This window comes from Marmota monax, unplaced genomic scaffold (assembly GCF_021218885.2).
Source record: "Marmota monax isolate L192 unplaced genomic scaffold, Marmota_monax_Labrador192_F-V1.1 WCK01_AAM20220418_F8-fsc00100, whole genome shotgun sequence".
Taxonomy (NCBI): domain Eukaryota; kingdom Metazoa; phylum Chordata; class Mammalia; order Rodentia; family Sciuridae; genus Marmota; species Marmota monax.
This window is the reverse complement of record NW_026693872.1, coordinates 3,774,194-3,918,372: the sequence shown is the minus strand read 5'-3', so window position 1 is coordinate 3,918,372 and position 144,179 is coordinate 3,774,194. Positions and strand designations below refer to the sequence as shown.

Sequence of the window (144,179 nt, the reverse complement as noted above, 5' to 3'; positions counted from 1 at the left end):
TGTAATGTACTGAAAAGTCTTATTAGAACAGAAGCTCTCAATGTTCATTTTAGAAACACAAGCACTTGGCCCTCCCTGATGGTCCCCAGACAGGAGAAGAATGAAAAACCAGGTGAGTACAGAGGAGGAGACTGACAGTCTCCCTCTGCTCCTTTCTTCCTGATTCTTTAAATAAACAGCAATTCTGTGCAAATGGAGGGCTCTCCTTGTCTCCCTCCACCTCTATCCTGGCTCCAAAGGTTGTCTTGAATGTCAAGAATGGTACAAAAAGAAATGGACTGTATTAGAATCTGGCTCTGCCAGGCACTAGCTGAGTCTTTTGGGCAAGTGAATCCTCCCTTCTGAGCCTCTGAGCTGAAGAAGAAGGAAAGGAAATGATTGGTCTCTGAGAGGTAGGGTTATGGGATTTGGGTGAAAAGGTGCTGAGGAAATCAGTCTTTTTGGCAGAGGCACAGTCTGTAACTCCTCCATTATTTCTCCGCCTTACCTTAAGACGGCCTCCAGCGGCCTTCACAGTCTGAGGCCCTGAAAGAGAACAGGGCCTGAGAGCAGAGTGCTGCTCAGTGGCTGTACAGATGGAAACAGCTTGATGAGAACCACTTCCCCCTCCTCCCTGTGGGCAACCTGATGCTGATCACAAATAGTAAAAGGTCAGTCTGGGCAAAAAGGTGACCTGTCAAATAGGCAGCCACCGTGCATGGTCAAGGCTCAGATTTCTTCTTTAAAAAGTACATGGTACCACCCCCTAGAGGGCTGTTGTGGAAAGCAGAATAGCCACTGCATTTTCTCTGTAAGAGTTCACCTGTCACACCCATAACGGCTGTTTTTCTAGTGCTAAGCAACAATAGTGACAACAAACCATGACCCAACAAAAGCTTGCATCTGCAATCACACTTAATCTGAAAAAAAAATGTTTAAACTCTATTTCAGAAACAATCTTCAGTCTTTAAGCACAATATTTAAAACACTGTTTCTCTTGTGTAATATGCAATACATAAGTGAAGTAGCTTAAGGTCTGCAGTTTGGGTAAGGTCCATTTGTTGTGGGTATGTCACAAAGAGTCTTGCAGAGTAGCAAATAGAGCAGTCAGGTGGCAGAGAACCCATGTGCCACTTAAAGGACAGCCTGTATGTGGAAATCCAACTTTGGGAAGTGACAAAATAAGTGTATTTTGTAAGGTTTTTCTCAGGATTTCTTTTGATGAAGACTTGTTCTGGATTACTTACAATGTAGTCTGATTTATTAAAAGCCCATCTGTTTACACATACAGTGTTTGTAAAAGTACCATAGGTGGTTTGGCTACAAAAAAAAAAAAAAAGAAAAAGAAAGAAAGAAAGAAAAGAAAATCTACTGCTTATATATAGGTATATATTTAAAAAAGCAAGGGAGGTGCTTGACTTGTGGAATCATGTTTCCTGGAAATCTTAGGAGTCTATTTCCTAAGAGATTGTCCCACTAAGTCACGATGGCAACCAGTATAGCTGAGAAGAGGTGTGCAGCTTATGAATAGAATGTGAGAAAGGATCAAGACATATTTTGTCACCCAGCATCAAAGGTAATGGAGGATGTTGGAGATGGGCTAGGACAGCTTAGGCAGGCTTGTGTAACAACAGAGGTAAAGCCTAGAGAGGGGTCAAGGGCCGGGAACCAGATAGGCAGTTAAAAACCACAGAATCCATGGAAGTCAAAGGAAAAAGATGTGGCTCTGAGGTCAGCAACCAAAAAGGGGGCTCACGAGTCCTGAGACATCAGGCAAGAAGAAACCATTGTGGCAGGTGATGTGAACACTGGAGGGGACATCAGCTCCAGCCAAAGCACCTCAGGACAGTATGAGATCCCACCTCAGAGGTATGAGATCACCTGTCTGGAAGGTGGACCATAGATCAGGCTGAAAACACAACTCATCCATGATGGTTTATATTTGGAAGAGGCATCACATAACATCTAAAATCACAAGAAATTAAATCTCCCTCTCTGTCTACATATAGTTCCAGGAGGTAACCTTTCTGTAACTCTTGTCATTGGAGTGAGGGACATAGCTAACTTGTCAGGGATCTAGTAAAAGAGAGAAGACACTGTGCCCAGAGCTGCATCTTCTGTGTGTTATTGCACTAAAGAGAGTTTTCAGCCAAGGGGAATGAAATCCCAAGGACCTCAGCATTGACTTGCTTTTTTTCTTCCTACTGCTGAAAAGCTACAAGTTTACTCAGTGCTGCCCCAACTTGGAGAGGACCTGGGTGGCTTCCAACGAGGAACAGGAGATAGCAGCAGTCTCTTCTGCCTGCCTTTGATTTGGGGATGCTGAAAGCAAGCAGGGAAGAATGAAGAGAGTGGCCCACAGCAAACTCTGCTCTCTTCACCGCTTCACCCAGAACTGTGCCTGAGGACAGGCATCCTGGACAGAATGCTTAATGGAGGGAGGAGGCATTGTGCATCTATGGATTAAGGAACGGGAGAGAGAGGAAGAGGAAATTAGCAGAGGCAAAGGACCACAGACAAGTCAAATCAGTGCAAATATTTTGTTCTTCTGTAGCACCTCCTGCAAGACCATTTTTATCAGGGATCAGGATGAATACAGAGGAAGCATACTGACCAACTCTGAGATGACACAGAGCTAGCTGTAAACGAAAGCTAATGCACTGGAGAGCAGAATTTGGGTTTTGAATAATGAGATGGGGAAAACTGGATCTTAATCTCCTGGTAAAAGTAAAAGTCTTCCCTAGGATCCCAAAGTACGATAATACCTGTAGAATGAGAGACGCGAGGCTTGAGCGCAAGACAGGAGGGTGAAAATCTCAGACGGGGATGGGGGTGTGGCCTTATAAAATAGGTAAAAAGGAGCCGTTCAGTCCATTTGCTGTTCTGCTCTTCTACCTGTAAGAACAAAGATGTCCTTTGTATCCTTTCTACCTTGTGAGGATGCAGCGAGGAGGCCCCCGGACCAGACATCAAATGCCAGCCCCTTGATCTTGGACTTGCTAGCCTCTAGAACTATAAGAAATATTACAAATTACCTAGTTTCAGCTTTTTTGTTGTAGAGACACAAATGGAATAAGAAGGATTGGTTTTCTGGGGCAGAGGCCATAGCTGCTGTGGCCAACACTTCTGCTTCTGCTACTATTGCCACTGTCATTGTCTTCTATCTTGGCCTGGGTCTTGCCCCGGGCTGCCAGGCCAACCGCTTGGCACACAGGTTTCCCACTGCCACTGTGGACCCATGTGTATCACACACCTCTGCTCCATTATCCCATCAGATTTCCTTCACAAAGCACAAGGTCTAACATAAAAATCTTTGGGCTGTGGCTCAGGGGTAGAGAGTTTGCCTAGCATGTGTGAGGCACTGGGTTCCATCCTGAGCACCACATCAAAAATGAATAAATTAATTAAACTTAAAAAGTCTGTAAGAATTTTGACAGGCACAGCAGGGCATTAAACCAAGCACAGAGCCCCCCCACCCCCACCCTGACCCCCGAGAGTGGGCCTATGTGACTGCTCGGGTAAAACACCCACGAAAACAGCCCTGCTTCTGTGACAGGGTCAGGCATGAGTCAGGAGTCCCATGTTGGAGGTAAACATGTCTGAGCACATGTGTCTGAGTACCGTAGTGGAATGGGCCTCTGCATTTATTTGCTCCTGTTGTTCCTATTAAAAAGCACAAGCAAACTTGTGCCACAGAAGGGAGAGGGTTTGGAGAGCAAGATGAGTCAGTTCCTAGACCCTGGCTCAGCCCCAGGGACAGGCAGTTGACTAAGTCCTTTGCAGAGTGAGGTTGCAGGCAGAAGCTGAAGGAACTGTTTTCTCAGGACCCTGTGAGATGTGGAAAACCCCACAAAGATGCTTGGGGGCTCAGGTGACTATGTGGTTGAGCTCCCCATGGCTCTGGACTCCCAGGCACTCTGGAAAAGACCCAGCTGCTTTGGTCCCTCAGGGCTACAGCTCTGTGGGCTCCAGTATAGCTCTTCACTGAAGATACCAGCAGCTGTAGGTATGGCAGCTTCCTGACCTGAGGGGCTTCCTGCCTTGCAGGGAGGGGGCCACGTAAGAGAGAAGCAAGACCTGCTGGAGCTCAAGGTAGTAGATAGAGAACTATTTGTGAGTTGGTATGGGGCATGTTCAAAGGGGTAAGAGCTGGTAAATATGGTTTGGAATCATTAATGGGACTCTGATTATACATAAGAGGCCTCAGCATGTTAGAGATGGTCTTGAGTATTTAAAGGTCCATGAACCTGCTCTATGAATATCAGCAATGTGCAGGAGACATCTTGTCAACCCATATGTGAAAAAGAAACATTCTGTTAAAGCTGTCCAGGGCAGGCACAGGCTGCCTTGAATCTGTTTCAACAGAGATTGTGTGGCTTTGGGCCAAGAACCTGGGGTAGAAAATGCAGGAAGGTGTTGGATGAGGAGAGGAGAAGGGAGTATTTTCCAAGTGCTACTACAGGACCACCTGCATCAGCATTTTGTGAAGAGGGTATTGAAAGGCACACTTCTTATCTTCACAGACGGGAATTCTAATTCTGTAGTTCTGACTATAAGTTGGAAATTTGCATCCTTAATACATGCCCTGACATTGTTTATGTGCACTGAAGTTTGAAAACCACTGTACCAAGGTCCTTGCTGCTCTATGTCTTGATGACTCTACATCCCAACATTGTTCTCCCCACCCTTGCAAGAATGCCAATTCCAATTCCAGAGAGAATTTAGGTCCCCTATGCTTGAACATTGAGTATTATGAAAATGGGTAGGAGATGGAGTAAGTCTTCTACTAAATGTTTTAGCATTATTAAATTTTATTTTCACAGAAAATACTATAAAGATTTTTTAGAACCAAGCTTTGCAATCTAAACAACTCCAAGCACTAAAAGGCACAGGCACAAAGACTCTCTGCTTGATCAGAACTTTATGAGGCTCCTCTGAGCCCATCTCTACTAGGCTCAACATTGGATTTCCATATTTGTCCTTGCTAAGCATCCTACTACCCTTCATATACCTATGGCGATAGTCTTCAATGAAGTTTTTCTTACTGTTTTAACTAATGTCATTGTGTTAGTTAGCTTTCTGTTATTGTAATAAAATACCTGAGATATTCATCTTAAAAAGAGAAAAGGCTTATTTTGTTTCAGAGTTTCAGAGACAAAATTGATTGGTTGTCACCATTGTTTTTGGGCCTGTGATGAGATAAGCACATCATGGTGGGAAGCATGTGTTAGTCACCTTCAAATATGCTCACCTTATGGAGGCCAGGAAATAAAGAGAAAGAGAAGAAGGGACTGGAGTCTACAATCCCCCTTGAGGGCACATCCCCAATGATCTAAGCCTTCCCACTAGGACCCACTTCCTATATGCTCCATCGCCTCCTAAAAGTGACAAGCTAGGGACAAAGCCTTTACTTAACACATGGGCCTTTGGGGCACATTTAATATCCAAACTATAGCAATCATAACAATTCACTTTTAAAATTATAGTGTCATTATTCAAACAGGGTCTGACTCATCACAGGACCCCTGCACCTCTCACCTGGGATCCTGGGTGCAAAGCTTAAAGGCTTTGTCGGGGGTGCAGTGTTGAGTCTGACTCCTGACCCAAGTGGATGCTCTGGTAACAGTGTGTTGAGGAATGGTAAGAACAGTTTTCATTTGTAAGATTCTGAGTATATTCTAGAAACTGGGTTAGAACCCTGAGCTTCTTCGTTTGTAAGAAACTAGAATAAAGTCCAGGGTTTCTGTCTATGGAACAGAGTCTGTGCTAGAGTCCCGGACTCCTTGTTTACAAGGCAGCATCACCTAAGAACTAGGAGTTTCTCAGGGTCCCCTTGTCAAAACAAACAACAAACAAACAAACAAAAAACCCACAAGAAAACCAACCCGCTATCTGCTATGCTGCTTCAGCATTATTTCTAATTTCTTTCTTGTTTGTATGATTTTATCAAATATAATTGGGAATTCAATGGCTTCCACAAAGTGACATCTCTAAGACCTTTCCTTTCCCCTGGCTTCCATTCCTCCTCCCTCCTTTTGCCATACCCCCCTGCAAGCCCCCGCTTCCTCTGGTCATTATCTTATTGTTTGCACTTGTCAGAATTTTCCCTTCCCACTGTGGCCCCTCTGCTCCCTCCACTCAAACTCTATGCCCCTGCCCCCCACAATTGGGAGCTCTCAAGGGACTCAGGGGCCCCCAAAGCAACTAACTTTAAAAAAAAATACTAAAGGTCTTCTCCATAAATATTAAAGAATATTAGTGAATGTTAAAGAATATTAGTGATTGCTCTTAATTGTTATGACAAGGTAACCTTGACTTGTTTCATCTGCCAAAAACACAATTTGGATTTGAAAAAAAAAATACACACAGTGGAACAAAGATTAGAATCAACTATTTTATATAAACCAGTGAATTTTATATTTAACTGTTTACCTCACTCATGACTAAAAATTTAGAATAGAATCTAGAAAGTCTTGATTTGCATTTGTCTGTATATTTATATATATATACATATGTAAGATGTATGTTGTATTTTCTTACTTCTGGATGGTATACACAAATTGATTTATAAGATCTTGTGAAGGAGCTGTATTTTGATTGGCTTAGAAATAAAGTGCTTATATCAATCACATAGTTCTAGAACTCTTGTATGTATAAGACATAACTCAAACATTTTTTTTCCCAAATTCATGTGACTTCAGGAAATCCTTGGCAAATAAGACTGGTTTAATATTGTTAGTTTATTAAACAGTCATGTCTTCTGAGTTACTTACTGGATATGAGATGGAACAGAAGTATTAAGAATGGGATTTTTAACAATAATTTTGTTTTTATCATATCCGCCTAAAAACATTTTGTAAAAATTTATGTTAACTCGAAACCTTAGAATTATGCTATTAACTAGTAAGTATTTATTAAATATCTAGAACATCTCTAAGTAAGATAAATTACTGAAAATTCATTGCTAAGTATAAGTTTAAGAGTTTAAATACTTCTGATTTCTTTTTTGAGGTGAGGGGGTACTGGGACTCAGGAGCTCTCAACCACTGAGCCACATCCCCAGCTTTATTTTATTTAGAGACAGAGTCTACACCGAGTTTTTAGCACCTAGCTTTTTGCTGCGGCGGGGTTTGAATGGGCGATCCTCCTGTCTCAGCCTCTCTGGGATTACAGGCCTGTGCCACTGCACCCGCTGACTTCTTATTTTTATATGATTTATAGAGGTTAAATATTTGGGCCTGTTAATAAACATATGCTTTTGCCACATTTCCTACTATGAAATGGCCTATTTATAAAATTTGTTAGTCTGCTATGAAATGCTGATATGTGACAGACAATTCATAATCCTCTGCTTACTAGGTTTCTCTGTTAAAAAAGTTTCCAATGCTTAAGAATTATTATCAATATATGTAAATAAATTTGCTAGAAATAAGGGTGAAGGGATATGACTTTGCAAAGTAGAAAAGCATAAAGGATATGTTTTGGTTAAGGAAAAAGGAGAATCGTTTTGTCTTAAGATAAAATTAATGACTGGTTGTCCCAGAAATGAGAAAGAGGAAATACAGAACAAAACATAATGAATATAAAAAACTTTAAAAGGAATCTTAAAAGAGGGCCCTTATCTTGTGTGGTCAAAGCTGGCTAAGATTGGATGGATTCATTATAAGGTTTTAAAAACTGAACTTTATTGAAAGAGTTAAGGTTTTTTTGTTTTGTTTTTGTTTTGTTTCTGTTTTCCAATTGTGTTACCTTTGGCTTTAGTCACCTTTATGTCACTGTGACCAAAAGACCTGAAAGAGAACAACTCAGAGGAGGAAAAGTTTATGTTGGCTCACAGTTTCAGAGGTTCAGTTATGACTGCATAACTCTGGGCCCAAGATGAGGCAGAATATCGTGGCAGGTGGAGGGAAGCAGCCCATGATATGGCAACCATGAAGCAGAAACAGAGTTATGTTCACCAAGAACAAAATGCAAACCTCAAATGCATATCTCCTAGTTACCTACCTCCTCCTGTCACACCCTACCTGCCTACAGATGCTTTCCAGTTAGTGCACATCAGGGGACTAACCCACTGATTAGGTCATAGCTTGTAACATAATCATTTCACATCTGAAAATTCTTGCATTGACTCACACATGAATTTTTGAGTTTTGGAGGGACATCTCATATCTAAACCACAATACCTCATATGTTACTTTCAAATTCTTTTATTGTCACTATGGTTAAATTGATAGTTGAGTATCATTTCACAGGGACCTAGAATCCTATTTATTTAAGTGTTCAAACCTTTTGATATTTTTGACAAAGTTGCGTTCCTCAAAATCACATCCTAAATGAAATCTTAATCTTGAGATAAACTTTTAAGATTACCCACAGGATTTCTGTAAAATCTCAAAGGATTTGTTCTTTCACCTTATAGAAAAAGGAATGTTAAAAAAATCGATTGATTTGGTATGTTGAATTGCATAAAAAAACATTGTCACAAAAAAAGATGCTTTACTTTCTTTATGTCGTGTTTATATGGATAAATGTCATTAATGTAAATATTTCAGAAATTACATGAAATTCATAGAAATTTGCTATTGCTCTTGCTGTCCATGTATTATACTGTCAAAATATTATCAATAATAGTTTCATCACTTTAATATTTGCATGATTTTAATGTTATACATGTACAGAAGTTGGGTACGTGTGATATATTCCTTCCTCCAGATATCACAGAAGCAACCAAATCTCCTGCGATTATATCAGATCTTCAGCCACGTCATTCACAGATTGCTTTTGTTTTACTCTGATTCTTCTCTGAAAGTGTTTGCAGCCAGCTGGTCTCAGAGTATTTCATCTTCAACAAAAAGGATTGTCTCAGGGATCCATGGAATGGACCGAGTCGAGTACTCTGGGGTGTGGGCTTTTGCTAAGATAGCTTAATAACTTTCAGTTCACAGCACTGGACTAAGCAAGGATTTCTAGAACTCTGGTGGAGAATCTGATGGATTCATAAAACTCTAACCTAAGTGCTGTGGACTGACTACTTCTATCCACCCAATTCGTGTGTGTTGAAACCTAATCCCCAGTGTGGCTGAATTAGAGATGGGGCCTCTAGGAAAAGTAAGTTGAAAGGGTCATAAGGGTGAGGAACTGATGCAATAGAATTAATGTTCTTATTAAAAAAAAAAAAAAAAAAAAACACCAAAGAGATCATGCTCATTCTTTCTTTCTCCCAGAATTTGCATCAAGAGGTCATGTGAGCATGCGTTGAGAAGGCAGTCATCTGCAATCCAAGAGGATGGCCCTTACCAGATTCCAGTCCTGCTAGCACCTTGATCTTGGATTTCCAATCTCAGGAAAATGTGAGAAAATAAATTTTTGTTACCCTAGCCACCGGCCTGTGGTATTAGGTAGACTCATACAACTGAGATCAAGTAGAACAAAGTGAATTATGTGAAACTACATGAACTAATGAAGAATGAATTATGACTTTTGTTTGAAATATTGCTGCTGGGTTTTAGAACCCTTTCCTTTTTCTCTTAAGCTATCTATAATTCACAATAATTAATAGATTATACTTTTGTAAGCAAAAGTGAAGCATTTATCTATTCTCCCTGCCAGATCCTGTTACCAAGTTCTGGCCCTCAACTGGGTCCTTTTATCCTCTTGGAATCATGGAACTAATGAGACGGCACCAAATGAGCAGTGGAGGAAAGTGTATTCTTGACCGAAGAAAATGAGAAGTAGGGAGACAGGCTCACAAATCAGCTTCTCAATCTGTGGAGTAATAGATAGAGGATAAAAGAAATGAGGGGCAGGGATAGGTTAATAAAGAGCAGGAATATTCATGTATTCTGTGGGTAGACATTTTCTAGGTTTTGGGGTATTGTCACATTCCTCAGCAAACTACCTGTTAACTGCAGGAGAAATGCAGGCCTGAAACAATGTCAATAAGAGACACCCAAGTTACCCTCACAGGGAGATTTTTGTGACCCTATTTAGAGAGCAGATCTCAAAACTCAGGGACATAAGGATAATTTCTCCTAACCATAAAATCTGTAAGAATTTATAGTAAAGAATTCGATTAGAACCAGTCAGCATGAGCCAAAGTGACCTAGAGTTGTCATGGCAGTGGGGACTTGAAAGTCTGATGTCATCTTGCTGTCACTCAAAAGTCAAAAGGTAGACCTGGATGGGACTTTCTGGAAACTTCTCTAGGATCCCCAATAAAACTGGAGAGCAGGAGAGGCATACTGTCCTCTCCTCTCTGAAAGGACCCAATCTTCCCCTTGAGAGCATCCCCTATACCCTTTCCCATCCCTTCCAATAAACTCATGCCCCTTACTCTGAGTGACCTGTCTGAAATCTTTCTGACATGATCGCAAGAATTGGGATTTGAAGGGAGGGAGTCTTTGTGATGCCTCAGTTTCCCAAAAGGCCCAACCCTGTGACAGTGTCACCTCTTTGCTCCTTTTATGGTTCTTTCTGTTTGTTGTCATGGTGATTGTCAACCCTCATGGCACTGAGGGGGGCGGTGTCCTTTAGCGTGCACATGGGACTATAATGGAGTTAGAGGTTGTCTGGAGGGCACTCTGGCAGCCATTTTAGATCCAACCAGTTTTGTGTAGCTCACCTGAAAAGGGACTTTTGGTCTTTAGGCATCCCATCCTCAAAAATAAACAAGATTAGGGCTGGGTAGAAATTAAGGTAGATAATACAGGCTGCATGCTAGGTTACAATCCCTCCAGAGTTTGTAAACTCATTTTGAGTATGCATATTTTCATGGCAATATGATTATTTGCATAATTTCATAAGAATCTGTTTTCCCTATAACAGGACATAATTGGAAACATTAGTTATACAACCAGGGCTTTCACTACAATGCCATATTGGAGTGATGCATAGCATCTGATATGACCAGGGATATTAAGGAGCTAAAGTTGGCTTTATGTAACTCACAAAGCCATTTTGGAAAAATTGGCTTGGCACCTGGCTTATAAGGTTCCCAGCCTTAAAGGTGAGTAAGGAAGTTCACTTCCTGTTAGGACCAGGGAATGAAATATTTGGGAGATCTCAAGAGGAGAGGAATTCATAAAAATGTCTAGGTACAACGGGTGAAGTCTGATGGCAAGTTCTTGGGTTTCCTCCCTAGTTTCAAGAAGACTTTTGAAAGTCTAATCTGAGATTATTTAGGAAGACAAAGAAAACAAACTGAATTTATAAGGTCTATGTGGTCAATTACTATTCTTGCCACAGTTTCCTAAATAATCAGAACAAATCTAATGAGACCATATTTATTTTATGAACAAGAATAATCTTATTTTGATTATTTTTAATCAAAAAGAGGGTCAACTATAGAGAGAATTTTGTGTTTCAATGGAAAATGATAGCATGCACTTGTGGGTTATCAGATTCTGGTCCTGCTCATTGTCTCAGAGCTTGTTATCTAACCGTAACTGGACTGGATCCTGCCACCATACACATTTTGTCAATCCTTCATTCATGTTTCATGCTCTGCTCCAGGATATAACCACGACTGTGACACTGCCGTCACTAACGACGTCAACGCTGCAAACCAGGAAATCCATTGAATTGCCACTCTCACCCTGAAGCTCAACATCTAGAAATCTTCTTCACTGGCTGCCCCCAGACTCAGAAACTGTCTACTCCATTAATCTCTGCCTTTCTTTTTATTTTCATATAAATTCCTCTCATTAAGGCCTGACTACTTGTACAATCTAGCAAATATTCTCTCCTACTAAGACTTGACAGATGATTCAGCTGGTCCTTAGGGGACAAAAGGCAGTTGAACATTAACAAATTATATTGTTCAGAGGTAAGATGGATGTCCCTTTTTTCCTTGAACAAGATTGACAAAAACTCTCTCCTTGAGCAAAACTCAGTGAGGCTCCCTGAGCATTCTTCTCAAACTAGGGCTTCATTGTCATTCTTGCTGAGTTCAGATTTTGCAAGTCTTATCAGATCAGTTTAGAAATAATCCCCACTCTGTTTCTGGACCTGAGATAGAAATTTGGGGATATATAATAGGAAAGATAACCAAGACTTAAGAGAAGTACTCATGAACAATTGGAATGCAGGAAACACCCATGAACCACTGATCTGCGCAAAACCCATGAACTGCTACAAGTCCTAAGCAGTGCAGCCTGCACCCTTGGCCAGTGCCATTGACCCATGCCTTTGACTGCAAAAGTAAAATGAGGCAATGTGCAAGCAGAAGGAAAACTGGTACAAAATTGTGTAACTCCGCCCTAGGTCCAGCCTCAGTCCAGCCCCTAGTAACTTTGCCTCTATAAATATTAACACTCCACACCAAGGGGTTGCTGTTTGTCCCTCTGGAGATGGCCCACATTCTCCCTTGAATGTACCTTTGCTTTCCTAAATAAATCTTTATCTGTATCTTTGGTGCATGCTGACCTTCTTTCCTGTCACATAAGTCAAGAACCCTGCTTTCCCTAAGGTTCCCCTCTTTGGGAACTGACTCCTCAAATTTCTGGTGACAGGCCCAACAGGTTGGGCTGAAGGGTCAGTGGCTACCCCAAGACTCTGGGTACCCCAGAGCATCAGGTCATTGAATGAGACAGCCCAGCTTCCTGTAGCCTGTTACTCTCTTGAAGCTCTCTCACCTGCCAAGAACAAGAATAGGATGAATAAAATCAGATTAATACAGGCCAAAGTGCTGTGCCTGCTTCTTGGAATTAAATTTCCTCCAGATGTGTGGTTCCCTATTTGCTAGGTGAGGAAGAGGAGCAGTGGACAGCTCTGGGACTTCTTGTTCCCAGACTTTGAGGTAACTGGCTATGGGACCTGCAGGCAGGCCCCTGGGCACAGAGGATTGGGATAAGTGACTTCAGTCTCTTTAAACTCCAGTGATTTTTTTGGTCTTCAAGAGAAAAGATGACTTTTAAATGGATGGGTGGCTGTCCCCAAGGCATTGTCACGCCTCTTCCTCTCCAGCCTCATCAAACTTTGCACCATTTATTGTTCTGCAGACCTGGTCCCTGGTGCTCTCCAACTGGGACCTCAAAGGGTGTGAACCCACCTCTTTTAAGGTGCAAAGTTTCCAAAACAGGGAGGTAGTTATTAGATTTGTTTTCTTTTTCTCTCTGCACTTTGTTCAAAAATCCTCTTTTCTTTTTTTCCCCTTCCTGACAATATTTCAGAGATTCTATTTGCAATTTGATGGATTAGCTTCCCACTGGAATGGTTCTACAAGCCTGGATTATTTCCCACTTTCCGGGAATAGGAGCCACCCCTTAGGCATCATCTCTGATGTGCCTGGTCCTCTTTTCCTTCCTCTCCCTCTAGGACTTCCTCCCTCCAGGTGGTCATGTGCATTCATAACCTCCTTTAGCTCTTGTGGCTACTTTGCGAAGCAAGTAGATGAGCACTATTTTATATGTGAAACATGGAAGAAGACTCAGTATGACAGGCACATGCCCAGAATTCCCTGATTCTGGTTTGTGGTCGGGTATGGGGTTGGACAGGGTTGGGTTGTTTCTAAAATCTATGTCCTGAAGCCTGGGATGCTTGAACACCTATGGGTGAAGCACTTGGAGGAAATTCCATGAAGGACGGAATCTTTGCCTAGTTCACTGCTCAGTGCTGAGCACCTAGAGAAATGCCCATCATGTAGTAGACAATAAGCATTTGCCAAATGAATGAATGGCAAGCGAAGGTCAAGGCCAATGGTTCTCCACCTAGGTTGCATATTAGAGTTACTTGGGGAGATTTTTTTAAATGTTGAGGCCTGGGATTTATGCCTAAAAATTCTGATTTAATTGACCTGAGTTGAGATCCAGGAATTGATATTTTTAAAAAGTTTTGCAGGTGATTCCAATGTACACTCTGAGGCAGCATTTTTTTTAACCCTAGGCATAAAACAATGAGGCAAGTTATTAATCTCTCTCTTGCCTCCTACCTTTAAGCAGCTCCTTCTCCCTTCCCTCTAATTCTTCACTTCTGTCATCCAAAGAAGAGATTTTGAATTGAAAGCTTCCTGAGGTTTGTAGTGTACTTTTAAGTGGGAAACATTTAGGAACTGGATTATTTATCCAGATTTTCCTAAGTCACACAAGAGAACACTACTAACCACCATGCTGAACTGATTCCTAAATTGTCCCCATTTTGCATCTGACATCTGCATTTTCAAAGCTTTTGAGGGCAAGATTGCCCTACCCCACAGGTCTAGAGAAACTGAAGGTTTCCCTGAAAAGTAAGTAGACGAATTAACATGGGTGACAAGGAACTTTCTGGGAGAAAGGAAATTATATGATGGTTTTAGTTTTAAAAAGATGACGGACCACAAGTGTTCATTTCTTTGACCTGTTAAAAATTTGCCCAAATGATAGTAAAGGAATAAATATGGACAAAAATACAAGAGAACAGAACAGCAACAGCAGACATGACATTTAAATTAATTTTTGGAAGATGAACACTCAGAGTGCTCACTGACTTAACAGAGAGGAGCAAATGCTGACATAAAGGTCTGTCATAGAAAATTCTGGCATGAACTAAATACACAGAATTCCTGAGAGGCTTGGGATTCAGAGGCTCTGCTGAGAAGGGATTAAGCTCTGCTCTAAAAATGAGAACCACTAGTTGAAAGTCTGCATGTAGTGTTTTGGGATTCAGGTCCCCTCCCCATTCTACATAACCAGGAAACTGATACTTGGGTCTATCCCTGTGAAAATGCTGGCTCAGGAGTTGAAAATCCTAAAGAAAAGTCAATCTGTTGACAGCTCTATGCACATACTCCAGAGCTTCCCAGTGGTCTTTTAGCACTTCACTCTTAAAATGAATAAATAGCCAATAATATGACATATAAGGAAAGTTTCTAACATAGGAGAGATAAGCTATCAAAAAAATCAGAGGAAAGGGACAATACAGAGAACATAAGAAATTATATTGTCTTCTAAAACAAGAACACGGAATTATGAAAGAGAACCATTCACAGAATAAGAAAAATCTCCTGAAAAAAACTAAATACTATTGATGTTGGAAAATCTAATTGATTAGAATAAGTCAAGGATGATGGAGCAGTTGAGGATAAAATAATAATAGATTGCAGAAAAGCAGGCAAATGTAAAACAGAGAAATCATAAACTCTTGGAAAAACCAAGGGTCCCTTCACAAGAAATGAAACAAACACTAGCTGCTTGATTCAATAGTGAAAAACATCTGTATAGACAAAAGTGAAATATGGAGTGTCAATTTAACCAAACATCATATGATATAGCTATGTTTGGGAGCTGCAGGAGGAAAATGAGAAGGAGAGTTGGTATATGAAAGTTATATCCTCATCTATCATGAGAGGAAGTTAATGAAAAAATAGTTAAAGATGATAGGTTAAGAATTAAAGAAGAATTAGAGGTAAATACTGGAAGATTTAGTTTAAAGATGTGGGGTAGTTGGTCGCCCCTAGGAAACAGGACTGGAGAATAAGAAGGCAGAAAGAGTAGGCAGGGGTCTGGTGTTTTCATTATGGGGTTTGTAGGATTATTTGTAGGATTATTTGGTTACTTTGAGAAAAAAAATTTATTATTGATACAAAAAAAAAAAACTGTTAAAAATTGAGACAGACTTGCTTGAAATCCATGGACAAAAGATAATGTAAGCTTCCCAAGCTTCCAAGCAAGCATTCAAAAAGTGTCAGCAAGTACTATTATTATAACAGTGAGCAAAGAAGCCAGAAAACTTTGCAAGATTATTGCCTGTCTATGACGGGCCTTTGTCTCCAACTGGCAGGGTTTCTCATGTGTCAGCTGCAATATTTATATTTGGGTTGAAAGTTGGACATTATGGCTCAGCTGAAGTCAAGAAGAACCCTTAACTTTGAGGGGAAAAAAGTAACTTTGCAGTAAAGAAACTTGGCAGACATCACCTTAGCTAAGTGATCAAGGTTAATGTCCCTAGCTGATAACATGTGGCTAGGCTTTAAATGACTTCAAATTAGAAGGTGGGGGGAGCAGAGACATGATTAGAGGAGAAAAAAGGGAAAATCCTTGAATAGACTATTTGCAAAATACAAAGTGACAATCTAGGCACAGTGGTGCACATCTATAATCCCACCTACTTAGGAGGTTGAGGCAGGAGGATTGCAAGTTCGAGGCCAGCCTGGGCAATTTATCAAGACCCTGTCTCAGAAAGCAAAGAAATACACAGTGGCCCAAAAATAGATGAAAGTATTCTGAGAACCCTAATACTCAAGAAAATGTAACACTCAAACATTATGCGTATCACTTTAGCTCTACCAAAATGGCAAAAGGTAGAAGAGAATGAAGACAGTTACTGGTCCTAGGAATATTGGAGTGCAGCACCCACCCAGACACTGTCTTTCACTATGAGTAGAAATGTGATGGTAACCCTTTTAAAAATCAACCTTGTTCTAGCTTTTAAAATGAAAAATCTACATCCTGTTCCACTCATGAGCCCCTCTGAAGAAAGCAAGAGCCATGGGCATTCAATGGCATTCATGGCAAGTAGTCAACCAAACCCACGATTTAAATCCAAACAAAAGAAAAAAAAAATCACCAGGAACTAAGTTAACAAAAAGAGTTATATCTGTAGCAAAAAAAAACTTGGAGAAATTTCAAGTATAAACTTCTTTATACTTTTCCTGCCTTCCTGGCTTCTAGACAGGAGTTGATATAAGGTAATTACCAGGGATTACCTGGAATGGGAAGAAAGGTCACTATGGATGAACAGGTATGCAGAAGGTGTGATAGCAAAAGATACATTAAAAATATTTATGTCAGGGCTGGGGTTGTAGCTCAGTGGTAGAGTGCTTGCCTCACATGTGGAAAGCACTGGGTTTGATCCTCAGCACCTTAAAAAAATAAAATCAAGGTATTGTGTCCCTCTACAACTAAAAAAAATATTTATGTCAAACATATAATATATGTTTGTACAAAATTTACCTATATGAAAAATTTTTTCAAGTGATTAATGGGACCATCTCAGGGTGGTGGGATTTTAAGTGGGTTTTTAAAGTTCTTTCTTATACTTTTATACAGTGTTCAAATTATCCAAAAAAGTATATGTTAATGACATAAACTGAAAAAGCAATAAAACTCTTTTCACAGTAAAGAGGTGGGGAACTTGTCAAGGATCCATTTATCATCCTTGAAGCTACCTGATGATTTCTTTCACACAAAACTAGAACCAGCATGTCCCAGGACAGTCTTTTATTTTACAATGTGATAAAGGAGGTAGTGTTTACTTTATCTATTCTAATGCCCCCTCTGTCCTGCTCTGAGATTTTCTTGGTGTTAGAAGTTGTTAAAGAAGTACATATGCTCCATTTCTGACCCTGAAATCCTTTCCCAGGTGTGGTTACTGTCTGCTACATCAGATAGTAAATCTGCTATTTCTCCATTACAGACCAGAAAACAAGGACTGAGAGAAGTTAAATCCTACCCGGCAAACATGATTGACAGCTCTACCAGAAAAACTCCTGGGACCTTCTCCCAGGCCAATTTTTTCATCTTACTTCCATGCACAGCCACCCTCCACCTTCCTCTAGAGTGGAGCAGGCTGCAGGCTCAGGCTGCAGGGCCAGGCCCCTCCAGAGAATGCCCCTTGATTCGAGAACCACTATTGTTCCCTTCCCACTGGACCATGGAGAATAAACAGAGGCCAGTCAGCAACTTTCAAGAGTGATGATGCGGGCTACTTTGGGGCTGCAGTCATCGCTGCAGCTTGGCTATGCTTTCTGTGAGCCTGTTTCATCCAAAGCTCCCTGCCACCAAAACCCCCACAGTAGAAAGCCATCTGGAGAAGAGCCAGGCAGAGGCCTTGACGCTGGTGTTCTCAGGGCAGGGAGGGATGCTCCAAAGGCCAGCACAACAGCAGAGCATGACGATCTCCACAGCTGCTGCCCTCGGGGCTCATCCTGACACCCACTTAAAAAACAACAACAACGGGTGCTCATAATAATAAAACTGAGTTGTTAAACATAGAGCCACTGGCTCTTAGAATCATTAGCTTTGATTTTCTTTTCTTTTTTTTTAAAATCAGTAACCAGAATATCTGTCACCTCAAACAGTTATCTTTTCTTGTGTCGAAGATTGCAAAATCCTTTCCACTAGTGATTATGGGACACTAGGCCTGCTTTCTCCTATGGGCTGGAACAGCGTTTCCCCTAACCAGCCTCTCCCTCCAGCCTCTGCTAACCGCCATTGTGCTCTGAGGGCGGGACCGTGGAATCCTGGGATCTTGGCATTGGAAGTTATCTCAGAGGTCATCTGGTCCTGTTTGCCCGAGAGACAAGTATGTCTTCTGAGGAAGCTGAGGGCATCCATGGGGTGGCCAGGACACCTATGAATGTGGGAACATGCCCAATGTAGTCAATGGGAGAGGCCTTTCGGTGGCTTCTAACTTCTAAAAGAGCCCACAAGGCAAGGAAACACCCGCTCCTGGCCATTCCCTTCCCTGCTGCTCCCTGGGAGCCTCTAGTATTCGTGGACTGTCTTGACACTTCATCCTCCATCTGAGAAGGTTGGAGGAGGAAGAGGAGGCTCTGGAAACTCTTCCAAATGCCTTCACCACTACTCCCAAAGAAGTCTTCAGACCATCCCTGAGAGAAATTAGAGAAAAATGGACAATTATTTGTCTCTGCTACAGAGCTATGGACTATTTTAGTTGGTATCTGTGCCCCCTCACATTTTTTGGCTTTTATATCTAAAACAAACAAATAAAAACAGCCTGTTGGGTGAAGTCCACAGAATCTGAGCTAATTTGGTCCTCTCCTTCCACCCATCCATTGCAGACTCTGGCCACACCCTGTGCGCATTAGCAAATAACATCGCCCACTCAACTCCCCATTTCATTCTTAAGGAAAATATTTATATTATGCCACCGAAAGGGTTTCCATGGCAATGACGACTGTTAACACCGTTGCCTTAGCAACCACTTGAGTCCATCTTGAAATCCCCTTCACAGACACAAAAGGAAAATTTGTCAAAAGTGTGATTCCACTGGTGGGGAAGCCCTGAAAGACGTTTCCTCACTCCCCAGTTCTCTCTCCAGCTCCCTCTCCTCTCCCCTCTGACGTATCCCCTTCTGTACGCTCACTCAGGAACTTTTTAATGCCTCCTACTCTTCCAAGTGCTTGCCCTTGCCCTTTGCCTATTGCTCAGACTGGAATCCTCTGTGGAGATGCTGCCCTGAGCTCTGCAAAGGGTTAAGGATTGGCATGCAAAGCCATGCCAAAGATAACAGGAGGCAGAATAAATACACACATTATCCTTTTTATAGAACCCTGCTGCTCGCCCCTGGAGACTGGGTGCACTTTTTTTTTTTTTCTCTCTCTCTCTCAGCTAAAAAGCAGCTCTAAGGGGAGAATTTTACAGGAGAGACCAGGCTGCCCTGAGGTAAAGTTTCTGGTTGTGGCATGGTGGCAAATCATCTCTCTCCAGCCTCAGTTTCCTAACATAAAATAAAGGGGTTGGGTGGAGGGTCCTTCTGACTCTTAACACTCTAGGAATTTTTATGACTCAAGAATGTATCAAGTTAGGCATGGTGTTGTACTCCTGTAATCACAGCAACTCAGGAGGCTGAGGCAAAAGGATTGTAAGTTTGAGGCCAGCCACAGCAACTTAGTGAGGACCTGTCTCAAGAAAGAAAAAGGACTGGGGATGTAGGTCAGTGGTACAGCAACCCTGGGTTTAATCCCCAGTCCCAAATAAAAGAAGAAAAGAAAAGAAAAGAGGTTATCATGATCCTTTTTCCAAAGGCACCAGAGAGTTCTCTTAGCATGCCTGCCCCGAACTCGCACAGGACATTGGGACAAAGCCTGCCATGGCTGCCTGAGCATGAGCCTTTTCAGCCCTGACATGCAGTGTGTCCCCGTGTGGAAAGTCTCACATCATCAATGTACTCACATCATATTAGTACTGTGAACACTAGACTTCAGGGCCACTCTAACTCAAAATCTTCTCTTGTTGAAGATGCTCTAGCAGGCTGATTAAATAAATAAACGAACCCTTTCTGGGAAACATCAACTTTTCTCCCAAAGGAAATTTCTTTAGTACAATTCATGCCCATCTCTGGAGTTTTCCCTGCCTCTTTCCTTTATTGAAAAGCAGCTTGAAAAGCTCAAAATGCTGACCTGCTTTCTTTCACTCTTCCTCCCCTTTCTAATGGACAGGGAGGAAGCTTTATTAAGAGAGGAAGAAAGTCCTTTAAATCATTTTTATCACGTTATTAGGAGGTTAAACTGTCACTTTACCAGTTTGGTATGGAGTCCAGGAGAAATACAGTGGATAATGGGAGAAAAGGAAAGAAAAAGAGGAAAAGCAAAAGCGAGTTCAGAGGGAAGCCGAAATACCTTACCAAATCCCTTCTTGTATAATGTCTACAAATGTCACATCAGATGTACTCAGACTTTTGATCTAACTGAAAAGCAGTTCAGAGTTGGGCTTTAGAGTGAGACAGAGCTAAGTTCAGGGCCTGGGTCTGACACACAACATCCTTGTGCTGTGAAAGCTTACTTGACCTCTTTTAGCCTCAATCTCTTTATCTGGAAAACAGGAGAAGCAATATCTCCACAACAGGGCTATCTGACGGCTAGTTTCATGGATCAACGCAGCGGCTCAGTTATAGTACTCATGTATTAAACCAAACACTAATCTAGATGTTGCTATGAAGGTATTTGATTGAAAAGGTTAATATCTATAATCATATAACTTTGAGTCAAGGAGGTGATCCTTAAAAGTGTGTGGGAGGCTTTTTCAATAAGAAGGCCTTAAAGCAAAAACTGAGGTTTACTAGAGAAGAAATTCTGCTTGAAGACCTTAACATTAATTCCTGCCTTCACTGCCAGCCTGCCCTGTCATTTTGGACCTCTAGCCCCCATAATCCCATAAGGCAATTCCTTAACATCTCTCTTTCTCTCTCTCAACATATATAATATGTATTTTGTATTATAAACTTTCTATCTATCTATCTTTCTATGTATCTATCCATCCATCCATCCTGTTTCTTTGGAACATTTGGGCATTGGGATAACATACCGTATTAGACATGTTTGCTGGGCCAGAACGACTACAGCCTGTGTGAAGGGGAACTGGCCTGTCCCTGGGCCTGCTGATTGAGAGACCACATTTTGCCCCAACATTCCCTCTTGCCTGCTGGCCAGGGCTGATTGGACTAGGCAGAGTAAGACCCCCAAACTAAAAGCAACCAGTCATGGCCTGGCCTGGTCTGATCCAAAAGGATGAGCCAGATCAATTAGTTTACTTTTCTTAGGAAACGGATTAGGAACTAAAGAAAGAATTCACCTGTTGGTAGAGGACAGGTAAGGTCAATAGTGGAACAACTGAAAAGGCACATCACAGCAGTCTTGGAATAAGACTTGTCGTATCCAGCCCACGTAGCATTCTGTGACTTGGAAATCTGTTACAAATCTTTAAAACTCTGGAGATTTTGCATACAACCCTAGCTCTTTGGCATCTTTTAAAAAGCTCTGCATGCTGTAACTTGGTGTCTATGTGGCTGGAATCAGCTCTGGTGCTGGGTGCTGTTGCAGGGACCACGTGTTTTCCATCCACCAGCCTCCACCACATGCTCTCGTTACACTCCACCTGTTCAGCTTCACGCTCTGGTTACCTGCCCAATGCATGTCGGCACTGTTGCAGCCTCTATAAGTGTTGATCTGCAATCCCGAATTAGAGGGAAGATTCCTTGACTGGCTTCTCAGAAACTAGAGTTGACTTGCATCCAAGCCAGAATTATGAAGGCCAACCTTAACATGGTTCCTACTTCTAGATTTCTTTGAGGTTTCCCTTAATCTTCTGCATGGAGCTTTATAAAAAAAAAAAAAAATCCTCTTTGCTGAGCTAGGGTGAATGGGTTTTTATTCTTTCCAATAGAAAAACCCTATGGATATAAGGATCATAATGAAGACTCTCCTTTTCTAAATCTTTCTGAGGTTGCAGTTTGTACAATGGGCTGCCATTCGAGGACTCCAGGGAACGATGACTGATGTTTGGGAGGGTCAGTCCCAGGGACTGGCTGAGCACCAGGAACCAGGGTCCAGTCCACTTTTGCCAGAGGACATATAGGGATGAGAACTGCAGCAGGCTGGTTCATGAGCCAACAGAGTGACCAATACCAAAGTAACTCCCATAGGTTCCTGCCTGATCCACACAATACCACCAGCCTGTGTCTAGAAGGTAAGATAAAGACCTCACTGTTCACTGAGATGAGTGGCTCATGTCCAGGTATTCCTTGTTAGGTGTATGCAAGGTATAGATTGGTCCTTTAGATACCGGGGGAACTCAAAGACAGTGTCCAGTAGGATTTGTGGGAAGCTAATTCAATCAAGCAATCAGAAAGGGCTTTAGCAATGCTCTTTGGAGACCCCTCTAGCTGAGAAGGGATCCAAGGTTGCTAGATGTAGGTTGTGGGACTTAAGTATCTCTGCATAAAGGTTATTTATCAACCAGGATGGAAGCATGTAATGTATTAACCATTGGTACAGTGGAACCTGTGTCTGCAAGGCTTTAATGTAGAATAATAATTAATGAAGTAGTCATTAAGGATATTGGGGACTCATTACCCGTTGGCTATGAGTGCAGCATTGGTACCTTACTGGGTTAATGGTGGCACAGGATGTTTCTTTGGTATACACAGGGATCTCTAGGAGTCCTTTTTTGGCGAGTACTTTGGTTCAGAGATGTGCATGAGCTCCAGGGTATTACAGTTTGTTATCACTGACTCCCAGGTACCTGGACATGAGCCACCCATCTCAGTGAACAGTGAGGTTTTTATCTTACATTCTAGATACAGGCTGGTGGTATTGTGTGGATCAGGGAATCAGCAAAATGGTAGAATAGGACTTTCCAGCACTTGTCCCCCTGCAGAAACATCAATTTGAGCAACTATCCAAGCATGAAAAAGACCTTCACAAGAGCTAAGGAAACCAGAAAAGAGATTACAGCACCTGGGTATAGCACAGAAATAAGAGAAGAGGGGAATTAGAATAGTTTTTCATTACCTGGCCCTCCCTTAAACCCAGGAGACCCAGAACAGAGAGATAGCATCTGTGTGGCTGCAGGAGAGGTCAATGATTATCTGATGTTGCCCTGAATTCCAACAACTAGCTGCTCCCCCATAAAGTCCAGCACTGGGAAAGCTCCCCCAGTCCTAGAATCCAAGTCAGTGCTCACAGACTGAGCCTTGAGGCCCACCAAGTGCCAGACAAGATCCTGTAGATGCAGGCTCTAGGCCTGCTGATAGAAGGCCTCCAAGCCAGCCCCACTGGCAGACTGAACTCAGAGCCAGATAAATCCTTCAATTCCCTTCTCACATTGCCTCACGTTGAGCTAATGCTTTCAGGAAGCCACCCCTACCTTTACCACAATCACCTGTAACTAATTACTTTTTTCTATGTTCTTTCACACAATATACTCCCAAATGTAGTGACTATTTTAAAATCAGAATGGCCCCTGTGTGCGTCTCTGAAGCCAACCCAGTTCTGAGAAAGGCTGGTTTCCTCCCTCCCTGTCCACACCTCTCACTGGTGTCCCCACACCCCCTCCCTCTTGCCAGCTCCAACAGCACATTTCATTTCTGCTGGTCGGATATTTCTGTTGATCTATGGGGCTCAGTGTCAAGTGAGAAGGTAAAGTTAGGAGACATACTTGAAGTCAGCTGGTCAAAACAAGTATGGGATCTCCCAGGTGAATACCTTTTCTTCCCTTTCTGCCTATGGCCCCTGCCTGAGTCAGTCCCTAACTAAAATAAACTACCCCAAGTCCTGCTTAAGCCTCCAAATCAATGTCTCTGATAGTAAATCCCTAGGAAGCACATATGTGTACCCCGTCCTGTACAAGTGGGTAGAAGACACCAACTAACTAACACACATCTATCATCAATTAGTCTTGGGGCTTTCAAATGAGAGGGCCTTCCTGCCATCTTTTCATTATACTGGGAAAAAATGAGCCCAGGGTGGGGACAGGTCTTACTTCTACAGAGTTCCAGATATTATCAGAGCCAGACCTGGAACTCAGTGCATAGGTAGTTTACCCCCAACCTCTGCCCTTCCATCATGAAGACACTTAGAGCAGAGGGACAACCTTCAGGTTTTCAGACAGGTGACTTAGGGAGTGAAGTGGGCTGAGCCACAGTACAGACCCCTGCAAAGGCCACCCTGGTGCTTCAATTTTATGTACCTCACCCAGCCTACTCAAAGTGGGACCAGGGGCAGGTGGACAAAGTCAAGCAGTGGTGTCCCTTTGCTCTGCCTAGTTAAACACTCGATTAAATTGAATGTTGTTCAACGTTTGCCTGGCTTAGCAAGGGGGCTCAATTTTAATGGGCCTAAGAATTGCCTGGGAGGTAAAATGTGGATTCCTCAACCCTCCTTGAAGATTCTGAGCTGAAACCTGCTGTGACTCCCCCACAGCTCAGGGAAAGTCAGTGAGGAAAGGATAGAGCACTCAGCTGATCCCTGAGACTTTGAATCAGGAGCTGGCTAAGGGAACCAAGCTGTGTGACTTGGGCAAATCCCTTAATTTCCCCCAGGTGTTTACATAAGGCATTTAGATGGGATAACCCTAGAGGCCCTTCAGTTCTGACCTCTCAGGACTGTGTCATTTTTTGAGTCCCACATACTCAGACCTCTTGGCTGCTGCTTGGCTGAGCAGACAAACACAGAATGCCTGGGCCATTGGCTTTTTTTTATTTCCACCTGCACAGGGTTCTTGGGCCCCTTCTTCCTTCTGGCAGATGAACCTGGAAATAAATCTCTAGCTAAGTCAGAACACCCCATGCCAACTGAAGCCTTTCCAACATGTGGAGATGCTGAGAACAGAGCCCGACCAAAGGGTTTATGGCTGGGTGGGTTGGGCCTTCAAATTCTGTTTTAATTCTCCCCTCTCTCACTGACATGCCTTACCTTGGAGGATGCTCATTTACACACCTGGGAGTGGATTGGCTCATAGACTCCAAACATAGAAACCCTTTAAGGGATGATCAAAGAAAGGATCCTGAGGGAGTCCAGTGTGGGCTGGCAGGTGGGAGACTTCTCCCTTTGAGTCTCCACACTCCATGGAAGGGAGAGAGTCAGACTTGAATTCCAGTCTTATGCCATTTACCAGCTAGGGAAAATCCAAGTGGCTTAACTTCTCCCAGTCTTTTGTTTCCTTGTCTGAAAAAACAAAGTGGGAATGACCCAGCTCACCTGTAGGCCTGCAGTGAGAATTAAATCTGATTATGTACAGGAAAATGCCTGGCCCTTAGAAGGGGCTCGGTAACTCTCACCCTTCCGTTTTTCTGCCTTCGGCTCTCCTCTAGCCCCCACCTCTGCCTGGGGGAAGTGTCTCTGCCCAGACTTTCCAGTCTTAGGAATCATCTAGATAGAACAGGGGTGGGGGATGGACTCATTTTCTGTCTTTAGTGTTATTGAAAAATATTCAAAAGAACCATTTCCACCAAAAGTAACTCTGGGGAAACAAAAGGAAATGAACAAAGCCAGTATAAATCCATAAAATGAAATGCAGATTATAGCTCCCACAAGAGCCTCTATGCCTCCCACAGTTTCCTGGGACAATGGGACCGATTGGAGCTGGGGGCCTGTGCCCAGCTGAAGATTGAAGCCCTGTCCCTCCTGTGGGGCCTCCTCTGCCTCTGGACTCTTTTCTCAGCCTGAGGAGGGTAGGAGGCACAAAGAGCATCCAACTTGCTCGGGTGGGCCTTGCAGCTCCTTTGTGGCTCCTGCCCAAGGCACAGTCACTCCTGCCCACATCCCCACCCTGCTGGTGGCCCTGACAAAGGATGAAATGACAGCCCTTTCCGTGCAGAGCTGTGCAAGGCTGCACAAAGCCTGTCACGACTCCAGGCTCAGGGGAGACTCCCTCCCACTCAGGTGGGTGTTAGACAAACAGCAGGAGTAAACGGCTAACACCTCTGCTTTTCTGCATCTGGGCCAGGTCTTGTGGTATGGGCTGTTGGGGCTACTGAAAGACAGAGATCAAGAGCAGCAGGAACCAACCCTGGCATCCCACAGCTCACAGCCCATAATCACGCCCAGCCCTGGGTGAGGTGGGACCTTTGAGGGCAGGCCCTTGCATTGCTGCCACCTCAAGGGCAGAGCTGGTCAAAACATAGACCTGACTTGAGCTTGGGATAACCAAAAGTGAGCCCTAACCCACAGGTCACCAGGACTGAAGGAAGAATGAGATACTCAGTTTCCAAAAACTTCTAGGCCGGATAAGCAGGAGTAATGTCATAATGCAGGCTGCCTTTGCGGCACAGTCTGAGGCCTGGAAAGGGAGGCCAGGATCAGCTCAGGGATCTGGAAAACTTTCCAAGTGTTTTTATCAGGGAGAAAGAAGCTCTGGGGGCACCTGGTTTTCATATGTCTATCTGTGGAAGCAGAATAGGTCATAATTAGGGGATGTTACAGGGTAGAACTAGAGTCAGAGAGCAGAACAGCAGGCATTTCCATCACTCAGAATGGCTAGCCTTGGAGCAAGCACTGTGCTAAGGTCTTCAGAGAGATGATCTGATTGGTGTGTGAGAAGGTGATGCAAGTGGGATATGTTGGTGGGCGTTCGTGGGAGCAGGCCCATGGTGCACGGGTAGTCTGAACATGTGTATGTATACTTCCCAATCAAAATGAAAATCACCAGTTCTCAACTTTTACAGCCCTTCCTGATGGCTCTGGGTCTCCGCTTCTATATATCTGTTTATGGTCAAGGACTAATTATCAATTCTCTGCCTGGCTCTCCCCAAGTAAGATCCAGCGTGCCATCCAGCATGCTACCGGATCACAAGGAGTGCATTGTGCCCCCATGGTGGAGGCCTGGGCTGACTCCACCAGAAGGAAGGGATGGTGGATCCTTACCCCGTGGTATACTTCCCCGATAGGACTTCCCTTTTTGTGTCAGGCTCTGGTCCAGTGGGTCCAGTTGCTTATCCAACTGACCCCCCTCCTTTGTGGATGTGTGTTATTCACAGTGTCCCTGCAGGGAAACCTAATAATATATAAATAGAAAGAATCCACAAAGGTGATGGCTCCAGATGACCAATGCTAGCCACTCCCTATGGACCAACACTGCTTTTCTTTGGCTCTTGGCTGGAGCTTGCCCTCTTTCTTATACCCTAGAAATTATCCCTGAACTTAACTCTCCAGAACTTTCATGTCTTTCCATAAATCCCAAACTAGAACATCTCTTATCAGGATGTACTATAGACCAGACATATTGGAAACACAATAACTAACAGGGAGACCTAAATATCTCTTCCACTTAGGGCTCTATACCCTCATTTATTCTCACTAGAGTACTTTTCCAGAGTATCTTGCTATGTCACTTTGGATCAAGCAACTGAAGCTGGATGTGAACTTTGAATTCGAACCTTTAAGGCACCTCTATCTGTTTGGACCTTTTCTTTTTGCACTGGAAATTATCATCTAGTTTTCCCCAGGATGGGATGAAAAAAAAAAAAAAAAAGAAATCTTCCCATCCCCTCCAGGGAGAAGAGATAAGATGACTATATTCTCTGAATACCAACTTTCCATGTCTTCAAAGAAGGAGGTTCCTAGTTTTTCTTTTATTTTTCTTTTTAAACCATGAATTATTTGAGCTCCTGGGTTTTGTGGGAGGAACATTTTCTTTGGCTATCCAGCATTCTTTTTCTGCTTAAAAACAGCCCAGTTTCCTGTTAGAGATCTCTCTCTCTCTCCCACCGCCCCCTGTTGTGTGTAGACCCATGTGTGGCAGATGGGTATATCTTTTCCTCAAATATAGAAACTGGGTGGTTCCTGGAGACTCCCTTCCCAGAATCCTCCTTTGTCACTATGGTACTGCCAGGGAAGTGGGCATGTGATATAAGCCTAACCAATCACACTCTGCCCTGGGATATTAAAGGTTGAGCCCAATAACACAGGATGCCAAATTGGAAGGAGCAGGACCTGACTGTCTATTCCCTCCTACCCTAGCTCCTTACTATTTCCAAGCTCTCACAGACCTCGAAGCTCCTCCATGAGCTCTCTGATAACTTCTAATACATTTCCTTTTTTCCTTAGATCACATTTTAGGACTTGGCCAAAACCAAGGATGACCCCCCCCCTTCCCTGACCTTATTTTGATTTTTTAATAAATAAACAATAAGAAAGAAAGACCATCAGGGGACCAAGAAGCCAAAGAACTTTTCTGTTGCTTCCTCTATTCTCCCTCAAAACATTGTTGTTTGGTGGTGGGCTGAGAGAAGACAGCTTGATGCACCACATTCAAGCCAGTGCTGAGACACCAGCTCAGACAGCTCACCACCCACTCCCATCATTCCCATGAGTGGTACCTTTATAGCACCTGGTGGCCTCCGCCTTTCCCCTGGGCAGCTCTGAGGTGAGGGGGAGTTTCGCTCCAATTGCCAACAAACCACATGCTGGGCCGCGCTGTGGCTCATTGCTCTGCCCTCATTCAGCCTCATCTAGGAGGGAGCTCTTAGAGGGCACCCAGACAATAGGAGGAGTAGGAAGAGCCTGGCCCCCAGCTGAGCCTTATGCTCAGGCTCAGCTGACCTCTCTAGAGCCGAGACAGTGGGAGCAGGGCACTGCTAACAGCCAACAGCTGAGAGCACAAGCAGGCGGTGGGGGCCATGGGCCTCACCATGACCAGCCAAACATGACCTGAGGTTTTAAATGACTCAAGAGTCAAAGGGGGGATGAGACTCCCAATAAGCTCATTAGATCTAGAGATTAATTTCAAGATCAGTTCTGCCCCTTACTGAGGTCCCTTAACACCAGAAGGCAGAGGGAAATCAGAACTGAAGGAACAGAAGATCCAGGGGAAGGAAGAGAGGGGAGTAGGCAGTGACCTGAAGCTCTGTCACATCCAAGAAGGACTGGAATTGTTTTTGCACCTGAGGACACAACTGAAACCAGTGTGCAACAGTCCAGGGCAATAGATTTGCATCCGAGTAGGAAAAGTCCTTACACAGCAGTGTATCAGTGAAGGGGCTCCCTGTGGGAGGCTGATAGGAGCCCAGCCTCAGGAGGCAGCCACCAGGGTAATAGTCCAGCTCTCTCACCTAACAGTTGTGTGACAGTGACAAGTCAGTGGGCCCCTCTGTTCTCACTTGACAGGGAAAGAAATAACAGTACCATCTTCCCGGGGTATTTGGAAGGGCTCATGAGTTAATATTAGTAAAGGCCTTGAACAGTGCCTGATGTATGTAGGAGCTGGATATCAGCTGAGCTTACGCTTGGGAGGCAGTGAGCACCTCATTGCTGGAAGGGTGTCACACGTGCAGAGACCATTCCTGCCCTGGGTCGGGGAAAGAACACAGCACAGGCTCTGGTAGCAGAAGGTTTTCTGGCTTCCCATCACAGAGCTGCCACAGTGATTTTGGGTGAGCCACAAACTCCCCAGTTCTCCATGTTCACATCTACAATGAGGCTGCTCTCGGTCCCTCCACAGAACTATCATAAGAACTAATTATGTGTACAGATGGCTATTATGTTATTGGTACTTGTTTCGTGCTTTTAAAATTGGAAAAGATAATCATATAAGACATTTCCAGACTGATCACCTCTGTGTGGCCTCATGGCACATCAGGGATCAGGGAGGATGTGACGACCGCTCTCTGCCCTCCTCCCTGAGTGCCCCGCAGCTCCCTGGATACCAGAGCTAGTCCTCCGCAGACTTCTGGCTGGTCTCTTTGTCCTTTTAGAGTGAGTGCCAGCTCCTTTCAGGCTGCTTTGTGTGACTCACCCTCATTTGCAATTAACTGTGATGTTCTGCTGGAGGCTTCCATTATGGATGACGAGGAGAGCCACTTTGGCCTAAATGGGGTCTGCAAGCTGGATATCTGACCTCAAGGTTTACTCTCAAAGAGACAGAAGATAAGCCTCCAGGCAGTTCATGGCAGACCTACCTCAGTCCCCCTGCCCAGTTTTGGGTCCTCACAGCATATTCAGTCCTGAGGGCCAAGCCTGCACATTCACACCCTCTCACTGGCACCTGTCTGACTGGCAGGAGCCAGGAAGCTAGGCTGGCGAGGGAGGCTGGCAAGGACCGACGCTCTGTTTCTTCTCTTGGAGTCAGCCCTCTATTTAATTCAGGATTCTTTAATTGAACACCTACTCTGTGCCAGGCACACTAGGGGATAAATGTGGATTCAAAGCCATCATTACTCCTTAGAAGCTTCCAGTTTGAGAGGAAATGAAGGCAGATCCATGAGTAGTTCTGAGCCTCCACCATGACAAGGAGTGACTGCTATGGAAATATAGAGAGGAGATTTTTCCAACCAGAGAGGGCTCGAGAAAGGCTTAGTACACTGGTCGTTCGATGAGCACCTACTATGTGCAGGATGTTCCCCTTAACTCACGTAATCCAGAGACCTCTGTGAGGTGTAAGATTACTATGGCCCCTACTTGACAGATGAAGGAACAGTGGTTCTGAAAGGTTAAATAACTCACCCACACATGGCCAGAAGGAGGCAGAAGTGGGACAAGATTCCCAGTCCAAAATATGTGCCTTTTCCAGGAAGCCAGGCTGCCTGCTTCTTACAGATGAAGTTTTCCTGATCCTGACAGAACACTGATATTTTATCAGGCAGCTCAGGCATGGAGAGTTTTTTTCTCTGCTTCTACTTCCAGACAGGTACAAACTGCCTGCTCCAAGACAGAACAAATGTCCTCCCCTCTTCTTCCCACAGGGGGCTGATGAAGCCTGATAGCAGGCTGGGGAGGGGCCACCCATTCTAGTCCCTCCCTCAGCCTACTCCTGAGTTCAACCCTAAACAGTAACCTGGCTGTCAATCCAAATAGCACTTCCCATCCACTGAAACCAGCAACTCAGATTAATTTAGCACCTGATGGAAGCCATTACTCAGTTATGCACCATTAATAACCCATTCAACTCTCTAACTAGCTGAGCACAAACACATCCCTCATGTCACCTCAAGGTTTCTAAGGAGAAATGATGGCTCAAGGCAAGTTTGTTCTCAGTTAAAGAATTTTAGACTCTCGGTCCTGGAAGAGGATCAAGCACTTTGAGAGAATTCAGTTCAAACATCTCTTTTTAAAGGTTCCATACTGGGTTCAGAGAAGGGAAGGGGCAGGTCTGGGGACTTCAAGAAAGGACATCAAAGAGTCTTTGTATTTTCCAAGTTCCACACCTATAGGGAAAGGCAGAAGAAAGATTTGCTGAGCAGATCTTCTGCAAATATCTGCCCCAGATGTCACGCTATCTCCTTGGAGTCCTGCACCTCAAGTTCAGATGAGAAACTTGATGATCGGATGAGTCAGGGAGGTGACTGAGTCACACAAGAAGAAGCATAGCCAAGGAAGAAACACACACCCGCCTGTCTCCAAAATCCCATAATAGAATGGGAGGAGGCAGGCAGGGTCCCTCTACCTTTTTTGAGGCTTGCAAAAGTGGGGTTGGGTTTGGTATGGATCCTGGAGGTCTAGGACCTTCAGCTCAGAGGGGCCCAGCACTGGACCTTTCCACACAAGGAAGTCTGAGCTGCCGGAAGGCATGAATGACCAGCCTGGGCAGGCATGAAGTGACACACAGAAGGCTGGGGAGAATGTCCTTACATCTCCAACCTTGTTCCTGGATGACTCACGCAGCCCACGGAACAAAACTGATGTCTTCTCCAGCACCCGCAAATTGTATTTCTTCCTTAAAAAAAATAAAAAAAAACAGAAAGAAAGAAAAATAAACAATCAGCCTGCGGAAGGCCCTGGTTTATTCTGTGGTCATGGAGCCATCCTGTGGCCACTTCACTGGACAGGCTGAAACCTGCCGCATCAGGACCCAGGTCTCCCAGAAGCAGTTTCTCAGTCTTATGCTCGGCTCTGACCAGACCCTCTGCTCCTACCAGGAACATTTTGTCACGCCCTTATCTCCTCTGAACTCATGTTCCCTATGTGATCAAGTACTCTGGAAGCTTCCCTCACTTTCCTCATGCCGTCCCTCTTCCCTGCAAGAAAGTCACTCATCTCTCAGTCTTCCACTCTAGGGACTCTGCTCTGTGGGCCCTCTGTGCAGGCCCCCTCCTGCACTCCAGGAGCACTGCCCCCTCCTGGCTTTGAGCCCCCACACTCTCCAAGTATACACTACTCATAATAATAAAAACTAGCTGACATTTACTTTGTTTATTGCAATCGTGGGGGTTGAACCCAGGAGCGCTCTACCCTTGAGTAACACCCCAGTCCTTTTTATTATGTTGAGACAACATCTTGCTAAGTTTCCCAGGCAGGCCTCAAACATGCAATCCTCCTGCCCCAGCCTCCTGAGTTTCTGGGATTACAGGCCTGTGCCACCATGGCTGGCTACCAGCCAACATTTATATGGTAGGCTAGGTACCAAGTAGTATTCTAAGGTATGTGTACATATGTATGCATACACACCATAGGCACGTTCATTTAGGTTTCACAGTCCTAGGAGACAGGCATTATTATTATTTCCAGTTTACAGAGGGGAAAAATAAGACATGGGGTAAGTTATTTGCTTGAGATCATTCAACCAGGTGGTGGCAGAGCCAGGATCTGGGTTTCTTCAGTCTGTTATCCTAAACCTCACAACCCTCCAGCTCCAGCACACCTCATTTGACCTGTCTATTTCTCAGGCTGCACCTCTGTTCTGTCCTCTGCTTGAGGAGAGGGCTTATGTCTTATTCCTCCAGGCGTCTCTGTGCTTGCCTAGGTGCCCAGACCACAGGAGGGGCTCAGCATGTGCTAGCTGAATAAATGCCACTAGGTCTGACCACCGTGAGTGCCACAGCCACTTCACATGGCTCCCACGCATTGCCATGACTCCTGTGTTTGCAGTTCACCTGTGACAAATCACTAGCCCGGTTCTCAGTGCCGAGGATGGAACCTCACTGGTGCTGCTCCCAGCACTGCCCTGTCTGTTTGGGGTTCAGTGCTTCATCCTGTGGTGCACAAGGAGTACAGCAAGTATAGGCAAGCATTCATCTACTCATGCTTCTATTCCTTTGTCCTTCAAAGGCACTAGGTGTGCACAATAACACACACGTATGGTGGATGCCACAAATCAGGCACTGTTCTAGGTGCTGAAAACACAGTGGTGGACAAGAAGAAGTTCCCACCGTGATGGCAATGACATCAGGTGGGGATCAGACAGTTGACAAATAACAACTTGGGTGCCAAGTGACTGTGAGCCCATGAAGAAGAGAGCGGGGGAAGGTAACAAGCAGGGGGAGGTCAGGGAGGGAGTCTGAGAACATGCAATAGCAGAGACCTGAGGAAGACAAGGGGAGACATGGGCTACTACCTGGGGAAGGGCTGCTCCAGGAAGAGGAAGCACAACAGCAAGGCTTTGCGGTGTGCCCATGTGCAGATGGACAGAAAGAACAAGGAGCCACTGACTCACGAGCAGAGAGTGAGGGCATTAATGGTGGCACGTCATGGAGCTCCTCGTGAGGCAGAGTGAGGATTTGAAGTTCTATTCCAAATGTGTTGAGAACGTCTAATGAGGCTGGTGTGTGAGGCTGGTGCCATCTAACCTGTGTTTGGAAAACTTGAGCCTGTTGGGTTTATGATGGCGATGTCTCTCAGTTACCAAGATCAATAGCAATGTTTTGGTGATGTTCTATAAATACTCCTTTCTGTGACCACTGCCTTCTCTACTCTCCTGTCTTCAAAGCTCATATTGTTTCTCTCATGGACTTCAATTGGCTTCAACCAGAACTTACAGGCTAATAAGAGACACAGCCAAACAATTGTACTGTTGGTGATATAAGCTTTTCTAGGGCCAGAGGAGGGGACCTTGTGAGTGCAGAAATGGGGCTGCTTGGCCAGACATGAGAGTCAGGACATGGCACCTGAATGAGACCTGAAGGATGAGCAGGAGTTGGCCTGGAAAGGAGAGTGTTCTGGGCAGGGGAACCACCCATACAGACAGAGAAATCGCAGTGCCCCTGCAGTCCGGCCTTGCCTGTGCCCTTGATTCCCTCACCCATTTGTCCTTCAGTACCCACCTCACTAGCTCCAACACTAGCCAGGCTGGGAAAATCCTCTTCTGCCGCTAAACATGGCTACAGAAATTTGTCACTTCCAGTTCCAACATGAATTCACACTCTAGTCCCAGCTGGACCTTGGGCCACTCAGCACTCCTCCTTTCCTTGATAATTAACTGCCTGCCTCATTCCCCAAAGCACTCTCTCCACACTTCTATTTCCTTCCTGCTGACCTCACTCACTGAGGGTGCTGACCTCCTCTGACAGTCAAAGCCCCACCTCCTCCCACACCTCCAAGAAGGTCCGCCTCTTCAACTGCTCTCAGAAAAGGATGTGATCCTTCTCCTGGGTGAAGATAAGCCCCTTGGAAGAAATTAAGCATTTATCTTGCTTTGCCTGGATTGTATCACAGAGTAACCAAATAGAAGATAAGGGAAAATTCTTTTTTATGGAAGAATTCCAGCTAAAAAACAAGAATGGGATGAAGAGTTAGAAACTCATTTTTTTTTTTTTTTTTGCAGTTCCATTTGGGTTAGATGAAAATCCTCAGTAGAGGATACAATCAAATTGAATGTTGGTAGGGAACTTTATTCGGATAGATGAGGTGGCCAGTACCTTATCTAGATAACTTTAGTAACAAAATTTGATGATGTTATCAAAGTCACTGAAAATGGGACAACCAACATTAGGGACCTCCTGATGAGATGAAATATACACCGCATGGCATGCCATCTGCATCAGAATCACCTAAGGGAGCATTCACAACATTGATATCTGGGATCTGCCCCCACTCATTATACTTTAAAAGGCCTGGAGTGTAACCTGGGTGTGGAGATAGTTTAAAGGTGTCCCCAGCTGATGGTCATGAGTGGCCAAGGTTGCAATCATTGCCACATGGGACACAAAGCACCACTGTGATCTGTATTTGACCATCCAAAAGCCTGTCCTAGAGATCAAGTTGATCTCTAGCTAAAGGAATTTCAAAGCATAGACAAACAAGTTAAGTGACACTGTGGGGAAGAAACCAGGCAAATCCAAGTGATTGTTTTTCTGCCTAGCCACTAATCCATTTCGTTTTTCCAATAATCCAATGGAAAAAGAGAGGAGGGACAGTTCCAGATTAAGGGATTTCAACAGGTAAGAACCCAATGCAGTATTTTGGGTCTCGGATTAAATCATTTTTACACAACTAGAGAAACTTGATTATGAACTAGAAATTAATTGCTACCAAAGGGGTCATTATTATTTATCAGGTGTGTAATGACACTGTGGTTATGTAAGCAATGATTTCAAAATCATATTTTTTAGATGTAAAAGTGTGAAATGAAGTTGGAGGTGGTGGCGCACACCTGTAATCCCAGCGGCTCGGGAGGTTGAGGCAGGAGGATGGCGAGTTCAAAGCCAGCCTCAGCAAAAGCGAGGTGCTAAGCAACTCAGTGAGACCCTGTCTCTAAATAAAATACAAAACAGGGCTGGGGATGTGGTTCAGTGGTGGAGTGCCCCTGAGTTCAATCCCAAGTACCTGCCTCCCAAAAAAGGGCAAATGATAGGAGAGCTGGGATTTGTTTTTAAATACTTTAGCAATAACAATAATAAAAAATGGATGAAGTAAGTGTTAACAAAATATTATGATTTATAAAATCTGAGTGATGGGTGGATGAACATTCATTATATGAGTCTCTCTACTTTATCTTTTAAATTTTTATAATATGTTTTTGAAAAACCCTTTGTTTTCCTAGTATCAGTTATTAATTATTACTATTTGTATCATTTCCTCTGTTGCTGCATCCAGCATCATGGTAATCAGCAGTAGTGGCAGAAACTAATGCTGAGTGCCGTGATTCCCACTATAGTCCAGAAGGGTTGGTGTTGTTATCTGCACTGCACAGATGGAAGAACTGAAGTTCAGCAAGATTAAGTCACTAGTTCAAAGGTGCACGGCCAGTAGGAGCAATCAGAAATAGAAGAAAGATGGATAGAAAAGTCCCTGGTTTAATCACAGTGTTCTACTGCTGTCTTCCCTCTTTCCCTTGCTCATCTCTCTCATTCTCCGCCTTCTCTTCCCTCTTCAGGCCCCCTTCATCCTGAAAGGATGCTCCCCTCAAAAACCCTTCGGTGTCATGGTCATTTCCTTCTTCTATTCCCAGCACTTTCAGAGACCGTCATGCAGTCATTTCTTGGTCTCTTACACTATGACTTCTTCTACCTCAAGTTCACAGAAGACTTCATGAAAAAAACCTGGAGGATGTTCTCAGTCTCACTTAACCTCCTTGCACTGCACAGCACATGCCTGCTCCTTCCTTCTTAGGGACTTCTGTCTCGTTGACCTGTCAACCATGGAATTCTCTGGATCCTACCCTGACTTGTCTGCTCACTCCTCCAGACTTAATGTAGCCTTTTCCCAACGTACTAACTATAATAATCTTCATTATCTACATAAATCGTCCTCAAAGTGTGGCCCAAGGACCAGCATCACAGCCTCAGGCCAGCAGAATCAGACTCTCTACGTCAGGTATCTTTGTTTTTAATGAGCACTCCAGGAAATTCTTATGTCCAGAGAGAAACCGCGCTTTCTTGATGGCCCATCCCTTCTAAGGCCTCTTCCTGCCACCCATGTTCATGAATCTGAATGTGGCTTCTTTATCGCAGCCTCAGGCTTCTCCCCTGAGTACCCCACCTCTGGCCTCGTTGCCTAGTCTTGAGCCCCAGTCTCATGTTCTACTCATGCTGCCCTCTCTGCTGCCTCCTGTTAATTTTGTTTCTGAGCCATTATTGTGTCTGTCCTCTCTCTTTGTCCCACGCAGTCCCATCGCCCTGCCCTCCATGGAATCCTCAGCTCTCTCACCTTGCCTGTTTATGTTTTCTCATTCAATTTTTTTTTGGCACTGGGGATTGAACCCAGGGCCGCCTGCATGCAAGCCAAGCACTCTGAGCTATGTCCCCAACCCTGTTGTATATGTTTTCTGAGAGGTATCTCTACTCCCATCCACCAAGTCATCCTCTACACTCCTGCATACGTGCTCAAAACAAAGTACTGATCTAATTGTGTGGATTTTTTCAACCTTGCAACAAGCAGTGATTCCCTAAGGCCTAAGAAAATCCCCATTTCTCCAAGGCCTGATCACTACCTACCTTTCTGGTCTTATTTTCCATTTCGATCTAAAAGATCAAAACTAAAGCTGCTCTTTATTTTGGATATACATTCATGCTTTGCTCATAACGTCTTCCCCCCTACCCCCATCTTGGATGTGGAAATTCCATCCATCTGGGGAAGCATGGTTCCAAAGAACCTGCCCACAGAACCATGTTTCCTGATCTTTATGCCTTCATGTAATCTCCTTCCAGTCGAATCTGGGAAGACCAATAGAATGCAGCAGAAGAGACATTGCATACCTCCCCAGAGTAGATCATAAAAAACCTTGCAGTTTTCCTGTTGGCCTCTCAGAATGCATGTTCTGAGAGAAGACACTTATCATGCAAGGAGCCATTTGATTATCCTGAGTTTTCCATGCTGTGAGGAAGCCCAACTAAACAAGTGAAGAGGCCACCTAGAGAGAGATACCTTACCAGCCGAAACTGTTCAAACCGCCCTAGATGAGGTGCCAGACATGTGAGTAACAAAACCATTTGGATGTCCAGCCCATCTGACTTTCAGATGACTCCAGCCACAGCTGCAACCTGACTGCAGCTCCTTGGAAGATTCCAAGTAAGAACTACCAACTGACCCAAAGGACTCTGAGATAGTATAATAAATTGTTTTAAGCCACTAAGTTTTGAGTCATCTGTTACCCAGTAATTGATTTCTGGAACAACTTCTAAGTACAGGACAAATTCTCCTTCCACTGTAAGGAGATTCCCAAGTGCTGGAGTAAAATGAATTGTTCTCTCCCGTGTGCTTCACAGTCCCTGTTGCCCATCAAGGGGCCCCAGCACAGCCTACCTCACAACACACTTAGGAAGGATAAGGATTTTTTTTTAAATCCTGTCTACGTGGCTCTGGTATCAGTCACTGTTCATGGTACATGAACACATGCTCAGATAATGTCTGCTGAATTGAATTGATTTCCTATTCTTCTTCAGTCCCTTAAGGCAGATAGGTAGTCTCAAGAAGATCCAGACACAGGGAATGAAAGGCACCCCACAACACATGGTATTGGCCAGTGAAGTTCACAATATCTTTATTTTTATTTTTTTATTTTTATGTGGTGCTGAGGATCGAACCCAGCGCCCTGCGCATGCCAGGTGAGCACGCTACCACTTGAGCCACATCCCCAGCCCGGCCAGTGAAGTTGAATGTTCCAAATCAATCTTGGCAAAGCCTACCAAACCTGGAGGGAGGAGAACTAGAGACAGTGTTAAAAGCTCATTTGGTGAAGAAAGATATAAGAGGGTAGAAATGAGCATCATTCCCTTTTCACTAACAACAGACAGACATTTGTGGACCTGGTGCCTTTGGTGCTGAGAGCATACCTTTCTGATTCCCTGGATTCTCCTACAGGCTGTGGGAAGAAAGTCTCCAGCCCATGGGAAGAGTCCAGGCTTGTCCACTACAGGCTTGGCTGAGACCCATGCTGCAAATACTTGCTGTACCAGACAATGCCAAAACAGTTCTCTTCATTATTATAAAATCTTAATCAGAAAGCCACCACAAGTTCTTCTGGTGGGCCAGGAATGAATCTTCTATTCACTGTGTGCCCATTTATAACGTACCCCCAATCCCCCTCAGCTCCCCTCCATTCCCTTCCTACTAACAACCCTCCCATTATTTTTAATATTCTTCCAAGTGATTTAAAGTATGTTCTATGCAAATTGCAGCTGTCACACTAGGCAGATGATAAAAAAAAATCTCTACTCTGTTGTAGGACATGATTCTAAGTCATCTGCCTCTATCTTCTATGTGGATGGGGTGAGCATCTTTCTAAGAAGCTGGCCCTTTAGATCAGTACTTCTTCATTCAGGATACATATCAGGATCCTGTAAAGCTTTGAAAAAAAAATATCTACTCCTGGGTTCCCTTCCAGTACAACTAAGTCAGAATCTCAGTGTGCTGGGTCTGGATATCAACATTTTTTAAAAAGCTCTTGAGGTGATTTCAATGTGCACCAGAGATGAGAACCACATTCTGCAGAACACAAACATCCAGTAATGTCTGGGGGTTCAGGCAAACCCAATTTCCTGCCCTGTTCTGTTTCTTATTCTGGCTGCAAATTATCTTTTTGCAAAATATAGTCTGTCCTGATAGGACAAGAGGGACATCAGACAGACAGGAAGCTGTTGCAGAGGGAGTCTTGACTAAATTCAGACCTGGTCACATTTCATGTTTCAATTTTGTCATTCAACATTGAATTACTGTTCAACAATGGAACATGGTGTTTTGTGACAGCTCTGAAGACTGAAGCTCGAGAAAATATCATGCTATTAAATGTGAAAACAGGATTTTCTCTCCTCTATGGTTGCAGCTGCATAAATATATACATCTTTAAAAGCCTAAAAATGAAAGCAAAAAATGATCACAATTAGGGTATTGGATGATTGTTTAATTTTCTTTCAAAACTCCATTTGTGTCGATCATCATACTTTTAAAACTGGGGGGAAGAAAAAGTCCAAATACTTAGATTTGTAGGAAGACTGACTTTCACCCTGACCAGGAGCTAGACGGGTTTCCAGGCCTCAGTTTCCTGGTCTGCAACTTGGAGCAGAAGAGTCGCAATGTCTCCTGCAGCACCATACCGATTCTAGGCTCCCAGGGTGTTGTTTCTATGTGACAAGTTAAGCAAATGTTGTTCAATATGCTTCGTTTAGCGAAAAGTCAGGGCCAGGCCTGCTCTGGAGGAGCTGTCTCACCTTCTCACCTCCCAGGCACGCCCCACCTACAGCTCTGCCCTCGCCTCCGCCCACATCGTGCCGTACAGCTTGCCAACTTCCCTCCGTGGTCCCCAGTCGCCCACTCAGAACTGCAGTCCTTCTTCCGGACCGCCCCTGCACGATGAGCAGTTTGCCAGTTAATATACATCAAGCTGCCACCTTCAAACAGCTTGGAAAGCCCCATCTGTTCTCAGTAGCATTCCCGCTAGAGGGACCACCCACCACCCACTGCCGCTGGCAGCACACACACAGGCCGTACAAACAGGGTCCTCCCCTATGCTGGGCAGCCTAGGCTGGGCAGGGCTTAGCTTGGGGGAAGGAGAGGCAGGAATAGCGATCACCTGGCTGAACTAAGGGCTCCATCCATGCTGTGCCTAATAGGACCTCTTTCTCAATATTGGCGCTCTCCTAGGTCAGGGTCCATTTTGAGTCCCCCTTTCCTGGAGAGATCTGAGTGCTGACAGCCAAACAACCCTGGATATCAGCACCAGGTTGTAGAAAAACTTGTTCAATGTGAATTTGGGCTCCTTGTTTTGGGCTCCCACCCATTGATCCTATGTGTTAATGATCTCATTCTTTGTTCTCAGCAACCCTGAATGGTAGGTGCTTTTATTATAACCATGTTTTTGGATAAGGTAATTGAAGTCTAGACAAAATAGTTTCCTTGAAATATACTAAGCTGTATATCCATGGAAAGTATTCTGAATTCAGAAGGCTTGGATAAGGATTCTGGCTCTGCCACTTTTACACATTGTGTAACTTTGGGTGAATTAATCTGTCTGAGCATCGGCTTGCTCTTCTATTAATTGGGGAGAATGATTCCTATTTATCAGGATGGGTGCATAAGAAACAAATGACGTAATCTACATAAAAAGCCTACCACAGTATTTAGTAGAGAATGTGTGCTCAGCAAATACAAACTGTCCTGGATGTGAATCCAGATCCTTCTTCCAGCTGCTAAGAAGTGACTTTCTATAAGTGAATTCATTTGGATGCATCCCTCACATGGGGCTGTTGAGTGCTGGGCTCCAAATGCCACTATGTGTGTTCACAGGAGCCCAGGCTTGAAGAAAAGGAAGACTCTAACACAGGCACTGAATGAAGATTATTTTAAAGTTCACCAACTCCACAGTGTTCAACTGCATTATCCCCTTTTATATTACTAGAAACTTGGCTCCCCCTAACCAAGTGACAAAGTGAGATGGTGGAAATGAACGAAATATAAGGGGAAACCATATAAGATCACCCATCTAGGGGCACACTCCAAAGGAGAGTGGAATAGTTTCAAGATCCCTTAAAACAAGGAGGCTTACATCCCAGCTCCTTCTGCCCCATGTAATCAGTTCCTTGCTCCAGTCAAAGATGGAGGATTTTTTTGCACAGCAAATGCAAAGACCCTTAGTACATAAATAAAATAAAACCTGACTACCCAGTTGTCCATTCTGCCTTTGAGATGGGGATAATTTAGAGGCTGAATAAGCTTTATCCCTGCCCCAACATTCAGGTTGGAATAGGTGGCAACAGTGGCTACTGTGAGCATCCCAAACTTTGTGAGCAATATGCAGACTTGCTCGGCCCAAATATAGAGAATCACCTAGTAAGTGCTGGAGTATGTGTGTGTGGGTGTGCATGTGTGTGCGATGTTAGTGACTTCAGAATCCAGCATACAAGTACACAAATTGAGGTGGATGACATCCCCATGGAAGGGACCCCAGAGATATGCTCTCCCATTGTATCCTTCACCAGGCCACCACTTGGAGAATCCAGAGAAAAGGTAAATTTCTGGCTTTGTCATTCAGCACTGCTTCTCCCACAGTTTGTGGCCACCTGGGCAATGGGACTGTGGAATGGTAAGCTCACCTCCACATGTGCAGCTCTGAGGAAACCAGCTCAAGGGCAGGAGTCTCTTCCTGGTACAACCGGGCCTGAATAGAGCCTTAGCAGAACCCACTGCCTCACTTTGAGGAGTTAGATCAATCATTCCCTTGACACAGCACCTCTGCCAAGCTAATCTGCTCTGCTCTTGGATATAAAGATGGCAAACCTGGAGTGTTTCCTTTACATAAATAAATAAGGATCCCATAAATAGCCCAGCCTGCTTGCTTTGAACACTGGAGCAACAGGCTTTCATCCTGACAGCCCCTTGACATCCTGTCGACCTCACGGGAAGTCATTTCTGCCTATTCACAATGCTGATTGCTTTTTCTAACACCTTTGGAAATGACAGACACTCTTAGAAAAGGAAAGGCCCTTTCATTTAATTTGAGCCAATTCCTGTTACAAAAACATTCTTCTATTTCCAGCAGTATTCCCAAGTGTCCGATTTCAGTGCTTGCCTAAAAAAGTAGGGAGTATATGAGAGAGAATTAATATCTATATTTTAATGGCAAGGAATTTTACAGTGAAACATCTCATTTAAATTTTATAATAACTTAATGTAGAAGACAGAATTACTCCATCTTATAGAAACGGACTCAGCTATGCAGGTGGGAATCAAGGATTCCCACCAGCTTTGTCTCTTAGGCAAGCTCCATCCTACCTTTCTACTTCCCCACATTTGGGTAACACTTGCCGTGTAGGAAGCAAAAAACTGGTGTAAATTGGCTCGTTTAATCCCTACAACTTCGAAATCTAGGAATTATTTCAAATTCCCATTTTACAGAGGGGAAACTGAGGCTCAGAGATAGGAATACAGAGTCAGTGTGACAGAAGAGAGAGGCCGGGAGGGGGTGAGGAGGGAGAGGACTGGTCTGGGAGCAGAGGGACCTGGGTCTCACTACTGGGTTTCTCCTGGATGGACTTGGTGATCAGTTTGCATGCTCTCCAGCCAGCATTCCATCATCTGTAAAGTAGGGCGAGGGGCTAAATAGTCTCAATGCTCAGCAGTTCAAATAATGTATGATCCTTTCCAGCCTCTTGGTGTTCCCTGTAATCAGATTAGAACTGTAGTGGCAAGGAGAAGCCAACAGTGACTTGTGCACACAACAGGTTCTGGTGAGGTATTTGCATTTGTTCCTGTGTTGAAGTTCACACCTCTCAGTTTCTACAGTTACAATTTCTTAATCATAAGGACAACACTGCTTCCAGAGTGGCCATTAACATTCCCATTGGAAATGGAAATGCCAAGTTGCTAATAGCACCCTGGGGGTTTTGCTCCTCATGGTATCATCTGCCTTCCTGAGTTTTTGAAAAACTCATATTTAAGTTCATTAAAATATCAACCTTTTTTGTTTAAAAACAGGGAGCTCTAGGCCAGTGTCTACACAAAGGCAGAAAATGAAATTGTACCAGAAATAAGCCGGCCCACGTGAGTACTGACTCCACCGAGTGGCTGGGAACATCTGAAGGACCCAGATCTGCCCCGCTGCTGATGGGAGTTTTGCTAGTGGGAGGTGCTAGCAGCAGTGGCAGGCTAGTGCTGAATTAAAGCAGCAGCTGGAGCCAGATGTGGGTGGGGGCGCATGACCCCCATCTGTGGTACAAAACTGGAGGGAGAGGCAATGGAATCCTGAACATAAGGCCGCTGGTGGAGAATGAGCTGGCCAGGCTTGAATGTGGGCTCTGTCGCTGAGGTTCCTGTGACCTTGGGGCAAGTGCTTCATCTTTCTGAGCTTTAATTTCCTCACCTTTAAGGTGGATGTCCTGGATTGCATTCCCCTAAAAGCTCTTCCAAAGAAGGATTTGATTGTGGGGAAGGCATTTGGGAGGTGACTCTGGGATGACCTGGGACAAGGAAGGAAACCAGTGAGTCTGTCATTAAGATGATTACCAGTATGTGCAGCAGGCCTCAGTCCTGGGGGATCTCATGGGGACGGTGTAGAGCATGCCTCAGTGTTGTCCCACTGAGGGGTGAAGATGTATGTATCCTCTAGCTCTCACCACTGTGGTTTGGGGATATTCCAGGGACATTAGCATCCCAACACGTTCATCCTCCTGCATGTGCCAGCTGAAAATTGCTACAAGGACTGAATGGGTTTAAGGGTGTAGAGAAAATGATGCTCGATAGGTAAGTGCTTGACTATTCTAATTTAAGATGAGGAAGTTGAGGGCCAGAAAGATTAAGTAACACAGCTAGTAAGTGGTAAAACCAGAATTTGAATCTGGGTGGTTCAGCATGGATAATCATAACCGGCTGCCTGTCAAAATAAATAAATAAATAAAACAAGAAGCAACGACTCTCATCCATGACACAGGTTCACTGACATGTCACCTCCTGGGGATGTTGTTTGTGTCCCATGATTTCTCACAGACTGTCTTCCATTGCTCTGGTGAAATTGTTCCAATCCAAACCTGACCTTCATCCTGTGAGCCCAGAAAATGTCCATTGTCAGCACAAGGAAGATGAGCCCATTCAAGTCAGTAATTTACGAATAATAATTATGCTAGGGAATCAGAGCCCCTTTAAAATTAGAATCAAATTCCTGATATCTTCTGTTCTGCCTCTGGAGTTTCCTCCCACTAACTAGATAGAGGCGGGATGGGGAGGGGTGCTGCCCCCTGACCCAGGCAGGCACCAGGGAAACTGAGACTGTCCTGTGTTTCTGACTAGCACAACCTAGCTAAATTTATTATATGTATATTCCTGCCTTTTGTCTCACAAAAAAGATCTCTGTTTCCTCAAGGCCAGCTTTGAATAAACCTATTTTATTCACCAACCTTTGTCTCCTGAATTTTAGTGGAGCTGACGCTGAGTGGTACAACTTTTGTTCCCACTAACATAAGAACAGAGACCTTGAGCAACAGCAGTCATGTTACTTGGAGGTGCAGTCAGAATCAGCGGGGTGGTGGAGAAGCATGTGCTCAGAATGAGGGACTAGAAGACTCCCACACTGACAGCAGGACATGGGATCCAGCCACAGTGGTGTGATTCCTGCTTGTTCCTGCCACAGGACAGTGAAATTAGAAGGTAGTGACCAAGGCTTCCTCCTCCAGGGACAGCATTTAGACACATTCACCCACTCACTCACATTTGTCCCCAAGACTCATCTTTCCTTGGATTCCATAGCTGACCAATGTTTCTTCATATAAGCAACTTTTTGCTTTCAGTGAGGATACAGTAAAATTGGGAGGATGGGGAGCCTGCCTGTCTCCCTAAGATGCCTTGGGGAATCTCTGGTGCTTGATAAGGATCTTAAATTCAAGACAACTCTTCTTTCTCTTCTTAGCCCATCTGTACTAACACTATACAATACTGACCCATATGAGGTGCGTGATAACTGCTCATTTAGCAATGAATATCTACCCTGTGATATATGGACAGTCCTTGATCTCCAGGAATTCAGACTCTACAGAAGAAGAGAGATGTGTGTAGATAATTATGACTCTGCACTCAGCAAGGACTGAGTAGAGGAGCTTGGAAGACAGGCATGTGGTCAGTGAAGCCCCTGAGAACACAGCTGAATTGTTACAAAGGATAAGGAGAAGACTCACAGGCAAAAAGGTAGAGAGGGTTATTCCCAGCAGGCAATAGCACGATCCCCTTGAAAAATCCTCAGTGGATTGGGGGTGGGTGAGGGGTTTGGGGGTGATGAGCTTCTGTGCCAGTTAGAACTGCAGGTGCCTTGCATTGGGCTGGGGCTTGCCCAGGCCCTTTCCCGGAGCTATGCTGCAGCCCTGCCCCTCAGCTCCATGCCTGTGTGCACACAGGCACCGCTGTGCACTGTGGTACTGTCATGGTGTACCACCACCCAGGGAGTTGGGATTCGATTCATAACCTGGAGGATTAGAAGGGTTTAAGTGAAGGAGGCAACAATCCTAGCCGAGTTTCAGAAAGAGTGCTCTGACAGCAGTGAGGTGGATGGAGTGGTGAGGAGTCATGGAATAGGCTTAGAGGCCCGCAGCAGAGGCACAGGCAGAGGCTGGCTTTGGGAAGTCTCTGAGGGTAGATTGACTGTGATGAGGACCAAGAACCAACGTCAGAGAATCCTGGGATCTTAAAGTTAGGATTCCTGAGAGGAAACTGAGCAAACGCTGGCCCCTGGTCCTTCTTTTCCTCGTTGTGTAGGAAGTGGGGGAAGTAGAGGCCCGGCCATGTGATGGCAGGGGGTGGGGCTTGAGGGAAAGGAGGAGGAAACAGCTGCTGTGGGGAGTGGGACACCGCAGGCACTGCCAAGCACGGGTTGTTTCCTCCTGCCCTGGCAGCTGCCATCATTCAGGGAACCAGATGGAAAAATGAGGGAAGATTCTTCCAGCACAGAAGCCAGGCAGGTACTTCTAGATACAGATTTTATTCCTCCCATCTAGCAGAGGGTCACTGGTGTCTGATGGAGTAATTTGCTGACAGGAATGTGAGAAGAAACTCGAGGTCCTGTCCCTTTACAACCAGGGTGTGGCCTCCCTTCCATTTACAGACCTGAGGGCAGAATACAAACGGAGGCTCATATACCCGAAGTCTAAATATTTAGAAACTATAAATTAACCCACTCAGAGGATCACTTTGTAACCCAGGGGCTGGAAGAGCTGAGCTCTCCCAGGGCCAGCCCTGCCACCTGCGGGTGCTCAGCCATGCTAGGCCAGGATGGGACAGAAGCTGGCCTGGGCCCAAGGACTTCAATTGACCTCTGAACCCAGGAATTGAGATACTTAGGAAGCCAAGGCAGGCAGGCGTCTCACTCCATGCATTATTTCACCAATTCAGGATTTTCAGGCAGTTCTAAGCACTTCTCAAAATGACATCAGCTAATGAGAGAAGAGAAAGATATATATAGTAAGTTATATTGGGGAAAGTGACCTGGCTGCACACCTACTTTGGATGACTTGAAGGAACTATAAACAAAACCAGGCCTTCTGGAAACAACCCCATGTTCTTCAGTGAACAGTGAAACCAAATGAATTACGTCCACAGAGTAAATACTTAATTATTCAGTAACAAAGAAAAAATATTGATAAATACAATATAGATGTATCTCAAAAGCATTATGTTAAATAAAAGAAGCCAGGTACAGAAAGCTATAGACTGCCTGATTCCACTGACATGACAGTTGGGAATAGGCAAATCATAGAGAGAGGAGATAGATCTGTGGATCCAGAGCAGGACATGTGTGTGTGTGTATGTGTGTGTATGTGTGTGTGTATGTGTGTGTGTGTACAGGGTTGGGTGAGGGACAGAAAGGAATTTGATTTAGTGATAATATTGATTATGTTGGTGTTTACCCAACTACATACATTTGTCAAAAGTCATCAAACAGTTAAAAAATAACAAATTTTATAGTTTGCCAATGATACCATCATAAAGCTAACTTCCCGAATAAGAAAAGCAATCAGTTTATCAGATTCTCTTAGTAAGGTTGCCTAAGCAGAGATTGTGACGTTCTCCCTTCCTGCAACCCCAATTTGAACATTTAAATCCACATCCCTAGTCTAGGGGCCATTTCAGCCCAAGGTCCCCCTGTAGGAGAGTGGAATATCCTACCCTAAATAGTTTCCTTGGCATATTTTAAATTGGTTATTCAGAGAAACTACAGACCTCTGTAGACCTGAGAATGGCTCTGAAACGTGTGGTTTTTTTTTTTTTTTTTTTTTTTTTGGTAAAGAAATATACATCTCTCTACATTAGCAGAGCAAATAGCAAATGCAGATGGAGGCTTTCCTCTTCTGGTATCTCCCCCTTTCTGCCTAGGGATAAAGCTTTCCATAGAAAGAAGAGATGGGGGTGAGGCGGTCCGACACCTGAGCCAGAGAGAGATTTCTGCAGGAAGCTCTTACCTGAGAGATTTCATCTGCATAAGAAAAACCCTTGCTCACTCTGCACACCTTCCACAAATCTTCCATACACTGCACCACCTAGCATGGCCCCAGAAGCCCAAGCCCCCCATGCCTTTAAGACAGATATATATCCTTCTTTGAGTCTAATCTTCCAAGATCTTAGACATGTACTAGAATTTCAATGTTCTTTTTCTTGTTATCTGTCTATTGGGAGTTTATTTCCCAGACTAAAATAATCAAATCTTCAAAGGGAAAGAGTAAATTTAAACTTCCTTATACTGTCTCCTATAACTCCTCTACACTCAATTATTTATCAAACCAACAAGAGAAAGAGACAGACAGAAAAATAGAGATAGAGGAAGAGACAGATATTTAGACAGGAAAGACAAAATGTTTTATATTATGATTTGGGGATACATAGATTCCTTGCAAGTATGGGGCTCAATCAAGGAACAGCTCCTCTTTCTGGGACCTAAGGACAATATGAAAAAGTCACAGAGTGGGAGAATCTGCCTTAATAAGTCTGGGTAGGATGTCAACTTCTAACACTCTATAGATTTTTCTCTTGCTTACATAATTCTTTGAAAACAGACTCTGAACTTTGAGTTTTTATTTGAAATTGTGTGTAATTTTTTTTTCTTTTTACATCATGTTAGGCAAATTTTCTACCACTGAGTTACATCCCCAGCCCTTTTGAAAAAAATTTATTTTGAGACAGTGTCTCACTGTGTTGTCCAGACTGGTCAAATTTGTAGTCTTCCTTCCTCAGCCTCCCTAGTAGCTGAGATTAGAGGCATGTGCCACCTAGCCCAGATAATTGTACATTTTTTAAAAAAAAGTCCCATAGGTAGTCATTTTAAAGTGAATGTAATAGTGGCTATTTTTTTTTTTGGGAGTTGTCCTTTGCTGAGTTACTTCCCTCCCTTTGCCTGGCATTCTGACTTCTAAAGCAAAGATGCTCCTAAATGATCAGGATGTTAACTGCTAAATAATTGTTCTTTCTTTAGACTTACAAAACACAGAACACCCCTTCCTAATTCTTTAAGCCTGTATATTAACTATCAAAAGTACATAAATTACTGTGAGGTTCAACTTTCAGAAAAATAATATTTTTGTCCATGAAATTATAGTAATTAGCGCCATGAGGTCAGGGTCAATTGCAGTATTCTAGCCAGGGAAGGGGTGGGGTTGGGGTGGGGAGGAGATATGCCCCTGATGAGCAAGACCCCACTGAGCACATATTCTTCCAGCCCATTGTCCCCTGTACCTCCTTTCCCCATATACAATCCCTTTCATACTTGAGTCCTTTAAGACTTTCTTTTGGGGGGCACAATAGCAAACCCATTTTCAAAGGTGTGGGCCCTTGTGTATACCTGAGATTCTTCCCACCAACTTTCTTCTCCTGAGCACAGGATTTTGAGGTGCAGACAGACAGACTTGGGTTTCATAACATGAATATTTTTTCCCCTAGATTATTTGTTTGGCAAATTTGGAAATTTTTCACGAATTAGATTTGCCAAAAAAGGGAATGAATCTGAAAGATAAGCTGTTGAGCCTCCAAGAGATCTGCCATGTGTCTTTTATTATGTCAGGACCCAACTGGAAACCAGAAAAATGTAGGACAGAAGGGTAGGAGATCATACAAACACTGGACAAGTGCATTTCCATTTGTCTTCCCAGTGCATGCTCAGACACACATTCTTCTGCCTCCAAGTTCAGGGCTTTAGTTCCCACTTGTATATCACTAACATTTTTTTTTTAATCATAGTGGCCAATTGCAAGTGTGTTTTATATGTATGGTAAAAATGAGGGGAATGGTTTTCTTAAAATTGTCATATTTCAGGGAAACTTTTGGCATGAATAGCTTTTATGTCAAAGGGTTGCTCTTGACTATGGGAGACCTAGAAAGTCTATAATTTCCCCTAAAGCCACATAGCCTTTCTGTATCTCAGTCTATTCCTGTGCAAAATGGGAATAATAATAACTATCTTCTTTTTTCACATAACCATGGTGAGACACAAATGAGGCATCACAAGTGCACCCATAGCTGCTGCTGGATGGCTGTAAGACACAGTGAATGGGGCAGGAAGATGGGACTCCCTCACAACTGCAAGGATTCCTGGCCTTTACAGAAGTCCCCGGAAGCTATCAGTGGGGTGGTTTACAGTCAACCTGCAGGCAGCTCTCCTGGCCACTCTTATTCCTTCACCAGCCTCCTGCTCGCAGGAACAGGGTCAGAAGCTCTATCTTTCCGTCTAGCATTCTGGGCCCTGGAGCACTGGCCTGAGCAGGGTCACCAGTTCACTATGAGCTCAGGCAAACCATCCTGTGTACACTGAGAACCGCGGAGGTGAGCACCACTGCCAGGACCCACCATTGTTCTGGTCAAATGGTTCAGCGCACAGGCTAATGCGGCCTGTTCAGGGTGAGGGGGTGTGGACAATAGGAACAAATCCCTGCCCTCTGTGCTCTGCTTGCAAGAGGGGAAGTGCTGGCAGGATTTCCCCTGAAAGCTAATCAATTCCAGAACCACTCAACCAGAGTGCTGAGTCCCCATGGTTGCTGACTCACAAAGGGACACACTGGTGTTGAAAAATGGGACCAACATTGAAGGGAAGTGAGATTGATTTGCTGAGATAAGAGAAGACCAAAGGGGCAGCACAGGCCCTGGCAGAAATTGAATGAGGAAAATTGACCTCCCCTTTCTGTGCAAGCAGCTAATCCCCTTACCTGCCCAGCGTGTTTTGGCCTCCCCTCCACTCCCAGCCTCCAACCCTCCTTCTGCTCTCTAGGAGGGCTCTCATAAAGTCACTCATAGACACCTAAATCATTGCTCATTAAAGCTGGGAGGCACTGGAGATACTGCCAGCACACTGATTCCCAGTCCTCATCACCTCTTCTTTCAGGGATTTCATATTTGGAAGCTTCCTTTATTCAGCACTTGCTCATTCACTGGGCTAAGAATTTTCCCCTTATTATTTCATCTAATGCCAACAAAACTTCTGGGAAGCACCCATCATTATCTCCATTTTACATATTTAAATAAAACTAAGAATAAGAGAAGTGTGTTTGGTCCCAAACCTACAACAAAAAGTGGGTGAGCAGCTAGAATTCAACCTAAGTCTGTGTGATTTTGAGGCCCCACATGCTGCTATATAACAAGAAACGGATCATGCTCCCAGCAATTTCACTCATAGGTGATACCTAAGAGAAAAGAAAATATATGTTCACATAAAAACTTATGCACAAATGTTTATGACAGCATTATTCATACTAGCCAAAGGGTAAAAACAGCCCTTAATGCCAATCACTGATGAATAGATAAACTGGAATTTTTTTCTTCCAATGGAATATTACTTGGCCATAAAAAGGCAAAAAGCAATGATACATGCCACATGCCACAACATGGAAGAAACTTGAAAACATTTTGCTAAGTGAAAGAAGCCAGACACAAGAGTATATACTGTATGATTTCATTTACATAAAATGTCTAGAAGAAGCAAATATGTAGACACAGAAACTAGATCAGTAGTTGCTCAGGACCTGGGAGATAAGGCAGTGATCCCTAAAAGATAACACAGTTGCTTGTTGTAATGATTAAAATGTTCTAAAGTCTTCTGTAGTGAGGTTGTGCATAACAGTGAATATACTAAAAGCCACTGAGTTGTGCACTTTAAACAGGTAGATTGTATGGCATGTGAATTATATCTCAATAAAGTCATTTTAATATAGCCATGACTGATAAGGGACTCTAGGTTCTGTCTCCTGAATGTTGAGAGACAGAAGTTGCATGGTTCAGTGGAAAGAACAAGAGCTTTGGAACCAGTGACCTTGGTCAAGTTTTTTAGGCTTTTGGAGCCCTAGTCCCTTGTCTATAAACTGTAGTGAATGAGCCCTATCTCACCAAGTTTTTATGATGTACAGGAAAGTCCCTGGCCCCTCCAGTTCTGAAACTGGCAATTTTGAAGTTTGAGGCTTGAGTAAAGAAGTAAAAAGGGTGACAGAGTTCCCTTGCTTTAGAGTTATCTCCACAAGTGACCCTTCTCTCCTGCATGGGTCAGAAGCTGGTCAGCCAAAGGCTGGAAGGAGAGTTAGAGATTAGCTGTGGGTCCCCAGATAAGAGGGACAGACAGAAGGTAGAAAACAAGGGGGATTTGTCTGAACTCAAACAACCTGCTGACCACAAACTGTTAGAATCTAGAACTAGGCTTATGGGAGAGCTGTGAGCCTGGCTTCTGCTACAAGTAAAATGTGGCTCCTTTTCAAGGGAGTGGGATGGGCTAGATCATCCTGATGTATTTTTTTCCCAACTATGAAGTATCTGCCAAAAATGCAGCAATGCTTCTCTGAAAACAACTGGGGGATGGTAAAAAGGTAGAAAAAAGCTAAACAAGTAAAAAATAAATAAAATAAAGCAACAAACAAGTCTTAACTTGATAATGGTGGTACTTTCGTACTAGGAAATACTAGTGGTGAAGTCCAGTTGATCATGTCATACATTCCAAATTTGCAAATTCACTAGGCTGGAACAAATGCTCTGCCTTCCTGTTTTAGCTCATACTGTGTGACAAGTGTGCCTAAACAGTGTGTCTGTTCAGTGCCATGTCCTCTACACTGTTTTGCTTTTTGTTGATTTCTGTTTAAACGGCCCCAAGTGTACTGCTGATTTGCTGTCTAGTGTTTCTAAGCATAAGAAATTAGATGCCCCTTAACAGAGACTGTATATGTATCAGATTATGTTCCTTCAGGTATGTTATAGGGCTGTTGGCCATGAGTTCCATGTTAATGAATCAGCAATAGATATCATTGAGTGTCTTTAAATAGCACACCTGAAAAGTTCATGTTGCACAGTTGGCAAAAATGTGACCAGAGGCTTTCAGAAGCTTTACATTTCTTCTAGAAGCAACTATTTGGTATTTGTTATTCAGTATTTGTGCTGTCTTTATAATTACTGAGAATAACAGGAATTGACTGTACATGCTATGTGATTTTCATACATTATCTCATTTTAATGCCCACAGGAGGGTGTCATCTTCGTTTTACTGATGAGGAAAGTAGGGTTATCCATGTGTCACTTAGAGCTAGCACGTGGAAATGACAGGACTAAGATCCATTTTTAACTCCCAGAGGAGGAAGGGAGCTCTCCAGCTTTTGAAGGGGAATGCCAATTTTTAGGAAAAGATAATGGGTCCCTCATTAGGGTTGGTAGAAGGCCCAAGGAGAGTTGATCTTAGTCAAGAGCAGTATATACCTGAGAAAGAAGGAGGAAATAACTAAACATGACCTTCTAGGTGTAGTGTGCACTGGTCAGATGATAAGCTAAGACAGTGGGAAGACTTCAGTTGGCAAAGAAGTGATGCACCGGAGTGGGAGGAATATTGGAGCCACCATATCAGGAAAGAAAAAATGGAAAGAATAGGAACCAGTCAACCTAGAAAGGACAGCATGGAGAAAAGCAGGAGGGATCTTTCAATATCTAAAGAGCTATCTTGTGGATGAAGAACTAGATGGAAAGCAGAACTAGGACAGAAGGTCAGTAATTACAGGGGCAGATGTTGCTCAACGTAAGAACATTTTGTGATATTCAGAACTTTCTTACAAGTCAAACTTAGAAATCAGTAGTCCATAGGCCATATTCAGCTGCAGATGTTGGCTTGCAGTGTTTTGTTTTTTAAAATGTATTTAAATGCCATCTGTGGGGAATGTGCTTTCTTGTCCATAGCCTGCTGCAACCTGTGCTTCTGACCCATGTCATGTCCAATGTTAATGTTGCCTTGCTCTTGAAACATTGTTGCCAGATTTAGTGAATACAAATATAGGATACATTTACACTTGAATTTCAGGCAAGTGACAATTTCTTAGTATGAATACATCCTATGCAAATCCTGGGATAAACATTTATATTCCAATATTTGGTATTTACTAATGCTGCTCTGTATTTATCTGAAAGCTCTATCCTGGAGACTTTAAATGGGAGCCCTTGATGTTGTATTTTGAGTAAGCAGTCTCCATATTTAGGAACCGTTCAGGGCTTTCAGAGGAATGCTTGCAATGGAAACAAGGCTGAACTTGTTTAAGTATCCTGGCCCTATTTTCTTGACATCTGCCATTTCAGAATAATAAAACAATACAAGGTAGGAGTTAACTCAGAATAGTAACCTAGGTGCTGTTCTGGGTGTGGTTGACAGGTGGGATGACAGCTTCTTACTCTAACAGCATTATGTTCTACCAAAAGAGCTGGGATTGATTAACAGAGAAGAACATACAGTATTTTTTACCCCTACTATCAACTGCTAGTAAAATTCTTATGAAGTAAAAGTCCCCTGGCATGTCTGCAGCTGGGAGAATGATGGCAATCTCTTTTTGGATCAGGGCATAAACCAAGAGGCACATAATACCCCAGAATGATAATTCTGTTTTCATCTGTCAAAAGCCATCTTTTACTTCTCTGAGACTGTGGTTAGTCATCCTGACACTTGTTTTCCTGTCCTGCTGCCAGAATTGCTTTTCTGGCTGTTTTGAACAGACTGTGACCAACTCCCTGGGAACATGGCAAGAGTTGATATGAGAGAAGACTGACACTAGCTCCCTGTACCAGAGCCTCAGTTTCTTTGATGGAAAAGGAGTGGCAGGATCTCTGAGGTCACTTCCAGAAATTGTGCCTCTAAAAATGTGTCAGTAGTCTTAGGTCGTCAGCTAGGTTTTCAATATCCTATCTGGCCTCCAGAGAATTTGAGTTGTTTAGTGGGACTCAAGACAGCATTTGGTTTGGCTCTGTTATTTTGGAGGCAGGTTAACTTCGTGGTAGGATGATAAGGTCTAGAGTTGATGGTTGCAGTCAGCTCACCAGCCAGAGCTCTTTGTAGCTCAGCTAACAGCTTTTCTTTTTTTGCCTCAATTCATTGTGTCTCCCTTACTTTCTACCCACTTCTCTCGAAAGTCCTCCACTTAAAACACACGAAACAATAAAAAGCAGAGGAAGATAATAAAATGAATAAAACTATCTGGGGTAGGAGAGCTATGCAGTATACACTAAAGTATATACGAAAAGAGTTTGACAACTTTCATTTATCCTTTTGGTGAAAAGAGCTAGAAGACATGGGCTTCACCCTCTCTTTTAAAGATAGCTACATTTAGCATATCCCCAGGTTCACTAGAATAGACTCTAATACTCCTAGTGATCCTGTTTCCTTCATCATTCTCCTCTTCATCAAGATTAAATAGATAGAACCTCAGGGGTTATTCAAAGTAGGCAAAACTCCATGAAACTCCATTTCAACTATTGTAGCAGAGGAACAAATTGTTCAACATGTTCTTTCTTCTCATGGAAAACCAAAGTTAGGGCTGAGAAGTTACTAATGTTGAGAATCTCTGAATCTTAAACAAGGGACTTCAGGTGATTTATGGCTCCACTATTTGCCAGTAATCACCCTGCTTTTATGGATTGCTCCTGTCTCCTCAACTGGACCTTCTGAGGGACTCTGTTCTTTTCACTTTTTAAAATTTTAAGGGTCTCATACTTACTGTATGCACTCTGATCGTTAGCCATTAAGTGCTGAATGAATGAATAGGAAATAAAGAGAAAAACAAAACAATGGCGTTGGAAACAGAAATATCCTAGACAAAATCCTAGCTCTTGCGTTTACCAGCTGGTGAACTTGGACAAGTTTTTAATATGTTTTTTAATTTCTTCAAGTCTCGGTTTCTTTATTAATAGAATGCAGATAAACCACTTCTTTTACTGGATGGGTTGTGAGGAATGGGATAATAATCCCAGGTATTATTATTGCGCTTGTTGAATTAATGCAAAACAGAAGCAAAAAGAGCCACTACATAGCAGTATGATTTTCTAACTTTTAATGCAGTCTCATTTTGTTTGACACAAAGATCTAAACTGGTGATCTGATGGATGAGTTGCTTTGGTTGGCTGCCCACTGTGGCAGGGCACTACAATGCTAGTTCCTAAAAGCATTTAAGAGGCATTATAGTCAGCAGTGGGATGCTTGCCAATTGTTTTTATTTATGATGCCTATTATGACCACGAGGCCAGCCAGTATTTGGCCCTCAGGAAAAAACCTATGGCCCCATCCACGTCATTACTCCATAATGCGGCGGAATGACTGGACAGCAGGAGAAGCTGCACCCCAATCGATGGGCTTCCGGTACTCCTTCTTGTCCAGGAGGTACTGTCTGCCACGGTAGTTGGGTAGCTCATAGAAAACCCAGACACCTTCCAGCACTTTACAGGAGTGGATCTCTCTCATGTGAAACTGCTCCATGATGGAAGGGCAGTCTTCAGTGGTTTCATACATCTGACCATTAAAATCTCCTTTCTCAAAGATCTGAATCTTATACTGGCCTCCACTAGTCTGAAATAAAAAAAAGAAAGAAAGAAATGAATAGCCATTGTTATGGAAATCATCAGCAGGTTAGGAACTCAGTGAACAGCCTGTTTCAGAACCTAAATCCTCAGAACTCCCACCCTCCCTGAAGAAATGACTGAAACAGTTGACTTTTAATAAGAAAACATTTCTCCAAATACTCAAGAGGTAGTAAGTAATGGAAGTCATAAGTGTAATTCAGTTTTATGATGAACTGATCTAAGATTTATTTAAGATTCAGCAGCCAAGAGAAGCCAGCTGCCTGTGGAAAGGTAGGAAGACTTTAAGGAAGAAGAAAATGGAGGAGAGGGAGAAAGTGAGCAAAAGCCCTAGACTCACCAGATGAATAGCTCTGCAGGACCCCAGGCGGTCATTGAGGCCCATCCAACGCTGGTATTCAGGGTACTCTCCCTGAGGTAAGATGTACATGTGCCCAGCAAAGTTAGGTCTTTCATACACAGCCCAGGTGCCTCCTTCCACTCTGATTGAGTTGCAGCGACTTAGGTATGCGTGGAAGTCTGCACAGTCGCAATCACAGTCATAGCGGCGGCCTTGAAAATTTTTGTCTTCATAAAAAGTGATCTGAAGTACAGGACAAATAAATAGAAGAACTGAAGAGTTGGGTGGCTTTATTCATAGATAAAATAAAAATTAAAAAATCTTGCCCACTTTAAAAATTCCTTTCTTCTCAACTCAGAGGAGACAGTATTTGTAGTTCTACTTTACCTCACAACATTTGGTTTCTGGCAAACAATCTCAGTTGTCAACAATAGGAAGAAGTACTTTCTGAACACTTAAAAATGAAGCAAAAGACAAAAGAGCTCTAACATAAACCAGAAGTTTCACACTCAAGTTCATTTCTTCTTCATGTTCCCACAGCTTTCTGTACCTATCACATTATATTGTAAACTGTCCGTTTCTATGTCCATGCTCCCATCCGACTCCTTCTAGATTTCATCCAAGGGCAAGAACCAAGGCTTACTTAAGCTATGGGCTCCCTGAGCCCAGCACTTGCCAAGCATTCAAAAAATGTTTGATAAATATGACTAAGTTCCACATACAGAGATTCATGGTAGGTGATATGGAAGATGTATACAGAAACACAGATTAATAAAAACATAGATTAACTTTCAAGAGCTTCTTTTAAAAGACTATAGAGCAAACACTCATTAAAATATACTACATTATATGTTCTACATTAGTTTCTTGCCAATGTGGTAGCTGTAAAGTAACGAAATGACAAGGCAAGAGCATTCTTCGCTTCAAAGTCTTACCAAATTTCTTCCACAGCGTCTGGGGTAAGTCTCTCATAGCACTAAAAAACATGCAACCCTTGGAAACCAGAAATAAGAAGGCTCAGTTCTAGGGCAGCTTTTCCACCATCAACATACATTAATGCAAACATCTCTCTGGGCTTCAGCTTTCCATTTGTCAAATAATATGACTAGAGAGACTGGAAGTCCTGGCTATAAAACAACTCAGCATAGTTCTGGCTGAAATAGAAGACAGCTCCCAAGAACACTTAGGAATTTATCAAGTAATTTCTGAAAAACTCTTTAAACAAAAATGGACTGTTTTTTTTTTTCCTTTTTGCTTAATAATTAATTCCAAATCTAAGATCAATATTAGGTTAGAATTTGGATTGAATGCACAAGTGTCATGATTTGAGTGGCTAATTTCTTGGAATTATGCTGCCACCTTGTGGCTAATTTGCTTTAATGAACCCAAAGGAGTAATTTCAGATAAACAGGGCCAGGTAGTCTTGAGTTCTTGAGCAGAGGATTGAAACTAGATGTTTTCCAGAAGCAAAGGAAGAGAGATAAGCCTGTTCAGCAGAGTAAAGGAGGGGAATAACATGGCTTATTGTAGGGACAATAAGTAGTTAACTCTAGTGCATAGTGAATATATGATTAAGAATCAGGGGGAAATGCCAGAGAAATGACACAAGAGCCAAGCTAGAATCAATACCCTTGAAACTCATGTGGAAGCCGAACATTAGTGGTTTGTGCCTGGAAATAGATGGTTGCTAGGGGCCGGGGGTGGAGGTGCAGAGATGATGAGGACCAAGTGCAATGCAACTACAATGGGAAAACAATCAAAAGAAATTTAGGATTTGGTGAGCTATTAGGTGCAGAGAATGAATGAGAGGGAAAAAAAAATGACTTGCAAAGGGCATAAAATATCCTTTTCCACCTGGGGTGTTTCTTTCTAGATAGAAACATACCAACATACCCACCTTCTACTTTAATCTTTCCCTACCTTTCCCATTATTCTCAACTCCTGTAAATCCTGTTCTCTAAAAACTTCCTTTTCCCCTTCTCACCTACTAGAAGAATCATCTCCTTTCTCTTCTCACCCAATTTTTGTTTTTCTGCTCCTTTCTTCATTTTAGCATAGCAGACTAGAGATCGATGGTACCTGAGTTCATGGATGAAAAGAAAAAAATTCCAGCACCACTACTTACCAGTTCAGGAACCTGGGACAGGGCATTGAACCCTTTCCTAAACATCTTCATTTGCAAAACGAGGTAACAATTTATACTGCAGAGGGGTGTTCTGAGGGCCCAAAAGGATGTCTACAAAGCACTTGGTTTAATACTTGATTCCTAATTGCCAATAAGCTTTTGCTACAGTTGTTACAAAGAAGGGACTTGCCTAAGGTCACTAGCTAGTTACAAGACAGCTGCATCAAGTTCAGCAATGCACGGTTCATTTTATTTTCCTCTACTGTCTCCCTGCTTGCACAGCCAGCTCTGTTCAACAAGGCAATGCTATCCTTTGATGCTGAACAGAACTGATCCTGAGCCTGTGAGGCTTTTCCTATTACCTGTAGAGAGATCTTTAGGAAATCAAATAACTTCTCAAGGAATGTATAGGTTCTAAACTCCCTAATCCATAAACTCAATTCACTTTGTTTTGGACTAACTATTTACCCAAACAGATGCTTTGTAAGGGATATGGTAATGGGAATAAAATTATCATCTATTTTACCTTTTTTCTCATACTTACTGCCCTGTGCACATATGTCTGATACTAATACCTGAGAAGTAGAAATATACATGACATTCTATAAGGTCACCATGCTGTTCATCATCCTAACTACCAGTCAACTGTCCCAAGGCCAAAAGTACTCATCATATTGTCATAGAATCAATACTGTGGTCCAGGACCAAGGACTTCAGAGCCAGAGCATGTTAATACCTGGCTATATTCAATTTCTAGTTGTAAAAGAAACATGAAATTTACTTGTTCTACTGTTAGCTGAGGTTTTGACTGTTGTGCAAAAAGTTTTATAGAAAACTAAGAGATGTGCAGAAAATTTTCCTAAAAAGTACCACAAAGTTGGGCTGGGGATGTGGCTCAAGCGGTAGCGTGCTTGCCTGGTATGCATGCGGCCCGGGTTCAATTCTCAGCACCACATACAAACAAAGATGTTGTGTCCACGGAAAACTAAAATAAATAAATAAATAAAAATTCTCTCTCGCTCTTAAAAAAAAAAAAGTACCACAAAGTTTCTATCATTTTCAAAATTTCTGTTGAAAAGCAGCTTACCAATCCAACACAAAAGGAAAAATGTCTTTAGTATCTGAGAGAGAAAACATGCTTAATATAATCTGTTCTTTTTGCTGAGGCCATAATTCCTTGAATAAACTGCTGGCAAGAGAGTGGGAAAGAGAGAAGCAATGAAAAATAGTAAGAGATTATTTACTATCTCCCTTGGACTAGCAAGCAAAAGTTATTTTAATAAATGAACAACCCAGCTATAAGAAATAAGAGATCATATTATTACTACTCTGGAAATCTTTGAAATTCCAGAAAGTGGGGGATGTTTTTATCTGTTTAAGATAGTTATGTAACAGCCATGGTCCGTGGAAATCCCTCTAAGTGTTTCAAATTCTTTGTTAGTAGGATGTGCATGGCACATTTTCAAGAACCTCAGAGCACTAAAGACCTCTGTTTTTCCCCAAACCTTCGGATGATAAGCACTGATTTTTAGCTCTATTTGCCAAATGGCAAAAAAAAAAAAAAAAAAAAAAAAAGACACTAACCAGTTATGGATCAAGTATTTCCTGATGATACACTGGGAAGTATACAATATTGCCTCTGTAGTTTTCTTGCCAAAAATGTTGTCTGAATCCACACATGAGGAAATAATCAGACAAATCAAGATGCAGGACTTTTTCTATAAGATACATGGCTTAGATTTGAAGTGTTAATGTCTCAACAACAACAACAAACGTAGAGGGACTGTAATAGATTAAATAAGTTAAAGAAAGAAGAGACATGACAAACCAAATATGACCTCAAACGTAATATATGACCTCTATATCCAATGTCACACATTTCTGGTAGCAATGGGGGGAATTTGAACAAGGTCTGAATATTTTATATATATACACATACATACACACACATATAGCATTATACTTATATGCAGAAATATATGTATAAATATAATACAAGGTATATTTATGATGAATCTTGGGGACATGATGATGTTTACACAGGGAGAGCCTTTGGTTTTAGGAGATATAGAAGGCAAAAGATACTTTAACGCGAAAGGATAAAGAAGTTTGCCCCTTATTTTCAAATGGCTTAATTAAAAAAGATCAATAAAATGTGATAAAATGTTAATTGGAGAATTCAAGGGAAGGACATACAAGTATTCACTGAACATTTCTTGTTCTTTCAAATTCAATAAATTTGAAAAATTTTCAAGCAAAATGTTGGAGGAAAAAAATCAGGTATGAGACAATAGCTTTGCCTTAGACTTATTAGTGAGTAGAAGAACTAAAGAGAATGTCATTCCCAAAATGTTGCCTAAGAGATCACTTCCTAGCCCAGCAACTGTGAATCAAATATTTTAAAAGCAGTTTTCCTAATGTAAGTGAACATTTTATTTGGTGAAAGGGTGAGAATAACTGCTTGAATGAAGAAAATACCAAAGATTATTTCACCTGACTGGCCCACCCACCTTGGGCTTTTGGAACATTAAGAGTGAGGCTAAATTTAATAAAACAAATTTTAATTGACTAAGTTTCCTACTCCACATAATTCTCATCAGTATGTTCTGTTTCTGTGGCGCCTCATAGAATTTAGTTGCTGGAAGGCAGAAATCATGATATTTACATGTTATTTATCTGTACAGTATTCACACAGCAATATAATATATATATACATACATACATACATATATATATGTATATATATATATATATATATATATATATATACAGATAGATAGATAAACTCTTAAGAAAGTATTTGGTAATTCTGTTAGAGTAGAAAAATATAATAAGCTTTTCTTAATTTTCTTTCCCAGTACTAGTCCTTTAACCATTCATACTCACCTCTAGGCAAAAAAGCAAAAGCTCTTCTCCACGTTCCTTTCAATGTATCATTACGTTTAAAGTGGGTAGGCTAAAAATCAGTATGACTTTTTTTACTTACCTTGGTTCCAGTTTTAGACATTTTTAGTGCATAGGTTGATTTCTCCAGTGCTGAAAGAAACCCAGGAAAGCTACAGAGAGTTAGAAGCCCAGAGACATTTATACTGGGCTGGTTTCAAATCAAACATTTGCTTAGTCATGAGAATAGGTTCCAAAAATTGAGTCAGTCATTTAGAGTCTATTGATGGTTTCTAGAAAAACAACTGGGATTATAAAATAAAGGAAAGCTTCAGTACCCCCTTTAATGCTTACCCAGCCCTGCTGCATTATAGACTTTGCTGAGTCAAGACACCAAAACCAAGCCAAAGTTTTAAATATTAAAAACAAAAAAGTCTCTCTTCCCTGGACAATTTACTTTTTTCAGCAAGCAACCTCTTTGAAATTCTTTTCTTTTTTTCCCTCAACAAAGCTTGTGGAAGGCTGAGTCTAAACACCATTCTCTATTTTTGGATAAAAATGACACATTTTGAAGGCAATAAAACTTACATGACAACTAAAAGCAATGCATGGCCTTGGGTTTGGAAAACAGTCACTACAAAGAACATTCTTGGGGCATTTATAAAAATTTTAATATGATTTGATATTAGAAATTCTATCGTACCAATATTTAACTTTTTAAATTGTTGGTATGAGTAGGTAAGAAATTCATGCTAATATATTTGGGAGTGAAAGTCTAAGATGTCTATAACCTACTCACAAATTAAGCCAATAAAATTATACTGTGTAGAGGGTAGTCAAGTGAATGTGGCAAAACGTTAACAATTTGTGAACCTACACAGCATATATGGGAGATCATGGACCTGTTCTTGCAACTGTTCTTTAACTTTGAAAATTTTTCAAAACACAAATTGGAAAGAGTTCTAATTCATAAGAAGCATGACACACTATACAGAAAGACAGGAAGCTACTGTGGAATTCTGGAAGTTGCCACCTGCTAGTTAGTCTTTCTTTGCCGACGAGATCATTTTTGAACCTGTTCAGAGAACGTTCTTTTGGCCCTGAACACATCTCTGACTTTAGGCTGACAGTACATCTTATGTAAACTCAAATAAATAATGTATCATCCCTTCTCCATTTTAATTTTTCTGATCTAGAATATATCTTCTCAAAAGTCCAACTTCCCTAACTTTCTACTAACAAAGTTGTACAATGAATATTTTTGTAAATGGGATACCCATAAGATATATTATGATCAAATTAGAAAACAACAAAAATGCTTAATATAAAAACTACTGAGAAACAAAATTAAGTTATATGTTTAGTTTTCTGAATTTTATAAATTATAAGGAAATATCTGATTAATATCATTAATGTCATTAACAAACAATTTCCCAAACACCCTTTATTATTCCAATATTTATTTATTTGATAATGCTCTGCTTGCTTGAATTTCATCTTAAAACAAAAACTCTGAAAACTTCAATTAGAATTAACAACATTATGAAGGTTAATTTTCACATCACAAATAAAAGTAGCCCTTTTTAAATACAATTACTAATTGAATTGCCAGTAAGCATATGAAATATGAATAATTCATTTTATCAACTGAAAATTGTTTTGTTTTTTCTTGAGAAACAAAGCTTATCCAAGTAAATCGTACTTCCATATGTCACAGAATGATAATGAAAACCTTTTCTAAAATCAAAAGTAAAGCCTTGGAGCTGGGGATATAACTCAGAAGAGTGCTTGCTTAGCACAAAGCCATGAGTATCAATCCCCAGCACCACACACACAAAAACAAAGCTTTATCTTTTTAACAAAAGGAGAAAATTACTTTTTAGCTTGTTTATTGAAAATTTGAAGCAGAAAATAAAAAATAAAGATTTTTACACAAATTCATTAAGTTTCATACTTTAAGGACTAAAATATCTTTGTATAAAACTATTTCTGTTTTATTTATACACCAACCAATCATACTTTTATTCCAATTATTTTTTAAAAGCAATAGCAACCATCTTTTAAATAGTTACAAAGAACTATAAAAAATCTCTTAACTCTAGAAAGGATCAAACCCTTTCATCATACAAATTACAAAATGAAATCACTTGCAAATCTATGATCACTTAAATATTCACACACATACACACACACGCATGCATACACACACACAAAATGGGACTGCCTTCATTAACATGTTGGCATCACAAACATGAGTCTTCTAATGCTCTATAAACAATATGCTTACATGAAAGTCAGAAGTTTAGCTAAGATTCAGCCTAAATAGTAATAATTGAGTATGAATGGAAGTCAAGGAAAGGTCTTAAATAAAGGGTCAAAAAAAAAAAAAAATCCTCAAAGTCTCTTAAGCAGCAATGAAGCTATCCCAATTTTGTATTAAGATGGGAACCATTCTTCATTCATCCTTATGTTTTCAGGGCCCTGAAGATAACAAAAGAAAAATTCATATTAATTATTTTTATTGCCTTCATGCAAATAAGAAAACCCTTATTTACAAAATCACATAAATTATGGAGATAATTTAGAGTGATAAAACAGAGTTTATAAGGTTAACCATATTCCTTTTTTTGTGTCACATTAGTTCATAATATCTTCTATGTGTAATTCTACAAAAACCTGGCAGATCATGAGATAGGTTTAAGCTAAAATTTTTACCCTGTTACAGTTTCAATTTCTTTTGCAAAATCTCCTAATTCTTAATCTCAGCATTATTAAGTAAAAATATGAAGACTTTTTCTTTAAAAATGTAATATGCAACTTAAAAATGTAAATACCACATAAAGTAAATAACAAAGTATATCTTTCATAGCTTTGAAAATTGCCATTCCTTAAAAAATTAAGTATAATATATCCTTGCAATTCCTTTCCTAGGTATATGCCCATGTGAAATCAGACCAGAAACTAGGTAACTCCTAGAAAACGTAGGGTCAATACTCCAACATATAGGTATAGGCATCAACTTTCTCAATAGGACCTCTAAAGGTCAGGAAATAATGCCAAGAGATAATAAATGGGATGGCATCAAAGCTTCTGAACAGCAAAGGAAACAATTAAGAATGTAGACAACTTATAGAATGAGAGAAAACCTTTGCTAGCTCCTCTTCTATTAAGAGGATTAATATCCAGAATATATACAAAAACTCAAATTTAATACTGAAAAGCAAAAAAAAACCCACTAAAAAACAATAACCCAATTAATAAATGGACAAATGAATAAGCAGCATAACAGACACTTCTCAAAAGAAAAAATTCATGACTGGAGTAGTAGCTAAGATTCAGCCTAAATAGTAATAATTGAGTATGAATGGAAGTCAAGGAAAGGTCTTTACTTAAGACCTTTCCTTAGTGGTAGAGCACTTGCCTTGCAAGTGTGAGGCACTGGGTTCGATCCTAGCACCACATAAAAACAAACAAAAGGCATTGAGTCCATATTCAACTAAAAATAATTTTTTTTTTTTAAATACAAATGGCCAACAAATATATGAAATAATGTTCAACATCATTAGCAATTAGGGAAATGCATATCAACACTACCCTGAGATTTCATTTCACTTCAGTCAGAATGGCAACAAGAATACAAACAATAAAAAATGCTGGAGAGGATATAGAGTAAAAGGAACATTCTTACACTGTTGGTGGGATTGTAAATTAGTACAATGGAGGTTCCTTCCTCAAAAGACTAGGAATGGGCCAGGCATGGTGGTGCACACCTGTAATACTAGTGGCTTAGGAGGCTCAGGCAGGAGGGCTGCAAGTTCAAAGCCAGCCTCTTCAAATTTGCAAGGCCCTAAGCAACTTAGCAGGACACTCTGTTTCAAAATTTAAAAAAAAAAAAAAAAAAAAAGGCTGGAATGTGGCTCAGGTGGCTAAGCATCCTTGGGTTCCAAACCCAGTACTAAAAAACAAAATAAAACCAAAAAACAAAGACCAAAGAAAGACAAAAAATGGAACCACCACTTAACCCAGCTATACTACTCCTGAAGAATTAAAGTCATCATGCTCTAGTGATATATGCATACCATTGTTTATAGCAGCACAATTCACAATAGCCAAACTATGGAACTTACATGTCCATCAATGGATGTATAAGGAAAAATACACACAATGAAGTTTTATTTGGCCATAAAGAAGAATGAGATCGTCATATGTAGGAAAATGAATAGAACTTCAGAATATTATGTTAAGTGAAATAAGCCAAATATAGAAGGCCACATGTTTTATCTCATGTGGAAGCTTAGAAAAGAGAAAAAATAGTTGAGGATGGAATCTCATGAAAAGCAAAGGGAGATCAGTAGAGGAAAAGGACCAAGGGATAGGAGGTGGGGAGGAAAAGAGAAATACTGGAGAATGATATTGACAAAATTATATTGTTATATTGTGTGCATGCATGAATATGTAACAACAAATCCCTCCATTACTTACAACTGTAGTGCACAAATAAAGATATATAGAAATAAACATGTCTCTACAAACACTTACATACGAATGTACATGACAGCATTATTCACAAAAATACCAATAACCCAAATGTTCATCAACTGATGAATGGATAAACAAAGTGGTAGATCCACACAATGAAATAACATCCATCCATAAAAAGGAACAAAGTATTAATACATGCTACAACATGGATGGGCCTTGAAAAACATTATGCTAAGTAAAAGAAGATAGACATATTATGAGATTCCACTTTTATGAAATGTCCAGAATAGATAAAGTAGATGACTAGTTGCCAGGGGAATAAGAATAGATACACAGGGTTGGAAGAATGGGGAGTGACTGCCAATGTGTCTGGGCTTATTTTAGAGGTTATGAAAATATTTTGAATTTCTAAATGGTGAATTCAGCACAAAATTGTGAATATACCAAAAGCCACTAAATTCATTATTTTAAAACAGTGAATTTTTTATGTAAATTACATCTCAATAAAAAAAGTTTTTCCTATCCTAGACACCCAGTCTTATTCCTGAAAAAACAAATACTGTTTATGACTTCTTTACATCCTTTCAGAAAAATTCTAGGCACATAATAAGCATATGTATGATAATCCCACTCTATTTTCAAACATAGGAGACATTTTAATTTTCTCCCTGAGTTTAGAGATCATTCAGTATCCACATAAATATATTTCATTCTTTTTAAAGATGCATTCATATTACAGATGAATCAGTCAATAGGCATCAGCTCTCTTCTGAGAAACATTTGGGCTATTTCCAGGTTACAGCTATTTCAAACAATGCTACAATGAATATATTTCTAAAAAAGATCTTTATAGTCTAACAATATTCAGTTATGGGAGGAATAAATTCAATACATCTACTGTACAACACTGTAACTACTGTATTGTTGAGAATGCTAAAGGGTAGATTCTCTTTAAGTTTTCTCACTATAAAAGTAACAACTTATGTGAGGCAATATGTATGCTAATTAGTTTTTTTAGCAATTCCAATGTGTATTTATTCCAAAACATCGTATTTTACAAGATTAATAGTTTTGTGGATTTAAAAAAGTATATAAAATAAAAATTTAGCAGAACTTTACACACACACAACACATATATATTAGTATTCCAAGAAGTGAAATCACCAAATCAAAGAATATTTGTAATTTTTATTTTTATTTTTGTCAAACTGTCAAGCAAAATGCCAAGACTCAAAAAAGTTTCAAACTTTGGCACTTGGTTTCTGGTTTTCTTTGGCATTAAAAAAAAAAAAAAATTGGTTCTAATTAGTCCAATTTTCAAGATTTACACATGGTAAAGTCTATGTAAATATTCCAAAATCTAAAATCTGAAATGTGTCTGGTCCTAAACATTTCAGAATAAGGGATATTTAACCTATATACTACATTTATTTTTAAATGAGTATCCTTGTCTCTGTATTTTTCTATGAGCCACCTGTTCATGCCCTTTGTCTGTTTTCCTTATTGTTAGCCTTTAAAAAAACTTTAGAGTAACGAAGTAAACTAATTTCTATCTAGAAAAACACCATATATTTGGATGAAATAACTTCCAGCAAATTTGTCTGTAACCATGTTCTATTCTGTCATCTATAATATTCTAGTGTTCAGTAATCAAACTTTCATATGGATTATTACCTCTCAGGTGTCATTAACAAAGACTGACTAATTTATTAACTGATTTGTGGGAGAGAGGTGAGAAAGCAGAGAGAAGAGAGAATCAAACTTAAAACTATGTATGAATGAAAGTAGAATCTTTGGACAGTGTAAATTGTGCCAAGTAATTGTGCCAAGCAAAAAAGACAAAATTGTTTATTTGCCTAAAATTCTAAAGGTTCCACCTTAATATTTTGGTTTTTCTCACTATAAAATATTGCAAATATGTAAAGGTCTATGTTGCAGTTGGGAGTGCTGGGGAAAAATTTGGCAAGGGTTAGTAACATAATATTTTGTGTATTTTTTGTATACTTGAAAGATTTCCCGCAAATGAATTTGTTTTAAGCAGCCTGCATTATAAATGCCTACCAGTGACTGGATGTAGGACCTTATCCTGCTGCTTGTTTGGAGCCTGCTGCAGGGGGTACAAGGCTGTCCAGCTGTTGGCGATGTCCTGTATTAATCAACCACTCATAAAACTTATTCTCCACAAGTACCTGGAACTGCTTCCTTTGATCCCTAAAATTGTAATTGAGAGCAAAAATAATGTTAGAACACTAATTCACCTAATTTTACTCCAAGTGATAACAATTTTAATGGGAGCATGTTAAATGAATATCTCAAGTTATCTCACTCTGTTCATAGTACATTAGATCACCATCACTAGTTGGGGGGATTGGTCAGATACAATATCGTCTTTGTCATGACTTATTCCCTGTCAGATATTCATTAAGGGCCAAGTTAATGCTGGGCAGTGTTTCAACTGATGTGAACAAACCTATAAATAAAAGGGAAGAGGTAAGTCCTGTTTGGGCAGGCTGATGGTGAATGACTCCAGAGGGCACCATGCACATTGTGATCTGTATGATCTATGTCTTACAGACTGTATATTCTAGTAGAGAAGATAGATAAGAAGCAAAATAAATGTTATGATATAACATAACTGAAGTACTGGTAATTTCTACCCTAATAGTAGGAAGGAAATAATCTCAAAATGAAAGACAGTATTTTACATTGAGTAAATTGAGCTCTTTAAAAAAACACTGTACTTATTTTTTTTACATTTTACCATTAGGAAAAACTTTGATAAAAACAGGCATTGAGTGCCTCAGAGACAAATAGAGCAAACAAAGAGAACAGAGAGTACTGGGAATACTATTTTTCAAAAAGGACAGAAGAGGCCTCTTGAAGATGATACTGGAACAGAGGTCTGAATGAAGTTATGGAAGAAGCACAATGATTACCTGGAAAGGGTTGCCAGGCAGAAGAAACAGAAATGACAAAGGCTCTAAAGTAAGACCAAATTTAACATGTTCAAGATAAGAGAAGCCGGGAGGCAGCTTAAAACTATCAGTTAGGCCGTGGTGTGACTAAGGTCTGGCATAGCTGTGATGTTTTTCTGTTGATCTCAAAACAATTCCACAGAACACCAACAGAAGACAAGGCCACCTGGGATGATGAAAGACCAAACAAGTACAAGAATACTCCATAATCATATCTCAGTTCAGAGGAAAATATAAATGTTGTGATCCAAACCACAAAAAATACGAAACACCACCCTTTCCTGGGTAATTTTGACTGTTGCTTCTTTATAATTAAACTTAGTTCTACTTCATTGTTCCCCCACCTAGAGATACAAATTATTAAGCTATTGATCACAGAAATACTTTCACTTTCAGATGGCATCTAATTCCTATTTCCTAGAACTCTCCCCCAAATCGCCTAACACAAACCAAAATCCAATCGTAAGTTCTTTTTAATACCTTCTTACTGAGATGACAGTTTTCTTCCTCCTTGGACTGTTTCTACAAGCCATCCTAGATCTACACATTTGTTTCTGCTGGTCTTTGGCAAGAGAGCAATAACTAAATAATAGCAAGAAGACTTTCACAAGGTGAGAGGGAGTGAATAAGGCAAAGAATGGCAGAAAATGAGGCAAAGAGGGTACAGACTTCAGATTGTATTCCAAGTAGAGTGGGTTATACATAATATATACAATAATTACAGCTGTCTAATACAATAAGCATATAATAAAAAATAAAATATTTAGGGTAATTTCTATCCTAATAGTGGGAAGGAAATAATCCCAAAATAGTATATTAAAAAAGATAGTATTTTACATTGAGTAAATTAAGCTCTCTAAAAACACTGTACTTATTTTTTACATTTTATCATTAGGAAAAACTTTGATAAAAACAGGCATTAGTCTGTGGATCAGCATTAGGTAGACACACCACAGACTAAATAAGTCTGTGGTGTGGTGGAGCCAGAGAAATCTGTATTTTTAACACTCCTTAGAGAATTCTGATGTGTATCCAAATTTGAGAACTATTAGCATAACAACTAAAACTAATCCATTTAAGTATTCAATTATGTGGCATATTTTACATTTCTTTAATTCATATAAATATCTGTCAACTAAACTTACCTTAAAAAAAAGGAGTCTAACACTTGAACATCTGTTCCTTCCCATCCCAACAATGTTTAAAATACTGACCTGAAATGCAAGTCTTAACAAAAGACACATTATATTTACTAATTACTTTAGTTCAGCTATAAGTAGGTGCAGATTAATTTTTCCCACATGGGGTTTCAAAGAAAATATAATTACTCCTAGAAAACACTTACTTTGTCAAACGAGCCTCCTTCACAGTTTTTTGCCAGATCTGTATTTTCTGTTCTCTTTGACTCAGTGCTTTCTGATAAGCAGATGGAAGACCCCCAGGTATCTCTGTTGTGTCCCCTTCCATTTCGAAGGGAATAATAAATATATAGAATTCAGAAGGTGGTAAGAGCTGGAACACACTTGTGTCGCTGTTCTCTCTGCATACAACCATTGGATTATTCCAATAATTAGGCACCGTAGCAAGGCCTGTCCTGGCCATATGGTCCTCTAGCATTGGATAGTGGGTATGAAAAGGGGCGAAAGTTACTCTCTGGTTCCCAGAGAGAATAAGTGGGCGCGTAGGGGTCAGAATGTGAAAGATGCAACCTGTTGTTGAGGAGATAGACAAACGATGGCAAACAGCAATGACTTTGACGTTGTCACAACTGTGGAGATGAAGAGCAGTCTCTATGGGGCCCAAGACAAAGGTGCTATTCCTGCACTTCTCAATTGTTACAGATCTGAAAAAATAAAGAAATGAGGTAAATTCCTCTGAATAAGATACAAAAGTTGCCTAAAATAATAGTATCTGAAGAAAAAAAAGTCTATCCTAGTCCAAAGAACATGGCAAAATGTCAGAACACTAAGATTGTGCTTACCGTAAAGGAGAGAGAAGATATATAAAAGATTCATTGCAGCGATGAATCTTGACATGCGACCCCACCAGAGTATCTGAGCTCTTGGCCAATGTCTGCTTGTAAACCTGGCTCATCACTACCATTCGATGCATTCTAGGGGCCATGTGAGTATTACAAGCAATCTTAGCTCTTTTGGTCGTACCTTCAACTGTTTAAGAAAACAAATAAATGAGACAGTTTCAAATCAAGGGAAAAAAACCAACCATATGAGGTTAGACTAGGCTATATCCTAAGATACATGTGGGGGAAAAAAATATAAGAGCTGGGCATTGGCTAAAGAGGTATCTGCTATATTAATCTCTATTCTTTTCTGTGTATTTGTAATCTTTCATAATTTGTTACCAAAAATTTAAAACCTATAAACCACTCAAAAAATGCCAAAAGATTTAAAACTTTTTTCATGTCTACCTTTCAAGTTATGCCCCTAAGGTCATATAGTTAGAAAGTGGCAGAGTTGACCCCACTCAAATATCTCCTGCAATATGTCTTTATCATCCCAACCATAATCTCTCTAAGTTGTCCTAATATTTTTTTTCAAGGTTGTTTGCATTTAATTAATTTAAATATAAACACACAATCTTAGGAAAATTAAGTAGACAAAAACATTTTCATGCATCATAGGTATTTTGCAAACATATACAGTGTAACCTGTTAATTACATTTTCCTTCACAAGCCATTTATCTTTTCAATGCCTTGCCTAATAGCTTGATGCTTCTCACTTACTTTTAACTGCTTATGATTCCTTTTTTTCCCAAGCTGTTTCCACAGGGATTGTCATGTCCCCAATGAAAGGGAATATTATAATAATGTGGTACAAGAAAGCAGCGAATAGTGTCTAATTTTAGACCAAAGACCACATGGATCATTCAGATAGTGATAGAACTTACTAAGATAAAATGATATATTGAATCATTTTTAAATCAGTGTCCTTTCTTTAATTTGCAGGAAGCTCATCAGAAGGTCTATAATGGGAAATTTAAAATTATAATAGGTGCCCATGTGTCTATCAAATGGCACCATCATTTATATACTCCTAAACCAATCCCAGGGATCATTCTTATCAGGTCCTTTGCCTCACTCCTGATGGACAATCTATGACTAAAGTTGACTCAGTTCTAGTCACACCTCTCCAGTCCTATTGGCCATCACCTCGAAAATTCATGAAGCGTTTCATATTTTTATACACAATGGAATATTACGCAGCAATAAAAAATGACAAAATCATGGAATTTGCAGGGAAATGGATGGCATTAGAGCAGATTATGCTAAACGAAGCTAGCCAATCCTTAAAAAACAAATGCCAAATGTCTTCTTTGATATAAAGAGAGCAACTAAGAACAGAACAGGGAGGAAGAGCATGAGGAAAAGATTAACATTAAACAGAGACGAGTGGGGGGAGAGAAAGGAAGAGAGAAGGGAAATCATATGGAAATGGTAGGAGACCCTCAATGTTACACAAAATTACATATAAGAGGTTGTGAGGGGAAAGGGGGGGGGGAACAAGGGAGAGAATTGAACAACAGCAGATGAGGTAGAGAGGGAAGATGGGAGGGGAGGGGAGGGGGGATAGCAGGGGATAGGAAAGGTAGCAGAATACAACAGTCACTAATATGCCCTTATGTAAAAATGTGAGTGTGTAACCGATGTGATTCTGCAATTTGTATTTGGGGTAAAAATGGGAGTTCATAACCCACTTGAGTCAAATGTATGAAAGATGATACATCATGAGCTTTGTAATGTTTTGAAGTTGTCCTAATATTAATTCTAATTTATTCCTAATATTAATTTTAATTTACTTAACAGTAACATTCCATGAATTCTAAATGAGTTCATGTCTTCCAAGACCATTACTACCTGAGAGCACATGTTCCCTTATACACAGTGTCTTGCACAAACTGACACAAAACATCTGTGCAGGTTGCCCTCCTAACATAATTCCAACACTACGTGACTGAGTTCTCAGGCTGTATTTTTCTGTGAGTCATCAGGACACCCTGTAAATAACACTGGCCAAATGTGAAAAAGTTAGATAAATACATCATTCTTCTTTTAAAAAATCAATTAATAATTTTCAGTTATATAATCTGACATATACATAACAGATGGTTAATGCAGAAAAATAAAAGTAAAGGAAAATAAGAATAATTGGTAATCCAATTATCACTGTTAACATTTTAGTAAAATCTTATGAGGTTGGATATTTTTTCTTTTTTTCCTACTAGTGCCTAACCTAAGAAGGTTCAAAAACTTGCTTAAACTTGTCTGGAACATCAAGAATTATGTATTATCTTCTATATATTTATGGGAGCTATTCACATTTGAAAGTTTCTGACCTCATACTAGAGCAGTAGCTTGGTTGAATATAGTAGTATTCTTGGATTACAATCATTTTGCTCCAGATTCTGTAGATGGTGTTCAGCCATTTTCTATTAAGAGTTATAAAAATCTGGGTTGGAGTTGCAGCTCAGTGGCAGAATGCTTGCCTAACCTGTGTGAGGCACTTGGGTTTTGATCCTCAGTACCACATAAAAATAAATTATAAAAAAAACAAAGGTACTGTATATATTTACAAATAAAAGATACTTTTTAAAAAAGTTATGAAAATCTGATGCAAAACTGTTATATATATTTTTTAACATTGGCATGGAAGCTTTTTTTTGGGGGGGTTACTGAGGACTAAACCCAGGGGCTCTTTACCTTGAGCCACATTCCCAGTCCTTTATTTTTTTAAGTTGTTCATGGACCTTTATTTTATTAATTTATTTATATGTGGTGCAGAGAATCGAACCCAGTGCTTCACAGATGCTAGGCAAGCACTCTATCATTGAGCTACAATCCCAGCCCCTCAGCCCTTTTTATTTCTAATTTTGAGGCAGGGTCTTGCTAAGTAGTTGATCCTTCTGCCTCAGCCTACCAAGTCTCTGGGATTACAGGCGTATGCTACCACACATTGGTTAGAAGCTATGTTTGTTGTTACTTTGAAATTAGAGATTGAGGAAATATATTCTAGAGCATTTTTTTTTCATTTATTTTGCCTGTACTTGCCTACAGAGATGTATGTTCGGTGCCTCTTCTCTTAAAACTTATACATGGTCCCAGGAGTCATTCAACACCTGAACCTATTCATTTAGCCATTGCTGCACTATCAGGAATAGAGACCTGATGCAAACAACGCCAGATTCTCTCTACTAAAACTTAAATTTCTAGAAACATTGACTGTGCTTGGTTCTATGTAGTTAAAACAGATCTCATCTCTACACCAACTCTGAGGTGATTACTGTTACTATTTGGTTATTTTAGGATGACCAAAATCTGCTGTTGTTAGAAATAAAAAAAGTCTGAAGCAAATGAGCATACAAGAGTGAGAGGGAGAGAGAAGTGGAGAAAAGCATAACAAAAAGAGGACTAACTACAGTTGGAGTTTCTGTTAACTAACCAAATGAGACTTGACTAATAAACCAGCTGAGATTTCTACTCCCCTGAGGGAGAAAGCCGTGTACAAAAGATAGATATTCCCCCTTTTTCTCTGTTATAGTAGCAGTATTTTTTATTTTTAGATCCTCTGCAAAAAAGATGCTGATCATTAATACATTAGAAAACTAGGTTCCTTAACTTGTAATTCAAAATCAACTAAAATATTTCAAAAGTACCTTGGTGAGCCCAAGCCAATTTTTTTCCTGACTTGAGGCAAGCAGATGTACCAAATGGATTCCCAGTTAAGCAAGCTCTCAACCAGGCTTCCAGCTTGTAGAAAGAGAAAGTCTTGGAGATCTTTGAAAAGCCACTCTCTGCATGCAGTGGTTGCCACAGTGCAAGTTCATGAAGTGGATATATCTTCCTGGCTGTACTCACTGAGCCTTCAAAAAGAAAGCTGAGTGCCACAACAGCTTCTTGAGAGACGAGACTACTACGAGTTGAATGAAACGACGCAGTAAGTTGTTCTGGATCTAAAAGCAGCTCAAGGAGATCTGATAGATGATCAGAGACAAAAGCTTGGTGACTATAATCATTCCAGTTCTAAAAAAAAAAATTAAAACCAAAAAATTAAAAGAAGCATTTTTAATAGAACTATGAGATTCTATTAAGATCTAAAATTTTTGGTTATTTTACATTCATATTCATAGTTTGCCTTATTCCTCCCACCCCCAAAATTTAGATGGCTATACATAGCAACTTTTTTGACTGTATATGTCAGATATAAATAGATTCTCCCTTTACATTAACTAATTCAAAAGCAATACAAGATGCTGGGCATGATGGTACCTTCCTGTAATCCTCAGCTACTCAGGAGGCTGAGGCAGGAAGATTATGACTTTGAGGCCAATCTGACAACTTAGCAAGACCCTATCTCAAAATAAAATAAAAAGGGTTGGGGATATAGCTTAGTGATAGAATGCCTAGCATGCTCAAGCACCTGGGTTCAATCCCCATCACTGCAAAACAAACAAAAAACAAAAGCAATACAAGTGAATATCCCTTATATCAAATGCTGAGATGAGATGTATTTAATTCAGACCTGGGATTTTTTTGAATTTTGGAAAATGTGTTTATATATAAAATGAGACATCTTGGGGATGGTACCAAGAAATTAATTTATACACATAGCCTGAAGGTAATTTTATATAATAGTTTTAGTATGCCTGCATTCTGACTGTCATCTGTCTCTTGAGATCAGGCATGAAATATTCTACTTGTGGTATAAAATTGTTGCTCAAAAAGTTTCAAATTTAGGAGTATTTTGAATTTCTAATTTTCAGTAAGGGATGCTCAACCTATAATAATAAATAGCTCTTAGTATGTAGTAAGCATTAAGTTTTATATATACTTTAACATATTAAATTCTAATAATAATACTAAAATAGACACTATTATCACAGCTATTTTACAGATGAAGAAACGGAGCTACAGAAAGGTTAAGATATTCTCCCAAAGTCACAGAGCTAGTAAATACTTTTAAAGTTTCAGGTTAAATATATAAATAGTCACCAAGGACATCCAGTCAATGAAGCACTGGGTTTCTTAACTGACCTTCTCTAATAGTGTATGGAATTTCAAATTATACTGAGTGAAATGATCATACTAGATCTAAGAGAAACTGCAACTTTGGGAATAAGCTTTGAGTTAGCAGATATCCCAGTGGTTTGGCTTATTCATTTGACGGGTATTTTTTGAGCATCTCTTAATTGGCTTGAGCAATATTAAATGATAAATATGTAAACTGAATAATCTCAAGAGTCTGTGTGGTAAGAAGACAATTTAAATAAATAATAACTGCACAGTGAGATAAGACCTATATTAGTGATCTCTAAAAATATCCTGTGAGCATGAGAGAAACAAATAACTCTACCTGGGGAAAAAAATCAAGGTGGAGGGCTGGGGTTGTAGCTCAGTGGTAGAGTGTTGGCCTAGCACACCTGAGGCATTGGGTTTGATCCCCAGCACCACATTAAAAAAAAAAAAAAAAACTAAATAAACAAAATAAAGGTATTGTATTCATCTACAACTAAAAATTAAGAAAAAATCAAGGTGGAGCATTGCTTGAAAGATTCTTGAATGATGCTGGTGGTCAGGCAAAGAGATAAGAAAAAAAAAGGCATTCTAGGCATAGGTAACAGCATGTGAAAAGTGAAAATACCACTTTGTTCAGAAAACTGGAAGTTCTGGGTGAAATATAGAAAGCACGGGGAAAAGTAGCAGCTGGAATCATAAAGAGCAATTGTGAAAGGCCTTATACAAATTATTAAAACATCAGGATTTTATTTTGTATGCCAGGGACTTTCCAATTATTTTCTAAATAACTATACTTGTTTTTCTTTTAAGTAAATTCTCATACGGATCACAAAGAAAAAAGATCAAAGCACAGCTGTCCTCAGTTTCAACCTGACTTCCTTCTTTTTGCTGCATTCCTCTCCCCCAAAGTATGCCCTGAGGTGGTTCTAAGCAGTACAAAAAGAAAACTACAATGATAAAGAGAATTCACTGATAGGAGTTCAGACAGGAGATGAACATAATGCATTTTTACAAAGTCTAGTATGGCAGACTAAAAGTAGGGTGACCAGATAGAACCTAATGACATAAAATAGGCAAAAAGGAAAAAAGTCAGAGCTGGGTGGGATAGTGCATGCATGTAAACCCAGTGACTCAGGAAGCAGAGGCAGGAGGATTGCAAGTTCAAAGCCTCAGCAACTTAGACCTTCTTGAAATAAAAAATAAAAAGGGCTAGGGATGTGGCTCAGTGATTAAGGGCCCCAGAGTTTAATCCCTGGTACCGAAAGAAAGAAAGAAAAAAGTCAGATAAAGGGAAGAAAAGGAACCTATTTTGAGGCAGAATTAGTTAAGACCTGACAACTAATAGACAAGGGTTAGGGGAAAGAGCCAGTATGGGTAGACCAGTGGCAACTTCTACTAAGTTATAAGGAACTATAACTATATAGTTAACTATATAGCTCTATAGTTATATAGAATAGTGAGAAAAAGTTAACTCAAGTAAAGATAGGTTGTATTGAAGGGACATATGGTTGTCTCCCCAATAGACACAGGCTGTATCAGAACAGGAACTGGAAATCCACTTCGCTTTCAGAGGCCAATGAGCCTCTGCTTATCTGTTCCATTCTCTCCTATTTCTCTGATGAGAAGCATCCTGTACTTCACTGATTATTTTAATTTCTAATTCTCATAACTTCTCAAAAGTTCATGAGTATGGTGGCTATTCTAATGGATTTCAATGCCTCATGAGTTTTTAGCTCAAGCATATATCACTAACTGGTAACTTCTTCAGTCCCTAAGGCGACTGATAGCCCAAGTCATCATTTTAAATCAGACCAATTTCAAATGAGCTACTCTACTCAAGTGTCCTGGTCTAATCAGTTGTTGGAGAGATCAGGTTATAACAGCACAAACCAGAGTTGCCACTGCCTGGTGCTTACTATGCAACAAGTCTCATGGTAATATATCACTGATTCTTGGCCAATCAGAAATAGGCACTACTACTCCCATTTAAAAAGGAAAAGCCAAGACAAGTTAACTGATCTGCCTAAAACCATAATATTATTTTTGGTAGAGCCAGATCTGAATGCAGGCTACCTTGGCTCAAAACACCATCTCCTAAGAGTACCCATTTTGTAGGAACTACATGGACAGAGAGCATAGTGACTGGTATCGCTAATGCATCTGGATTTGGACAATATAATTTTTTTTTTTTTTTGGTACCAAGGATTTAACTCAGGGTCACTCACCACTGAGCCACATCCCCAGCCCTATTGTGTATTTTATTTAGAGACAGGATCTCACTGAGCTGCTTAGTGCCTCACCATTGCTGAGGCCGGCTTTGAACTTGTGATCTTCCTGTCTCAGCCTCCTAAGCGATTGGGATTATTATGGGTGTGTGCCACTGTGCCCAGCATGGACAATCTAAATTTAAGGTATAGCTTGGCCGTTTATGTGAATATCAGGCAAGAGTTCTAGCATGGAGACGAACTTGGACATCACTGAGTTATATAGAGTAGAGGGAACAATTATACTGAATGAAGTAGGAAGAGAAAATTGCCTCAGGCAGAATACTGACAAGTAAGGGCCAATGGGAGAGAAACCTATGAAGACAAGTGAGAAGGAAGAGTATGATATGTCAAGATCATTGTATTGTCTTGAGCAACCATTAAAAAAAAAAGTAGAACCAATAAAGTATAGTATCATGGAATATAAGAAAAGGCAGACTTATTAAAAAGAATATTATAAAGTGCCAGATATTAAAGGGTTTTTTTTTAAGTTTCAGAACATTTTTAAAGAGCCTACACATGATATTAATACTTACTATTTACATTTTACTTAAGTGTTTTAAACTACTGCCACAATAAAACAAATAAAATCCTTTCTGTTTTTCTTTACAAAAATGAAGAAAAAAGATATTTTCTAAAACTCACAATGTGAGGCAGTTACTATTTAGATTGTCACGGTTATAAAATTACTTAGGCATGACTAAACAACAAGATAGTTTTAGAGATTTTTTTCAGTATATTTCAATAAACTTTATAAATACTACATCTTCTTATTTATCCTTAGTCAAATAAATGGATTCAATCTCATTAACAATTGTAAAAATGGGAATGCTAATGTAATATAGTGATAAATTTGCCCCTAAATCATGAGATTTTTATACCAGTGAAGGAACTAAAACTATTTTGATTAGGACTACACATATTGATTTTATAACTAGGATTATAAAAAGTAGAAAGCAAAAAAATAAAACAAACCATCAAATCACTAGCCTATACAGCCCAACATAATTTTTAATGGTGAACCTTCTTCTTCAGAAATTGTCCAATTCAATGAAAGAGACCAAGAAAAACAACAGTACCTTATTATGACAATTGGATTTTTCTGTCAGGTCGGGAGACTGAGATCTGCTTCTGGGACTAGGCCACTCTTCTCCAATCAAAGATGTCCTCAGGGAAACCTTATTTAACTGTTGTATGTATAAAAACAGCAGAAACTGTAGAGTGTCCACTGAAAGCTGTTCAAGAGGAAAATAAGGATGAACACATGACTTAAATCAACATTAAATCAATCATTAATCTACAACTAAGTAGATACAATAAACTTATGTTCAAAAAACAGTTTGCTGATCCTAAAAAATACTTCAGAAACATTGCTAGGATTTCATATGCATTCTCTGATACCCAGATGCAGGAGTGTCTACAATGGATCTCAAGTCACTTTGTAAAAATTCATAGAAATTTTTTCCCAAAATGAAAAGTAAAGGATGAAGAATATACTTAAGTACATTATTACAGAAGTTTAATCTTATAGTTAAAAAAAAATCCACCTTAATTTGAATAAGTAAATGAACAGATATAAGGGGGAAAAAGAAAATTTGGTCAAAATACAAAGGTTCAACATAAGGTTCACAGACTTACCAAAAAAGTTTAGGATATCTGTGTAATAACTGAAACTGTATGTAATTTCTTGGTGTATGTGCATTTTGTGAGGGGAGTAGGTCTCAGGTTTTCATAAAGTACTTAAGAGATATAAAGAAAAAATAATGCTACTGGTCTGATAGCTATACAATGTCATTTCTTATTTGAGAAAGGGTGTAGTTTGAAGCTCACAATTTGAAGTTCACAATTACCCTTAAGTACCCATCCCCATCTCCCACATAAGAAAGGCAAAAAAGTGAAGTGACACATCTGAGTCTACAGTTATATTCACCCTCATTTCCAAGGGGGCTAAAAATTGCTATTCGAGGAATTAAAAAATACAGACACTTAAAAACACAGATCCTCAGGATCACCCAGATCTATTCAACCAATTGTCAATGTGGGATCCCATGAAAGCATGTATTTAGTAATTTTTTACTCTATAAATTCTTTAAGATAACTGAAGTTTCACATGCAGCTGTAAGATCTAATATAGAGAGATCCCATGTAAATTTAACCCAGTTTATAACCTTGCAAAACTATAATACAATGCCACAACTATGACATTAACATTAAAGTAGTCAGGAGAGAGAATATTTCCATCAACAAAGGGAGCTCTCTTATTGCCCTTTTATAGCAATACCCACTTCCCTGCCACCCTCATCCTTTCCTTAATCCCTGGCAACCTCTCATCTAACCTCCATCTCTATAAATTCTGTTATTTCAAGAATGTTACCCCCCCACACACACAAAAAAAAAATTACATAAATGGAATTACAGAGTATATAACCTTTTGATACTGGCTTTTTTACTCAGGGTAATTCCTTGATTTTATACATACTTCCATTTAATACTTTTTGTTATTTTATTATATTCTTTATATGGTCTACCCATTAAACTATAAAATTCTTGCTTTATCCATTTTTAAAGCACTAGTAACTAGCATAGAATATGCTACATAATAAACACTCAAAAAATTTGTAACTTCTTGAAGGTCTTACTTCATCTCTGTATCTGTAGCATCTACTTCTGTACCTAGCACATAGTAGGCTCTCAATATTTCATTGATGAATAACTGCAATGCCTCATCCCTCCTGGTTGCATGATAAACTTTTCAATTTCCAAAAGCTTTAGCTTTTCTATGTGGCAGAGACTGGCTAAATGTTAACTCCTTTTTCTCCTCTTTGAAGGGCATACTGCGTCCCTTGCAGTTAGATACGGTATAACTGAATTACAATCAATAAACGTGGGTGAATTTACAGTTATATCTGCTATTTTCAAGCATGACCCATAAAATTCTCCAAAAGAAATTGAAGCAAAAGATGACTCTGAGGGCCTAATAGACACGGTTGTGGCAAACTGTATCATTATTTGCAATTGTTCACCTCCCCATCTTTCAAGAAGCTAATACAGCCATACTCATTGCCATGAGATTTCCCATATTTCCTGTGAGATAATTTACCTTCCTACCTCATTGACTTTATGCATGTGACAGAGCTTTAGCCAATGGAATAATATTAGGTTGTTTTATATTACATCTGAATATAAGTCTTTTTTTTTAGTTGTAATAGACACAATATCTTTCATTTATTTATTTATTTCTACATGGTGCTGAGGATCGAACCTCAGGTCTTGCACATGCTAGGCAAGCGCTCTACCACTGAGCTACAACCCAAGCCCTGAATATAAGTAAGAGGCATCATGAGAGCCTAGAAATAAATCCATACACATATGGTAAACTAACTTTTGACAAATGTGACAAGAATGCAAAACAGGGAAAGGATAATCTCTCCTACAAAAGATATTAGGAAAACTAGATATCCATATGCAAAAAAAAGAAAGAAAGAACTGGGTCACAGCTTAGACCACACAGAATCAACTCAAAATGGATTAAGGACTTAAATGCAACAACTAAATTAGTAAAAACTTCTAGAAGAAAAATAGGAAAATTTCCATGATATTGGTCTTGGTATGATTTTTTTGATACGATACCAAACCAATGGTTACTGTTCTAAGCCACTAAAATGCTGTGATTATTTGTTACTGTAATTAACATACTTACTTTGTAAAGTCTTTCCTTATCACCAGGCAACAAAAGCAAAAATAAACAAGTGGGATTAAATCAAACTAAAAATCTGCACAGAAAAGAAAGACATCGACAAAATGAAAAGGAAACCTGTGAAACGAGAAAAAATATTTGCAAATCCTATATATCTGATAAAAGTTAGTTTCAAAAATATATAACAGACTCATACAACTCAAAGGCAAAAAAAAAAAAAAAATCAAATAGCCCAGTGAAAATTAAGCAAAGGACCAGAAAAGTCATTTCTCCAAAGACATCAAAAAGCCCACAGGTATTTGAAAGGTGTTCAACATCACTAATCATTAGGGAAATGCAAATCAAAACCATAAGGAGATATCACCTCACATGTTAGGATGTCTATTATTTTTTTTTAAAAGTGAAAGATTAACAATCATTGGCAGGGATGTAGAGAAAAGGTAACCACTCTGGTACACTGTTGGCAGGAATGTAGATTGATACAGCAATTATGGAATACAGGATGGAAGTTCCTTGAAAATTAAAAACAGAACTACTATATGATCAATCTCACTTTTGGCTACTTAACCAAAGAAACTGAAATCAAACCAAAACTTTCATGTTCACTGTATCATTACTGACAATGGCCAAGATACAGAAACAATTTAAATGCCAAGATACAGAAACAATTTAAATGCCAATCGACAGATAAATGGATAAAGAAAATGTGATGTGTGTGTATGTATATTCATAGAATGGAATACTATTCAGCCTTTAAAAAGAAGGAAATTTCTGCCATTTTCAACAACATGGATAAACCAGAAGGACATTATACAAAGTGAAATAAGCCAGATGCTGAAAAACAAAACTATATAACCTCCTTGTATGTTGTATTAGTCTACTTTCTGTTTCTATAACAAATTCTATAAAGCAGATTACTTTATAGCAAAAAGAGGTTTCTTTAGTTCTAAAGGTACATAGTTCTAGTGGTACAAGGTTTGAAGGGCTGCAACGGGTGATGGTTTTCTTACTACAGCCCAAGGAGGTCCAGGGCATCACATGGCAAGAAACAGTGAGTATGTTTATGTGTGTCTGTATCTGTCTGCTCTCTCCCTGTCTTCTTAGATAGCCATCAGTATTCAATCATAGGTGGGCTACCCTAATGACCTTATCTAGTCCTAATCACTTTCCAAAGGCCCCATCTCCTACACCACAGTCAACAGATTAAAGTTCTACCCTCTCTATTCCTCATAATGGGGAATAAATGGGAACAAAGGAAGCCTTAGGGGACACTCAACTCATCCAAATTGTAGCATACATGGAATCTAAACTAGTCAAGCTCAAAGAAGTAGAGTAGAATGCTAACTGTAAAATGCTGGACAGAATGAGAAATGGAGAGTAATGATCAAAGGCTACAAAGTTTAAGTTATGCAAGATATTTAGTCTTAAGAGACAAGGCATAGTGCTTATAGCTAACAATACTGTATTGTACAGGTAAAATTTTTTCTAAAAGGGTATATAAATATAAATATTCTTAAAACACACAAATCGTAATGATGATAATAATAATAAACAGAGGTAGGGGAAATTTGGGGAGGTGACAGATGTTAGTCTACAGCTTTAACCCTTGACAATGGTAATGGTTTCATAATATATATACTTATCCCCAAACTCATAAAATTGTCTTCAAAACAAGGGGGAAAAAAAGCACCATGATTTCCTTCTGCTTTGTCACTCCTCCCTTCTGTTACAAGAATAGGCATGACCTATAAGAAGCTGTTTCTTCAGCTTGGATTCCCAAATGAGAGGACACATAAAGTCAATAACAGCCTGGAAGAAAGATATAGCTAAAGTGCATCCTACATCTTAAATAGGAAAGAAGTAAACCTTTGTTACTAAAATTTCATTGTTTTTTTTTTCCTGCAGAAAAGCTGATTAATATGAATAGTGACTCAAAAATACAGAAACATGGGTCCCTAAATCCCTGCTTGGACAACGACAGTCCAGAGATTCAACCAACCAGATGCACCTGTGCTGGACTTTTGGATGAATGAAAAACAAACTGATATTGTTCTAAGCCACTGAAATGCTGTGGCTGTTACTATAATTAATCTACTATGATTAACATACTTTATGAAATCTTTTCTTATCACCAGGATGAATTTTTCTGTATTCCATTTTTGTACTTTATGAATAATTATGATAATTTTTTATTTATTCTAATTAGTTATACATGACAGTAGAATGCACATTGACACATCATACATAAATGGGGTATAATTTCTCATTCTTCTGGTTGTACATGATGTAGAATCACACCGGTCATGTAGTCATATATATACACAGGGTTATAACGTCTGAATCATTCTACTATCCTTCTTACTACTCCCATACCTCCCTCTCCTCCCATTATTTCCCACTACCTACTATTTCCCTAGCACCCCTCCCCATTATGAATTAGCATCCACATATCAGAGAGAACATTCAGCCTTTGGTTTGGGGGGATTGGTTTATTCCATTTAGCATGATATTCTCCAGCTCCATCCATTTGTTGGCAAAAAGTCATTCTTCCATTATTGTGTGTGTGTGTGTTTATACACACACACACACACACATATATATATATATATATTCCATTGTGTGTATATATATATATATTCCAATGTGTATATATATTCCATTGTGTATATATACCACATTTTCCTTATCTATTCATCTGCTGAAGACACCTAGGATGTTCCATAGTTTAGCTATTGTGAGTTGAGCTGCTATAAATATTGATGTGGCTGTGTCATTGTAGTACATTGATTTTAAATCCTCTGGATATAAATCAAGCAGGGGAATAGCTGGGTCAAATGGTGGTTGCATTCCAAATTTTCTGAGGAATCTCCATATTGCTTTATGAATAATTATTTTAAACATCAGCTACCCCTACTAATTTATGAGCTCCATGAGGGCAGAGATGCTGTCTGTTATGATTTGTATGTGGTTTGTCTCCCAAGGGTTGGTGTGCTGGAAGCATGGTCTGGTGATATTAAGAGTGGGGCCTAGTGGGATGATATTAGGTCTTGCTAGGGGCATTGCCCTCAGAAAAGATTAAGGTCCTTGCTGTTCTAACCAGTTGTTATAAAAAAGCAAGACTGGCTTCCATCCTCCCTTTAGGCTTCCAGTGTCCCCCTGTGATCTTTCCCTCTTGCACTGCTTCCACCATGATGCCATCTGCCATGTGACACAGGAGATTCCTGCCAGAGCCAGCACCATAGTGTCTATATTCTCAGTCTCAAAAAAATGTGAGCTAGCTAGGTATGATAGTGCGCACACCTGTAATCCCAGCAGTTTAGGAGAGTGAGGCAGGAGGACTGCAAGTTCAAAGCCAGCTTCAGTAACTTGGCAAGGCCCGAAGCAACTTAGCAAGATGCTGTCTCTAAATAAAATATTTTTTAAAAAATGGGGATATGGCTCAGGGTTAATTGCTTCTGGGCTCAATCCCTGGTACCAAAGAGAGAGAGAGAGAGAGAGAGAGAGAGAGAGAGAGCGCTAAAGAAATCTTTTTTAATTTACCCAGCCTTAAATATTTGGTTATTGTAACAGGAAGTGTATTAACACAAATCGGTACCAACAGTACAGTTGTGTGTAATGATTATCTGAAAATGTGGAAATGACTTTTAAAGTGGGTAATGGGCAGAAACTGGAAGAGTTTGGAGAAAGAGGTTATAAAATGCCTATAATGGTATAAATGGAGTATTACAGGTAATTCTGGTGAGAGCTCACATCTGAGCTCAGGACTCAGGACTAGGGGAGAGCTAGAACATCTTAGCAACTGGATAAGTAGTTGTAACCAGATTCAAATGAGGAATATTCCAACAGAAATTGAAGTAAACATTACCTTTGTCACACCATTATAAAGAACTTGGCTGAACTGTGTCCATACTAGAGCTTTATAGAAGTCTGAGTTTTAAAAAGATGAACTGGAATGTCTGGCAGAGGAAATCTCTAAATAACCAAGCATTTGGGCCAGTGCTTGGTTATTTTAACTACATATAGTAGGATTTAGGAGCAATGGAATGTATAATTTAAAGAGAAGTAGAAGGCAGGGGCTGTAGCTCAGGGGTAGAATGTTTGCCTACCACGTGTGAGGCACTGGGTTCGATTGTTAGCACCGCATAAAAAAAATAAAGTTATGTCCATCTACAACTAAAAAAAATTTTTTTAAATTAAAAAAATTTAAAAAACAATAAAGGGAGGTAAACCAACTTTGAAAAAAATCACAGCTTGGCCAGTGAAGGAGTACATTCTAGCAATCTCTTGTTAAAGATATGAGCATGAGTGGATAAAACAAGGCCAAATGCTGTGCATTAGGACAATAAGGAAGAGTCCTGAAAGGTATCTCAGAAATCTGTGTGGCTGCCTCTTCCCTCTCAGACCCAGAGGCCTAAAAGGGAAGAACTGTTTCAAGGAGAGCTCCAGGTGCTCTACCTAGGCTTAGTGCCCAGGGCCCACTCAGGATTCTGCTCCCTGGTTTTCAGAGAAGTGATCCAGTTATGGTTCTAGCAGGTTTGGGTGCAGCTAATGACACCATTCCAAAGGAATGACAGACCTTGGTGTACAAATGGTGCCAATTCTGCAGATGTGCATAACTTGAGAGCTATGAAGTTATTGCAGTTTTTGCCAAAATTTCAAAGTTAAGCCTGGAAGGCCAGGCAGAGAGTTCTGCCCAAAACTATGTAGTAACCAGCATGCAATGCCAGTCTGATAGAGCTGCAATCATGAAATTTCAAACTGAGAGCTGAGGGTGGATTGAGTCCAGCAAAGCCAGAGGAGCAGGGCTGCTTGAGGCCTTGGAAGCCTAAACTCAGCTTGCAAAGGATGCAGGACCTGAAGTTTTAAGATTTAATGTCTGCTCTGCCAGGTTCTGGAAGGCTTTGGGACAGTTACTACGCTCTACTTGTCTATTTATTTAGAAATGAGAATGTGTACGTACCCTGGGCTTTCCACCACTGTATATTGGAAGTAGATAACTTATTTTAATTTTTCAGGTTCAAAGCTGAAAAAAGATTGCCTTGAGTCTCAAATGAGACTTTGGACTTTTGAACTGATGTTGGATCTAGTTAAGACTTTGGGACTATTTGGATGGAACAATTGTTTTGTATGTGAGGACAACATGAGTCATAGGGCGTGAGGGGCAGAATGCTATGGTTTGTCCTCTCTGAAAACTCAAATTTAATTGGAAAATTAAATATCTCCAAATTTAATCCCCATTATGAGGAATTAAAAAGGTAGAAACATAACTTATGGTGTTTAGAAATAGGACCTTTGGAAAATGATTAAAAAACAGATAAGATCATCAGGTCATCAGGGTGGAGCTCCCATGATTGTACTGATGGCTTTATAAAAGGGAGAAAGACTAGCATACACACATACTTGTGATGCTTGGCACTGCCTCAGACTCTGCCCACAAGAAGACCATCACATTATATGGCACTTTGACTCTGAACCTCCAAAACTATAAGTATTAATAAGATTTTTACCTTATTAACAACAGGGAAGGAGTGAACATGCTGTCCAAACCATCTTTGAATCACAGCACATAGTAGATGTTCATTTAAAGTCAGGCACCTCTGACTACAACATATCAGTGTTTCATAATGAAGTCAATGAAAATATTTCCCAGTTTTAATTTCAAGATTCCTGTAACATTATTACTTTGGGAGCAGGCAAAGGATTTGTAAAGACAGACTAATCATTGCCAAACTGGAACTGCTAAAACTCAAATGGTAGGATCACAACAGTGATTAACTTAAAAACTCAAACTATACTGCTAGTACAAAAAAGTAACAATGGTTTATTTTCCAAAGTTATTAAACACTTATACACATTGATCCATACCTGATTTCTCTGCTTTTCAACTTCATCTTCAGACATGCAGTTGGAGAGAATCTCAGACCATTCCAGGCGTTTCTCAGGTGTCCTCACCGAAAGACTATCAAATACTTCAAAGTAAAGCCATGCCAGATCCTTAGCCAACTGCAGTTTCCCACATGCAATGTGCCTCCATGTAGACCAGTAGAGCCGTGGGTAAGCTCCCTCTGTGGCCCGGATTCGCACATAGGTGGCTATCTTCCTGAGATAATGAAGACTGAACTTGGATGGAGGAGGGACCTGCAAGGCACCCACTATAAAGGGTTCTGCTTTTACCCAGAGGAGAACTCCTGACTGATCCATATTACCGCTAAGAACATCTGGATGAAAAGGCTTCTTTGCATACCTAGGAAACAAAGTTTCTTCACGAACTGACTTGAAACATATCTCATTTATACATTTTCCCTGGAAGGTAACCCCTCCCCTGTTTTTCAAAGTACCACATCATCAGTTTTAAAAGCAGCTACAGTTCATCAACCAAAAGCAGAAGACATTTTTGATTAGATCTCATTACAATCTTTTTGAGGAAAAAACTTCAATAAAACAAAGTTATCTTATTTGAATTATCAGAAATTTGTTTCAGAAGAGTGTGTAAAGGGATAAAATCTGGGTTGGATCCCTGCTCTGGGCAGGAAGAAAAGAAGAAAAAAGAGAGAAAAATCATCCTGTCATGGAAAGCTATGCTCTACTCTGGCGGGGAACATTGTTAGAAACAAGAATAAAATTTCAGAGTTAAATCACTTACACATAGAGGACAGTTGGTTAACATTTAGACATGTTAGCTGAACACACAAACTCAATATGAAACACTAATATGAGGAGCTAACAAGAATGCTCATGTAAACATAGGCTACAAGATAGATCAAGAGATAGTAAAGCACCTTTATTCTCTACAACAAACCTGCTCTGGCATATTCTATTGTGCTCAGTTGAGTTGTAGTATTTTTAGACTTTGTTGTTTATTTACATAACTATGATGGATAATTTTATGGAATATGTATAAAACATTTAAAACACAAGGAGGGAATCATCCACATTACCACCACTCAATGGCAACTAGTCAATATTTGATTGTACTTCCTCCTTATCTTTTTTCTATAGACTAGATGTTGTTTTTCATAGTTGTGATAATATAATACATATAATTCTGAATTAAAAGACCACAAATATATTCCCATTTACTTTTAGAAACTTACTAGGCTTAAGAGTTTTCATGAAGCCGAGTCTAGTGGCGCACGCCTGTAATTCTAGCAACTTGGGAGGCTAAGGCAGGAAGATCGCAAGTTAGAGGCCAGCTTCAGCAACTTAGTAAAGCTCTAAGCGACTTAGTAAGATCCTGTCTCAAAATAAAAACTAAAAAATGTTGGGGATGTAACTCATTGTTGATGCTGGGCGATGAACTGATGGGGGCTCATGTACATTTTCGCCTTTGTGTATATTAAAAAATTTGTTATAAAAAGTTAAAATGTTTTCATTATTATAATACCCTGATTATCATATTTCTGCATATTTTCTGCATTATGAATTATTTCCCAGAGATTTTCAGATGTATAATTGTGAAATGAAGTAACATATTGCTATGCTTCCTGACATACACTCCTATTGTTTTCAAAATTAACTGTTAAAACTGTACCATCATTTGACCAATGGAACCCACTTCACTGAGCATTCCTCAGCATGAACATCATTTAGAAAAAAACTTTCCTTATATGACTGATAAAAAATGTTTCACTGTTATTTTGCGTTTTATTCTAGAAAGTTGTGCTGCTTTGGGAAACTATTTAAAAAAAAAATTGACATGGAGTGCTTACTATGTGCCAGATAGCATGCTAAGTATTTTGCCTATTTCACCTCCTTTCACCTTCACAACCACCTAGTGATACATGAGTTCCTTCATTTTCAGTTGAGAAACCTGAAGTTTGGAGAAGGGACTTACCAAGGGTCATACACTTAGTTCTCACAGTCCTGGATTAGAAATCAGGTCTGACTAAAGAACTGTGCAGCTACAAACGTACTTTGGGAACCCAGAATGGGAGAATCTCTGGGAAAGGAGTGGGTCCAGAACAGTAGGAAAAGTCTTAAGACATTAAGCCATTTAAGCAACAGGTGAAGGAACATAGGGGTGTGAACTGAAAAGGGTGTGGGAGGGTAAATGGCGGCTGGGTTCGATATGGGAATGGATTGGCGTTGTTCTAAGCACAGCTAAACGATGAAAAGTACATTAGGCAGATCTTAGTTCTCTCCAAAGTGAAAACAGGCTGCTCGTGAGGTACTGAGCTGTTTCAGAAGTGTGCAATCAAAGCCAGATCCTGAAGACTAACCCTTTATTCTAACCCCGAGATTCGACAGGGCTATATTCGCAACCATCAAAACTGGAGCTCTTTCCCCTGAGACGCGCTGGGATAAAGGTTTCACGGTCGAGAAACAGGCGTGGGCCCAAGGCGCTCGTACAGAGGCTTCGCCACCATCTCCGCAGAGGTGTAGGATGTGGCGTGGGCCGCTCGGGCGCAACCACCCTATTTGGTAACAAGATATTCAGCTGACAGGCTCAGGAGTGGACCTGAGACCCAGTGAGCTCTAAGGCAGCCTTCCCAGCCTAAGACCGTGGCCCGAGCGGCCCAGCCTCCAGTTCAACCTCCCTAGCGCCAGCCCGCCCTCCCCAGTGACAGTCCGTCAGCAGTTACCTGCCAAAGCAGGAACCGGTCCACCGCACCTCTCCGCGCGCCCTGCCCGCCCTTCACCCTCCGCGGCGCGTTATATCCGCCGCGCGCATCGCGCAAGCGCAAGACCTCGCACCACTGAGAACCCGCGGACCTTGTTGCTAGAGTGGCAACTGCTTCTCCCGCGTCTAAGACGTACTTAATTTCTTATGAGGATACTCAGAATCCCAGGAGTCCACGATCCAAGAACCCAAGCCAGACCCATTGCTTTCTGGTTTCGCGCATTTCTACCCAGAGAAGTAAAAAAGTTTTCCATTGCTCCATAGAATGCTGATCAGCAAATATCTGTTCTTAAGGTTAGCCCGGTTTGATGGGGGGCGGGGAGGGGATAATGCAAGTTTACATTTGTGGATCGCTTACTACTGGTTGGGCACTAGGTAAAACACATTAATTGTATTATCCCAGTCTTCTCAAGAGCATTTGTAAGCTAAGCACATTTGTTTCACTGATGAGACTAGGGCATAAAAAGGTGAAAGCAACACCCCAAGGTCACACAGCAAGAAATGGGACAAGAGTCAAATCCAGGTCCTCTGAATTGGGAGCCATCCCCTTCTACCACCTCGGCCTCCTCAGCGTTAGCTCCTTAACTCTCATGTCAGCTTCCCTGCCATGTTATAGTCTTCAGGAAGCGTTTTTGGATTCCACCAAGAAGATACCACTCAATTTATGCTACCATTTCATGAATTCTGAACATTTTTGCTTTTCATTTATCGCCTATGTAGGTGTAAGAAAGTCAAAGTAGATCACAAAATACAATAGTTCCTCTTTTAGGTGGCCTCTCTCCATTACTAGATATCTTCCTGAAAGGGACTCCAGGTAGCATCATCTACTAGGTTCAGCGATTTGGTACTAATTGGTGCTGAGTTTTCTTTCTTTTTCTTCCTTCCTCCCCTGTGGCTCTGAGGATCAAACTCAGGGGCTCCCATATGCACAAAGCACTCTGCCAGTGAGCTATATCCCTTCCCCAACCTATGCCTTAGTTTTCTGCATCAGCAATTAGTGTTTGTTGAGCACCACTGTGTGTCTGGCACAGTGCTAGGAATGAACAAAACGGGCAAGTTCCTTGCTTTCTTGGGGTGTATCATTTAATAGGGAAAACCGACAACAAATACTTAAAATAGTGATTTCAGATAACAAATACTGAAAATGGAAAGGAGAGGACCAGGGAAGGCTTCTTTGCAGTGCTGAATTTGAGCTGAGGCCTGGAGAATAAGAAACTAGCTACATGAAGATCACAATCAAAGCAAGTTTTACTCAAATATATTTGATCACTACTTCCCCAGGCACAGTTTGTGCAGTTCTGTATAGGCTGTGAACATTAGTCCAGATTCATGCTCTCATGAGACTGGCATTTCTGTTTGCATGAGTGCAGAAGCAGGGATGGAAAAAATAAAACATGGTGGTGTAAAAAAGGGACTCAGTAGGGCTAATTTTGATTGATTGAGTTGATGACATTTAGGATATCCAGGTTTAAAAAAAAAAGAGTTCCTATGTTAGGCCCTGGGGGTGGGAAGTATTTCAGGCAAAGGTTAATAATAGCTAGGGCAAAGGCCTCAGGAAAGATCTTGATGTACTGAGGGAAGGGGGCGTTTTTCTGGATCAAGGTAAGGTGTATGGTAGGTGAGGGTATGGACCATATAATACGCCTTTTTTTCTTAAGGCTTTTTGAGTTAGCATAGCGTTGGCTTTTTAGTCTCAGTGCAAATTAAAGACCATTAGAGATTTTTTAAAAAGAAAGTAACATGACTTGACATTTAAAAAAAATCTTGGAGTATATTAAAATACTGTATTAAGACGTTAACTGTGGAGACAGATCAGTTAGTTAGGAGGCCTTTCCCAGGTAAGAGGATATGTCGTGGCCGAAAGGTGATAATGACTATGTAGTAAACAGATTAAAGATATAGTTGAGAGGAAAAGATTTGGCTGGGTTATACAGGAAAGGAATCAAGTAAGACTTAAGAGTTTTGTCCTAAACAACGAGGTGGTGCATTTACTGTGATGAACAAAACCGGGGAAGACAGAGAGAGATGAGTTCTACTCGTAACTGTAATAGTTTTTATTCATTGCGTGCTTAATATGCGCTACTGTGCATAATTTAGGTTTTTCTCCCCACTGAAAATTCACAACACTGCCAGTTAGTGCTTTAATTTTTTTTTTTTTTTTTTTTTTTTAAGAAACAGGCTCGGACTTGGAGGGTGGGGAAGGTCTCACCGCTTTGAAGTGCTGGAAACCAAGTCTGAACTCGGCTTGAGTCGGTCTGCCTCCACGGTCGCTTTTCTGTAAGCAAGCGGACCTCTTTTTCTACTCAACCGAGATACTGCTTACGGGGTTGCCAGGATACCGTAAAGTGAGACCTCCCAAGCGAGGAGTCCCAAGTAGCGTTGGCGCGAAGTAACAGCCCCGCCCCCTTCCGCCACTGTCCCTCATCGCCGGCATCTAGTGAAATTTCAATGTATTTCAATGGCAAATTTCAAGACTTCCAAGCTAAAACCTCCTTCTCCCAATTGGTCGGTTCTGGTAGAAAAGTCTCGCGATTGGTGAAAAATCCAGGGAGTCGATAAGAAAGATTTAGGGTATCTCGGTGCCTTCACTTGGCGCCAATCCGGGCCTTTTACGTAGTTTTCATCGACTCGCGGGAGCCGGGCCTGAGCGGCTTCTTGTGGCGTCGCGATCCTTTGACGTTTCCTCTTCCAATTGGCCAGGAACTGCGGCTGCAGTTCCGAAGCCTAACTGGCTACCCGCACCGCCTCGGAGGTGAAGTGTACTCTGCTGATTGGCTCCGAGGTACCGGCCGCGTGTGATGTCCCGGGCAGCGATTGGCCCTCGCTTGCTGGGGGCTTCTCTCACCGGGACTTGGGACTCCCGGGAAGTGGACTGGCAGAGGCTGGGGGCAAGCTATCTGCCTGCGGACCAAGTAGGAGACTCCCGGCGTGAGGCGGCCTCACAAGGCCGGGAGCGCTGGCGAGACGACGCGGCGGCTGCGGAACCTGTGAGGAGTGTGTGGGACCGGGGCCGGCACTGAGGAACCATGGCCCCGCAGAACCTGGGCACCTTTTGCCTGTTGCTGCTGTACCTCATCGGGGCCGTGATCGCCGGGTGAGGAAGAGGCGGGGCCGGCGGGCATGGGGCCCGGGAGTCAGCTTTGCTGGGGAGGAGGCAGGATGGGCATTGGGGAGGGAGAGGTGGGAGAAGCGGCATGGCCACACTGAGGGAATGGAGAGGGATATCCTTGTGGTACGACAATGGAGCGGAAGAGTAGGATAGTGTGGGCCAGGCTTTTGGGATGCGAGGGGAGCCTAGCGTGTCACCAGCGAGAGGACCTTAGATCCAGAGGCCCTGTAGGGCTTTGCCTAGAAGAGTGGGAATTGAATACAGTGCCAAATACAGCAGCTGAGGTTTGAGGGGAGTTTCAGGGGAGGAAAGTGGTTGCGAGCGGAAGCAGTGTCACGCAGAGCTGGGGAAGGAATAGGACTCCTGACTAATTGAAGATAGTGACAGCGCCGAGCTGAGATTGAGGCGATGGACACGCCTTCGGTCAAAGAGGTGTGTTGTTGTACCCTCCTGAGTTGAAGCAGAACATGGTGCAATGCTGAGTCCGGGGCAAGCCATTGAAGAGCTGACATTAAAGTGGGTGTGCTGTGACACCAGTCAGAGTGAGGATCTCAGGTAGGGAAGCAAACCCGGGACTGAAGAAAATTGATTTGGGAAGCAGCAAGACCTTTTAGAGAGCTCTTGAACTTCCCAGCTTCTTTACTATTGAGACAAGGCTGTCGTGCCTCACTGTCTCTCTCCATGGTACCATCTTGAGAATTCAAATGGTGTGAGTGAGAAGAACAGTTCGCCAACAGATAGTAAGCTGGGGTTTTAGCCACTCTATTTATGAATTATGTAACCTTGAAAGAAATTTAGATATTCCCATCTGTAACATGAAAGTAGTATTGTGCCATCCTTATGCGGATGGACTCTTAAGGATCCAGTCAGCCTTTAACATTCATGATCCTATACTCCTGGTAACCCAAGATATAGTACACCAGGCTCTTATTTTATTTTATTTTTTGTATTTATTTTTTAGTTTTAGGTGGATACAATATATTTTATGTGATGCTGAGGATCGAACCTAGTGCCTCACCCGTGCTAGGGGAGCACTCTACCACTTGAGCCACAACCCCAGCCCATATTTTAGAATGCAAAAAATAGTAGTCTCATCTTTGAACAATTTATAGGTTTTTCTGAATGGGGAAGTTACTACGTAGCATAGTTTTAAAATTTAAGAATTTCTTACACAAGTTTTTTTTACCCTTTGCATGTAAGTTTAAGCTTTGTTGTCATTTTTTCTTGTGAAACATCTTAAATTTCTAAAAAATTAACTTCTCCTAAATAATGCTTTATTGGTTTTTTAACTATACTTTTCTTTGTAATATTTACACATAAAGCTACAAGTACTCTAGAGTGTTTAATAAAATGCTAATATTAAATATTTTAAATCTTGTAGGTATAAACTTAAGTAAGTCATAAAATAGTCTCAGTGTAATGTTGATGCTGAGCTAAGCTAGCCATTTTCTCCCTACATTTTTTTTGAGCTGTTCCCATTTTTACATGAAAACTACTGAAAATGAGTATAAGTTTCATATTTTTCTCTTTCAGCAAAAAATACTATATCCAGATGGGTTTTATTTTTTCTTTAGAGTTGCTATTTGGGCTTTGACTTAACCTTTATTTTAACCTCTTAATTTCACCTCAGTCACTTTCTCTTTAACATTTGTAAGTGTTTCTATTAGGACATTTATGTCACATTATCTTTTTAAATAAAGAAAACCATCCTTTGAGATTGATATTTGACCTTTGGAAACAGTCAGTAGTCATCTGGAACCAGAAAGGGAAAAGGGGGAAAGTTAATTGCATTTTATGGTGTTATTGCCCAGAAATGACATGAGACCACAAAATAAGAAAATAGTTTCCTGATGGAAGGTAGTTGTAAAGAAGGTTACAGCCAAGTGTGGTGGCACATGCCTACAATTCCAGTGACTTGGGAGGCTGAAGCAGGAGGATCACAGGTTCCAGGCCAGCCTCAGCAACTTGCTAAAGCCCTAGTCAACTTAGCAAGACCCTGTCTCAGAAAATGCTAAGAGCTAAGAATGTGACTCAGTGGTTAAGCGCTCCTGAGTTCAATAACCAGCACAAGTCTGTGTGTGTGTGTTTTATTCCCATTTTCTAATAAAAAATGAAGGTATATGTGAAACATGCATGCACACCTTTATTTTTTTGTATTTCTTTTTTATTTCGTTTTGTATTTCTTTGCTTAGACAGAGACCTAAATGAAAAGGGATAAAAAACCTTTCACTTTTAAAAATGTAATATATAAATCTTTTTAATGATGTATTTTCTCTGTTCCTTCCCAGGCGAGATTTCTATAAGATCCTGGGGGTACCTCGAAGTGCCTCTATAAAGGATATTAAGAAGGCCTACAGGAAACTAGCCCTGCAGCTTCATCCTGACCGGAACCCTGATGATCCCCAAGCCCAGGAGAAATTCCAGGATCTGGGTGCTGCTTATGAGGTGAGTCAAGAAAAAAGATAAGTATAAACAAAAGCTATGGATATAGAAAAGACCATATAACACAGAGAAACACTTCATTTAGGTTACTTCTATTTAGAAACATATAGATAAAAGTAAAAATAATACTTGGTGCTATGCTGTACTAGATATTACATTCTTATTAGTAGATGTCATTTCCTATCTTTTTAATATTATTTTAATGAGGGGATTAATGTTGAAAAAAATGAATGAAAGTATGATTGAGAGATTAATAATCTTAACTGATTGATCTATCAATCTATCAGTTAGGGAAATTGAGCCAGAAATACAAAAAAAAAAAACCTAAATGAGGTTTGCAACCTAACATGCTCATAGGGACAAGAAAAATAACAGGCAGAGGTGTAAGATAAAACATAACAATGGATATTCTGCCTTCATTCCTTGGGAATTAATACAGATTGATGAAGATTGTTATTAACTGAAGCCTCTGGCTCTCTTTCAGTGGAGCAGATGTGACTGAACTCCAGTCAGTTTTTGCCATAAACAAATGCAAATATTATCTTGCCAGATCTACTGATTTTTCAAGAGAAGTTGGAAATCTACATTTTTATATAAATTCTCCTTATTGTAAAAGTTTTGGTAACTAATTAAATTTCTTTATTTTGCAGATCAAACAAAACATAGGTATAGTTTGAATTTACGGGCAAATCTAGAGGTCAAAACACTTGCAAGGGTAATGTCAATCTTCACAAGGATACTGTGAAATATAGTAGATCTAGACAAATTTTTATTCCCATTTCCTAAAAGGCACAGAAAAAATTAATTAAATTCTAAAAGTCGTAGAGTGAAATTTTCTGAATTCAAGTTTAAAACCCTGCATATTGAAAAGGCTGGAAAGTAATATGATTTTTTTTTTTAATGAGGATCTCAAAATAAAATTTTTTTTTAATCCTCCTAGATTAAAAAAATCTACTGAACTGAAATAGTCTTATACCATATGAACCCTAGAGCTACAGGGGTCTCCCTTTCTTCTCCCCCATAACTTCAGTGATCCTACACAACAGAAATTCTTAACCTGAGGTCTAAAGATAAATTTGAGAGGGCTTATGTCCCCTCTTAAATTGTATGTAACATTTTATTATTTATGAGTCCATATTTTATACTATATTTTCTACTTCCATTGTTTGCTAAGAACCCAATAGTCAAAAAATATTTTCGAAGGAAGTTGAACTTACATTTCTTTATAAAGAATCTATCATGGTCTTTATTCATGACCTAGGCAGGCTATGCATGAATCATTCATGAAATTGCAGTTTATATAATTCTACAACCTCTCTAGTTACTAGTTCAGATTTTTTCTTTTTCTTTGTACCATTCAAGCTTGATTGCCTTTTACCTTAGGTAAATGAGTGTTCATTAATCAAAATCTCAGTATACTACAAAGAGTTCTATGAATACCAATTTGCTTTCTCTACTGAGCTGGGAATATTTCTGGCTTTTTAATTAGTTGAGAATCTGCATGTTGGTTGGCCAATCTCTGTACCGCCCCCCCCCCCACACACACACACACTTTAAAAATACAAGAGGCTGGATATGGTAGCATCTTCCTATAGACCCAGCTACAAGGGAGGCTAAGGATTCTTTAAGCCCAGTGGTCAGGTCAGCCTGAGTAACTAGTGAGACCTTGACTCAAAAAGAAAATAATAAAAAATAAAAATAAGTAAAATAATTTCTAAGACTATTAAATAAATTGCTTTCCTTAGAAGAAAAGTGAGGAAGAAATGAATGACAACTTTACAGGTAGTTTTTTTTTTTTTTTTTGGTGGGGGGGCAGTTATAGAAGCCTCTGGTATCCAAAAAGAAACTTACTTAAAGCCAATCATTGTGCAGGGTTTGTTTCTTTATCTAGATAAGATCAGCAATGTAGACTTAAAGATGAAAATATTGGGAATCCAGATTGTGGAATAATAAGTTTGTTTCAGGTTAACTCTGTCCATTTCTTCTTCTTCAGAGTATCTATTCCCCCCCCCCCCCCCCCCCCCGCTTACAATACTAGGGATTAAACCCAGCGCCTTGCACATGCTAGGCAAGTGCTCTACCACTGACCTATATTCCAGAGCTATTTATTTATTTAGAGGCAGGGTCTTGTTCAAATACCCAGGCTGTCCTTGAATTTGGTATCATTCTGCCTCAGCCACCTGAGTAGCTAGAATTACCACCACACCTGTCTTAAAGTACCTGTTTTCTAAGAATTTTTGCCAAAACATTTCTTTCTCTTACCTGATCTGTTGTAGTGGCTTTATCATAGTGCTGCTGTGGTTACTTCTGGACTAACCCATTTTTCTTTGCTTTTAAGAATGCTCATTCTCTTTTACATTTAATATATATCCTTCTAAATATGTCTTCAATGTTAGTAAATGTTTGCTGTGGCTCCTTGCACATCTTTCAGACACTGAGCCAAAAGTGTGGGTTATTTGAATATGTCAATCAGGGTTTGAAATAATTTTCTCCTTTGTTTCTCCTTTAGTCTCTTGTCTAAGTGGGAGTTTATACATAACAAAGGAATATCTTAAAGCTGTTTAATTTCCAAAGGTATATGTGTTGCTGTGACTAAAATGGAAGCTTTATTTTTCTTTTTGCTTAACATGCAAAATTGAAAGTATAAGAGTTATTTTTCTTTATATTCTTTGTTATCACACAGAGTGGGTTCAATGAGAAAGCATAAACCTCTCTAAACTAAAACTTACAGATTTCTTTTTAAGCAGTGAAATTGACTATATGGCAGATAGAGTTCTTTCACAAATGGATTTCTACATATACCAAACTTGAAAAATAAAGCAGTATAAATCTTACTGAAGGGCCTATTATTCTATTCCGTTGACTTGCCAATCTCCTAATGTGTGTATATTGGGAAGCATAGACATGTGAGTCCCAACTATTAAGACTGTCCTAATTTAGTGCTTCTATCACTGATGATAGTCTGTCATAGTTATATTCTAGTTTATGGTTTGGAGAGAATATAGCATAGTAGTTAATAGCATAAGCACTGGCTTTAAACAACACAGAAAGTAAACCTGAGCAGTCCATCTCACCTCTTTCCTGGTACTTTCCCAACCTTCACAGCCATATCATTCAAGTATAAATTTTAAGTAATTAGGTGAGGTTTGATAATGCTAAATTAAAAACATGAAGTAAGCAAATGTGAAATGGAAAATTCACCAAAGAATTTAGTCTATTAAAAAAAAAAACTTTATAAAAATGCTTAATACCATACACAATGAAAATTACCTTCCCCTGAAATCTTAAACATAGTATCAGAGTGAAAAAAACAAACATAAATATGAATGTACCTAAGCTGAATATTACCAAGTATGGCTTTTTCCTCCACTTTTATCCTAGGTTCTGTCAGATAGTGAAAAACGGAAACAATATGATACATATGGTGAAGAAGGATTGAAAGATGGTCATCAGAGCTCCCATGGAGACATTTTTTCGCAGTAAGTAATGTACCCACCTGCAAAGGATTAGTGTCCAATAATGGATCACTTAGTGACTTAATGAGCTAAATTATTCTTTTAAGCACAGAAGAGAAAAAAAAAAATTCTGTTCTTATATCCAGAGCTACCTCTCTTTCATCCTATCAACAAGAATAGGTAGTTTTGATAACCACCATTGGGGAAGGAATTAAGTAGAAGTTCTTAATCTCCTGCTGCACATGGCTGTCTGGGAGTGCTGGGTGGCTAGAATGATAAACCCTTCTTCCTTTTGGAGCCCACATTATTGATATTTGAATTTCCATATATCATAATTCTGTGTAGTAGATCTCACCTGGAGTTCAGGTCTGAAGCTTTTATAATTAAGAAGATATTTAAATCTGCATTTTTATGGGAGAGTTTTTTTCTTCAGATTCTTAAAGTAAGAATTGGTATTGCATACAGTAGTTTTCCCCATTTAGTATCTAAGGGTGATGGTAGATTTTTAGGACTTCTGAAAATGTGTGAGTTAATGATTGGGAAATCTTCCTCTTCTCTAGGATTAATTTAGCTGTTTTGGCCTATCAGAAAAGTGTCTATTCTCCTTGGCTTTTCAAAGTGCTATCTAGGGCATACCTGTAATCCCAGCAATTTGGAAGGCTCAGGCAGGAAGATGGCAAGATCAAGTCCAGCCTCAGCAACTTAGCAAGAGATTGTCTCAAAATAAAAAATAAAAAAGACTGGAAATGTAGCTCTAGGGTAAAGCTCCCATGGGCTCAACCCCCAATACCAAAAAACAAAAACAAAACAATAAAGTACTCCCTAGGGATGTCAGGAAGAGAAAAGACTTCCCCTACTTCCACCCCATCTTACCTCCTTGCTTTTAACATTGAGGAATACATTCACCAAGATTGTTTGGTGGGAGAGGGGATTATATAGTTGTCATACCAATATCTGAAGCTTCTTAATTACACCAGAGATCAACATTAATATTAGAATATCTGCACAAATGAAGGTCACTGTTTTTTTTTTAATTGCAGATGATTCTTTTTTTATTTACAAAAGTTAATTTTGATCTTGTAGAGACCAGAACTTACTTTTCCTTAAGGATTAGAATTTTATTAAGCTGATGCTTTTTTAGTTTATTTAAATATGTACCCAGGATTTTGGTACACAGTAGTAGCTTCTTTCATCAAGGTTAACTGCTAAAAAGCACATAAAGTGAACATTATGTATGTTCAAAATTACCCTTAAAAATAAGTTTACCACTAAGCTCAGCTTTATACAGTGTTATGTATACTATACCCTTTCTCAATAGTTTACTATGGCTGGATTTTCCTTAGTATCAAATTAATATTATTTCATTGAGTCCAACATTGACTTCATTGGCATATAGTATGTGTATATGCTATACTATTTGTATGGACCATATTACTTTTAAAAGTATTTTTTTTTTCTTGTGGGCATCAATATAGTTACAATGTAGTTGATATTATATAAATTATAATTGTGTATGATATGACTTCAATATGTGGAAAATGTCTTTGACTTTTGTACATTGTATTGACAGGAAGCATTGTTTTATAAATTTGAAAGAAAACTAAATAATTGTAACAAACTCATATTTCTTTTCTGATGATTTCACACTTATCTACAGCTTTTTTGGAGATTTTGGTTTCATGTTTGGAGGAACCCCTCGCCAGCAAGACAGAAATATTCCAAGAGGAAGTGATATTATCGTAGATCTAGAAGTCACTTTGGAAGAAGTATATGCTGGAAATTTTGTGGAAGTAAGTTTAAACAATATGGCTATTCATATTTATTTCTAGAACTTGAATTTTTGACTAAAATTAGAGGCTTCAGAGTACCTGCTCTTTTAGAGAATGAGGGGGAGTGACTGAAATTGAATTAATCAGAATCTTTGGTTCATGGTGCAGTTGTCATTTTTTTAATAAACTCAAGATTGCTCAGACTTGGAACTAAATAAAACCATGCCAGGACTTAATCTGCCCACATGCTACTTCCTATTCCATTCTCTTGCCTCCCTTTATAGGTAATTTGTTACCTGAATTTTGTCTTTTTTGGTCGTTTTGCCTTTCTCATTTGTTTTGTTAAACAAATGAATGATGTATTGTTTATTGTTTTTGAGTTTGTAAAAATGATATAGCAGTTATTATCTTTTGGGGCTGACTTTTCTGCTATTATGTTACTAGGAGTCACCCTTGTTGTTGCTTAGAGTATAATCCCACTGAATAAAATTTTATTATGACCACAATTTATCTACAGGTGTTAGTGTTTTTCCCAGGTTCTTTTCAGTTTCAGACAGTGCTTTTATGAACATTCTTGTACATATTCTAGGTACACGTGAGCAGAATATCTCTTGGTGGGTAATACTTAAATAGAATTGCTGGGTAATAGGAACCAGTGTTCATGTTTTATGAAAATGCCATATTGGTTTTGATATTGATTGTGTCAACACTTGTACCATTTATGAGAATTTATAGATTTACTAACTCTAATAAATGGAATTATTAGACTTCTTAATTTTGTCCTTCAAATAGGTATAAAATGTTATCTCATCATGGTCTTGATTTATGTTTTATTGATTACCAGTTAGGACAAGTGTCCCTTCATATTTATAGGCCATGTTTGTTTCTTATCTTATGAAATGTCTGTTCATGTCTTTGGCCCTTTTCTTTGATTTCTAAGAATACTTTATTCTTTCTGCTAATTCTTTATCAGCTACATATGATATAAATATATCCCATCAGTTTGTAACATCTTTGCATTATATTTAAGATTTATTTCAATGAGCAAAAGTATTAATTTTAAGGCATTCAAATCTTATCAGTCTTTTATGGTTAGTCTTTGCATTTTACATAAGAAATTCTGCTCTAAAATGAAAAAAATACTGTTCTGTATTTTCTAGTGAACTTTGAGATCTTTTATTTGAGGTTATTCATCTTTTTCAAAACTCTGGAATGGACTTTACAGCTTGACTGCCTACCTTCCCACTTTAGTTCTGCCATATATTAGTTATGTGGCCTGGGTCCTTTTACTTCACTTTTATGTGCTACCTTTACCTCACCTGTAAGATGAAGATAATGATATGACCTGCCTTGTAAGGTTGTGAGGATTAAATGAATATGTGAATGTGCAAAAGTGTTTAGAGTATTCCTGGACAGGTTTGCTATAAAGTGTTTGCTTTGATTATTATATTGTTGTTGGCTGTAATATCCTGTTGACTTGGGTTTTTATATACATAGGCTGTTAGGGGTTTTACTCCAGGCATTTTTGTCAGTCTGCTGCATGAGTTGTTACCTTGTGATTAGGCAAAAACAAGATTACTTTTCTTAATACATATTAATTTCACATACTTGGTGGGGTCAGATATTTGATTGCAGTCAACTACAAAGAGATGATCATTGTGTTTCTTCCTGGCATGGTAATGTGTCTGAACAAAGGTAGCACTGGAAAGTAGTCCTGGATTGAATTGCCTAAAACAAGGAGGCATTTTCATTAGTTTAATCATAGGTTTAGATGGTAAACACAGTAGCTTCTGAATGCTGTGGTTGTTCTTCAGGGTTATGCTTTACCCAACTCAGATTTCTTAAGAGATAGTAAAATCTATGAACACTTTAGCTCAGTATCACTTAGTTGTGGCTTACAATTCTAATGCTGATGTCATATACCTTATATTTCAGTTCTCTTCTTTTTTACTTCCCTCTCTTCTCCAACTAAAGAATTTGAGTCATTTAAGTATATGTTTACTTCATTCCTGTTTGAGGGCTGATTTGTACTCTTCAAAGGTTTCTGTCAGCTTTAGGTTTCCCTGATCGGTAGCTTGCCAAAGAAGGGGAAATTCCAGTACAGATGTGAGTAGAGTCCTAATTCATTAAGGAAACTAAAGGCTGTTTCATGCATTCCTTAGGTAGTTAGAAATAAACCTGTGGCAAGGCAGGCTCCTGGCAAACGGAAATGCAACTGTCGGCAAGAAATGCGGACCACCCAGCTGGGCCCAGGTCGCTTCCAGATGACCCAAGAGGTAGTCTGCGATGAGTGCCCTAATGTTAAGTAAGTGAAAGCACCTCCATGGTTCTACCAAGAAACACTTGGATAATCTCATTTGTTTAATAAAAATTTCATGGCCCATATTTAACTCTCCCTTCCTCTTCCATCAATGTTTCACCAAAGGATAGAGCAAATAAATGTACGTTTTAAAATTTTTCCTGAAATATTTTTTCTATATATATCCTTTTTTTGTTTCTGAACTAATAAGCAATGCCCTTTATTTCCAAAGATACTTAATAAATGTTAATGTTTCCTTTCTACTTGGACTAGTAGAGCAATCTTATATGTTTATGTAATACACAGTGGCTTTGCCCTGAATTTTGTCATGAAGAAGATATAAACAGATCTGAGAGAGCTTTGTGAAGTAGAGGTATACTAATAATCAGAAAAATACACTAATAATCAGAAAAAGCTCTGATAAAACGGATAAAACTTTATCTATGTTGGGGGTTACATTTGTATTTTCATTTTCTTTTCCTTTTTTAATTCCTTTGTCCCAGATTAGTGAATGAAGAACGAACGCTGGAAGTAGAAATAGAACCTGGAGTGAGAGATGGCATGGAGTACCCCTTTATTGGAGAAGGTGAAATATTAATGTTTTTATTATCCTAACTCTATTCTCTTCTTATGAATACCTCTCACTTCTACCTCAGCTCATCTCTTAGTGACTGCATGGTAAATGAATATAAATTTCTAATACTCTTCAGCCAGTTTTAGGTTATAGGAAGCCTTTTATTACCAGCATGCTTAGTCACAGAAGCATTAGCATTACTGATTATCCTTTGACTATTAAGGCCAAAAGTTACTGTCAGATAGTCTAAATTTTATCAAAATTTAGGGTGGCCAGGCCTCAATAATTTTAACTTAACAATGAAAGAGGATATATATGTCCAATGGGACATTAATTATATGTTCTCCAAACTCACTTTTGGACTTAAACTTAAAATTCTAAAAGGAAATAAAGCTTTAAGACTGACTCCAGGTTCAGAAAATTGGTGAATCATTCTTTGTTTAGGAATTAGGTCAAGTTATTTATTGCTGTGCCTGAAGCACAGGTGATCTTCACTAATGACCTGAAACTTGATATAACCAGGCTGAGACTGTGCCCTAACAGACTTGATAGACCCAGTGCCTTAGGTAGTGGTTTTAAAAATTCCTCTCAACTGTCCAGTAGATTTGTAGTCTTATACTTGTGTGACTTCCTGTATTCTATAACCTTCTGTAATCTGCCCTGACCAGGTGAGCCTCATGTGGATGGTGAGCCTGGAGACTTACGCTTCCGAATCAAAGTTGTCAAGTAAGTGATCGAATTTTAGAGGCCATCTTTTCAACCTATGCTTCTCAGGTACATCAGATGATAGAGATAATGCCTCAAGATTTTTTCCTGTTTCATGCCCATAATACCACAAGTGATTATTTGTAATTCTTCAATAATCCTGAAAATTTGGGATTGGGCCCTGGGATTTGAGCTTCAGTTATATATTCACTTAGGACATAAAAATCCAAAAGACATTGGAAAGGAGGAATAGAGAAAAGGAGCTATAAAAGAGAGGCATACAGGAATAGGGAACTAAGGTAAGCTGTGATTTTAGCTGAGGGTCTACTGTACTATTCAAGAATGGGAGGTTTCTCCATAGGAAGGAACTTCTATTATATAATATTCAGCTTCTCTGTTTAGAAAGGCTGTGGAGGCAGTCATTTTGTCCAGGACTTGTGCTTTCTTGTTGATTATTTCTCTCTTGTTACCAGTTGGATACTTCTTCATGTAAGAATTATTTGAAACAGGATTCCCACTTGAACATGGGGAAACAGTCTGTCTGTGCACTCTTTATGTTCAGTGATTATTTTTTCCCAGCTTTTCTTACCTACCTTGTCTTTCTCATCACTTCCTAAGAAATTGGAACATGGGCTATTCCCTGAATAAACCTGGTACCTTCTCAAGTCCTTGTCTTTGCCAGAATTCCCTCTAGCCTGTTCCCCCTTTTCCTGCACTGGCCTTATCTGCATCTGGAGCCCCCTTGGTCTTGTGAACCCAGCTCAGGAAACCTCCACAGACCTGTTTCTGAAGCCCATCTCCTAGCCCCTGCTACCAAACATCTTTCTCTCTTTTCCATAACCTAATGACTGATAGTTTTCCTTACATATATATTTTTTGGCTTCTGCTGATTGTAAACTCTCTTTAAGAATAAGGTTTAATAAGACTTATGTAGTTTTGTTATCTCAGTTAATGCTTTACACAAAAGTGTGTCTAATAAGTGCTCATTGTTTGAAAGAATGGTGTTCATCAAGATCTTTCTAGCAACTTTTGAACTCTTGATACATATGGAAATTAATTATTCTTTATCTTACTCTGTTTTTAGGCACCGGATATTTGAAAGGAGAGGAGATGATTTGTACACAAATGTGACAATCTCACTAGTTGAGTCTCTAGTCGGCTTTGAGATGGATATTACTCACTTGGATGGTCACAAGGTAAACAAAGCAATTTTGCTTCTTTTTAAAGCCTCTATGTGGGTGATTTTAGATTATTTCAGTCACTTCACTTGTAGAGAACCACGGGGACTTCTGCCTTCCCTCCTTACTCTGCTGCTGAATGTTCAGCAATAACAGTGCCACAGGCCTTTTGCTGCTCAGAATTGATTACACAGCCTTTGACAGTCTTGTTCTTAGAGTTTCCAAGTTTCCATTGACAAAACCTTATTATTATTTCTTTAAACTGGCTTATGTGTTTGATTTTACTTCGTGTTTTTTAAAACCTTTTTTTTTTTTTGTACTTTTATCTTAATGATGTTGCCCCTCATCCTTTCTTTGAGCTGTGACATTAGCTTTATGTACCACTGCTCACTAGAGCTGTGTGATGTACTTTGGGTGTGTCAATCCTGCTTCACTACATTCCCTTTTACTTTTTAGGTACATATTTCCCGGGATAAGATCACCAGGCCAGGAGCCAAGCTATGGAAAAAGGGGGAAGGGCTCCCTAACTTTGACAACAACAATATCAAGGGCTCTTTAATAATCACATTTGATGTGGATTTTCCAAAACAGTTAACAGAGGAAGCAAGAGAAGGTATGGAGTATAATAAGTGTGTGTGTGTTTGTGTGTGTGTATGCCTTTGCACATCTGTGTCTGTGTGTTATGTATATGAGAGTATAGTGACCATAAAAACCCTCCAGTGGCATAATGTATCAGCCATTAATAATAGTGGAATACAAGTATAGGAATGAACAAACTCGTGTTTCTCTGTCAATGCAATAATAAAAGTCCTGTGGTAAGTGTGTTAAAGGTTGTATGAGCATGCTTTGAAACCCAGTATGTTCAGGAGTGAAGCAGACCTACTTAAAAGGAATGAGCTAGACCAAACTGTAAAAGGGAAGCCATGTACTATAAGAAGATGAGAAGCTTAGAAATGACTGTGATAACTGGCTGAAAAGGGCCCAGTTTGGTGTTGTTAAATAATAAAAGTGGTAAAAATTGAGAACAGAGAAGAAATGAAAAACTTAGCTGGAGAGTTTTCTTTCTCTTTTGATTACCTCCTTTTTGATTTCCTGGGGTTTGTGGGCCTCCCCATGAAACATGCTGTTTAAACTCTGGGGAAGTCACATTTTTGTTAAGGTTGTCATGTGTTCTTTTTCTTTTCTTTTTTTTTTTTTAGGTATCAAACAGCTACTGAAACAAGGATCAGTGCAGAAGGTATACAATGGACTGCAAGGATATTAAGAGTGAATAAAATTGGACTTTGTTGAATATAAGTGAATCAGCGATATTTATTATCTGCAGGGGGGTTTTTGTGTGTTTTTATTTTTATTTTCAATATGCAAGTTTGACTTAATTTTTTTTCCTAATAACCGTCATGATATGAATAAGAGGGCTTGAGTTTGTCCATTTGCATTCAGACAAGAATGACCAGCAAAAGGTTAACTAATACCTCTCCCTTTGGGAATACAATGTCTGGTGCTGCCACCTGAGTTTCAAGAATTAAAGCTTCAAGAGGACTCCAGGAGCAATCGAATAAAAAGGGTTGGAGATAATTGTTAGTTATTTCATTCAAAATGCCAACTGGAGAAGTCTGTTTTTAAATACATCTTGTTGTTATTTTTTTCTTGACTCCTGTTTCTTTTCTCCTGTGAACTAGTCGGCTTGTTCTCCCATTAGGCAAGAAGAACACACAAGCATGCAAAAGACTGGTGTAATCCAATTCCCATACCCCATGAAACACACATGGAATCTTGTAGCAAAGAGCTTAAAAAAACAAGCTTAGGGACTAGGATATAGGAATCAAGATTATATGAAGATCTAATTTTCTGGGAAAATATATTTCCTCTCATTTTATTTGGGAACAATAAAATCTGATATAGATATTTTACTGTTTAGAAAGCACTTTTCATGTACATAATCTCAGTTAAACCCATGATTATACTGGCTCTAGAAAATGAATTTAGAAAGTAGAGTTGCAAATTACATTTGTTTCTTCCAGTAGCACCCGATTCAAATGGCATGTGACTTGAGTACCTTTGGCTTTTGACCCTCATTTGCTTTTTTACTTTGTACAGTCACATAATGCTCTACTTTTCATGTACTCTAGACCTCTTGCCTCTGCTGGTAAATGTTTCATTGCTGTTGAACAATTGCTGTTATATGGGGGAGGGGTCCAACTGTCACTGGAGTTGCACAGCATCTCTGCATTTGGTTCCACAGCAGTCAATACCACTGTTTGAAAGAAACTTAGAAATCAAATGAAACCACATAAATACAATGTAAGTTGAGTGAATTTTTGTACATTTAAGATTACATATTGAACTTCCTGTAGTTGAACATTTCTCAGAAATATTCATCAACACTTCTCCTAACATAGCCTAGAAAAACTCTTGGTCTTTATTTGCAATTGCTAATCCCCGTTTTTTTCCAAGATGAAGTCAGTCAAGATTCTGAGAGTTGGAGTTACTAGTCAGGGCTAGAAAGATCCCATAGAGATAATGTTCCATCCTACAAAAAAGAATGTTAAAAGGACTTTTTCTCTTTATCCATGGTCTAGACTGCTGTGTTTGAGAAGATCTCATTGGATTTAGCTTCAGTTCACTTTAAGTGTTATATCTCAGGCCCACTGTAATTTGGAAAGATTTATATCAAGTTCCATAGACTTTCTTGTAGTCAATCATAGTGACGGGTGGTGGGAATGATGGGAGGATCACGAAACCAGGCTCCATATTGTCTGTGTAATTGTCTTCCAGAAGTTAGTGCTTGCCAAAGATGGAGCAGTGGTCCCTAAGACAGCATGATCCCCCCAAGTAGACTAAAGATACCTGTCTCAAGAGGTCAGAGGAGGCCTCTAAGCCTAGGAGGTAGGTGGTCAATATGTAAATTCTGTTCAAGCCAGAAGCTCTGGTGAATTACAGAATGCAATTGGACTGAAAACTTGTTCTTCTATTCTTTGAGTAAAAATTACTTATTGAGAATAGATAATAGCAAGGTTCTATTCCAAGTGCCTTATCTTTAAACATGGATGAGGTTTTGTTTTGTTTTTGTTTTTTATCCCCAACCTGAGTTACATCCCATAATTTACTACAAGTTTTGGAACCTGAATTTGAATCCAGGCAACCTGTTCCAGAGAATGTATTTAACTGTGATAGATTCATAAGAGGAGAAACACTGTAGAAGGATCTAGATAATGATGGTGGGAAAATAAAATAGTATCTTCAGACCTGCAAGGAAAAATGTCATTCCAAGGAGCTATGCAAAAAGAGAAAAGAGATAGTTGACATGGAATCAGACTTAATCTCTGTGACATAGGGAAGCCAATTAACCTCTCTGGACCTCTATTTTCTCATCTGCAAAAGGAAGATAATGAAGAATGACTTTTTTTTTCAGTTTGAGCTTTTGTGTATTTTCAGCATCCATTTTGGCAATTCAGACATTTTATTGACCCACTATGTTTTTTTAGCTACTCTTCAGCTTCATTTGCTGCTGCCTAAATTGCCAGATTTCTGACCTGAGTGGAAGTGAGTGCTCAGAAATCAGTTTTGGGAAAAGAACAGGACATGGCATTTGAAAGTTCAATTGGATCTTAAAAATGGAAACGGAAACATAATTTTATTTTATTCCTTGAAAAAAGATAAGCTGCTACTTGCTCTAGTGGCAACTGAACATCCAAGGACTCAGAGATAAGAGTAGAAAAATTCATTTGCTAAGTGGTCACTCTTTCAAAATTTCAATATTTCAATCACTGAAATTGTCCCAGTATTCATGAGCCAGGCTTGGATACAGATCATAGGCAGTGAACACCACCACCAGCCCAGCTTCCATAGTGATTTTATACGTCAAAGAACCTGGATCCTTTCCCATTATTTAAAAAAAAAAAAATTCCTGATGGTATAAGTACAGCCCCTCTATTAATCAGCAATGTAAGAACAACACGACTTGACGGTAATCTTCCTGCAGACTGAGCATCAGTGAAGTTGCCCTCCATACAGTAGCCGTAGGTGGCCATAAGCACTTGAACAAGAGGTGCTTTAAAATACAAACTGGATTTTGAAGACTTAGCTTAGCTTACATTCTGTTTTACACTATCTCAACTTTTTTTATTGATCACTTGGTAAAATAGTTGTATTGGGGGTATATTTGACAAAACAAATTATTAAAAATAAAATACATTATGAAAATTCACCTAAGATTTTGTTTTTTACTTTTTAAAATGTGGCTACTAAAAAATGTTAAGTTACATATATGTTCACATTATATTTTTCCTGATATGGCTGCCCTAGAGTCTCACTGGGGTCTGTGTCTGCTTCTGGAGGTGGCCTACATTCTCCCTTGAATGAATATTCCTTGCTTTACCCCAAAAGTTTCTCATTCTCAAGATAACTGGTCATTCTCCCTTGAATGGGTACTTTTTACTTTACCCCAAAAGATGTCTTTCCCCTGAGATAGCCCATATTTTCCCTTGGATATGTAACTGCTTCTCTGAATAAATCTGTGTTTCTGGGGTAGGAGAATGGGGGAAAGTCTTGCCCAGGCTGCCCAGTCACTCCTCAGCCTGGGAGAAGATGACAGATTCTTTGGGATGAAGAGCCTCATATTCATTCCTATTCAGTCACCTTTCATTCAAGTCAGCCCAGTGACCCAGACTGTTACACTGTTTGGGGACACTGTTTGGGGATCCTGCAGTTTAGTCATCCAAAATTTTGTCTGTACCTCTCCACTTGAAATCTGTACACCGTATTGACTGAGACATGAGATTTTTCACCCAAACAGTGAATAAAAGTGCTGCCAAAGAATTGAAGCCAATCCCAGTGACTTGGGAGGCTGAGGCAGGAGGATCTCATTGAGTTCAAAGCCAGCATCAGCAACAGTGAAGCTAAGCAACTCAGTGAGACCTTTTCTCTAAATTAAATACAAAATAGGGCTGAGTTCAATCCCAGATACAATCTTGATATGGCTGCCCTAAAGTCTCACTGGGGGTTGTGTCTGCCCCCAACCAAAAAAAAAAAAAAAAAAAAAAATTGAAGCCAAGTCATGGATTTTGCCACTCAGATTCTCTCCAAATTGACAATCATCAGAACATTCTGGTGAGGTCATATGGACCTCCATGAAAACAACTAATTTTGCATCTAGCTGTATTTATTTATCATGTCCCCAGGGATATGCTGACAGGCCTTGTTGAGATCCAGTTATACAAAGGTCTGTCAAGAAATGGGGCAGGGCTGACCCTACTTATTTGTAGTGAACCCATACTGGTACTAAGGATCAGCATTTTCACATCATTAAAAATGATGCCTACATTGGCTGTCAGTATCTTATCTTCTGGAGAAACTGCCCATCTCCAGTCTTTCAATCTCTCTTCTCCACAATGCCTTAAAATTGTTGACATGTTTAGTAATCCTCTCTATATTCTGTCAGTATTCTGGATTGTGTTATTTGTTTCTTATAATCAATCACCTCTTCCCTCTTAGTCTTCCATTTCCTCATACTGATGTCATTCTACCAGTGATATTTCAAGTGTCATTTCTTTTGATAGAATACAGAAACTAAATGGGAAGTTTCATATATCTTAGTGGTTAAAACGTTATATGTGCTCAAGAATCAGGTGCACTACATTCAAATTCCAGTTCTACCACTAACTGTGCCTCAATTACTCCATCTTGAAAAATTTAATAGCTTGTGGAATGATTAACTTGCAAGTGGAATAGCTCTTTCTTGGGAAAGACAGGCTAAAAGGAGCAATTAGTACCTCTATGTTGCTGACCCTTGAAGATTTATGATTTTATTTCCTCACCTGGCAATAAATAATGTTTGTCTCTAGATGGCACTAAATTGTTAGTATGAAAGTTGTAAAATAGGCCCCAGGATTCCAAATTTCTTAAAGTTATTTTCTGATTATTGCCACTAAAAGTCAAGCTATTAATTAAAACAAAAAAATTTCAGCTCAAACTCAAGTAAATAATGCACGTTTAGTCTATCTGCTCTCCTCTCTTAGCTTCCCTTAATCCTAATGTAGAGAAGACAGTTTCCAATGGGCTGAATTTTGATTTGGAGCTAGAGTTTGCCAAAAGTAAACACAATAAAACTAAATTTAAAACAAATAACGGCTCCTAGGAACTATTAACAGTTGTGAAAAGCAGTGTGGGGTTCTAGAATAGGTAATAAGAAAAAAGTCACATAATTAAATCTTCTGCCTCTTGGGCAAGCTAGGCCATTTAACTGGGAGAACAGGAAATGAAATAGACACGGTTTTCAGTAAGGTCTTTGAAGATCCATCTTGTGATATCCCTGGAGACAAAAGAGAGGATATGTGTGCATTCATACCTATCTAATTATGGTTGAACATGCTGTTTATTAATGAATGGATCAATGTCAACCTGGAAGAGAAACAACCTCGGCTGGCACAGAACATAGCTAGGCTCAGTCCTGATCTGCTTAATTCTTTGATCGGTGGTATCTCAGGAAGAGCTGGAATGCCAGGTGCCTACCACGTGTGTAAGTCACAGAGTGTTTACAACTCTTTCATGCTTGGTCCTCCAAAGAGCCTTAGGACAGAGGCACGGTGAAGTCCATCAGACAAGCTTTTGACTCTTGTACAATGTTTCAGGCTGGCAAAGGAACTTAATCTGGAGGGACAGAGTTGGGGTGCACCTTTAGCTGCAGCATTCATGGGGAAACTTGACAGCAACACTGTCAAGTTGTCACTTGAATTGATGCCCCCAACACAGTCACAGGGGAACTTGTACTAAATTTTGTAGGCAGAGTAACCATAACTAGAGTCAGATGAATAAAAAAAATCTAACCATCAGGCTTTTATAAGAAGCAGGAAGGCTTCATATTGTCAGTTTAAAATGCCTCCATGTTTTGTGGGTTTAATGGTTTGATAAAGGTATTTTGACATTGATGGAAACAGGGACCTTCTTCTAATTCTGCTCAGCAACAGCTACAGAAGAGAAGCCAAAATCTTAAAAGAAGAAAGAGCCTGACAATATTGTATGGGTGACATTGCCATTACTATTGCCATGTAACAAATTACTGTAACACTTAATGGCTTAATACAGCAACATTTTCCCCCTCAAATCCACAATATGGACTGGGCTTCGAGACAGCACCTTTTTTCTACTTGGTGGCAGCTGGGACAGCTCAAGCACTGGGGACTAGAATCCTTTAAAGGCTCTTTTCTCACATATCTGGCAGCTGATTCTGAGGGAACTCAAGCAACTGGAACTGGAACTGGTGTGGCTCCTGGGATCCTGGTCTCTGTGCAAAATGGAGGCTTCATAATAGCTTCTCACATATTGGCTCAGGGCTCCCAAGACACATGTCCTAAATGGAAGAGAGAGCAAGGTAGAAGCCTTAATTCTTTTTGATGACCTAACCTTAGAAGTCCTGCAGCGTCCGCTCCACTGCATTTCTGTGTATAGAGACAGTGGTAAGTTTCACCCATATTCCAAGGGAGGGGAATTAGACTTGACCCTGTGATAATGGTGCTGGAGATTGAACCCAGGGGTGCTTAACCACTGTATGACACCCCCACCACTTTTTACTTTTTAAATTTTAAGACAGAGTTTTGCTAAGCTGCCCAAACTGCCCTGGAACTTTAGATCGTCCTGCCCCAGCCTCATGAGTCACTAGGATTAACCAGACTTGCCATTTTCACAAAAGAATCTTTAAGGTCCTGAAAGAGTATGTATATCTGCAAATATTGCTGTGGCCATTTTGGAAAATGCAATTTACTCCAACCATACAAACCGCAGCTGAGATTGGGGAACATCAGAACAGCAACAGAGGAGTCACATTGTGCTGAGTGTGAAAGAGAGCAGGGAACTAGTATGTACAAGTCCATGAACACCAACTTCCACAAGAGGGCGCTATCTACCATAGTAGGGGTGGGGCATGGCTGCTGTACATTCTACCAAATAGAGTGAAGTATGGAAACTTCGACTGACTGCTAGACTGGTTTTCAGATTATTCTAGTGTGATCAGAGTTCCCTTTTCTGATTGGTACCCATGGCTGTGCATGCCTGTCCTTCCTTCTGATCCAGGTAGGGTCTCTTTGTACTCTTATTAGCAGGTGAAAAACCCATAGTCTCAGGAATAGAGAGGAAGTGGCCAAAATTCTCTTAAGGGGAAAGAGTGATGTCCATTGTGTACAGACTTTAAAGTTTTAAGCTGGTCTTAAAAAAATAGGAGCAGTTGAAGGTTTTTGTAATGGAAAATATAAGATGAAAACAATATACTTTACTGTTGCCTGAAACACTTACTAAGCAACTGTTAAGTACATGAACTTTAGGAGGCACTGGGGAACCCAGGATGCCCAGCCCAGCCAGTACAAGGCAATGGGAAGATTGCCCTAATAGCGCGCTGGGTCCTGTGTTCAGCCACTTTTCTATACTCTTGGATCATGGCCTCCAGCACCTTCTCCCTCATCCTTCATACATGTTCCTCTTTGACAATGTCATTGCCACCTTGACCACTGCCACTCATACCACCAAAAGTACTCCCTGTGCCACCTGGGGAATCAGGTAAGTTATGGCTGCTGTAAACTTGACACAAGAGCTCTGAAAGATGACTTTCCCCAAGGTTTAAATTTATCTGATTGGAAAGTGTTAGGATGGCATAAACTTTAAACCACACATACATAAATAATTAATAAAATGCCTTTACTGAGGAAAAAAAAAAAAAGCAAAGGAGACAGTTTTTGCAATTTGCAAAAAATATAGGTCTGATAGTTGCCATGGTTTTGGCCCCATTTCCAGAGTAGCAGGCTAACTACTGGATCTACCCTTTCACAAAACAGGCCACCCTATAGTGGAGAACACAAGTGTGCATGGGACAGGGGTGGAGGGAGTGGAAGTGGTCTCCTCCTTAGGATCATGACTACTACCCTCATGGAGGGAGACTTGTCTCGGAACATCAGAGACATCACCAGAGTGACAGAGCAGAGGTAGAACTGAGGTTTATAGACGCCGCTGGATCTAAATTTCTGCTCATAGTTGGGGCTCAGGGTAACCTGACTCGGGGTGGAGAGGGGAGGGCTATTGAAGTCGTGAAGTGGCAACCACATGGCTTTCCTTGTTAGATTGAGAACACATCAATCTTTCATAATAAAGGAGACAAGTACTGACTGAAACTGGGCGACCTAAGCCTCCACCCACTCCAGGTCACCAGGTACCCTCCCATTTCCTGTTGAGATTTTCTGGTTAAGAGCTTTTCCCTGATTTATGTTTGAGCTTGAGGACAGAGGACACATGAATAGCAAACTGACTTTGGACTTACATTTTATTGCATCATAAAGTAAATCAACCTTGAACTGTTGGATTTGGATTTTCTACGAAGAGATAACCCTTATTACAATTCCTCATGCCAGGCAGTCTCTGTTGGTTCAGATTTTCCTCTGTGACCATTTCCTATTCCTTCCTCACCAGAATGTCTCCAAATTTCTTTAATTAAATGTCATATTCTATGATCACTTCTCAAAACAAGCTGTATATAGCTATTTATAATGAGTGAACTTTGTTTTCCAAGAATGACCAAGTGCTGTAGTCCCTAGAAGAGCACCACTCCTCTTGTCCCAGGGCACTGCCTTCTGCCTCTAGACATCCTTTCAAGTTCTTGGACACAGCTGCCTGTCCTTACAGACTGCAGCCTGTCCCAGGCACTGCTTCCTTCAAGGTATCCCAACCCTGGATAATTCTGCCAGCCCTGGATACTGCTTCTTACCCCAGGACACTTCAGCCTGCCCTTGAGCACCACTTTCTTCTTTAGGGCAATCCTTCCTGCCTTCCCCTGAATGTGGCTGCCTGCCTCTGGGCACCTCTGCCTGTTTCTGGGCACCACTTTTCCCCTCCTCCTCCTCCTCCTCCTCCTCCTCCTCCTCCTCCTGCACCTCCTCCTCCTCCTCTTCCTCATGCATGTCCTCCTCCTCTTTCTTTTTCATACTGGAGATTGAACCCAAGGACCTTGTGCATGCTAGCTAGGCAAATGCTGAACCACTAAACTATACCCCCATCCTTTTTAAATTTTTATTTTGAAACAGGGTCTTGCTAAGTTGCCCAGGCTGGACTACCCTTGGGCACTTCTAGCCCTTGTCCTGGGCACCACCCTGAGTAGTGGACCTTGCCCTCTCCTGTGTTAGCTGAGGCCATGGAGCACCCAGGGTCATATTGTTTTCTGTGCAGACTGTAGGAGAATACCTCTTTGTTACAAATTGTATAAAGAAGCAACACAGAGATGCTGAAACTTCCTGAGCTACTCTAGGACAGCGCCTCTTCTGTTCTTACTAGTAATAGAACTCAGATATTTGTGCCAGGAGAAATATCCAAGTGACAGACACTATTCTGTTCTTCCAAGTTGGCCATGGAGGCTCTGGTACCAGGTCAGGCCCGTTAGTCCTGGCTATATTCCAAGGAGATGGATTCTGCCCCCAGAAGTTTTCCCCACTCCTTCTGTCTCTCTCACCAGTCCCCAGACCAATAACTGCACAGCTTAGGAGGAAACTACACAAAACATACCAGTTATCTGTGCAGCTCTGTCCCACTTAATTAGGAAAGGGTGCTCAAACTTTCAGAAGGCATGGTACAAGTCAAAAGCTCATGATCTGGTGGCGAAGTTCAATATTGGTGCAAACCAAAGGAAAACACAACAAAGTATATAACTACATGTCATTTATAACATGCTATATTACCAGAGACAGTGACATTCATATCAGGTTAATAGAAATGAAAGTCTAAATGAAAAATTCAGGATAGTAAAGTTTAGGATAGAAATTGTGAGATTTTGAAAAGAAAAACTACCTTTTTCGTTTTATGTTATTTCTCATCTTTGTCACCATGGAATGACTTTTGGATACTTTTATGAGTCTTAATACTTGCACTATTTTCTGGGCCATTTTTCAGGAAATCCATCACTATGGAATGAAGTGAGGTCATGGCAAAAAGGAGTAGAGGATTTGGACCTTGGTCAAAATTCCACTTTCACCACTTGCCTGCTATGCAAATCCCTACACAGAAGCCATGATATAAAAGACACAGAGATAGCAAGTTAGAAGATGGGGATTCTCTCTTTTTTAAAATTTTTATATGTATTTTTAGTTGTTGATGGGCTTTATTTTTATTCATTTATTTATATATAGTGCTGAGAATTGAACCCAGCGCCTCACACATGCTGGGCAAGTGCTTGACCACTGAGCCACAATCCCATTCCAGGATTCTTTTTTTTTTTAAGTTTAATTTTTAAAATTTGTTATTTTTTGAGGCCAGGATTGTGACTAAGTGGTAGAGCACTTTCTTAGCATGTGTGAAGCACTAGGTTTGATTCTCAGCACCACATATAAATAAATAAAATGATAAAAAATAAGTCACATTGCCTTATTTTAAAAAGTGTTCTTTTTTGTTATATATGACAGTAGTGTGTAGTTTGACATATTATACATACATAGAATATAACTTCCCATTCTTGTGGTTGTACATGATGTGGAGTTTCACTGGTCATGTATTCATATATGAACACAGGAGAGTTATGTCTGATTCATTCTTCTGTCTTTCCCACACCTATCCCCCCTCCTTTCCTTTTATTCAACAATAGGGATTCTTTGCATTTTCCCTTAAACTGTATTTGACATATTTAAATATTTTTATTTTCAATAACCATCTTCTAAAAACTTCTATATGATTGTTTTTCAGATTCGCCCCTATCCCCAACATGTGCTTTGAGATGTCTTTGGATGCCATGGCTAGATTTAACTTGTTCTTTGGACAGGTACCTTTGCAGATGGCTCTTGGAGGAAAGGACTAAGAAAGATCTTGAGAAAAAGTCTCCCCCTAGAAAGGCCAGCTGAGAATGGTGCTGCCCTGGAAGAGCCAGATGTGAGCAGTTCAGAACAGCAACTCCAAGTTCACATCATCTCTTACCATTCTCTAAGCACAGCCCAGACTTCTCTACCTCTTGACTTTGCCAACATAGTCCTTCCAACCAGATAGCCATGCTCTCATTTCCACCTGCCTGAATACTGCCTGTCCTACAAGGTCAAACTCAAAATGTCCCTTCATTTTTCTTTCCTTTCCTCCTGCTCAGAAATGATTCTCACAGCTAGAAATGATTCTCACACTTTTGTGAATGCCCACAAAACTTGCTACTACTTATGATTAATAGGACCAGCTATACAATTTTCATGGCACAATGCAAAATAAAAACCCAGAGTTCCTTGCTAAAAAGGATTGTTAGGAATTTCAAAACAGTCACATCCAAGCATTCCACTAAGTACAGGGCTCCATGCTTCTTGTGCAGGACACACTGCTAGTAAAGCAGCCCTGATGATTACATCTGTGGCTTCTAAGGGAAAACTGTAAGTCCCATCAGGTGAGCTCAATTGTTCAAATGCCCATTTGAATCCCTTCTGGGGGAATCCCTGAGCTGCTCTCCTCCCCTTCCTGAGTCTTGTTCCAGGGCTCCATCACCTACATGCCTGGTTCTCCACCTCACTGGGAACTTAGCTGTATGCTGTGCATCCTGAGTCCCCACCAGTCACTCTGACCTATGCCTACTGCCCTCATCCTTAAGTCCTGCCTTGTGGACTCCTGTGGATTGCCCACTCTTTCTTGTAGCACAAGGAGAGAAAGCTCTATTAGTTGTTTCCTTATAATACCACTTTCTCTCTCTGGTTCCTTTGCCAAAAGTTGCATACATATGGCCCTCTCTTAGACAGCATATTAATGCAAAAAAAAAAAAATGTGGTACCTAGCACTCTCTCACCCGTTGTATTCCTTCTGGTAATATAGGTGCTTGCCTGATGCCAGCAATGTTAAGTGTACTATTTTATTTTATGCCCTTAATAATACTTAGAAGTATGGACTGCTAGTTTTATTCCTTTTATAGATGAGTAAAATGAGATTCAGAGACACTAAGTAACTTGTGCAGGGATAAGCCAAGGAGCCCTTACCCTTGGCCATTAGGCTATATTGCACGTGTGTGTTTGTGTGTGTGTGTGTGTGTGTGTGTGTGTATGGCTTCAAAGAAAAGGCCATGTTTTAGTCTTTAGTATTACCCCCACTACCTCTTTGTGCTCTGAGTACTAGTGTATTATTAGGGATATTAACAATTTCCATTTATTGATGGATTACCCTATGCCAGGCCCTATCCTGAGCATTTTGCAAATGTTAGCTCTTTGAATACTCACCATATCTCTATTAGTCAGATTTCATTGCCCATATTTAAAAGATAAAGAAACTTAATGCTGAGTTCAATCTCTAGCTATGTCACTTAATTGGTAAATAGCATCACCAGGGTATGGACTTGAGTCTGTCTTGACTCCGGGTGGAGGGCTCTCAGGAGAACTAAGCTGTTGCCACACCCCCACCTCTGTCTTACTCACCCTTACCTTCCTGCCCATATCTGTCCTCCCACCACCTCAGTCTCCATCAGAATCTGAGTCTGGAGACTCAATGTGTTGCTTAACTGCTTAACCCACCAAATGATTTGGCTGCCTGTTGCACAATCCCAGAGCAGACAGAGAAAATTGCCCATGTTACCTGGCCTGCCCTGTGATCTGCACCCTCTGGATTTCAAATTGTTGCTCTCTAATGCTCTGTTGCCTTCCAATATCCTAACAAGAATGCCAGACACAATGACTTCCCTAAGTGTATTCAAGATACCAGGCTCTGGCTGTGGTGGTGCACACCTGTAACCTTAGATGCTCACTCGGGAGGCTGCGGCAAGAGGATTGCAAATTTGAGGCCAGTCTCAGCTACTCAGCGAAGCCCTAAGCAACTTAGTGAGAACTTGTCTCAAAATAAAAAGGGCTGGTGATGTGACTCAGTGGTTAAGCATCCCTGGGTTCAATCCCCAATACTAAAACAAGCAAACAGACAAAAAGATATCAGGCAATAAATAGTGAAGAAATGCTACCAGCTGAGAGCCTTCCCAGGTTCAGGGTGAGTTCAGGAAGACCTCTCTTACAGGTCTTCCATTAGTGACAGTATTTTTCTGTCTCCACATTCAAGAAGACTGATTAAGAGACTCTATGGAGAAAAGTGGCCTTTGCGTTGGTCTCATTGTTAATCCTTTTGAGGATTCAGAGAAGCCTCTGGAAACAAGGAAAATTCCTCTTCCATCCCATAATTGTTCAATAATCCACATGCACCCACTCAGGTAGCTGGAGAACTAATTTGACTCCTAATCACCAAATGTTTATCCTATGGTTTAACCATTGGTGCCAGTCTTGCCTATTCAATAGGATGATAGAATCATCTCGAAACAAATTAACTTTAGCAGTAAATGAAGAAATGGGGACAATGGGGAACAGAGAAGGGGAGCAATATATAAAATGGATGTCTCTATAGACCTAGATCCCAATGTAGAGACTCAGGATTTAGACTGTGTAGCTGACTTCTATTCATTATTTATTTATTTATTTATTTTTGCAGCACTGTTCATTGATCCCAGAGTATTGTGCATGCTAGGAAAGTGTTGTACCTCTGAGCTATACCCCAGTCCTGTGGAGTTGATTTAATCTGTGTCATTTCTGAGGGCCAAATCTGGGCCTGTTGGTTAGGTTACAAGGCAGGTAGGTGTAGAAGGAAAAGCTGCCTTGTCACTAGAGTGATCAAGCAATGGGATGGGCTGCCACAGTGGGAAGAGAGGTTTCTGTATCGGAATGTTCTCAAACTGCCAGGAAACATCGAGGGAGTCTCTGCTTTGTGCAGGAGGCTGGTGTGGAGCCCCTCAGTGGGCAATCATGTATGGGACTGACTTTACTGGGCAAGAGATAGGTACAGGGGATATGAGATTCAATGTGACATCAACACTGCTGTCCTCTGGGAATCCTTCCCACTCCCAGGTTGTGTTCCTCTGGAAACGATGCAGGCTATACTTCTCTTGTTTGCTCATGATAACTATCATAGTGCTATGGAGTCAGACCCAACAGAGCATCTGGAAGACAAGAATCATTCCTTTCATCTCTTTCTCTTAGCGCTTAGAGTAGCGTAAGGGTCCAAGAGACAGGTTTGAAGTTAATGACTGTATGTCCAGAGAATACTCACTGCATGTCAACAAGTGGATCCTCAGAATCTTAAATGTCCATAGGGCCCATTTCAACCCCAATAAGCCACATGATGGAGATGGAAGTGCCCAAACTTATTAAGGTGTCCTGCGTCACTTGACCCTTGTGGCCTCCGGAAAGCCTTTGAGGGTAAGGCTGTAGACTTTCTGAAAATTTTTGTGTCCAAGGCCCCAGCACACACATCATGCAGCTCATTAGAAGATGGTTTCACCTCTCATCTTCTGTCTGAAGGGTGCCACTTGCTCATCTGGCTTTAAAGATATCAAAAAGTGATGAAAGAGACCAGCGGGAGAGTTAGATGTGAGTTTTTGCATTGGCTAGCATTTCCCTGAAAAACATCTAACTGGGAGTTGTGTAATAATTTATCTTTATTTACTTTCTAAACCTTAGTTGATATAACTTCAGTACTATCCGAGTCATCACTAAAGTCAACAAGAATTTTCTGAAAAATTGATTTCCAAATACAAATATTTTCTACCAACTGAAATTATGTGGGAAAACTCAACTTTTTAATTCTTTTCATTGTTATCAATCTATTTTGTGACTCCTTTAGTTCTTTTTTCCCCCTCCAAACTGTCACGTTTTCGATTGTTAATAATAATAATATGTTGGCTTTTAGGCCGCATCCAGAAATCAACCTCTCCAACTTTCTTTGAGTTCTTACATGGGCTCTCTCTCATCCAGCGAGGAGGTCCACGGAACAGGGTAGAGGAGAGTGTGGCTGCGGAGTCGCTAATCAAGACCTCTGGAGGGGCTGGGGATGTGGCTTAAGCGGTAGCGTGCTCTCCTGGCATGCGCGGGGTATGCGCGGTTCGATCCTCAGCACCACATAAAAATAAGATAAAGATGTTGTATCCACCGAAAACTAAACAATAAATATTTTTTAAAAAAGACCTCTGGAGACCAAGCAGGAAGCAGGTCTGATTTTATGGCGCAGTTACCGTGTATATATACTAAGGCAGAGCTAAGCAGATGACAGGCAGCTACCAATGCAATTTCTGCTGTCATTGCAGCGACCAATCAAGGAGTGGGCCATGGAGCAAGTGCAGGGACTGCAACACATGGCCTCACGCCCAGGACTGTGCCTATGGGGTAAGCGGTTTGCCACTCACACACCTAGCACGAGGGAGTGGTTGGCCACTCAGATGCCCTAAACGTATGCCATGTATGCAGTACTCCATGCACTTGTCCCCACAGGTTCTGTTTCTTTTTTGTTTAACAGAGAAACAAAGGGACTGGGCTCCACCACTTGCTTGGTACACGTTGTGGTCAGTTCCAGAAACTTTCTGAGCCCCTGTTTTCTCCTTGGTAGAGGAGGAGGGTGAGAACACTGTAACTCATGTGCTTTTACTGGGTAGGAGTTGATAACATGAGCAGGGCTGCTGCTGATTTCCTGAGGAGGTGTTTCCTGAGCACCAGAAAGTCCAACTCTCCCCACGTCTTTGTCCCCAAAGTGATTCTTTATTTTTTGGGACAGAACTTCTGAGCAGATGTCAAGGCCACGCTGAACAGTATGCAGTGGAAAGTCATCTTCCAGACAAAGGAGAATATAAGACCTCCTGTTATTTCATATGGGATAATGTAAATCCAACCCCAAAGATCACTGTGTTCTTGGGGGCCCACTTCGCAGCCCAAATGATAAAACAACGTCCCTTGAAAAAGGAGGAAGTCTCCATCAAGTGTAAACTTTTTTTTTAAAGAGAGAGAGAGAGAGAGAATTTTTTTAATATTTATTTTTCAGTTTTTTGGTGGACACAACATCTTTATTTTATTTTTATGTGGTGCTGAGGATCGAACCCAGTGCCCTGTGCATGCCAGGTGAGCGCGTTATTGCTTGAGCCACATCCCCAGCCCCTCAAGTGTAAACTTTTAAAAAAATTTTCTGAGTTCACATCATGCCTCCTCCCCAGGGCCAGGACTAGGGTGCAGCAAAGGAGAGGCGTAGAACTGAAGGCACAGAACCCAAGGGGAAGCGACCCCAAGGGGGAGGCCTCCTCCAACCTTGCAGCTCTGCCCTCCCTGGCCCCTATCTAGTCTGGCTGTGCTCTTCTCTTTATGGCCTCAAATGCAGCTTCCTTTCAGGGTTTAGGCTGGCAGAGTCAGATCATGGCTCTGGGGACAAAGTTCAGGGAAGCCTTGCAGAGGCTTTCCACCCCCCAGGGAGCAGTCACCTCCTGGTCAGTCACTTGATGTTTTTGCTTTGCAGTGGTCAGGCCCATGTCTTCCAACTGTGGACATTTGGCACTGAATACAAAGGGTTCTTCCAGATTAATGGGTAATGACTTCCAGGGCAATCAGTGCTAAGTTATCCACTCCAGAAACTCGATGGATTCTTGGACAAGGGTCATTTGTATTCCATTGATGGATGTTTTATGTTGGAAAAATAAATCCCAATCTGTCTCCAGATTATAATTATAATTATAATTCATTTAATAACTCTATGATAATTTTGTATAATAACTGATAGTTCTGATCAGAAATTGTGGAACAAAAGATGTCTTCTCATCACTCTGTATCCAGCAACCCAACTTCACATAGTAGATGCTCAATAAATCATGTGAATGAAGAAACATCAGGCTTATCAGAAATTAAATCAGACTTCTCAGGGCCGAGGCCCTTTAAGTACCAGGAAGGTAGAGCCAGGAATCCCGCCCAGTGATCTATGCCAACCTCTGCTGTTCCCTCCCTGTAGACACCAAGCATTCTTCTGGCTTTTGCTGACATGTTCATTTTTGTGTTCTGTTTTGTGAGAGATGTGTATTTAGCTCTCATCTCTCATCTTGCCTGACTTGATGTTTTACTCTTTTCTAGCTCTTTCTCCTCCTGGATTTGTGTCCACTGGTAGAGTCACCAATGGAACTACCTCTGAAAATTCTGCCCCTGAGTTTATGGTGATCCTTCTTGACCTGGCTCCTGATTGACAATTATAAACACTGAGCTGTGCCTTGGAGTAGTTCAAATGCATCACCTATTCTAGTGACATCTGGTAAAGAGCTCCTTTGACAAATTCAGAAGCCCCTTGCGGCATCCTCAGCAAGATTCCTGCCATCTGTGGCACTGCCTAGCACCTTGCTGCCATCTCCTGGAGATGGTTGGTCTTCTTCTGTTCCCTAGACCTTTGGGCCTGCTTCCCCGAACCACCTTTAGCACGTTGTGCCATAATGTGAATGCCAAAGGTAGTATTATACTGCAGTGATATGAGCCTCATTGAAAAAAGACATAGGTGAGTAATTAACATAGTGAATGAAGCGAATGACCAGAAAATGAAGTAAATACCCATCAGCCATTGGCATTCAAAGAAGTGGCAGCCAATTGAATGAAACTGACCCAGGATCACTCATGAGAATACGCATTCAGGATGTGAAAATCTTACAGTTTGAATCTGGTGTCAACAGGCACAGAAAAATACTGGTACCTCCCTTGGGCACCAATGCTGCCATTATCTTGGAAGACATATCAAAACATCATCTGTTTTCTTCTTCATTTTCAGTAAGTAAATGGCAACATTCCTAAGGAAGCTGAAAGGATGGAAGGTCAAAGACTAGCAGCCAATTATCATGATAAACTTGTGCTCATAATTCTCTGCCCCTGGCAGCTGGTGTCTGAACTCAGGATCAAGTCCTGTGCCTAACACAGAACCTCCTTTAAGCAGGGCATTGCCGTAGCAACTGGGCAGTCTTTACCTGAACCTTTACATAGGAAGTTCCCAGCACAGGCACAGTTCCTGCTAGAGGATAGTCAAAGACAGCAGAGGAAACAGAGAAGAACAAAAAGAGAGAAGATACACCATTTAAGTGGCAGGAATATAATGACCTTTCTGATAGGCAATGTAATCATAGAAATCAAGAACTTTAATAATGCCCAAATCATTTGAATCAATAATTTTGCTTCTAGAATCTAGCCTGAAAAAAAAAGAAAAGAAAAAAAGAACCCACTAGAATGCCAGCGATTCCTAAGGCTTTCTATATGATAGTGATCAATTAAGACACACTAAATATCACCAATAAGAGAAGGGTTAAATAAATGATGATATAGATATACAACAGAATAATAGTCATTATAAGCATGTTTTAACTCTATTTAATAATATGGGGAAATATTCAAGTTATGATCAAATTAAAAATAATAAAGTAAAACTAAAAATGTGTACATGCACTATGATCTAAATCATATTAAAATAAAATTTTGCATAAAAGAACACAAGATGGAAGCACACCAAAGCATGAACACTGTTCATCTCCGGATGATGAGACAGAGAATGATTTTTGTATTCCTTTTTATATGTGTTTATTTAGATATTTAGAATAACCAATGAGATATTAATGGCTCTTAATTGCCTTACTTTTCTAGTATCAACTAGAATACTTAATGCTTTAGAAATTGTCACCAAAGGAAGATTCAAGAACAAATGGACTGAACGAAATGTTCCATGCCTGAGACAGAAAGAATGGGACAGGATGTAGGATCATACAGAACTTTTCCTTTTCCCCTGGAACCCTCAGGTTGGGATGGCAATAGAACCACCCCAGACAACTGTGGGAATCCCAGGGCAGAGGAGACCCAAGCTTCCTTGTGTTTGGAGCAGCAGGGAGTTTGAGCAGGGAGATATTACATTGTAGGAAGCAGCCCCCTCCCCTCCCAGAAGCAGGCTGACTTCACGGCGCTGGAGAGACCATGACTGCATGGCTTGTCCCAGCAGAATGAGCTGAATGAAGCCCCCTACACCTGTGTGGGCACAGTGGCCAAATATTCCCAGGCTTCTAGAAGTGGGTGGCACCTAGCTGAGAGAAGGCCTGGTCTCGAAAGGTTCTCACAACTGAAATGGGAATCCCCAATCAATGGCTTCAGGGAAGACTGTCTTGCTATGGATTATAAGGGGACAAGCAGGACACTAGCTCCATAGGTGGACCTGCCAGGTAGACATGTCTGAGAATAAGATGAGTCAGGTCACTTCGCAGAAGCCAACACAGGCTCTTATGGCAGAGGCAAAGGTGGATAGCCCTTCTGCTCTTAGGGGCTTGTGCTTAATGCACCCCTTCCCACCCAGGAATATTTTTTTTAACCCCCAATGTGGGACAGAGGAGGAGGGCAAGCAATCCTAAATGGGACTGAGTTTCAATCCAAGTGTCTGGGAAATCAGGTTACCTGGAAGTGACTAGTTTAAATTTTCACACAAAAAGGGCTCAGAGTCAGAAATTCAATTGAGTTGTGAAAAATAAAGTTACACATACATACATGTCTGTATGACTTATTGAATGTTAACTCACTGAGTGTTTTCAAATACTCAGTAATGACCATAGTTGGTATTTTTTAAAGAAAAGCATAGCCCAATAACACAGGTATAGGCTGATGGGAAGCTGGCCTCTCTGTATGACGGGAACCTGTTCCCCTAGCCTCTAAGAGCCAGTACCTCATTTCCAAGAGCCTCTGCATTACGATTCTGAATGAATGTGTGTGGCCAGAAGTGAATGCAAAATGGTGCTTCACAGCTGTCTTTTCTGCCCTGTCACCACCCTCTACTTCCTTTACCCCATATCCTTACCCTTGCAAATCAATAATTAAACTTCCCTTTACTTGGTCCTTTCTTTTCTTCTTCTTGTGAACCATTTTCCCCCCCTCGAAGCAATATCAAATCACAGAACAAATCCACCCACACACAATGATGACCTCAAAATATTTGAAGAACATGTTGGTTTCTATGTTTGGTTTTCTTGGCTCCAGGTTATACCAAGTCCTTATATGATAATTCCCTCTCGCCATCATGTCCATCCTCCCTGGGGGTCACACCTAGGATTGTCAGGGGCCACTTAAAAAGCAGTACTTGGAATCAACACTGTGGCCCTGGGTTCTGGCCACAAAGACATGCTATTATTCTGCTAAGGCTGCAAAGGGTGCCAAATGGGCATTTGTGTTCCTAGCTGGGGGTGTCTCAGCATGTGGACTCACATCCAGAACTTTATCAAATGAGTGGTTGTTAGGTCATGACCGTGCTCTGCTGCACTCGGGTTCTGGCTGGGATCATGCAGCTGTGGGTGCCAATCACATTCAGCCACCCAGGAGAGGCAGGTCAGTGCCTGTCCTTTCTGTTACTGGCAGGGTCCTGCCAGTGAGGTCTGGAGAAAGGAGGATGAAGGGAATAGGGAACCCTACATTGCACCATTGGCCATATCCCTCCCTGCCTTAGGGGTCCCCTCCTGTCATCTCTGTCCTCTACTTGAAACAAAAATCTCATGCTTTCTTCCTTCTTTTCTTTCTTCCTTCTTTTCTCCCAAAAGCTCATCTGTCCCTTTGCTGTATCTGTGGGTCTTGTTCTCTCTCTAGGATCCCTCTTAAGGGAGATAATCCCCCAACATTAGAGGATTTTATCAAATTACTGAATATCCCTTCTCCTTGCTTGAGGTCCCCATGGCATGCTCAAATCCTGTAGAGGACACTCCCTCTAGTGCCAACCCCACTGCCCTCTGGGGCTGGTTGTGTCCACCTCATTCCCTCAGCTGTCTACTTTCTCTGCTGCTGACACCGTGTTCCAAGCAGACTTTGGAGCATCTCCCCCACAGAAGCATTGACTTTGGCAGATCTCTTGGGGACCAGTGATGTCCTAACTTGTTTGCTTTTCCAAGGCTGGTGTTTGCAGGGGTTATTTGGAACCAGAACTGAAATCGTCCCACGTCCTTATGCAACTCCTTCAGTAGGCTTCAACAGATAAATAAAGCCCTCCGCCCCTCTGTGGGTCTAGCTTTCTAAGCAGAGTACCTGAGTTGTCCTGAAACCTCCAGTCATCTGCCCACTGGCCAGGGCCTCTCTGGGGCAACCATGAAGTCCTTCATTCTGCTCCTTTGTCTTGCTCAGCTCTGGGGCTGCCACTCAGCCCCACATGGTCCACTGGGCTATAGGGAACCAAATTGCGATGACCCAGAAACAGAGCAAGCAGCCCTGGCAGCTGTGGATCATATCAATCAATTCCTTCTTCAGGGATACAAGCAGATCTTGAACCAGATCGACAAAGTGAAGGTGTGGTCTAGGGTAAGTGAACCTGCTGTGAACAAGTTGAAAGAACCTATGTGTGCAGCCCAACCTGGTACCTCAAAAGACCAGCATCTCCCAGCACAAATGCAGCTGCAGTGGGGAAACTCTTGTTTCTTCCCAGCAGTAAAAACGAAGAGGCAGATGGAAGGCAAGAGAGGAGATGTTCAGTTCCACAGTCACGGATCTCAAGGAAGCTGCTGGGTGGGGGGTCGAAGTGGGATGGAGGATAAGAAAAAGCTTTGAAGGATATTTGGCAGATGACAGTTGAAAAGTGGGACCTGCTAGAAAAACTAGGGCCCAAGAGATTGGCTCCTATTTGCCAAGTTATCATTGACTAAAAGTCAATTTACCTTTCTTGGTTTCTGTTTGTCTCTGAATGAATGACACTAGCATTTGACAGATGTTATTACGATATGCCAGCCCTTTCACATAGCTCACCTCCTTAACTGCTTCCTTTCCCGCTCCAGTGCTTTATGGTAGATGCACTGACCTTGTCTTATAGAAGAGGAAATGAAGGCTCTGAGTGGCGTGTTGTCAATTTTTGGTCAAGGTCATATAATTAATAAGCATTCAGACCGGGATTTGGTTCATATCTAGGTTCCTTCCTCTTTACAAGCTGCCTCCCAGAAAGAGTTACTCACATCCCAAAGAGAGAAGTCTTGGCATAAACAGGATTCACTGCTCCCTATGTCCAGCAAGAAACCAACACAGCCTGGAGCCAATGACAATAAAGAGCAGGCCAGAAAATATACCTTGGAGATCAGTTGAAAGATTTGGAGAGGGGGCTGGGAATGTGGCTCAAGTGGTAGCGCGCTTGCCTGGAATGCGTGTGGCCCAGGTTTGATCCTCAGCACCACATACAAACAAAGAGGTTGTGTCCGCCAAAAACTAAAAACAAATATATATATATATATATATATATATATATATATATATATATATATAAAGAAAGAAAGATTTGGAGAGGTGGGAAAAGGGTATCTGTCTACTGTCTGTTTTGAAACCAGATTTCACATCTGATTAAGGTAATTCTTCCAGCAAACATTATTTCAAACCTTCCTTGAGCAAGAACCAGTGTCAGGTACTATGGGAGATATTCAGTTGAACCTTTAAAATTGCCAGTACTTAGCTACTTGTTATATATAAAAATGGCAATTTGATATGGTTTAACCTGACATAAACAGTCTGTGGCCATAGAAGATTTACAATCTAGGAAAAAAAATAAAACAAGGTAAACATCAAGATGTCTGCACTGATAACAGATACCCGATTTCAAAAAAGGAGAAAATATTTGAAATCGTGACTTCCCCAGGGAAATTTTAAAAGTTCTGCATCCATATTAAAGTATAATGAAGACTCAGAGGAGACTCTGATCAATACAGGGGAAACAAGAACACAGCATGCACATTTGAGGGAAAAAGCAATGAATGGACATTATGATTTTCACTAATGGCAGAGCTTGAGGGTACTAAGTCTACCTGGGTCCTAGTCACTGTAGTTCTGAATCGTTTCAGGAAGTTACTTTGGACACACCTTCATATCATAAAATGCAGAGCATCCTTTAGGGGAGAAGATTCTGAGGTTCCAGTGATTAGCAAGTCAGGCAGAGCTGAAATAAGAGGCAAATAGAGGTGGGATGAGGTTTTCCAGGTCTTTTAGATTTTTCCAAGCTTTCAAGAAAAAATACATAATCAGGTGAAATGACAGAACAACTCCAAAGATTTAGGTGTATAGGCTGGTGATAGGACAGCTTCCTCCTCTCAGTGCAGATTGGCTCTTCCCTCTCATCACCACCAGGGGAACCAGAGAGCAGCGTCTGTGCACCCAGACATCTACTAGCCAAGAGACCAAGGAAAAGCCAAGGACTACAGCAACGAAAATCTTGAAGAAGGAAAAGAAAATGGGAAAGGAGGGAAAGTAGATGATGAAAGGGAAGAGAAAACGAAGCATAGGGAGGGAGAAAGATAATAAAGAGAAAACAGTAAGCTATCATCTACGCCATCTTACTTTGCATCTTGACTAAGGAAACCCAAAATTTTCAAAGCACTGCTGGAAAGGTGAACTTTTTTAATTTAAAAAATAAGTATCATAACTCAGTTTTAGTTTCCAAATAGAGCTCAAAGTGAGAACCGTGACTCCATCCCTTGTCCAAGCCCATTCCTCTTGCCCAGTTAATGGAGGAAGAACAGAAAAACAGTATGGTCCTGCCCCCAGGCCAATTGAGGGCTAGCTGGAGTTGAGACTGGCAGTAAAAATAACTTCTCCTTCCCCTCTCCAAAAGTGGGGGAGGGCCCAAACCCAAGGGGGTGGGGCTCTCATTTTGGCCGGCGCAACATGGTCTATGTATGGGCCATAAACAACCAAGACATAGACAACCAAGGCGTCATTCTGTCTCCACAGCGGCCAGTCGGAGAGGTATATGAACTTGAAATAGACACGTTGGAGACCACCTGTCATGCATTGGACCCCACCCCTTTGGCAAACTGCTCCGTGAGGCAGGTGGCCCAGCATGTGAGTACCCTTCTTATGGTGACTGTTGTGATACCTCATCCAGTTCCACTGCAGTTCAGAAAAGAGCAGGTCCCATTCTATCCGGCTTCCCAGCCTACCTTCTCGTCCAGCCAGTATGCAGTTTCTAAAACTGGCATTGAACGCCACCTTCCATGTCGTTGATTTTTACAGTTTAGCCTCCTTGATGTAGCCCTCCCTGAAAGCGGAGAGTACAGTGTTTCAAAATCACCCCCGTGAAGATGACTTTTTGAGGGTTACCATAGACAACCAAGGCGTGAGGGTGGGGGTGGGGCGGGCTGGGGGCGGAGGCAGAGGAATCCCTTCCTCTTCGGTGACAGTGAAGGCCAGCAGTGCTCCTGGGCCCTCACTCTGGGTTTATTTCACCAGGCTGTGGAAGGAGACTGTAAGGTCCATGTGCTGAAACTGGATGGCAAGTTCTCCGTAATGTTTGCAAAATGTGATTCCACCCCAGGTACAAATGCTTCTTTTTCTTATTATTTTTACCTTGTAGAGAGGGGAAGGAATCTGAATAGTTTTGATCCTATGTAGTTTCGGTCACTTGGTTGGTTAAGAAAAGGAGCAGCCAAACTTCCTGGATCTTGAGATTTAAAGACGGTTTAAGGATCTGTTCTCATTGGAGGTGAAAATTGTCCCTTAGTGACAGGGATTCCTGCGGAAATTTCAGCATGACACAAGCCACCGGAAGGTTTATCCCTGGAAGCAGGGATAAAGCCTAAAAGCCATTGCAGCATATGTTACCCCTTTCTAAGTCTGTGGAGCTGGAGCGAATGCCCTGGAAAATTAGGAGACCTTCCCTTCTCTGCGCAGACTCCGCGGAAGACGTGCGCAAAGTGTGTCCGAACTGCCCTTTGCTGGCCCCGCTTAATGACACCAGGGTGGTGCACGCTGCAGAAGCCGCTCTGGCCGCCTTCAACGCGCAGAATAACGGCTCCTATTACCAACTATTGGAAATTTCCCGCGCTCAACTTGTGGTAAACAGACTCTTCGACAGATTGGGCAGTTTGGTGGCACTTGTGGTGAAGTAGGGGTGAGGAAAGGACAGGTGCAAGGACAGCAGCCAGAAGGCAAGGAGTGTGTTGGCTGGAAAGAGGCAAAAAAGGTCTCCTTGAGGTATGAGGACTGGGAATGTCATGAAGACCCCCAAACCTCTCCTCCACCAGCCTGAGACCCTCTAGCATGAAGCAGCCAGACGCTGCGGGTAGGCACAATGCATCTTCTCTCGTTCTAGCTAAAACCAGCGTCCATGTTCAGGAGATGGAGGTTCCCATATTATCCAGACACACTCACTGTAAATCCACAGGTTTACCACGCATCACCACCATTAGCAACAGTCTAGCAATCAATATTTACAAAGGCAGGAGGCTACTTATAGGTATATAATGGTAAGATTCTAAAAATGCTTTTAGAATCACCACACACACACACAAAAAAAAAAACACCCAATTGTACTACAGATGGTTTAGCATATTTGAATGGAACCAGATTCTAATATTTAAGAAACCTGGTAATTTGTATACCAGCTATGGCATACTTAAAAATACTTTATGTGGTGATTCTGTTAACCATAATATGTGATTCTTGGAACATTTTCATCCCAAACTACACCAAATAACAGACATGTTATTATTGTAAGTGTCCATAGACTTCAAGTACTATAAAAAGGAAAAACACAAGCAGTATCTTCCATGCTTTCATCTAAAAATTTTCACTTGATCCCACTTTATAGGTGGGAGAGGCTGTTATCTCTTCACCTTCCCACCCCATCTTGGAATAACCCAAACCTTAGTGCAGCCCCAAGAGTGAAGGCCAGGAGAGGCAGGGTTTCCACTCATGCGGTCTGAGTGAGGCCTTCTGACTTCCTGTTCCTGTCTGAAAACTCACCTTTGTCCTAGATGATGGGCAGCGAACACCTGCTCCTCTTTCAGGGAAGACCCAACCCCTACCTCTGTAGTACAAACACTTTAGAGCACACTCCGCAACAACTGTCCCGTCAACCATGCATGGACTTATTTCCAGGACCACAAAATATGGTCTATGTGAATGGTGTTCCCTGAAGTTGTCCTGTTGCCTTGACTCTCTCTCCCTGCCCTTTTCATTTCAAGTCATATTGCCTCAAGTGCATTTTGATTTATTCTTATCAGCCTCTCCCAGTTTCTACCTATGTGGAGTTTGCAGTGGCTGCCACTGACTGTGTTGCTAAAGAAGTCACAGATCCAGCCAAATGCAACCTGCTGGCAGAAAAGGTGAGTGGGCCAGGACTTGAGGTTGCTGCTACCCAGGCAAAGCTGATTATAGGACAGAACATCTTATGTAACTTATATCTTGGGGCTGCAAGAAGAAAATGGCTATGTGAAATGTGGGCCTGGATCATGCCTGATCTTTCTCTGGGGTCTCACCTCTGCCTTTAAGAGCTGTCACAAAATCATCTCATTTACTGGAGGCACATGAAGTTAGGAGAAAGACAGAAGCCATCTCCTAATGAAGACAAGTCACACCCAGCTGTTGGAAGTGTGATGTGTAGATTTCCAAGATGTACCATTTGTGTGAAAACTTTCAAGTCTTTGAGTTAGTAATGTCCACTTGTACGAATTTAATCTAAAGAAATCATCAGAGGTTGTATATATATGTATACATATATACATACATATAAATAATGGTTTATCATAGATAAAAGTGACTGAAAAGGAGGAAAAATCTCAGTGTCCAATAGAAGGGTGCCACTGAATAATACATGGCACATTAATAAATAGAAAATTATTCAAGATAATTAATGATATGAAAAATGCTATTATTTTAGGTCATAAATGGTAGAATCAAAATGAGCTCAGCTTTTAAGTTGTGTTTAATAGAATGTAAAATTAGAAAGAAATATATCAATATTAACAGTAGTTCTTGCTGGGTCAGACTATTTATGTGTGGGATTTTGGGTGATTTTTCTCTCTCATAACATTTCTTTATTTTCTGCATTATATATATAGGAGTATATGTATATATGTATACATATATAGGAGTATATGAGTCATATACAGAATCTTTAAACTTTAGGAAGATTTTTTAAAGAAATTAAAATTTTAAGTTTCTTTGCCTCAGTGTAGTTCAGTGCCAGTGAAACTAGGGAGGAAATCCATTTTTTTCAGTATAAACATTTTTCTATATATTGTAATAATTATGAATATTAATGACAATTAAACATTTTTGAGACAATCCGTAATATGATCACTTTCTCAAAATATACTCTGCTGTCATGTATATCTAAAAAGAATATATACAAAAATTAAAAAGTAGTCCATTTTTTAATATCAGTTAAAATGACTCCCCTCTCTCTATGGGCAGCAATATGGCTTTTGTAAGGCGACGCTCAACGAGAAGGTTGGTGGAGAAGAGGTTGCAGTGACCTGCACTCTGTTCCAGACGCAGGTAACAACTTCATGGATATTCTTACATCTTCAGAATACAGAGATCCCCTTAACCTGCATGCAGCGTGTTAGTAATGACAAGGTGTTTGTTGTCCTGTCCTCCTAAACTTCACAATGTAATATGGTATGTGGAATCGTCAATACGTGGAAAGATAATTCATCCATGTCTTTCCCTCCCATGCACCCGTGGCTGCAGGGCAGAACCACACTAGTGTGTAGTTGACAAGGCCATTTGTTCATGTATGGGAGGTGGAGTTGTGTTTCTTAATTGTGGACAACAGGTGAGTAGGTCTGTCTGACAGCTCCCAGTAGCTGAAGGCGTAGGTGAAAAAGACTGCGAGTTAGCTGTAGGTGGAGTGATTTTACTCATGGGACGTGTGTAGAAGTCCACTGTCCACCAAAACAATCCTGGTGGAACTGGGGGCCCCATAGGCTAGTTATCTCTCCCCTGTAAACCTGATGAGAATCCTTTGCACATATGCACATTTGTGGGGGGGGGGGGTTGTTTTGTTTGCGAGATTCCTTACAAATGAAAATTCTTACTATAAGGAAATTGGGTTGGAGGTGCCACCCAGACCTGTGGGTGGCTTTAACTGGGAGGAAGAAGCAAGCTAACCTCAGGAAACGGTCCTCTCTCCAGCCTGTGGTCATACAGCCCCAACCAGACGCCAATGTAGCAACCCCTGACGCTGTCGTGGAACAAGCTACACCTGCATCCCTTCCAGCTGGTCAGCCTGCAGCATCCCTGGTGGTTGGACCTATGGTGGTGTCACCCCCCAGAGGACCCCCGTCACACCGGGTACATTACGACCTGCGCTATGCCTTCTCAGGTGTGGACTCAGTGGAGTCAGCCTCAGGAGAAGCATTCCACCCAGGGAAACCACACAAGGTGACACAGCCTGGTGTTGCTGGTGCTGCTGGTCCATTAGTCCGCCCATGCCCAGGCAGGATCAGACACTTCAAGATCTAGGCTAGACACAGTAGAAATGGGAAGGTTTGACACAGAGAACATAGCCACCATTTTGTCCAGGTCTGGCATGGGTGGGCCTTTTCTGCTGTCAAAGCAAGTGCCACATGTGTTTAGATCAACATCAAATCTTGAATTCCAGCCTCTCTTCGTGCCTCAGAGGATAGAAGCAGAGAGGGTGAGAGACATAGGCTGACAACTTGATTGTCTTTGTCTTCATGATAAACCACTACCATTAAGTTCTCTGCCTTCTGGTTGACCTCATAAAAACAGTGGGAACTGTGACTTTGAAAGGTGCTCTTGTCAAACTTGTATCTGATTATTAATAAAAATGCCTGAAGGACCTTTCTTAATAGAGAAGGTTCTAAACTGAAATATGGTCATGATTATTGCCTACTTCATCCCAGGTCTGCTTATGTATGGGGTCTGTTATCCCAAGAACAACACAAGTGTCCCTCACCAAATCTACTTGATAATAGAAAAAGAAAACAACAAATATCTTGGTGCCAAATACAGGGAAAAGTGAGACTAGGATCTGCTCCCAACCCTAGGATATGACCATTTTCTTATGAAAAAAAAATTCCTTTCATTCAGAAGAGACAATCTTGCTAAAGGAAGCCAAGTGCCTGAACTTTGTACAGATAAATCAACCACTGGTTTTCTCCAATACTCAGGTAAGAAGGTATTGTAACTAGTACAGGAATAGCACAGGAATCCCATTTTAATTAGATTTGTTCACTATTTATGTTTTAAATATCTTCTTAGTACACACTCAGTGTATAATGCAGCTTTCTAGCCAGTCTGTTTTAAGAATCCAAGTGAAAGCTCTGGTGTATGGTATATTTAGAGAAGGGGTCCCTGGGCAAGTGAATCTGTAGACATTATCTAAGTGCTCAATGGCATGAGAGAATAAACAGTCCCCCTTAAAGAGTAATGCCTAAACAATTTCAATTTTTGTCCATCAGCTTGAGGTTGTTCTGAACCTCCTCTGTGATGGGCCCTTCCAGATAGAATTTTAAAGGGTGAGACCAGCAGCCAGTAGTGGCCACACTGAACCAGAGGTTCCATGGTCCTCAATCTGGGGATGGGATGGGATGGGATGGAACAGAAGCACCATCCCCTGGGGAGACATTTGGAAGTGAATAGAGGCATTCACTTGGGACACCACTGACATTTAGAGGACAGAGGACAGGGATGGAAAGCATTCTGAAACGAACAAGACATTTCTAACAATAAACTCCCAACAATGAACCACGATGTATCAGTGTTTAGTGATTTATCAAATTCCCTTGGCACCTGTGTAGCTGTATGGAAAGTGTTTGTAGCTGAGCAGGAGTAGCCAGAGGGCAAGAAGTAACTAATTGAGAAAATTTTGGTTAAAGTTTGGTCTTAGGCAGTGGGCCGCAGATGTGATAAAGAGAGGATGTAATTTGGAGGTGGCACTCCAGGGCCTACCAATGGATTTGATATAGATGTGAGAAAGAGAGAAGAAAAATTACAACTCCAGCATTTGTGGCTTTGCTAACTGGGAGGATGGAACCATTTACCTGGGCAGGGAACACTGGTTCATTTCATTTGACTTACCTCAACTTCACTCTATCTTAATATTTTTGCCTGTTGATTTTTCTGTCTGTCTCACCCATGCAATTATCCCATGCCTCTCAAGGAAGCAGTGAAGTCGGAGAGACCTGCAAAACCTGGGCTGAGCTGCTGTGCCTACCTCCTCTTTCTGGCCTCATTGCACAACCAGGTGTATTCAACAGTCTGGCATAGAGATATTGGGAGGATTACATGAGATGCTACAAAATATATGCAGGGAAATGTCCTGACACGTTCTAGGTTCTCAGGAAGGGTCCTGCCTCACTACTATCTCTTCCTGTAATCAAATTTAGTAGCTTCAGAAGATTAGGATTTCGACCTCTTAAATCTGTACTCTCCGTTTCACAAGTTTATCCCTTCTCATGATTTAAACTGACAGCCGTGCACAGACAACTTCCGGCTTCATGACTCAAGGCTGGACCGCTCTCTTAAATTCCAGCATTGCATTTCCAAATATCTCCAGAATTTCCTCATCTGAATTCACCAAGAACAGCTTCCTATGTGGTTTATTTCCTCTAAATGATGCATAGCTAATGACTGAGCATTATCAAAAATGTGTATTATTTTAGGATAATTTCTTCCCAGTCATAAGCATAAGGTTTGGAAGATAAGTGATGAAGTTCTTAAATCTATGGCCCTTACAGCAGTTTTTTTTTTCTTTAAGGCTGCCCTGTATTTTCATAATATCATCAACTTGTTTCAAATTTTGCATATCAGATGAGACTCTGTGGCTATTTTAGTTTCTCACTATTTAAAATTTGTATGGTTCAGAATTTCATACAATATAACTCTCTTGTATGTCCACATCTTAGCTGGTCCATGACTCATCCAAATTGCCCTCCATCCCTGTATCGCTCTCATTTTCCTTCATAACAGTCACCTAGGAATTAGAATTGCAGTAAACACAGGTAAATGTCGGGAGCTGCTCTGGAAATACACGCCCTCAAGTCCTGAGCAAGAGATACTGAATAATTATCGCTCCCGCAATAACTTGGGCCTTACCTCCGCTTGGATAATGAGGCGTGGCTCCAGGAGTAGGCGTTACCTGGTGGGGTTGAGTTACACTCACCTGTTCCTATGTTATCCTACTGCTTGCCCTTTTCAGACAGAATGTTCCAAGAAACAGAGTCCCCCATTAAAAGCCAGCTCCAGAACGTGCGCCCCCATCTCTATCAGCCTCTCGTGACTTTCTCTTGCCCCCCTTGTGGTAGCCTGAGGTCTGGAACCAGGGAAGCCGTCCTGAAGCTTATAAAAAGGTATTCCATGTCTGTGTGGTCTTTTCATGTCACCCCAAATTCACACGAGTAACTTTGGTTCAGTTGCCTGTGCTGGACGGGGCAGCAGGTAAGTTATATTTTTAATCCTTAATAATAAATGGGATTATATATGAAACCTATATAGCACTCTTAACATCAATTTCCCAAATACTCATTTTTATAAAATATTGTTGATATAAGCATATACAATTCTTCCCACCTGTATCCCATCCCCCACCCTGCACTTGGACCCCAAAGCCACAAGGCTCCAAGGACCACTAGGAATATATGAAATGCAATGCTGTTTTATTAGCATTTTTTTTTTTTGTGTGTGTGTGTGTGTATGTGTGCTTGCCAAAGATAAGGGTGTTTATAGTGTTCATCATGGCATTATTTAAAAGAGCAAAAATTATAAACATTATAAATTTTCTTTATACATGTCTGGCTAACTAAATTATGCTATATCCATTCCATGGATTATTTGCAGAAATTTAAAACCATGTTATAAAAAAAGTAACAATTCATATAGAAAAACATTTATATTTTGAGATGAAAAAGCAGGTTAAAGTGGTATACTTCTACCATTTTAACTCATTCTCTTCTTCTTCTACCCAACTAAGATATTGTCTTGTATTTAGAAAGTCTCAATTTTTTTTTTCTTTTGCTGGGGCTGGGTCTGTAGCTCAGTGTCAGAGTGCTTGCCTTGCTTTTGTGAGGGACTGGGTTCGATCCTCAGCACCACATATAAATAAGTAAAAAGATAAAGATCCATTGACAACTAAAAAAATATCTAAAAAAAATTTTTTTGTTATTGCCGGGTATGGTACACCTGTAATCTCAGCTACTTAGGAGCCTGAAGCAGGAGGATGGCAAGTTTGAGGCCAGACTCAGCAATTTGGCAAGATCCTATCTCAAAATAAAACATTTTTAAAAGGGCTGGGGATATAGCTCGGTGATAGAGCACTTGTCTAGCATGTGCAAGCCCTGGGTTTGATCTCTAACACTGCACACACACACGTTCTTTGGAATGACACCCCACCTCCATCACCACCCTCTGCAGTGGACAGTGCAGTTTCCTCTGCACCTTGTCTCTGAGGACCAGGCATTGGTATTGAGAGTCCCCTGTCTCCGCACTGGTGTTCAGGGGTTTATTTTACCTTTATCTGGGAGATGTTTGCTCTTCCCCACCATTGGGCTGCCCCTATTCATCCTTGTCCCAGTTGATCTAACTCCACAGGGACCCTCCCACATTCACCAGTGGCTTTGGTGTCTCTCCTCACCTGCTCCAGTCACCTTCAACACCCCGCCAATGGCCCACCCATCCAACATCCGAATCTCTCCCTAGCTTGCCATATTGCCCTGCTTCATCTCCACCACCCTTTGGTTCCCACAGTCACACCCTCCTGGTGCAATTATCCTCTTCCTGGGTGGCAGACCTTGCCTCACCCTCTCTCTGCCCTCAGCCATCTTATTGTGCAGCCCTGATTCACTTCATCAGCTCAGCCTGTTTTTCAGCCTCACTGAGAACATCAATCTGTCTCTGTCATTCAAGTTATGGGACACCTCCTGGTTTCACTTCCTTGTTCTTAGGCCCCAACCCCGCCTCCGGTGTTTCAGTGATACACCACAACCCTCTGACTTCTGTCTTCGGGACTGCCTGCCTTTTCAGGGCCCATCTCCAATTGCACTTTCTATTTCTGTTTCCAGGCTGTAGTTCTGACTGAGGGGCTTCTCACTGGCTCTTTCTTCTTATTCTTCCTTTTAGGTATACTTAATGTATATCTGTACAATGTATTTTGACATATCATACATACATGGAGTATAACTTCCCATTCTTGTGGTTGTACATGATGTGGTGTTACTCTGGTGGTGTATTCACATATGAACATAGGAAGGTTATGTCCAATTCATTCTACTATCTTTCCTATTCTCATACCCCTCACACCTACTTCCTTCCCTTAATTCCCTTTTGTCTAATCCAATGAACTTCTATTTTTCCCTCCCCCCACTTATTGTGCTTAGCATCCACATATTAGAGAGAACATTAAGCCTTTAGTTTTTTGGGATTGGTTTATTTCACTTAGCATGATAGTCTCCAGTTCCATTCATTTACCAGCAAATGCCATAATTTCATTCTTCTTTATGGCTGAGTAATATTCCATTGTGCATATATACCACAATTCTTTATCCATTCATCTGTTGAAGGGCACCTAAGTTGGTTCCATAGTTTAGCTATTGTAAACTGAGCTGCTATAAACATTGATGTGACTGCATCACTGTAGTGTGCTGATTTTAAGTTTTGGGGGTATATACTGTGGAGTGGGATAACTGGGTCAAATGGTGATTTCATTTGAATTTTGTTTTCTGAGGAATCTCCAAACTGCTTTCCAGAGTGGTTGCAACAAATTTGTAGTCCCATGCTTGGCTCTTGATGCCCTCACAAAAGTTGCTCTCCATCCTTAGATGGGACCACAGAGCTTCCCACCATCATTTCATCTCCTAGTCTCCACAATGGCTAATCCATGCTTGCTCCCCTCAAGTCTCAGATCATACTCCCATTTCTCAACCCTCAACAAGTCAAACATCCCCGGTGCCAAATGAAATAAATACTCCCATCTAAGAATTCCCTCCAGTGTATTTTCAAAGTCACCCATTCTTACCTCCTTGTCTGCAGCTCAGTGATAGTCTTTCTCCTCCCATAAAAAGGGTGATATGTTCTGAGAAATGCATGGTTAGGGAATTTCCTAGTTGTGTGAACATCGCAGAGTGAGCTCACACAATCTTAGATGGCACAGGTCAATCACTCCAAGTGGCCTCTTGATGCCATTAACAAAAACAGTAAACTAGGGCCCAGACTGAGTGTTTAGAAAAATTAAACATTTATATTTATACTTAGAATCATATCGATCGTGACAAATTTGCTTATTGGAAACCTCTAGTAATGTCACTAGTCAATGCCACTTTCTTGAAATGTACCATGTAAGGAGCTCTGCTTTAGAGCCTTTTTGAAACAGATTGACTCTATAGAAAGCAGGATCATACAGCTATATCACCAGGAGTGAAAAATATGTTCTGGTGTTTTTCTGTAAAGATTAAGAAATTAAAAGTCAAAACTTTAAAAAAAATAAATAAAATTAAAAGTGCTAGGGTGTAGCTCAGGGGTAAAGCACCTCTGGGTTTGATCCCTAGTACCAAAAACAAAAACAAAACCCAGTATAATTTTACTGTAGTTTCCAAAGTCTGTCTTGTTTTGCAATGTGACCTTGTAACATGAACATTTTCTGTATTACTATCATAAACATCATTTGTGGTGGCTAGTATGTATTCTAGCAAGTAGACATACCATAGTTTATTTAGCCGTTCTCTTATTGTTGGACATTTAGCTGGTTATCTCTTTTTCACAGTTGTAAGTGGCACAACAATAAATATTATGTGGGCTGGGGTTGTGGCTCAGCGGTAGAGTGCTTGCCTTGCATGCGCAAGACCCTGGGTTCGATCCTCAGCACCACATAAAAATAAATGAATAAAATAAAGGTATTGTGTCCAACTATAACTAAAAAATAAATATTGAAAAAATAGATAAATATTATTATGTGTAAAAGGTAGAGCCTCAGAAATAGAACCAAGACTCCAGAATAATACTACTTTATAACTCTTGATATATATCACCAAATTACTTTCCAAGAAGAGTTTCTGCCAATCTTTTTTTTTTTTCTGCTGAAATACACGCATGCCCATCTCAGGGAACCTTTACAAACGTTGCTTGGCATTATCATTTCCTCCCCAAACTTATAATTGCCTGAGTTATCACATCTCACTCCATTATGCTTTGGTTCATATTTATACCAATATAATTAGATGGCTCTGGAAAAGGTCACTTTTGACCTTATTGCCAAAACCATTGATACATTGATTTGTTTTCCTTCTCATATTATGTAAGCTCTCTGCAATGTTTAATGTCATTGTCAATCTCCAATTTGGAACTCTTTCTTTAGAGCTTCCTGACATTTAGAGTTAGAGGCACTGCAATTTCACCTCGTTCTTCTCATTTTACAGGCTCCCAGTGGCAATCTTACCCACTCCTGTAACTTCAACTTACTCAGTGATAATATTCCCTACATTTTCCCTTTTTTTCTGCTGGATCTCTAATCTTCCCTGTGATGGCCCTACAACCTCAGTGTATAAACATGCTTTTATCTCTTCTATCTATATTTTCAAAGGTCCTTCCTTGACTCTATATTCCTCTTTCATGTGTTGCTTTCCTTCTGTTTACAGCCAAACTTTTAAAAACCATGGTCTACATGCTTATCAAGATCATGAACTCACATTCTTTTTTTTCCACTGCTCTCTGGCTTCTGGTCCCAACAATCCTCTGAAACAGCTGCTGACAAAGATCACCAAAGATCATCATTCCTGGATGCAAATGTAATGGGTACATTTTAGCCTTTTTCTTTTGCAGATCAAGCTCCCCATGGCTTCTCTCTCTGTGACCACCCCTTCTTTCCTCAATCCAATCCTTCCTGGTCTAAGGAGCATGGCTTTCTGCTCCACAGTCTTTCAGTTTCAGACTCTTTAGGCTCACCTCCCTCTGCTTCCTCTCTAAATACTACTTTGCCTAGAGTTCTGCCTCATTCTCATCTCATCACCTTACGGGCTCTCCCACAGGAAGCTCAGCTTCTCCCATGCTCCAGCCTCTGCCTTTGCCTGCTGCTGCTGAGACTCATTCTCTTCAAGCTTCCAGTCCATCTAGCCAACACCAATTGTAAATCTTCACTGAGAGATACCTTAGGCCCTTCAAACTGAAGTCTCAAATGAAAGCCCCCATCCCCCTCCTTCCTAAGCCTGCTCCACTCCTGCAATGGCAGCACAACTCCCCAACCCAGCCGTAGAGCCTCCACCTTCAGGGTCATTTCCCACCCTGCCCTCCTCTTTGCCGCCATTTTTGTTTTTTTTAAATACACACATATATACATTTAGTTATAGATGGACAAAGTACCTTTATTTTATTTGTTTATTCCTATATAGTGCCAGGGATCAAACCCAGTAGCCCATGCATGCTAGGCAAGAGCTCCACCACTAAGCCACAATCCCCACCCTGCCCTCATTTGGATTGTTCACCAGCTCTTGATTTCCTTCATCCTCAATGTGTCTCAGATCCATTCCTTCCTCTTTATTCCCACCGTCACTTCAGCAGGTCTCCTCCATTCACAACTGTATCAGTCAAGATTCAGTCAGATTTAGCAGAACCAGTGGGAGATATTAAAAGGAATTGGCTTATGCAATTGTGGGTGCTAGATAAACAGTTCCTGTAAAGCTGTCTCCATATCCAATGATGCAGCCCAAACTCCATGAGGCAGACATTCAGGAAGAGAAGATGGATATGAAGTAGGGGAATTGACAGCAGGTGGGAAGCCACAGCATGAGCTGGAAACCCAAAGGATGGACGACACCATGTCTGCTCTGGTTACTTCTGACCTTGGTGATGAGAAGCTGGAGCCTTTTGTCTCTGCTGAGTGGAATTATCTTTCTGGATACCAAGTCCTCAAAAACCTTAGTGACTCACCAAGACATTTAGGAAGCAATGCAATTCATTAGATCACAGAAGACCCTCAGATTCCTGCTGCCTACCACCCTGGCTCTGTATCTTGTCATTCCTTCACCCTCCCTCTTCTCATCTCTTTCTCTCCACCCCTTCCCCCCCACACACACACCAAATATACACACAATCTCAAGTCATAAAACTAGTGTAGAAAAACATTTACTCATGAAATTTGGGGCCTGGTTCATTCAAAATGAATATTTGTAAAGTTTTGGTTTTGCAGGGTGGAGGATACTGAGGTTGAACCCCAGGGATCCTTTACTATTGAACCACATACCCCTAATTTGTTTAATTTTTTATTTTGAGACAGGGTCTCCCCAAGTTGCTGAGGATGTTGCTAAATGGCTGAGGCTGGCCTCAGATTTGCAATCTTCCTGTCTCAGCCTCTCAAGTCACTGGGATTACAAGTATTACACCACACTCTGCTCAAAGTTTTGATATCCTAACTTAAAAAGAACACTTGAAAAATTATATTGTTACCTGTTAAAACATAGAAAGGGCTGATAATTATCACGAATTATTCATTACAAACCAGGTATACCCAATACCGCGGAGAAGTTTCATTTATACTAAAAGCACTGCCCTGTTCTCATAAGATAGCCTGACCTCTCTGTTGTCACTGACTGATCATTTGCATCTCTGTGGTGTCTGTGATCCTCTCTAAGCCACTGGAGCAAATGATTCTTCAGTTGTTACAATGGGGTCTGTTGAAATATAGGCGCTCATTATCAAACCGTCCTTCCTTCCTTCCTTCCTTCCTTCCTTCCTTCCTTCCCCTCCCCCCCTTCCTTCCTTCCTTTCTTTCTTTCTTTTAAGCACAGTTCTGGGTTTGGATTCTGGGTTATAGACTCCTAGGCTCCTGGGTATAGTTATCCTGAATCTG

General features: G+C 40.7%; 4 protein-coding genes and 1 long non-coding RNA gene across 9 annotated transcripts; 2 read left to right on the top strand and 3 right to left on the bottom strand.

Annotated features, from left to right (window-relative positions):
• Positions 1 to 55,488: 55,488 nt before the first annotated feature.
• Positions 55,489 to 56,507, bottom strand: Crygs (crystallin gamma S; the record flags this gene model as incomplete). The annotated part of the gene is made up of 2 exons (XM_046462582.2): positions 55,489 to 55,862; positions 56,214 to 56,507. Coding segments are annotated over 2 exons (567 nt in total), but the record flags the coding sequence as incomplete, so codon positions are not given.
• Positions 56,508 to 62,664: 6,157 nt separating this feature from the next.
• Positions 62,665 to 92,625, bottom strand: Tbccd1 (TBCC domain containing 1). 5 transcript variants are annotated; one of them, XM_046462507.2, is made up of 9 exons: positions 90,253 to 90,374; positions 87,536 to 87,914; positions 79,053 to 79,208; positions 74,350 to 74,716; positions 70,660 to 70,846; positions 70,388 to 70,521; positions 70,024 to 70,288; positions 67,765 to 67,914; positions 62,665 to 63,702 (listed from the first exon to the last, which is right to left on the bottom strand). In XM_046462507.2, the coding sequence occupies exons 2-8, from the start codon at positions 87,869 to 87,871 to the stop codon at positions 67,785 to 67,787; spliced, it is 1,575 nt and encodes a 524-aa protein (XP_046318463.1). In that variant the 5' UTR covers positions 87,872 to 87,914; positions 90,253 to 90,374; the 3' UTR covers positions 62,665 to 63,702; positions 67,765 to 67,784. The 5 variants fall into 5 exon arrangements, with proteins under 5 accessions (XP_046318463.1, XP_046318462.1, XP_046318464.1 ...); XM_046462506.2 differs by lacking the exon at positions 90,253 to 90,374 and adding an exon at positions 92,500 to 92,625 and having other exon boundaries at positions 70,024 to 70,521; XM_046462508.1 differs by having other exon boundaries at positions 70,024 to 70,521; positions 87,536 to 87,808; positions 90,253 to 90,382.
• A 480-nt stretch (positions 92,626 to 93,105) lies between these two features.
• Dnajb11 (DnaJ heat shock protein family (Hsp40) member B11) lies at positions 93,106 to 107,472 on the top strand. The gene is made up of 10 exons (XM_046462509.2): positions 93,106 to 93,384; positions 95,688 to 95,844; positions 99,223 to 99,320; positions 100,954 to 101,086; positions 103,228 to 103,370; positions 103,868 to 103,950; positions 104,607 to 104,664; positions 105,728 to 105,839; positions 106,278 to 106,434; positions 107,021 to 107,472. The coding sequence occupies exons 1-10, from the start codon at positions 93,317 to 93,319 to the stop codon at positions 107,083 to 107,085; spliced, it is 1,074 nt and encodes a 357-aa protein (XP_046318465.1). The 5' UTR covers positions 93,106 to 93,316; the 3' UTR covers positions 107,086 to 107,472.
• Positions 107,473 to 116,495: 9,023 nt separating this feature from the next.
• Positions 116,496 to 121,805, bottom strand: LOC131424878 (uncharacterized). Its single transcript, XR_009228484.1, has 2 exons — positions 121,566 to 121,805; positions 116,496 to 121,152 (listed from the first exon to the last, which is right to left on the bottom strand). It is a non-coding gene; the product is annotated as an uncharacterized LOC131424878 (long non-coding RNA).
• A 5,815-nt stretch (positions 121,806 to 127,620) lies between these two features.
• On the top strand, positions 127,621 to 135,217 carry Ahsg (alpha 2-HS glycoprotein). The gene is made up of 7 exons (XM_046462502.2): positions 127,621 to 127,924; positions 130,328 to 130,438; positions 130,826 to 130,910; positions 131,267 to 131,430; positions 132,601 to 132,702; positions 133,793 to 133,876; positions 134,516 to 135,217. Exons 1-7 carry the CDS (start codon positions 127,715 to 127,717, stop codon positions 134,843 to 134,845), a joined length of 1,086 nt encoding a protein of 361 aa, XP_046318458.1. The 5' UTR covers positions 127,621 to 127,714; the 3' UTR covers positions 134,846 to 135,217.
• The last annotated feature ends 8,962 nt before the right edge of the window (positions 135,218 to 144,179 follow it).

Coding starts and splice junctions, on each gene's coding strand:
- Tbccd1 (XM_046462506.2), bottom strand. CDS start 87,871: ATGGATCAGTCAGGAGTTCTCCTCTGGGTAAAAGCAGAACCCTTTATA. Junction 74,717..79,052: donor AATCCAATTGTCATAATAAG/GTACTGTTGTTT, acceptor TTTTTTTTTTAG/AACTGGAATGATTATAGTCA. Junction 67,915..70,023: donor AAGGAGGCTCGTTTGACAAA/GTAAGTGTTTTC, acceptor TTACAATTTTAG/GGATCAAAGGAAGCAGTTCC.
- Dnajb11 (XM_046462509.2), top strand. CDS start 93,317: ATGGCCCCGCAGAACCTGGGCACCTTTTGCCTGTTGCTGCTGTACCTC. Junction 101,087..103,227: donor ATGCTGGAAATTTTGTGGAA/GTAAGTTTAAAC, acceptor TGCATTCCTTAG/GTAGTTAGAAATAAACCTGT. Junction 106,435..107,020: donor AACAGAGGAAGCAAGAGAAG/GTATGGAGTATA, acceptor TTTTTTTTTTAG/GTATCAAACAGCTACTGAAA.
- Ahsg (XM_046462502.2), top strand. CDS start 127,715: ATGAAGTCCTTCATTCTGCTCCTTTGTCTTGCTCAGCTCTGGGGCTGC. Junction 127,925..130,327: donor AAGTGAAGGTGTGGTCTAGG/GTAAGTGAACCT, acceptor CTGTCTCCACAG/CGGCCAGTCGGAGAGGTATA. Junction 132,703..133,792: donor GCAACCTGCTGGCAGAAAAG/GTGAGTGGGCCA, acceptor CTCTATGGGCAG/CAATATGGCTTTTGTAAGGC.